Consider the following 144,179-nt stretch of genomic DNA (forward strand, 5'->3'; position numbering starts at 1 on the left):
GGCGTCATGGGGGCGACTAGGCCGCCCGCCCGCGGGCTGGAGCGGATCCATCCCCTGTGCTGACCTTGGTGGCTCTGCCGAATGTGGTCACTACCCAGTTCCAGGGTGACCTGGGCCTCGCTCCTCCGTCAGCTGGCGCGTGCCGCCTGTTTCCCAGTGTGGCCAAGAGCCGCGGACCCGCCACCCCCCACGGGGCCCAGAGCCATGCCCCCACGGGTCCTACACCTGGCCCAGTGCCCCGCACCCACACGGCCCGCACGGGGCTGAGCCGCGCCCCCGGGCCATGCCCGTCGCTGTCCATGGGTCTCCTGGCTCCCCGCACCCGACCCCGCGGCGGCTGAGCAGACCCAGGGCTGGCAGTGCACACCCGGTCCCCACCCCCACCCGCCCTCAGAATCCTCTGGAGGCTCCCCAGTTCTCTCAGGGCCAAGTCCCGGGCCCCGTGTTGGGGCAGCCCCTTCCTTGCCCTTCCGGCTCTCTGGCACATCGGCCCCTGGGCACAGCGGGCGCCCTCAGGTTTCAGACGTCAGCTCGCCCTTCGCTCGGGAAAGCTCCCTGACCCTGGACGGGGACCAGCCCGCCCTTTCTCTGCTCGCCGCCCACATCCGCAGGCACCGCGTCTGGCGGCTCCTGGAGGAAGCTCAGGGCCGGGCCGGGGTGGAAGGCGCGGTGGAGCATCGGAAGCCGCCCTCCGGGGCGCACGCGCGGGTCACAGGGGACACCTAGGGCACGCGGCTCTGCATCCTCGCAGCCATGGTCTTTGGCCCTGAAAGATCCTAGAGCCGAGGGTCCCACCCCTGGGGGACACAGCGCTCGGGGGTTCCCGCAGCCACCCGGCCCTCCTGGACACGGGACCCAGCTTCTGCCGCGTCCCTGACAGTCCGAGTGGACATCACGAGCTGAGGTGTTCACTGTCCCCGGGGCCAGACGCCTCACCTGGAGAACAGATGGCTTGAAGCAAGGCTTCCAAGTCGCACCAGGACACCGGTGGGGCGGGAGCCCAGAGAAGCGACCACCGCGTTTCAGCAGAAGAGCCTGGCACACGCGGCCCCCAGCGCGCCGGCCCCAAAGACCCTCTAACTGGGGGTCTACATGGCCTCGGGCGCTCACGATGGCCGCACTCGGACGGCGTTGGGATTGGGGCGCGTGCGGCCTTTATCCCTTTATACCGTACGCAGCACAGCTCTGATTTCATAAAAACAGCAGCCGAACCAAACAGCGAGGGGGCTCTGGGGGCTGGGGGGTGGGGGGCCCTGCCGGGGTGGCACCCGAGCCTAGACCGCCAGCCCCTCACCCTGTTGCCTCGGGAGGGGCCCTGGCCCCGCGAGTTGGTGCACGTGGTCGTTTTATAATCAGGGAAACTGAGGCCCAGAGCATGTGAGAGCCTGAAAAAATAGTAAAACATCAAAACCACCATCGAGACGCTGTAGGGATTACTCTGGGGTGTGGTGAGCTGAACCGCAGCCCCCACGGCATCAGAGCCGGGTCACTTCCTACGGCGACGGTCTGCAGAGGCGATGGGGTTAGGGGGTCGGGACGGGGATGTCATCCTGGACCATCCGGCAGGCCCGATGCTGTCACAGTGCCCTTCCCAGAGAAAGCAGGTGCGGGGGCCCCGTGGAGATGGAGGCAGCGGCTCTGACCACCGTGACGACAGTCACCATGAATGACCACGAAAAGGAGAGAAAACCGGAGACATGAGAGCCTCCGCTGAGACCCTGCACGTGACAGTTTCTCACTTTCTGTCTCCTGCAGAGCCGGGTGCAGATGGCCCTCCTCGGGGCTGACAGAGGGGGACGGTCTGTGACCCCTCCTGGCACTGGGGGTCCCCAGCGGGAGGGGCTCCTGTCACGTGAGGCTGGGTCGGCTGCCACTCTCCCAACCCATGGTGTCCCCTGCTCTGCTGGGGAAGGGCTGGGGGTCCCTGTGGGGACTGATCTCCTCCTGAGCCCGCCAGGGGAACAGCCTTCCTTCTACAGGGTCTGTTTCACGGGGCCATGTCACCAAAGCCCTGACGATGAACTGGGGTATTTCTCTTCTGAATGCAGGTCCCTGTTCATGAGGCGTGTCCCCCTCCTCTGAGAGGGCAGGGATGCCTCCAGGTGGGGCCAAAGGTGTGGCTGATGGAGGGCCTCACCTTGGTTGCCGCCGCCCCCCGCAAGCCCAGGACCCCAGGGAGGCCTGGGAAGGAGCATAGGGGACAAGGGCCAGGGGATGGGACGGGGGTGGGGTACCTGGGCCCGTTGCCGCGTCACTTACTTGGCACCCCCACTGGAGAGGGGTCCTGCCGTGAGCTTGTCGCCCAGCCCCACCCCTGTCACTAAGGCTGCACTCAGCGGGGGGTCACAAGTCTGAGTTTCTGGCTGGACCAGAAGAGGAATCGTCCAGCCCAGGGGCCCGGGGCAGGAGGGAGGGCCAAAGACCTCCTCTCCCATGTGTCCCGCGTTCACACATGGACTATGCTGGACACACCAGGATGGGCAACAGCCCCCCAGCCTCTGCAGGGCCCCCTGGGACACCTGGGCCCAAGGGTAGGAGGGCGGGTGGAGGGCAGTGAGGCCACATTCAGGATGCAGGGGAAAGAGGGAGGACACCCAGCCCCATCTCTCTGAAGACTGATTTCAAAGGGAGCAAAATCTGTCTGCTCCACAGGGGGTCGGCACTGCTGGGTCCAGGGTGTCGCTGTCCCCGGGAAAGCCTGGCCCCAGAAGTTCTGACCAGACATCCTGTGCTACCTCCTGGGGGAGGGTCCTCCCCTCCCTTTGAGTCCGTGCTGGTTCTGGCCAGGACCAGGTGGAGTTCTGGGTGCACATGTGTGCGCCGTGTGCATGCACACACGTGTACGTGAATGCGTGTGTCCGTGGCCTGCAGTGTGCGTGTTTGCGTGTGGCCCCAGCGCCCCCTGCCGGCCACATCTGGAACGACGCACAACCGCCCAGGCAGGGGTCTCTGGCAGGGAGGGTTGCGAGGCCCCGAATAGGAGGGCGGCCTGAGGCCCCTTCCCCACCAGCTCCCGCGTGAACAACGCTGCTGCCTGTCTGGGGCCAGCTAGACCCGCCTTCAGGACCACGGACGCACCTTCGCGGTCTCCTTCCTCCCACGCCCCGCGTCCCTCTGGACCTGAGCCCCAGGCGTGGGGCCCTCCTAGCCCGCTCTGGCACAGAACCGCCACCCTCCGGGAACGGCCGGACGTCCCTGCAGGGCTGAGAACCGAGTCCCTTGCGGGGCCCCAGGAGCACAGGCTTCACACAGATGCCTCCTTGGGCTCAGGGATGGCTTCTGCCCCTTCTGAGCGTGAAGTCACCTGGCGTCTGCCCTCTGGTCCTCAGGGTGCTGGCAGGCCGGGTCCCAGCACCTGGGGTGGGCCCTTCACCCGGCCTCGCTCTAGCAGGCCCCTGCGTGCCTCCGTCCCTGGCAGGGCCTGGCCCCCTTCCCTCTTGCAGGTGGCTGTGGGTGTCGGCCTTGTTGGCCACGGGCATGACCCTGCGCTGTGGGCTCAGGGGTAAACCGTGGACGTGACCTGACTCTGCGGCCACAATGTCGCCTGACCCTGGCCCAGGTCCTCCCTGAGCAGCACCAGACCAAGGACATTGGGCGTGTCATTCTCTCCTGGCTCCCGACACGGGTCTTCGGACATGCCCCTGTCCCCACAGGCACATCCCCCACATGTACCCCAACGGTTGGATCGGGGTGAGCCGAGTCCCTGCTCTGCTCAGAGAGTTAACAGACGGCGGGTCCCTTGTAGATGGGGACGAGCTCACGTCTGGAGGGCGGCTTGCATTCCGGCCTCACACGCCTGCATGGCTCACGACTGCCTCTCGCGTCTCCAGCAAGCTCCTGGCCCCGACGTTCAGGATCGGCTCCAAGGGACACAGAAGCCATCTCGCCGACATCCTGTGGAGTCACTGTTCCTGCCCAGCTGACCCCCCGTCCTTCCCCGGGGGGCCTGGTCCCCTGGGCCTCCGCCACCTGCCAGTGGCTCCCGCCCCCCTGGAGTGCGTGCCTCCCACCCCCACTCGTTGAAACTCAGATGCCCTCCGGCCAGCTCAGCCCCTGCCCTTGCACACCCCCAGCGCACACGGAGCCCCACTGAGCCGCCATCACTGTGCATGTAGCTGGCGGCAAATAGTTGCTGCGGCCCTGCTGGTTCTGGCTGTGGGAAGGGCCCTCCCGGATGGCGGGGAGCACAGTGGCCACAGGCCCAGGCTGCGGAGTGTCTCCTTCACGGACGTCGGGTGCTGCAGGAGGTCACAGGGGCCTCCTGGATGTGGTCAGGGCGGTAGTGCCCACGCCAGCACGGACACGGGCAGGCGCTGTAGGGACCACGGCCCAGGCCCAAACTGCCCTGGCTGATGCTCCGGGTCCCGCCCACGCAGCTAAAGGGCTTGTGCTCCACATGGATGGTATGGGTGCCCACGGGTGCCCGTGAGGCCCGTCTGGTCCCAGCCCACGTGTTCCAAAGGTCTTAGGGACTGGAGGAATCTGGCAGCCGCCGGAATGTCCTGTGCCTGGAGCTTGGGTCCGGCTGGATGACGTGGGTTAACACGGTTGGGCACAGCGGTGCTCGTCTCTTGTGCCTGGGGCTCGGGGCTGCGCTGGACCAGTCCCCAGGGGGCTGTGAGCTCAGCAAGGGGGATGCCATGTGCCTTCGCGACCGAGCCTGTAAAAACCCTGGACACCCGGGCTCCGGTGAGCGTCCCCGCCACAGGGGTCCAGCCCAGGGGCACCTGGAGGCTGGTGCTTCTCTGCCCAGGTCCAACCCATGTGCCTTCCCTCCGCTGGTCTAACCTGTGCCCTCCCGGTGTAGCGAGCCTGGCTCCGGGAGCTGTGAGTCCATCCTGTGACTCCCGGAGCCTGGGGGCAGTCTTGGGGACCCCGGCCAGGTGGGAGAGGTTGTGGCCATGACTTCAAGGGGAGGGAGGAGCCCAGGAGGGCCCAGCTTGAACGTGGAATCCTGGAATCCGAGATGCTCACACGTTAGGAGACAGTCAGTGTGTTCCAGGACCGCCCGAGGCCTCGTCTCCGGGGTGACCTCTTGTTATGAAACAGGATGCTTAGGTCTTTGATCCATAAAAATGTAAAAGATGAATTTCTCATCCTGTTTATTCCAGTTTTTTTTCTTGTTCCCATCCTACCCCATCTGCTTTCCTTCCTTCTTAGACATGCACGTGGGGTTCCAGCTGTGCTCACTGTGGGGCAGGGGCCCGGCGGCGTGGTCTGGGCATGGGGGGGTGCCCAGGGAGGGCATGGAGAGTGTGGTGGGGTGTTTGCATTTGGGTTGGGGAAGACGGACTTTGAAGAGCCCTGGAATAGCCAAGTGGGGCACCAAGTAGGCACGAGGGAAGGTAGGGCGCAAAGGGAGTTCCGAATCGAAGACCCACGTGTGAGACACTGGGGCATGGACAGGACATGGTGGCCGCCGGCACAGAACAGAGGCGGGCTAGGGCCGGCCCTCCAGGGGAGCCCAGCCACATGGCCAGCGGACACAGCTGGGGGACAGAGGGCCCCATGACCTGCCCGAGCCAGGGTGCCCCAGGCACCAGAGTAAGGGCGGGAGCAGTCTGGTTGGTGGCCAGAGGTCAGAGGTCAGGGTGCCAGCGAGAGGCTTCCTGCAGGCAGGGAAGGTGGCGGAGACCGGATGAGCCTGCGGGCGCCAGTGTGCTGTGTGCTCCGGCAGACGCCGAGGGCTCACCGGGACACGTCGCACGTTAACTTCTCACGGCTCTGGCCCCGGAAGCCCAGGACTGAGAGCACGGTGGACTGGGTGTCGGGTGAGCCTCTAACCGCTGGCGTCCGTCGCGGGGTGCTCACCAGGCAGGGTGCGGGGCGGCTCTGGCGTCCTCCGCTGACGTGGTTCAGCCCGTCGTGGGGCCTGCCGCAAGCACACAGGGAGCCGTGTCTCCACAACCAGCTTTATTCAGCAGAACAGCAACATCACAGCGGGTTCACGACTCAAAGCTCAACGACAGGGCGCCTGGGGGGCTCAGTTGTCAGGAGGCTGCCTTCAGCTCAGGTCCTGATCTCAGGGTCCTGGGATCGAGTCCTGCATCGGGCTCTCTGCTGAGCAGGGAGCCTGCTTCTCCCCCTCTCTCTGCCTGCCTCTCTGCCTGCTTGTGATGTCTGTCTGTCAAATAAATAAAATCTTAAAAAAAAAAAAAAAAAAAAAGCAAAACTCTATGACATTTCCTGAGAGTTCACTTGGCTTCTCACCCGTCACACACAGCGGAGCCCAAGACAGAGAGACAGGACAGACACGGGACGAGGATAAGAAGTCAACAAGCCACGAAAGAAGGCCGTGCGCGGGCGCGCAGGTGAGGGGCAGACCCGGCCGGGGAGGATCTCGGCTCCGTGAGAGACCCAGCGGGCACGGCCTGCGGGGCAGTGGCCCTTCCCGTGCGGGGACAGGGAGGGGCAGCATGGCGAGAGTGTGGCCCTGGTGGCGGTCAGTTCAGCGTGCCTGAGTGGAGCGGGTTCTCCAGCCCCGGCGCTGGCTGCGGGCCCCTCTGCCTGCTGGGATGACTCCGTCCTCGCCGCGCAGTTGCCTCCCCCGGGCCCCGCCGCACGTGCCGGTCCTGAGCGTGGTGGGACATGGCAGTACGCGGGAGCCGCTCAGTCTCCTGCAGGACCGGCGGAGGCGAGGCGGACGGGCAGCTCGGCAGGAGGAGGGCCTCCACGGACCCACGGCCGCCCAGGCGAGGGCAGAGACACGGAGGCTGGGGAGTCGGGGCGAGAGCCCACGTGGAGTCCGTCGCGGCTGGACCGGCTTCCGTTAACACCGTTCCAGGCGCTACTGTGCGCTGGGCACAATTTGGCTGAGAACCTAAAACTGCCCTAAATGTCTACTCGGAAGGAAACAGAGATGCACCAATGAGCTTCTGTCGCCTGTGCTTTTGGGGCCATGTCAAAAACAGCTGATTTTCTCACCCATCTGTGGGTGGACATTTAGGTTTTCTCCATCTTTCAACACCCACACACCAGGCTCCTGAACTGTGCCCCCGTCATGGCGTAAACCCGGGCCCGGGACGGCGGCTCATCTGCTAACTGGTGACGCTCTGAGCAGCGGAGGTGAAGGGACTTTAAACTTGATCTAAGACGTTCCATAAAAGCCTTGCTTTCTGTCCTGTCGTTCTAGGGCCAGCGCGTGAAGAAGACACAGCAGCACAGCCCCACTGGTTCTGCGACGAGGTTCAAGCTTCTTGACAGGTCACTAGCTCCTGACGGGTGCTGTCACGGAGAGAAACCGGGACAGACTCCGAGGGGTCCAGGGACGCACAGCAGTAACCCCACAGCTGCACCCGCCACCACCAGAGGGCGCGCGTGCGGCCTGCGGACCCACCGAGGCCTGGCGGCTACCGGCAACGGCAACGCCCCAGAGGGCAACGAAGCCCCCCGCTGGGCACTCGGCCGGGGAGTCCCCACGAAAGGCACAGCACCCCAGAAGGATCTGTCCTGGGGCCAAAAGGGCAGGGCGGCCTATGAAGAGAACCGAGCTCTCGCTGCTGTTGGCAAAGGGTCTCCCATTGGGGCCCGAGGATTCACATCCGCACGTTCACTTGAAACCCGCTTCGGTTGGCAAAGCCTTTCTTGATTCACAAAGCGGCTTCATTCCACAAGGATCAGAGCTGCTGGCTGTGCGCTAGGCATTATTCCGGGAGTTGGAACAGTGCCGTTGGCACAAACTCCTACCCCCGTGACACTTACACGCTAGTGGGGAGGGGACGGAGGAGGACGGCGCGGAGGCCATCACACATCAGACGGAACTAGTGCCACCGAGGACGCTGTGAGTGAGTGAGGACAGGCCACGATGGGCACAGGGAGCGGTGGCAGCTTTTAGTAAGTGGTAAGGAAAGACGACACTGAGCAAAGAAGTGCCTGAAGAGAGTGCGGGGGCACCTGAGTGTCTGTGGTAAGAGCTTTCATGTACGGGGAGCGAGTGCAAAGGCCCTGAGGCCAGGGGCAGAAGCCAAAGCAGCCAGTGGAGCCCAGTGAGCAAGAGGGAGGGATCGAGGTACTGTCACTAAGGGCTTCGCCTCTGACTCTGATAGAGGAGGACTGGCTTAGGACCCATGGTTTCCTTCGGCTACTGAGTTAAAAACAGACTAGAAGTGACCAAGGACAGGAGCAGGGGGACCTTGGAGAGGCACCAGCACAGCCAGGCAAACCCAAGACTAGGGCTCAGGACGGGAGGCGGCAGAACGTGGTGAGGAGTGGTCGGTCTGGCCGTGGCAGGAGCAGTGCTGGCAGGAGGCACAGGGTGGCAGGTGACCTGGGGCCCAGGCGGGGTTCGGCGGGTGTCTTGGGCTCACGGAGTCTGGGTCGAGGGGGGAGTGGAGGCACAGGGGAGTCCTGTGGACACAGACGCAGTATATAACTGTTGTCTGCGTCTGGACTGGGACCCCCAGATATACCTGCTCGAGTGTGTGTGTGGGGGGGTGGGAGCCACAAGGGGCCACTGCCCGGCTTGTCTCCCAGGAACCCTGTGTGGGGCACCTGCGCTGGAGGGAACCAGCCTTGCTCCGCAGCAGAGGGCCCAGTACTGCCCAGAACGGAGGAAACGGATCCCACACAGCTGGCAGGTGTGGGGACACTCCGCAGCCCTGCCCTGAAGCGCTTATCAACTCTAGACTCTCCGAAGTGACGTCATTGTTTCCTGGCAGCCACCCAAGGACTGTCTGGGACACTTGAAAAAATGCAGACTGGTAAGCGCCCCCGGACCAACCTGTTCAAGCTGGGGACCCTGATCTGGGGCGAGCCTGCATTCCCTGAGAGTGAAGGACGGACCTGCTCGGCGCTCCGCGCTTCCCGACTTCCCCATTGCAGGGCTCGTCTGGCGCACTGCTCTGCTGCTGGGAGGGAAAGTACAGAGGTGCTGGGGTGAACGGTGGGCCCCCAGCAGAGGTCCGCGTCCTCAGCCCTAGGGCCTGGGAAGGCAGCCTTACGTGGGAAAGAGGACTTTGCAGGTGGGATCACGCATCTTGAGATGGGGTCACTCCGGGTTCCTCATCGGGCACCCGACAAGTGCAGGCAGAGGATTGACATGGGCAGGAGACACGGCCAGGGCAGGGATGTGGCAGCAGACACCAGGAGGGGAAGAGGCAGAGAACAGGATCCTCCCTAGCGAGAGCCGGGTTGGGACGCCTCCGGGCCTCCCGCACAGAGGACAGAGGCTGCTGTTCCCGCCACCCGTCCGGGGTCATGTGACGGCAGCCACAGGAAGCTAATCAAACATGAGATGAATGTTCGTGACGAACACGGGGCAATGCATATGGCGGGACCCTCCGGCTGGCTCTCTGCTCTCGGGTCTCGTCTGTCCAGCAGCCACTTACCGCCCCACCCCAACTGCTCCAGAGAGCGCCGTGTCCAAGCAGAAGCTTCTGGAAAGCTCAGCAGGCTGCAGGCTCACCCAGAATCAGAATGTGTGCTCTTGCCCGCAGCTCTAGCGGTCGGCCCACCGGAGCCCCAAGAGGTGCTCAGACCCCATGTCCCCACTTGACCGCACACATGATCTCACCTCCAAGGCAAGCTCAAGGTCACCAGAAGGCTGCCCTCTGCTTTGACTCTGGAGGGAGGGAGAACACACGAGGCCCTGAGCGTCTGCTCCCCCGCGCTCGCCCCAGAGCCCAGTGAGGCCAGCGGTGGGGGCTCCCCGGGAAGGTGAACGGACCTTCGGCTCACTGAGTGCTGACCGCGGAGGAGCCACCCCGACTCACGCAGCGGGCTGTGAGTCGTCCCCAACACAAGCGAGGGATGCTCCTTTCCGAGAGGCGCTCAGAGGCAAACGGGGAGCCGTCCCCCCACGGCAGGAGCGGAGGGGAGAGAAGACAGACGGGTGACTGTCCTCCGCCCGCCTCTGCGGAGGACAGCGCGACAGCGCCTGACAGGGCAGCGTGCTGCTTCCCAAGGCCTGGGTTGGACACTGTCGTCCGTGTCTGCAGTTGGTAGATGTGGCATCAAACCACGCGAAACCAGGCTAAAGTGAGATTTTACTGCACGTCCCTGCGCAACGCGGCTGGGAAGCCCAAGTACCTAACCATCCCCATTTCACACACCAGCGGAGGCACCAAGTACTCAGGCTCTACGAACTCCCCTCAGAATCTTCTGGAAGCAGGGAGCTTTGCATGGCCCACAGCCCCGGAGCACACAGGCGTCTCCCACCCGCAGCCTGCGGAGGCCGGCACAGCGCCAGGAGACGCCTCTGGACGGCGGAGAGCGCGCTCACCGGCACACACCTTCGCCTGGGGACAGAGCTGTCGGCGAGGCCGCGTCCTGCGCGGTACCACGTGGCTGTCAGTGCAGACGGGTCAGTACTCACTCGGAATGCCTCCCGGGCCAGAAGAGACGAATTTCAAAGCGCGGACTGTTCTGTTTCTGAGCTTCTGTCTCGGCTGCAAGAGGTCAGCGGGGCAGCAGCTCTGGCCGGCTTCTTCAGGCTCTTCCCGTTCTACTTGCATCTCCGTGTGCCTTTGGCTGTTTCTCTCTTTAAAGTATGAGGCGGCTTCAGTACGGGATTCTGTCAAGCTCCCACTCCCGTTGGGGAAGCTTCCGGAGCCCTTCCTGTGCTCCAAACCCCGTGAGCATCCGTGGGTCTGCGAGGCCCTGGCTCGGTTCCCCATCGCTGCCGACCGTGTGCCTGCGTCCGCGCGCGCGGCTGCCGCGGGCTCCGTGGAGCTCGGCCGGGCCGTGCAGAGGTGCTCCCGCGAGTCGCCGGTGGGACGGTCACCGACACCGAGGACGGCCAGCCAGGATCCACCTGCAGGCAGGTGTGAGAAGCACCAGGACCAACCCCCCCTTTACCTCAGCCCTCCGGTTTGCGCGTGAAACCGCCAGCAGCAAACAGAGCAGGACGCTACGCAGCGAGGCAAACAAAGCACAGAAGGAGAGTCTTCCTGCACGTGCGGCTCTTCTTACCAGTGTCTTGCTAACCGCACGGAGAGCCGTGGGAAGGCGGCGTCCCTCCCGGGCAGGGGCTCTGGCCGGCTGCAGCCCCGGGGAGGGCAGCCCAGCAAGCGCCAGGAGGGCGCTCCCAGGTCTGCCGGGGGCAGCGTGTCTGTGCAGGGGTGGCGGGCTTCCTGTCCGGCCTGGCGGGTCTCCGCATAGCCACGGGCTGTCCTTCCACCTCGTTACCTGACGTCACATACACGCCCGGGAGAAACGATCATTCCAGTAGCGAACCACAATGATTTCGGGGGACTCCAACACAATCTTGGGGAAAAAAACATTTAATGCAAATATTTAACCACTGAAACATACAAATAAATAAATAGGCTCAGGAGGGCTGAAAAAACCCAAGTAAGTGTAACTGCAGCCCCCTTCAGTCCCGGATAGCCCACTTCCAAAATACTGATAACAAAATGCAGAGAAGGTACAGAACGTCCAACGTAAACCAACCTAAAATAAAGATAAAACCAAGGACAAACCCTAATTATTTTATTTCCGTATATCAAGACTACAAATAGCATTTAAACACTTAATTTATTATTCAAATTATGAAATTATACATTTTGTTTTGATATGGTCATTGTCTTAAAAGTGTCATTCAGTTTCCCCGCATTTAAAAGCATATTGCTAATTCTGGTCAATTCCATAGGACAGCCCACAGCCCCAGTGACAGGAAACGCTAGGTGAGGCAGAGGGAGGTCAGAGCCAGAGCCCTCAGGCCCCCCGCGTCAGCGAGGGTCAGTCTGGCTCTCCCAGCGGGTGCTCAGATGCACTCTCCGCTCTCAGAGACTGAAATCACCCAGCAACAAGGTAGGTCCTGATAAAGTGCCTTTTGAAGAGAGTCACCACCACCCCTCCCCCCGGACACGTGACTAGGGCTGTCCAGTCTTCCTCCGGAGCAGCACCGTCGAGAAGCAGAGGGTGCAGAAGCCTGGTGCGCTGCCCAGGGACCGGGGAGAGGGGCGGGTGCGGCCCCGGGGTGCGGAGGACGGGCGGCCTCGAGGTCCCGCCACAGCAGGCCGTGCCCAGTGCAAAGCCGCAGCCCGCCACTTTGGTTCAAGTGACTCAGATCGATGCCAGTGTCTGCTCTCCCCAAGCCGCCGCCGATCACGGGTCACACGCGCTGCAGGACAGGCGAGCCCCTCCCCTCTCCCGCAAGCCCGCAGCCGCGCCGTGGAGCTGGACACGGGAGGACGACGTCCGCCCACACCCCCACAGGAATAGCTGGACCGGCACGATGCGGTCAGCGTAAACCAAAACAAGCATGCTAGTCCCGTTCAGGGGAATGGCTTAAAAAGCACAAATAAAATATTATCATTGCTGTGTATTTTCCAAACCTAACCACTTTGGGAAAAGGCAGCAGGAGAAAATGCCTTTAGTTTGAACAATCAGGACTGTAAACAATTCCGCCACACGAGAAGCAGGAGCCCCGAGAGGATGCGCCTCCAGCTCTCAGACCCGGCGTCTCTGCAGACAAGCACCCGCGCTGCGGCCCCCCCGGCCCCCCCAGCTCAGGAAGGGCTCAAGTCCACTAGCAAAGCCAAAGCTTCTTCTTTGGTTAATTTCACTGAGTTGCCACTAGTCTTAAAACCGTGCTCCTCTCGGCACAGTCACTACAGTAGCCACATGGCACGTAACATTTGTGAGTCTACGTTGTCGGAAAAGCAGTGTCCATCTAAGTGAGTGACCATGACTTCACGGACCATCTGGAAAACGAGGAGGGGGGGAGGGAGGGACAGGGTGGGGGCAGGAGAGCTGCAGGAGTCCGGCCCCAGCGCCCTCGCGGCCGGGGATGCTGCCCGCAGTGCGGGCCCTGGTCACTCCTCAGGGGGTGGTGCCCGCGTCCGCTCAGCTCAGCTCGAAGCCAGCAGCGCACTCGATGGCGTAGAGCAGCTTACTGCGCAGGAGCTCCTCGTCGTAGAACTCAGGCAGCTTGAGCAGGTTCATGCAGGTGCTGGCCGTGGGCAGCCGCTCCAGGTCGGAGCCTCCGTTGTGGATGCAGAACGCGGGGTACAGCTCCTGAAAAGATAGCAGGCGTGCAGGACAAGGCCTTAATGGGCGGCCCCTGGATGGACTTTTAAAAGCACACAAAACCCGCCTGCTCCAAACAGGAAAACGCTGTGGTCACATTTTCCCAAAAGACATCTGGTTTCTGACAGCTCTAGACTGAGCTCTGCGGGATGGCAGATACTGGGCACCACGCTTTGTGCGTGAGAAAGGGCGAGAAGGACATCCACTCACGGGAAACAGAACCTCTCCACCGAGCAGGGCCTCCACGGTTGTTTTAGTCTTTTAAAAACTTGTTTGAAATTCAAGAAGGCATGAGTGTGAAGACTTGACCGCAGGCGGCTGCTGGCCTGTGTCAGAACAGACAGAAGCCCCCGGGGGAAGGAGCAGGGGGAGGGACAGTGGCAGAGCACGTCTTCTCCAAACTCAGAGCCACATGGATGTCCCAACAGAAAAAAAAACAAAAACCAAACCAAAAAAACAAATTCATTCAAATGGGGAGGAAAACAGGGATCTTAAAATATTGAAAGCAAAATGAAACAAAGGAAGCTACACATTGGTGGCTTAATCACACAGCGAGGCATTGTTCTGAGTGTTTTTTTTTTTTTTTTTTTTTTCTTTTCTAGATTTTATTTATGGGCACCTGGGTGGCTCCGACAGTTAAGCGTCTGCCTTCAGCTCAGGTCATGATCCCAGGGTCCTGTGATCAAGCCCCCCATCGGGCTCCCTGCTCAGTGGGAAGCCTGCTTCTCCCTCTCCCACTCCCCTGCTTGTGTTCCTCTCACTGTGTCTCTGTCAAATAAATAAATAACATCTACTAAAAAAATAAAAAAATACAAAACTCCGTTATGAAGAACTGAGAAGAGAAATCAGAGGCTGAAAAGTCCATATTGTTTACAACCTCACATCTGTTGGGACAGCTACGATCAGAAAACCAGAAAGTAGGGGCACCTGGGGGGCTCAGTCATTCAGCGTTTGCCTTCAGCTCAGGTCATGATCCCAGAGTCCTGGCGTCAAGCCCCACGTAGGGCTCCCTGCTCAGTGGAGAGTCTGCTTCTCCCTCTCCCTCTGTGCTCCCTCTATCAAATAAATAAAAACATCTTTAAAAAAAGATTTTATTGGGGTGCCTGGGTGGCTCAGTGGGTTGAGCCTCTGCCTTCGGCTCAGGTCATGATCTCGGGATCCTGGGATCGAGCCCCGCATCGGGCTCCCTGCTCAGCGGGGAGCCTGTTTCCTCCCCGCTTTCTGCCTACTTGTGATCTCTCTCTGTCAAATAAATCAATAAAATCTTAAAAAAAAAAGTTATAAAAAAAGATTTTATTGATTTATTTGAGAGAGAGGGCTCGAGTGTGAGCAGGGAGCCCACCAAGCGCCCCCCGCCCGCCCCCGCGGTGTTGTTCTGAAGCCACGCGGTGTTCCGTAGAACTGGCGCCCATCTACGCAGAACGCCCCAGAGTGTGGGACCCGAGAACTCACTAGGAGATGAAGCAAAGGAGCAAATGAAAACCACAACTATCACTAGTAAAACAAAACCCAAATGTAAAATAAAAAATAAAAACCTTGGAAGTCTAAATTTGAATTGGAAATGTCAGTCTGAACTTGTGATGTGATTTTCTCTTGGGGAAAAACCCACCCGTTTGCGAGCGCTGTCCGCGGCGTCCAAGCCTGGAAACGACGACCGCGTGCGACGACCAACAGCTGGACGCGCGGGTTTCGGCTTCTGCGGACCCACTTCTCACGGGAAGGACCCGGGGCTCCCCACGGAGCCAGGAGACCCACCTGACGAGCGGGGCCATGTGCCAGCCCACAAAGCCACCCTGAAGTCCCCAAACGCGGGCCCCGATCGCAGTCCCGGCCCGCAGGCACTCGCTCCGAGGGAAGGGGACGCCTGCAGTGGCCGAGGCACGCGGTGTGCTGAAGCCACGGGTTTGTGGTGGCGGCACAGGAGCCAAGTGGACGGCTGCCCCGGGCGCTGGCTCACCCCGGGTCCTGGGAACCGGCAAGTGAACAAGGATCACGGCTTATTCGATCATCTCTGCATGGAGCCCTCGGCGTGACCCATGAACTGGTGAGAAAAAATAAACTTTTCTTCACAGGCAATGCCAGCTGGGACATGAGGAGACGTTGCAGGCATCAAACGGCTGCTTTACCGGCGCAGGACGGGAGGGATCTGGGGGCGGCGGCGAGGGGCGTCTGCAGCCCGCGGGCCCGGCCCACCCCACTCCCGCCCCGGCCTGACCCGGCCCCTGGCCGGCGCGACGCTGGAGTGCAGATGATGTCACCCATGCGACGCTAGTGCCAGGAGAGAAATTCAGGTCTGGAGGCTGCGGACCCTCTAGCGACCAGGTTCACAGGACGGACAGAGGAGCGACCCAGCCCCTCCGTGAACTCAGGGACCAGGGACAAGAGAAGGGGGCGCAGACAGGTGGCTCGCCTGTCCCGGGGGCACTGGCGGACAAACTCTCCGCAGCCTGGCCGCCGGCCCCCGAGCGCTGCGCTGGGGTCTTCCGCACAGGCCCACGGAGGTCTGAGCACCGAGAGAGAACGGCTCCTCCCGCCCCACTCTAAGTCGGAGGACATCAGCACACTCCGGACACTGTCGTGGACCTCGGTCACCGTCCACGTGCTCCTCTGGCTCCACGCTCTTCCCTCCTGCTTTTCTGTGGCTGTGCGGCGTCCTACCGGATGTGGCGCGGCCCCTCTGGCCCACGGACGGTCGCGTTATTTCTTAATTTTACAAACTAAAAGGGGTGAGGGGACGGGCTACGTCCCCTCACCCCCGTGCAGGCGCGAGTGCCCGCGGGTAACTCGACCAGGCAGGCCGTGCACGGAGCTCTGCGGCGGCCACAGTAACCGCACCCGGCCTTGGCGCGGTCCGTGTGTTCGCCTGCAACAGGAGCCCGATAACGGGGCGGCGGCCACCGTCCCGAAAGCCTGACTCTGCCAACGCTCGGGCAAGCATGCTTTTAGCTCCGGTGCTAAGGGATTTCAGACACGCTGCCAGAGCCTGCACCCCTCACTGCACCGGGAAACGGGGGGCCCCCCACAGGTGCCTGGCTGGTACCTGGAGTAGATGGTTTCTCCTCGGGGTCAGTGCCCTGTACACTGTCACAGGTTTCCTCCTCAGAGCTGTGACAAGACACCTGTGCTTCCAACACCAGAGCCAAAGCTCACTCGGACGGTGGCAGGCACCTTCTCGCGCAATCCCCCTCCTTCCTGACTCCCCGCGAGGCCAGCCTGGACGGACAGCCCTGACCTCCCTCCCAGGACGGCGTCCTAAGCAGACAATCCAAGACACAGATCATGACTCACACACAAGGAGGTTCCTAGCCTCGTAAGGAAGGAAGAGTTGTAATCAATTAATAAGAAACAGGAAGTCAATTGTGGTAAATGTGCAGGATGGGACATTACAAAATTTATTAAAAATATTTCAAGTACCTGCTTCCTCCCCCCTCTCTCTGCCTGCCTGCCTACTTGTGATCTCTCTCTCTCTGTCAAATAAATAAAACCTTAAAAAAAATTTTCAAAGATGTTTTAATATGAAGAAAAATGATCCTGATGTAACGCTGAGTGGAAAAAAAGCCTATCGAACGGAGCCACATTTTGCTTAAATTATAGTCAAGAATTATGATTGAAGAGCATAGAAAATAATTCCCTACGAGCCACCATCATGGAAATGAGAGGACAAAACGGGAGCGATGCCCCCGCTCAGGTGAGGCCCTGGGAGGCACCTGCACCCGTCGCCCAGCCGGCCCGGACGGCTTCTCGGCGGGTTCTGCCTCGCTCGCAGGCTGAATTTAGCACGGACCTCACAACGCGGGCACGGCTGGGACGGAGCGGCCCACGCAACACTGACTGCAGACTTACACGCTGCGCATCAGCCCAGGTACGTTTCTCACTGCTAAACTGAAAGCTTCATTTAAACAGTGTATGTGGCATATAATTTGTGTGTTAAAACCACTGTCTTTTAAAAATTATAGTTCATATGCTATTTTAAGTGTCTCATAAAAGTGTCAGAACAGGAACCAAAAGAGAAACAGAAAGCACTTTAATTACATTTATTATTTCACATTCTGACTACATGGAGCACAGTTAATTTTCTCAAATGCTTGAATAATCTAAGATGAAAACATCACAGTTTTGAAATACAAAAGGACCTCTGAAGGCAGAGCCAGCGGGCACAGGGAAGGTGAGTGACCGGCTACATGGTGGGAGCCTGAGACACGTTTTGAATTAAATGCCCCATTTCAGCGTTTCTTTCATAATGCTAATTGAATTTCCTCCTTGGAGTCTTAAAAGTAAAAAAAATGAAGTTCTTCAGTGAAATCTGAGTCAAGGGCACCGCGTCGTGCATAATTAAACAGAGCACAACGGGAATTTGCATTAATTCAGAGTGAGAAAAATCATCAATTTGTTACGTGGCCCGATGGCAACTTAACAATTTTCTACAGCACTTTAATGATTTTTTTTGTCGGTAACAATCACATTCACTGAACATATTAAACTTTAATTAGCTTTAGCAGACGCTATTCTTCTCCAATAATGCGGCACTGAGTTTTGTAACTTTAAATTATGCAGGTTTGCCTTTGCTCCTTACGGCACTTGGACTGAAGGACACTCTTGCGTGGGCCTGCCGAGCCAACTGGAAAGCACAAATACTAAGGTGATTTCTTCCACTCTGGAGTCTAACTTAGGACAAATGCAAAGATATCTGAAAACTCTAAACTAAATTTTACATTTAGTATATTTTAGATCCTTGGGAAAAAATCTTAAACTAGGAAGACTGTCTCATAGCTCCACAAAGAATTTTTCATGGTCCGATGACAGCTCAGTCATGACTGTGTGGGGTCACTAAGAGGGGACCAGAGCGTTCTCACTATGACTCCATGTGGGACTTCTCTTTTTTTTAAAGTTTTATTTATTTCTTTGTCAGAGAGAGAGAGAGAGAGAGAGCGAAGCAGGGGGAGTGGCAGGCAGAGGGAGAGGGAGAAGTGGGCTTCTTGCAGAGCAGGGAGCCCGATACGGGACTCGATCCCAGGACCCTGCGACCATGACCTGAGTCGAAGGCAGACACTTAATGACTGAGCCCTCCAGCTGCCTCTCTATGTGGGATTTTAAAACCTAATGTAAAGCCCCTCACTTCTCCTTTCCTTTAAACTTGCAACACTCTCTCAGGCCTTTTAACACATTCTCCTCCAGTTCCCAAATCTCTGGAACCTTCCCCTTCCAGCAACACCCCTAATTCTTACGGGCCCTCGACGAAATTTGTCAGGAGCCGGCAGAAATCTCTGGGTCCTCCTCTCGGTTTTGATGGGGGTGGGCCTTCCAAATCTCCTTTCACGGAACTAGGTCCTTACTTTCCTTACGTCTAGGTTTGGTGTCATTTTGAAGATTTTAGAAGCCTGGTCTCTCATAATAAAAGGTTGCTGATAAAACTATCTGATCGTTACTACAATCTTAGCATGTATCATATGACTGTTTACATGACCAGATGATAAAACTTGGCCCGCAGAAGGTCCTTTCCTTGGTCCCATCGGTTGGCGCACCGCCCCCTCGTCCTTCCCGCTCTCCAGGCCCCAACAGGGCAACATCCCCAGACTTCATGACATGCCCATGAGGAACCAAACGGCAAAGCTGTGTTTATTCCAGGCTGCTGCCTGGTTTTCCTCAGAGTCACAGAGGCCCGGTTTCCTGTGCGGTCACGTGGGCCAGTGCTCGACACCGTGCAGCTGGCCCAGCCCGGGCCGGTTCCACAGCGAGCCTGAAACGTTGCTCACTTTCTGAGTCCCTGCTGAGGGGTGCTGCTGGTATGCAGCAGGGTTTTTCAACCCAGTCTGGAAGTTCTCCCCTTAACAGATGAATTTATTCTACGCCCCTTGTAATGGTTCAGCTCTCTCATTAACGTCCCGTGTCTACTGCAGGATTCTGAGTGTTTTCTGTGTCTGACTGACGAAGTGGCTTCCGTTTGCCTTGCTGGGCACGCTTACTTCCTACCTTGGTACTTTGCAAGACAGAGCGTGATTTTTAGTTCTGGTTTTGCTGAAAATGACTCACGGCTTCCAAACTACAGTAGTCGCACAAGTCCTGCCCGCACGCATGCCCCTCCCGCTTCTCCCCTCCACGGCTCCGGCTCCGGCGGTCCCACTGGGTGCCACACGGAGCTACTGACGGTCAACTTTTTTTTAAGACTTCTAAAAAAATTTTTTTTTAAAGATTTTATTCATTCATTTGACAGAGATCGCAAGTAGGCAGAGAGGCAGGCAGAGAGAGAGGAGGAAGCAGGCTCCCCGCTGAGCAGAGAGCCCGATGCGGGGCTTGATCCCAGGACCCTGAGATCATGACCTGAGCCGAATGCAGAGGTTTAACCCACTGAGCCACCCAGGTGCCCCTAAAAATTTTTTTAAGTAATCTTTATACCCAATGTGGGGCTCGAACTCACAACCCTGAGATCAAGAGTCACATGTTCTACTGACTGAGCCAGCTGGGTGCTCCTACTGAGGTCAAAAAAAATTTTTTTTAAGATTTTATTTATTTATTTGACAGATCACAAGTAGGCAGAGAGGCAGGCAGAGAGAGGGGGTGGAAAGCAGGCTCCCCGCTGAGCAGAGAGCCCGATGCGGGGCTTGATCCCAGGACCCTGAGATCATGACCTGAGCCGAAGGCAGAGACTTAACCCACTGAGCCACCCAGGCGCCCCTCAAAGTAAAAATTTAAAGAATAACTCCTACCATATAACTCTTTGATTGAAGGTTCCCGGAAAGTACATGCCTCTCTGTTAAACCAGCACCGCAGAACTCCATGCTTATCTGAACTGACACGCTTCCCTATCATATATACACACACTGCTGTGTATTTTAAACTATTAACGTTGCTTTATTTTAATTGACAATGAATAAGGGAACCACTAACTATCCCCTGACTAAGTTTAATTGCTAAAGATATTAAGTTGAACTAATGAGGTAATCATCAATTATTGGAACTGATAAGTAACACAAAATAAGTTAACAGGGAACAACCAGGGAAAAATACACCCCTGACGCCTTGAACAAGGACGGTCTGAACTCCACGAGTCCACGTGCGTGCAGATGTTTCGATAAGCGCACATCTGTACCACAAAGGCGCCTTCCCGCTACGAGGGCCGCTCCCTGTTGTCTGGCCGCCTTCCTCTGGGGATGCCGTGTGCGAGGCACAGGCTCACCGGCTGCCCCGTCAAGAGCTGTTTGCAGTTAAGTTCTGGAAGCGTCAAGAGGTACCTGTGGATCTTCTCTGCGCGGTGGGGGTGCAGAGGTCCCCAGCTCTTCTGCTCCCCCTTTCCTCTCCCCAAACACCCTACCTCCCTGTTTTTAGCTTGTGCTCTCCTCAGCGAGGAGAACACGGAGGAGACGGTCCTTTACGTCCTGCCCTTTACGGGTCCCCAGCCTGGTCCCAGGCCATCGTGACCACAGCCGCCCTCACCTAACCCGGGACCCGCGCCAAGAATACGCGTGGTGACCCGCACATCAGGATCCGGCGGACACTTAGCGCCACAGGGACAGAAAGACCTGGCGCCGCACGCTGCACACCGAGAGGCAGTGCACGCATCAGGTCACCCGCGTGGCCCTTCCTGCTCCCAGCGGCGCCAGGGCCACCTACCTTGAAGCCCAGGAGAGGCGGGCGGGAGCAGCTCGTGACAAACTTGAGCAGCTTGCGCTTCTCCTCGTCCGTGAAGCCTTCCACAACCCTCCAGAAGACTCTGATGACCGGGTGGTCGGCCGAGTAGCCTCCTGTGGGGACGAGAACAGACGCGTCAGCGCAAACACGGACGCCGGCATGGGGCTGCCCCGGAAACGCAGAGCGGCTACCGGCGGGTGGCGCGGCCTCACCCCACCTGCCGGGGCTGGAGGCGACACCCTGCTCCCCAGACAGCTTGCTTCTAAGCAGGCCCCGCCCCCATGTGACCGGGCCAGCGGGTGGCCTGGTCACTCTGCTCCTCCTTCTCTGGGGAGACGACGCACGAGCAGGGCAGGGACAGCGCAGCTCTGAGGACCCAAACCTAAGGCTGGGGCGACGGTGAGCCTGGGCACAGCGACGCTGCAGAGGCGTCCGAGCGTTAACAACCAGACTCTGAGGGCAGACCCTGAACAACCAGGGACGTACACGAGAGCCACAGATCCGAAAACTTGTTTCTAACACACCCGGCTACTCTGCCCGCGTGATCTAAGCGTCTCGCCGCACTTCACCGCCCCCGCCCGGCCAGCAGCAGCCCCGCGCGTGCGACACCTGCTCTCGGCGCGATGGCAGCTCGCTACTCTTCATCTGGTTAAGTGCTTCCTAAAACCGAAATAATTGCTACATATTGTTCCCCCATTGTTAATACGCTACAGAAATAACATCGATAAAGTATCTTAAGTGCATTAATTGGCACCAAAATGAATATGATAATATTTTAAAGCCTATTTACTGGAATAGCAGAGATCACTAGAGGTCTCAGCTTCCAGTGTGGACGGGTGGTGCAAACAGCCCAAGACAGCTTCTTGGCAAAGGAAAGGCTGGACTGATTCCCTTTCTGTAAAATGATGACTGGAGCGTGGGGACAGAGTGACCTTAGGTATTCTCTGCCTTTACATAAACATTCGAGTTCAAACTTACAGCAGTAAAAACTAATGACAGAAGGGGGAGATACGTGCACACGTTTATGTACAGATAAATACATGCATATTTGTATATTTATGTCAGTGTCCGCAGACTCAGACGTGGGCAACCATGGCCGCGACCCCCCTTGGAACACCCCCACTTTCTCAAACGAATCCCACGTTCCCCGCAGACCACTGAGGCCTGCGGGCTCCGCACGTGTGCTCTCAGGGAGGCTGATGCACGTGGGGTAACAGGGCCGTGATGGGGCGCCTTCCCTGGCACCAGATCCAGACCCCGCCAGAGTGACCTTGCGGGAAAGCTGGGAAAACGGGGCCTTGCGGGAAAACAGGACTGAGAAGTCTGCATGGGGTTCTTTCTTCAAATCATACATTTCACCATTTAAACTTTCTTTTTTAAAAGATTTGATTTGAGAGAGCGTGAGAGTCGAAGAGTGGGAGGTATTTCACATAGGTTGAGTCCTACCACATCCGTCCTGTTTTGTGCCTGGCTTACTTCACTTGGCATGACGTTTCGAGACGTATCAGAACTTTGTTCCTGCCGAAGACTCAGTGACACCCGCTGCTGCGCACAGACCACACCTGCTCCTCCATTCATCTGCAGGACGCCGTTCGGAGGGCCCCTCGGGGCCCCTGTGAATGATGCTGTGTGAACACCCGTGCACAAGTACGTACTCAGTCCCTGCTTCCAACGTCCTCGGGTGCGCACGCGAGAGCGGAATTGCTGGGCCCGACGGGAAGTCTGTGTTTGGCTTCCTGGGGAGCCACCGGACCATTTCCATAGTGGCTACTTTACAGGCCAGCAGCCAGCAAGGGCTTCAATTTCTGCACATCTTGGCCACACTTGATACTCTCTACATGGCGCCTGTGAGTCGTCTTCATGGACGTGACCTGTTTCACTGCTGTCTCATCTGCATTCCCCTAGCGACCGGTCACACTTGGGGGTCTTCTTTGGAGAAACGTCTATTCACGTCCTTGTCCCATTTACGACTCGGCTTGTCTTCCTGTTGAGTTGTAAGAGTTCTTTATATATTCTGAACACATATATATGATTTCCAAATATTCTCCCCTTTTCCAGGTTGGCCTTTTTACTTTCTTGATAATGTCTTTGGATGTACAAAGTTTGTAATTTTGATGAAGTCCCATTTCTTTTTTCTTTTTTTGCTTATGCTTTTGCATCCTATCTAGGAATCCAAAGTCAAATCCAAGATCATAAACACTTACCCCTTTTCTCCTAAGAGTTTTATGCTTTTAGGTCCTACATTAAGGTTGCTGACCCATTTGGAGTTCACTTTTGTATACGGTGTGAGGTAGGAGTACAGCCACTTTCTAACTCATGGTCAACTTTTGCAAAGAGCTGCCACCATTTTACGTGCAGTCAAGAGGGTTCCACTTTCTCCATGTACTCACTAACACCTGGTACTCGTCTACCTTTCTGATTACAGTCTTTCCAGTGGGTACATAGTGTTCTCTCATCACGATCTGACTTTGTGTCGAACAGCTGTTGCTGTGCGAATTTGCTTACTGGCCATTTATACGTATGTTCTTAGGTGAAACTTTTTTTGGGCCATGTTTTAAATTCAACTGCTTGTCCTACTAAGTTGTAAACGTTCTTTTTTTTTTTTAAGATCTTATTTATTTATTTGACAGACAGAGATCACAAGTAGGCAGAGAGGCAGGCAGAGAGAGAGGAGGAAGCAGGCTCCCTGCTGAGCAGAGATCCCAATGCGGGACTCGATCCCAGGATCCTGGGATCACGACCCAAGCCGAAGGCAGCGGCCTAACCCACTGAGCCACCCAGGCGCCCCGTAAACGTTCTTTATATATATTATATATATCTCCTGAACATGGTTTCTTCCAATCTGTGGCTTGCCTTTTCATTTTCTTAACAGTATCTTTTGAAGCACAAAAGCTTTAATTTTGAGGAAGTCCAACTTTATTTCGGTTTCTTTTTTCTGGCTCATGCTTTTGGTGTACAACCAAAAACTCTGTCCAATCCAAAGGCCATGCAGATTTTCTCCTTTATATTCTTTTAGAGGTTTTATAGTTTTGGCTGTTACCTACGGGGCTCCCATCCCGTGGAGCTCATTTCTGCACGTGGCGTGAGGTAACTGAAGCTCTCAGTTTTCCATGTGAATGTTGTCCCAGGACTGCCGTACCGTCAAGTAAATGGTCAACAGACCATAAACATGCAGATTTGCTTCTGAATCCCTGATTACGTCGCATCAATCAGTGTGCCAGTCCTGGTGACAATTCCACAATGTCCTGACCACTGCGGCCAAAGGAAGTTTCAAATCCAGTGTAACTCTTGTAACTTGCTCTTCTGCAAAACTGTCTCGGCTATTTTAGGTCCTTTCCGTTTCGAAATGAACTTAAAAATCAGCCTGTGTGTTTCCACCGACAGGCCTGCTGGGATTTTGGTAGGGCTGCACGGAATCTGTCCATGAACATCGGGTGATACGGAGTGTCCGACCCGTGACGCCGGGCTGTCCCCTCTTCCTCTCCGCGGTGGCGTGTGTGCCGCAGCGAACAAGTCCCGCACGTATGCTCACTTTGCTGTGTCTACACTGTATTAATTTTGCCGTTACCCTGAATGAAACTGCTTAATTCTGTTCTCGGATTGTGTGTGAAACCAACACTGGTTTGTGGTACTGATTTGTGCTGAAATGGTTCTTTAGTTCTCATTTCGTTTTTCTGTCAAGCTATCTATGAAGAAAACCGGTTTTACTTCCTTTTTGGGGCGGAGGGGCATAGGGAGAGGAGGGGGAGAGAGGATCTTAAGTGGGCTCTACACCCGGCCTGGAGCCCACCGTGGGGCTTGCACTTACGACCCTGAGGTCATGACCTGAGCCGGAACCAGGAGTCGGAGATACCTGGCCGACTGAGCCTCCCTGGCGCCCACGGTTTCACTTCTTCCACTTTTCTTTTCCAACCTGGACATTTTTCTCTTTCCTTTCCTGCCTCCTGTCTTACTGCACTAGCTAGAAACCACGGTCACGTGCCTCTGACATAGACAGGCAGCATTTAACCTTCCCCAGGGTGCCGGCAGCTCTGACGTGCTGTGTGTGTCCACTCTCAGGGCGAGAAAGTTCCCTCCTGTTCTAGTTTCCTTAGGGTTCATCCCAAATGCGTAGGAGACGCTTAGATGCGCCAGAGCTGCACTCGCTTTTTCCTTTCTCTTCTGCCTCGACTGAGAGGACCGTGCGGGTCCTGTTCTCTGCACGGTCAGTACTGCACGTTACGTGAACACGTTTTCAGATGTCAGATTAACTGTGCATTCATGGGGTGGGTGCTACTTAGCTGCTGGATTCAGGCTGCTGATATTCTGAGGACTTTTGATCTTTGTTCCTGAGGGATATTAATTTATTAGTTTCTTGTGTTATTTTTGTATCAGGCTAATAGTCACCTTTGAGGAGAGAAATCCTCTCCTCACTCAGCTGTAGCTGGAACTCCTACACAGGGTATGTTTTTAAGGCTTAAATACTGTTCTGGGAGAAATACTCATTTCATAATATTTAGAAAACAGAGAAGAACAATGAAGAAAAGTCACTTGTAATTTTGTCAATTATAAATGACTATTTTATGAAAATGAAGTGACTTTAAATTTTTTTCTGATTTTTAATTTTTTTAAACTATTTGACAGATCACAAGCAGGCAGAGAGGCAGGCAGAGAGAGGGGGAAGCAGGCTCCCCGCTGAGCATAGAGCCCAATGTGGGGCTCAATCCCAGGACTCTGAGATCGTGACCTGAGCCGAAGGCAGAGGCTTAACCCACTGAGCCACCCAGGCGCCCCCTAATTTTTAGTTTTTTAAAGTAGGCTCCACGCCCAATGTGGGGCTCAACTCATGACCCTGAGAGATCAAGAGTTCCAAGCTCCACTGAGGGAGACAGCCTGGTGCCCCAACACTGGAATGACTCTGTAGTTCTCCTGGTCTTGAAAAACGAATCACGCGTGTACCAGATAATAAGGAACGGGAGCGGACACTGCGTAGCAGCAAAGGGCCTCACGACCGCGACCACGCACCACTCCTGCTTGGTCCTACCAGACCCCAGCCATGGAGACGTGGTTTCACACCCACTCATTGCATCGTCACATTTACTTAAGAATATGTCTACATTTTCTAAGATATATAAAACGTTTTTAATATTATATTTCGTTTTTTAAAACGTAACCTCTATTTCCAAGGTGGGGCTTGAACCCATCCCCGAGATCAGGAGTCACATGTTCTTCCAACGGAGCCAGCCAGGAGTGCTGCTACATAAAATGCTTCAGGGGTGGGGCGCCTGGGTGGCTCAGAGGGTTAAAGCCTCTGCCTTCAGCTCAGGTCATGATCCCAGGGTCCTGGGATCGAGCCCCGCATAGGGCTCTCTGCTCAGCAGGGAGCCTGCTTCCCTTCCTCTCTCTCTCTGCCTCTCTGCCTACTTGTGATCTCTGTCTGTCAAATAAATAAATAAAATCTTAAAAAAAAAAAAGATAAAATGCTTCACGGGTGCCTGGTGGCTCCGTCAGTTCAGTGCCCGACTCCTGGTCTCGGCCTGGGTCATGATCATGGAGTCCTAGGATCGAGCCCTGCATCAAGCCCCACATCGGGCTCTGTGCTCAGCAGAGAGTCTGCTTGGCCCCTCTGTCTGCTCCTTCCACACTTGTGTTCTCAGGCTCTTGCGTAGATAAATAATTAAATAAATAAATAAATAAAATCTTTGGGAGAAAATAATAAAAAACCAAAAAACTTTAAAATGTCTGTGCACAATAAAATTAAGAATCAATGGCTCATGGGGGTGGGGGGTTGGGACGGCCTGGTCGTGGGTGCCAAGGAGGGCACGTATTGCATGGAGCACTGGCTGTGGGCATAAACAATGAATCTTGGGACTTACATTAAAGTTAAATTTAAAAGAAAGAATCAACGGCTCACAACTACAGATCTTCATACGTATTTAAGATCTGGAGTTTCCTACAGATGAGAAAAAAGAATGAAGGGGTGGAGTTACCCTCAACCAAGCTCCAGAATGTACGCCATCTCCTCAGTGCTAATCCTGCTTGCCGCACTCTCTCTGCGAGTCCTACCCATCCTAATCTCACCCCTTGAAGTCTTCACATCCTTAATAAGCAATTTAACTTCTGGGCTTCTCTCATTAAAAAAAAAGAAAAAAAAAGAGTACACATAGAAATAAACATAGAACTGTTTATTATAGTGGAAGGTTAAATAAATCATATATACCTATTTAATCTCAAAAATTAGTTGTAAGAAGAGTAACAGCTTAGAGATATATATAAGTGTGTGTGTGTGTGTATATATGTACACATATGTTATATTTTTATTTATTTATTTTTAAAGAGACAGAAATTTATTGAACATACCTCAAGGGCAGACAGGACAGCAGAGGAGAGGCTGTCTGCTGGAAAGAGCTTATTTTTATTTTTGATGCTACACAGACCATGTATACTATAAATTACGTATCACCACAAACTAGGATAGACTGAAATTCCACTAAAATTATGGTGATTGTTTGAAGGATTTTTTTTTCCTCTCTTCATGTTCCTAAGTGTCTACGTGGTTAATTTAAAAAACTTACAAATGCCCAAAAGATACGCCAGGTCCAGCTCTGAACAATCTCTCTCTCTGATGACTGATGTCGTTAAGCATCTTTCTATGTGTTAACTGGCCATTTGTGTATCTTCTTTCTGGTGTTTCATTTTCTTGAAGGGCAGAAAGTTTTAAGTTTAACTTAATAAACAGGAGGTCCAATTTTTTTGTTTATTCTTTTTAATTGTTAGTGTTTTTTGTTTGGCTCTGGTTTTTGGGCGGGGCGTCGGCAAGCACTGTTTTGAAAGCGGAAGACGAGAAGCGATCCAGCGCGCTCGTGGAGACTTAAGAAAACACGGTGGGGAGAGAAAACCACAAGAGGCAGAATCGTGCGTAACAGGAGGACGGTAAGAAGAGCTGCTGTGGTTGTGTGTAGAGATGGACAGAACCAAAGAGCAGCGACTTGCTGGGGGGCAGGCGGAGGCAGACGGGCCAGGGGGGCTTTCCGGGGCCCTCGTGCTGGGCTCCAGACCGTGTGCCTGAATCACGGAACAGAAAGCGAACGGAAAGTCCGCTCGGAAAGACCGTCTGTAACGTTTTCAGGAACGAGCAAGCAGCGGCGGCAACTTACCTGAATAGTTCGTAAACGACCTGAGGTCGTCCAGGCTTATGGGGACTTGTGCGCCAGAAATCAGCACCTGAAAAACAAGGTCGATCCGTAAAAGGCGAGGCAGCCTGGCCGCGGCAGCGGGGCTCCCGGGCGGCGCGGCGGCCCACCTGGACCTCCTGCTGGTCGAACATCCGCAGCCACTCCAGGTCCAGCACGCTGGCCAGGCCCTGCCTGAAGGCCAGGCAGTGCTGGCGGATCTGCCTGTTCAGCCTGTAGTCAGCCACCAGGTGGATGTACGCGATCCTGTTGGCGCCCGTCACGGGGATGTCTTTGCCGCCAAATTTCAGCTCGACCACCTGCAGAGAGGAAAACAAGGGTCTGGAAATTCTAAGCAGGACTAGAGCAAAGCGAAGGCAAGAAACACTCACTTCAGAGAAACCCGCTAGCGCGGCCTGTACGCCGGCAGCTGAGTTAGAGGCCATGTGGCTGGTGACAGGCTAGCCCGGTCGGCGCGAGGACGCCCCGCTGGTGGGACCCTCCACAGCCGGGAGTCTTACTCTGCCTTCACGAGCGTCAGCCGCCAATGCGACAGGGCGATGACGGCAACTCCGTCGTAAAAACTAGCGATCTGGGGCCCCTGGGTGGCTCAGTCAGTTGGGTGTCCGACTCCTGATTTCGGCTCAGGTCATGATCTCAGGGTCGTGAGATCGAGCCCCACGGCAGGCTCTGTGCTCAGCAGGGGGTCTGCCTGAGACTCTCCCTCTCCCCCCGCCCCCCCCCCCCCCCCTGCCCGCCCCCCTTCTCTAAAATAAATAACTGAAAGTTAAAATAGGGCACCTGACTGACCCCATCGTCGAGCGTCTGCCTTCAGCTCAGGTCATGGTCCCAGGTCCTGGGATCGAGCCCTGCATCAGGCTCCCTGCTCTGCGGGGAGCCTGCTTCCCCCCTGCTTGTGTTCCCTCTCTCGCTGTGTCTCTGTCAAATAAATAAGTAAAATCTTAAAAAAAAAAAAAAAAGTTAAAATAAATTGTGAATCACAAAGGGCAAAGGTATGAACCGAAAAATGAACTCATGTCAAAAGGGATTCATTCTGGAGAAAATACAGCCTAAGGAATGAAGGATGTAGTGGAATCATAACTCATATTCGTACAAACATAACATTCTTCCTTTTGTGTCTCTGTCATATTGCTATCACTATGAAGTACTTCATTCTTTCATTCTTTTTTTTTAAAAGATTCTTATTTATTTATTTACAGAGAGAGAGACAGATACAGGCAGGCGGAGGGAGAAGCAGACTTCCCACCAAGCAAGGAGCCTGATACGGGGCTCAAGCCCAGGACCCCAGGATCATGACCTGAGCCAAAGGCAGACACTTAACGACTGAGCCACCCTGGGGCCCCTCATTATTTTTATTATTTTTAAAGATTTTATGTTTAACTTATCTCTACACCAACGTGGGACTTGAACTGACAACCCAAGGTGAAGTGTCGCAGGCTCCACCGACTGAGGGGCCAGGGGCCCCTCACGTACTGCAGACAGGACTCGGAGGACAGCAGTCCATTAGAGATGACGGGCCGTCATTCAGATGGCCCACTCCCAGGGACAGCCTTCCGTCATCACCGGACCATGCTCACGCAGTGTGTCGGGGGCACAGATCTGGGTAGCAGGGCTGGCAGCGCCGGGGTGTCAGCAGGAAGCCCGCGGCAGGAGCTAGGGCCAGACGCTGGCTGTCCCTGCCCACTGAGACGGGGACAGCTGCAACCCCCACCCCTGTCCCGGGAATGGCTTTCGTCATTAATAAAACGGTGGTATTTCTGCTTGGTCTACCCTAGGTCTGTGGTCTGTAAGCTCACGTGAACCAAAGGTGACGGACAACACACCACAAGCCATCACAGATACGTCAGCCTAACTCACAAGAATGCACCATTTTCACGTTTGCTGACTTCTCGGACGCACCTGGATGAGGCCGCCTGTGCTAAGAACAGAGACCGCAAGTGAAGAAGACGTTCCTGACGGCCGGTGGGTGGCAAAGCTCGGGGTGAACACAGAGCGCTGCCCAGACTGCGGGTCACAGAAGCCGCGGGCACGTCCTCCTCGCGGTTCAGCATGAACGAGGACAGCACCTCTGGCTCCGGGCAACGGCCTGCCCCGGGCAATGGCATCTTGGCCAGTTTCTGCACCACTTCCCACGGAGGCCACTGTCCCGTCGCGGAGGAGCTTTCCTGAAATCATCTATGCCATGGCTGCCTGGCCACCTTGCGCTACGGACACGACAAGGCTTCAACACGTGGGCTTCTTCCCCCAGTGCTCCCCCTGCTTGCTAGTGCCTGTGCTCCGGGCTGGAAACAGAGGCCCAAGAAAGGCTCTGAATCCACACCTCCTCTCACTTCCCCACTCCGGGGAGAGACCGTGATGCATCCCGTGCTTGCCGTCCGTGTACTACCTGGGTCCCACGAGCCCGCGGTGCTGCTTTCCTGCACAACTTCCAGCCCTTACTCCAAGTGCACCAACAACGGGAAACAAATGAGCAGGTAGTGAGTGATTCAGAGACAAAGGACCCGGGAAACTGTCAGGTAAAGGACCCCCAAAGCCCCAGACCTCCTGCCTTATCAGATGGCAAGGCTGTTTCCAGGGACCGCAAGGGGACAGCGTGTGATCATCTCCGCTCCCGTCTCGGTGACGCTGGAACAGCGACCCAAGTCTCACACCGTGTTGGATCGGTCCTGGGCTTCCAGGGTGAAGGCGTATTTACATCTCTCACTATGAACCAGGGCAGCTCTCCTGCGCTTGTGCTCCCCGCCCCTCCTGAGTGCGGCTGGATGGCACTGGGGGGCACACGGGCTCCCTACCCAAGCGCGCCCACTTCATCCTCGGGGCCCCGTCCACGCCCTCTGGGAGGGCGGAACCGCTGCTGTGACCAGCCCAGGGTGATGCGGCACGGCAGCAGAACCGGGGCCTGGACAAGGTCTTGCGCCTCAAGTTCATGCTCTGGGCGCGGCGACACTCAGGGGCCACCTTAAACCCTGAGCCCTTCCTTAGCAGAGATACGTGTACAAACTCGTGGTCTAAAATTTCACATTTGTTTTTAGGCAGGCTAACAGCCGTACTGATTGCACCGAGGAAAACAAGTTGGGGAGAAACCCTCGTATTTCCGAAAGGAAAATTAACGTGACCTACCCACATAATGGAGTATTTGCACGTTAGAACCCTCTACGTCATGGTACGTCATGCACTTAAACCCGTACAGAGGACTGTTTCTGTACCTGCCGCTGCAGGGATCCGGAAGGTGTCCCCCAAAGATCAGCCGCTTTCCAGGGACTTCTCAGTTTCCCTGCTGGACCCTTCAGTGCAATTATCCCTCTGCGCCGCCACCCACAACCTCTATTCAGCGGGCGCTGAACTGTCACCTCACATTGCTGCTTCTAACCGGTTCCAGTGTTACCCGAGCTGCTGTAACGGACGCTTACGTGCGCGACGTCTCACTGTCACCGTCTATCTCAGAAGGAAAATGGGAAACACTCCCGCCAGCAGAGGCCGTGGGCAGGTCACTAGAGAACCGCCCGGTGCTTTTACTTCATTGGTGAACCGCGCCAGCAGGCGGCCCGAGACGGGGACCCGCGGCCTCGCTCCCGCCGTGTTCACGGTGTCCTCACGCCGCGACACACAGGCTGACTGCGCAGACTGAAACTTGGGCTGTCTCAGGTGGAAGGGGTGGGAGCAAACGCAACTAAGTGAGCCGCAACCAGGATGGGGCTCCGTCCTCCCCGTTCTCATCTCCTCTCCCGGCGCCAAGGTCAGTTCTCCAGAATGCCCGGAGGTGTCCGAGTGAGACAGGGAAGCAGGAGGCCAAGGTGGTGTCATTTCCCTTATTTCCACTTAGGATTTAATCCACTCATATTTCTTAAGAGGTGGCTTTTTGTTGTTGTTTTTGAAGATTTTACTTATTTGAGAGACAGTGTGAGCTCATGCACGGTGTGGGGGGTGGAGGGCAGAGGCAGAAGAGGGAGAGAGTCCCAAGCAGAACCCCTGCCGGGCACAGAGCCCCTGACGTGGGGCTCGATCTCACAACCCCGAGATCATGACCTGAGCCGAAACCAGTCGGACGCTTCCCCGACTGAGCCTCCCCGGCGCCCCAGGAAATAAGTAGCCGTTTCAAGGCCAAGAAGCAGACTAAAACTCAAGTACCATGAAGGCAGGCAGAACACCCAGAGTTTAGCACGAGGACGCGTAAATCTGAGTATGCTTCTCATCTCCGCTGCCGAAGACCTCCCTGCTGTGGGGCCAAGCGACGGTTCGGCAGTCCCAGGATTGAATCTCAGCTTCCTGGGAAGGGAGGCTCAGGGGTTTTCTTTTTCCTTTTCTTTTTAAAGGACTTTATTTTTTTTAAGTAATCTCTACATCCAACATGGGGCTCGAGCCCACAACCCGCAGATCAAGAGTCACACATTCCTCTGACCAATCCGGGCGGGCGGCCCTCAGGCGTTTCCTTGTTACTCATTTCCTGCCGGCTCTGAAACGCATGTGTTTAGACCGCTGTACCCTGAGGAACTGAAATCCTGCAAACCAGGATTTGGAATCAAACACTGGGTCTCCTTCCGCGTATGTCCTTGCCCTTTCTAAAGCCCAAGGCCTCTAACTGTTCTCCACAACGGCAGGAGAACACGACTCGCTGGCGTCCGTCCACCTTCTCTTGTGTGCCCCTAAGCTTAGCTGCTGCTTCTTTTTCCTTTTATTTAAGAAGATTTTATTTATTTGACAGACAGAGATCACAAGCAGGCAGAGGGGCAGGCAGAGAGAGAGAGGAGGAAGCAGGCTCCCCGCTGAGCAGAGAGCCCGATGTGGGGCTCGATCCCAGGACCCTGAGATCACGACCAGAGCCGAAGGCAGAGGCTTTAACCCACTGAGCCACCCAGGCGCCCCTTGACTACAGTTTTAATATGAAGTTACTTTTAAGGTTGCAAAGCTGATGACCTTTGAAAGCCTGAATTAAAAACCAGCAACAGAAATTTACAAAGATTAATGGTAACGAGCGTTCTGTAGTTAGAACGACTAGATTCAGAGAAGGTTACTCATCTACATAAGAACGGCAGAAACGCTGCTTCTCCCTACAAAACACAGCTATTTGTCTAAAAACCAAAAATTAGAGAAGCACATTGGCCACTTTAAAATCTGGTAAAACGAGACATTAACAAGTACGACTTCAAAGGTCCTCCAACAATCCGGTTTGTCGTACACATTAAAAAAGGTTTTGCAGATTAGGGGACCGTCTGAACGTATGCTAATGTACACAAAAAGTACACCAAATGCCCCCCATGCCAACCGCCCATTTTAGCAAGTCCCACCTGGTGGCCAGTCTAGCCCATCTCTACCTCCCCCCACGGCTCCGATCTCATCGCACTGCAAGGAAACCCCGGGTGTCAGCAATCCTTCCACGCTGAGTGTGTGGGACAAGAACATTCCAAGCACACTCTTCCTAACAGATAAAAAGTGGAAATAACTCAAATGTCCGTCAACTGGGAGACTGGCGTCCCCACACGACGGAGAGCCGCTCAGCTGGACAGAGGGACGAGCACGGGCTCCTACGGCAAGGGAAAGAAGCAGCAGCGTTCCCGTCCCGCGCCGCACCTGGGGTAGCCGAGCGTGCGCACAGCAGGCAGGTCGTGCTCACCGATGCGGGGTGGGATGGGCCTGCTAAAGCGCACCGGCTTCTCTGGGGAGAGGAAACCATCCTGACTGGAGAGCTAAGGAGGGCGGCGCACCCGGCACGCGCCGACCTGCGCCGTCCTCAAAAGCGTGATTTTGTGGTATGTAAATCATGCCCCAACAGTGCTGTCATCTAAAAAAATCAGTTTCGATCTCTAACATGTAGGGGTTTTTTGTTTGTTTGTTTGTTTTTAAGAAGAATAAAGGCATGGGGCACCTGGGTGACTCCAATGTTAAGTGTCTGCCTTTGGCTCGGGTCGCGATCTCAGGGTTCTGGGATCGAGCCCCATGTTGGGCTCCCTGCTCGGCTGGGAGTGTGCTTCTCCCTCTCCCTCTGCTGCTCCCTGTGCTCATGCTGTCTCTTCCTCTCAAATGAATAAATAAAATGTTTTTCAAAAAGGGGGCACATGGGTGGCTCAGTCGTTGGGCATCTGCCTTCGGCTCAGGTTGTGATTCCAGGGTCCTGGGATCGAGCCCCGCATTGGGCTCCTTGCTCATTGGGAAGCCTGCTTCTCCCTCTCCCACTCCCCCTGCTTGTGTTCCTTCTCTCGAAGTGTCTCTCTCTGTCAAACAGGTAGACAAAATCTTTAAAAAAAAAAGGATAAAGACAGCAAGACCAACCAGACTGATCACGCAGGCCAGCGGTCGGGGTCAGAGCACCCGAGGTCCACAGAGAATGGGCAAGGAACAGAGGTGCACAGGGACCCTTGGAGCTCCTGTCGAGAAGGGGCTACCCTCAGTCCCTGGGGCCAAGAGCCAGATGAGCAGCAGGCCCGGGAAGAGAACCCCAGAGGACTGGGGCCGTGGCCCGTGCGTCTCCAGACCCCCACGCCCCACGTCGAGCCCTCCAGGCACCGGACGGCACCGGAGCACTTCCACACGGGAGGACACCCGCCGCCCCGCGGGAACGGCAGCAGCGTCAGAACAGGCCCTCACCTGCGCCTCCCCCAGGTCGTTGTTCACCACAGTGAAGTTCAGCCCCAGCTCCTCTACGTCGCCTTCATAGCTCTTGAGGAAAAGCAGATTCTTGTACACTTCAGGGTCGAGCGAGGCCAGGTGATGGATGTCCACATCCGCGCTGGTGCCGAGCAGTTTGGACAGGAAGAAGCCGGCGAAGGGCAGCTCCACCAGCATGTTTTCATAGAGCGCCTGCAAACGAGAACACGGAGCAGCGGTTAGCGTCGGAGGGGCTCCTCTCTCAGCCTGCCTACCGCTGAAGCCACCACCCCAAGATTCCGCAGAACCCGGGCGCACCGCAGACACGCTCCTCGCCATGCCCGCGATGGCGGGTGCGGACACCGGAGGGCACCCTCCGCGCGAGGCCAGGCTGGCCGCCCGGTGCGTGTGTGCAGGGCATCGCACGTGCTAACGCGGACGCGGAGTGCACTTTGGGGTGCCTCGCAAAGCGTGCGCGCCCGTGGACACTCCAGAGCCACACCGCGCAGACGCTTTGCAGGCATCGGGGGCTCTGAGGGCTGCTCGGCAAAGCCCCTTGCGGGGGGCTCGGAACCACAGCTCAGCGCCTCAGAGCTCCGCGGCCGGAAGTCTAACTCCGGGTGGCAGCAGGCACATCCCCTTGGCAGGCCTCCTTGTCTTCTCTGATGTTGCTGACTGTACCCTGTGGCCCCTGGCTTTGAGTCACTCCAAACTCGGCCTCTTTGAGAGGCCGTCTTCCCTGGGTGCGTGTCTGCATCTCCCCCCACTTCTCTCACAGAGACCAGTCACTGGCTTTGGGGAGCCACTCTTAACCCGGTGTGACTCACAGGAAAGGTTCACTGGCAAATAACATCAGGTTCACAGGTACGGGGGATTAGGATGGAACCCCATCTTTTTGGGGGTCACAATTCAACCCACGACCACAGGCTGGACCGGCTCGGTGGCCACTTCCCCACTCAGACTTTGTAGCAAAGAAGGAACATAGCGTGTGCACGAGTGAGGGCAGCTGTGCGAGGGCTGGACCGCATGTGATTCTCAATGTCAAGAAATACTATTCTTCTGACTTTTCCAGCCCCCGGGAGGGAAATCATTCTCAGCACCTGACCACACAACCGAGGCAGTCTGCCCCGCCCCGCGCAAAGACGATGGGACCAGGCCCTGGGGCCCACAGGCACTTGTGCGGCCACGGTGGGTGAGCGTGTGGCGGAGCTGGCGTCAAACCCAGACGCCCCGATGGAGGACTTCTCCACTCGGAGTTACTGCCCACTGTTCTGCTGAAGGGCCACATGCAAAACTGTCTTTCTACTTGTGTATGTTAAAGCATGATTTCCATAGAGTAAAATAAAATGTACAACCTCTAAGAGTACAGCCTGACGAACTACCTGGTTGTGCCCGTGCAGCGGCCACTGGGTGAAGATACAGAGCACCTCCCCTTCCCCAACTGCCCATGGGAGCTCCCTCCTGTCCCTCACGTCAACCCCCTTCTGTGGCCACCCCCACCCCCAGAACCCCCTCCAAGGGCATCAGACAGCCCTTGTCTGCCTCCTCACTACGTAAGGCTGTTCCTTCTTTCACATGAGGCCATGCAGCATCTCCAGCCCTGGGCCTGCTGATGGATGTGGGGGTTGCGTCCCCTCTGGGGCTAGGGTAAAGAAAGCTGCTGGACCATCTGTGCGAGGCTTTCTGTGGGTGTGCTCTCTGCTTCCTTAAGGACAGACTGAAGACCTGCTGACCCAGGGGGAGTGCCAGGCATGGGTGTGTTCAGCTGCATCGGGAAAGGACACGCTGTTTTCAAGCACAACAATGTCCCACCATGACCAGCAATGCAGGAAGCTTCCAGCTGGTCCAGACCCTTGTTGATGATCAGTGTTGTCAGCCTTTTTAAAGTTCAGTTATGGGGCGCCTGGGGGGCTCAGTGGGTTAAGCCTCTGCCTTCGGCTCAGGTCATGGTCTCAGGGTCCTGGGATCGAGCCCCGCATCGGGCTCTCTGCTCAGCGGGGAGCCTGCTTCTCCCCTCTCTTTCTGCCTGCTGGTGAGCTCTGTCTGTGTCAAATAAATAAAATCTTTAATTAAAAAAAAAAAAAAAAAAACGTTCAGATATCCTGGTTTGTACGAGGGGGTATCTCACTATGGTTTTAATCTGCATTTCCCGGATGACCGGTGGTGCTAGATAAATTCAGTGACTATTACTACATTCATCTCCAGATTCTCTGTCCACAGGCTGGGGGTCAAGGGAAGCAGGTTTTCCAACATGACGGCAGGTTCATCTTGCATGCTAAATACGCCTATGGTCTAAAGCTGTAAAATGCAACAAGGGATCAGAAGTGGGTTGTAAAGTTTTCAGAAACATTCTTATCATTTTCTTCTACATAGGATGGACTTGGAAGCCCTGACGAGTCTTGTCAAATACGTTCTAACGTACCCAAGCTACGAGGTGCTGAGGCCAGCTCCAGGCCAGGTGCCACGCTCAGCACACACCAGCTGTCTCCTCTCCAGCTGGCCTATCTGGAAGGTCTCCTAAGCAGAAAGCAGGAGTCCCTCTTCTACAGAAGCCGAGGGGAAATCTGGATTTCCAAGCCCATGGCCCTTTCTGCTTGTATAAGTGTGGTCTGCAGAGACGTGAGAATGACAGGGAGAGCGGACTCGCCACCTCCACGCGGAAGCTGGGGTGCTGGAGACAGAGCCTGAGGCACACATTCTCATCTGGGGGACGGTGGGGAGCCCCGCTGCAGGAAGTACTCAGGGAGCTGTGCCGCAGACACATGCAGAGATCTTCTCTAAGTCGCCGCTGAAAGACCCAAGGGTCACCAGGCTGCGCCAGGAACGCCGCCCCCAGAACGCTGCCACAAAACCAAACTGTCATCCCTGGGGCGGTCATTCAGCGGTTCACCCGACCCTGTCCGCACACGCGAGACGTGAACCACGAGGCTCTGGTGACACAGTGTGCAAGCGAACTTACAGGAGACTGGCAGCTCCCGGGGACGGGGGCTCCAGCCCTCCGAGCCACCAGCCCCTGAGCCACCAGCCCCTGCGCCACCCTTTGAGTTGGGCCTGGGAGCCCTGCCCTGGCGACAGGGACTCAGCTGGGTCACGTCCCTGTGCACCCTTTCCGCATGGGCAACAGGCAGTGGGGGCACCAGTCTGTACACCCCCCGAGCCTTAACACACCAAGATACAGACCCTCACGCAGGGGCTTCCCGGTCCTTCCTACACCCCCAGGAATGCTCAGGTTCACCTTGAGTGAGACCCACACTTTCAAGTCTCTTCCACTCTCAGGACTGGAAGGAACCAGAAAAGAGCCCTTAAACTTGGTCCTGCACTGGGTTCTCGCCTTGGAACGCCACTGGCGCCCAGTGCCGATGAGCCCTTTTCCCCGAGGTGAACGCACCAAGGACACCGGGTTCACTCTCTGTTAACTACATACGTCACGATGCCCCCCGGCCCATTGGACACAGATTTCTGTCTGCCAGGGAAACCGAACTGTCACGTCCCTGGGCTTCTATTTCTGATCTGAAGACTAATGAGCACCCAATTAGTTCTGAAAATGCGGCGGAATGAGCAACACGGCGGCGGCCAGCCCTTAACCTGTCCACTGTAACGCCAGGAAGGAGCTGTTTTGAGAAACTGCAGTTTGCTCAGAGTTAAGAACGGCTAACGCTATAACCTGCAGCGCTCAGGGATCCCATTATTGCCAAATGAGTGATGGCCTCAAAGCCGAGAAGAAGGTTCTGTCCCAGCTGTCACGATTGATTCCAGGTGTTGAAGGAAAGCGTCACCCGGACAGCGGACTTTAAAGCAAACCGGGAGCATAAATCACGGGACGCTCGATACGTAAGGTCATTGTTTGCCACTTCCACATCAGTAACAATAAACCAGGGAAATCCGTTAAATGGATCCGAGCTACCTGAATTTTAAACAGAAATCCCGCTGTGACTCATGAAATGTAAATGCCGAGGTGCAATTTTTTACATAAAGCAGGTTTAGGCCTTCAGAGCATTTAATGTACAAGCACTAATAAATGACAGCACTAAGAACTCTGATTGCATCAGCTAAATGGATTATAAATTAAATTTCCATAATGTATGCAACTTAGATACAAATGTAAGCATAAATCAAGGTATTTTCTAAACACAGGTTAATTATACAATTTCAAAACTGCCTATTTTTTATGCAAAATAATCCACTTAGCATTTTTCACCCTGGCCTTGGTTCTCAGCCGGCTGAGCCACGGCTGTCCCAGAAGCTCATCAATCACGACTCGTCGGGGAAAGAGTCGCAATAGGTATATGGAAAAAACCTGTAACGTATTTTTCAGCTGTCTGTCTTTTATGAGTGTTTATAGCTAGAAATTGTGCCAAAATGATTTGAAATAAAAAGGATTAATTACAGTAGAAGCCTTTTAATATAAGTGAGTCCGTCGCAATGCGGTTAATGCTGTGGCTCTGCTGGGAGAGTGAGTGGGAGCCGCGCGGGCACTTCTGTTTGCTGCCAAAGAACGTCAGTAATTTACTACATTAAGAATCAATAAAAAAATAATGCTTTTCAAATGCATCTCTATCAATCTTCAGGTAGTTCTAAAGCGAACATTTATAACTTAATCTAAAAACTATATCAGAGTTGTCTTGTGTTAAAGCCACCCTAACTGAGCAAAATGATGATAATTTTAATTCTTTCAGATCATGCTAACCTTGGAGTTTAAAAAAATAAAAAAAGAAATGTACAGAAGGATGTGGGCTGGTCATGCTGTCTACGTAACAGCTTCCAAGAGCAACCGAGCAGGAAGCACGGCCTCCGTGTGGGACTGCCGTGGTTTTCAGGACCAGAAACTCCCCCAGGACAGAAAACACCCCTCATCCTTAATGCCCGAGTCTACGTACAACGTGCGGTGTCCCAGTCATTTGAGAGACATCTATTAAGTGACAACTATGGCCTAGGGACTACTTTCCACCTTTGGATTCCACAACCGTGAATTTGTGTGCAGAAACCCATTTCTTCTCTTCTGAGACACTTCAGGTTATACAGAACTACGTATGTGTCATGCTTCATTTCAAACCTCGGGTCTTCGCAATCCTATCCCAGAGGTCTTCCCACACTGCTCACAGCTCTCCTCGGCACAGTGGCGGCACGGCCCAATGTTCAGATCTGTGCTATGGGACCATGTCCCATTGTCCCCATGTCTCTCCTGCACGCCGTCACCACCCAAGACAGCGAGGCAGCCCCTCCAGCTCCACATTCTCTTACGCTCTTGGACACCCTACGGTACTTCTCGAAATAGGGACTCTGGGATGCCTGGGTGGGTCATTGAAGCATTCATCTGCCTTCGGCTCAGGTCATGATCCTAGGGTCTGCGATGGAGTCCCGTGTTGGGCTCCTTGCTCAGTGGGGAGCCTGCTTCTCCCTCCACCTGCTGCTCCCCAGGCTTGTCTTTTTTTTTTTTTTTTTTTAAGATTTTATTTATTTATTTGACAGAGAGAGATCTCAAGTAGTCAGAGCAGCAGGCAGAGAAAGAGGGGGAAGCAGGCTCCCCGCCGAGCAGAAAGCCCGACTCGGGGCTTGATCCCAGGACCTTGAGATCATGACTTGAGCCAAAGGCAGAGGCTTAACCTACTGAGCCCCCCAGGAGCCCCTCCCCGGGCTTGTCTTGCCCTCTCTCTAATAGACAGATAGATAAATAAATGAAATCTTAAAAAACAGAAACAAAACATGGGGCGCCTGGGTGGCTCAGTGGGTTAAGCCTCTACCTTCAGCTCAGGTCATGATCCCAGGGTCCTGGGATCGAGCCCCGCATCAGGCTCTCTGCTCCGCAGGAAGCCTGCTTCCTCCTCTCTCTCTGCCTGCCTCTCTGCCTACTTGTGATCTCTGTCAAGTAAATAAATAAAATCTTAAAAAAAACCCCAGAAACAAAACAAAACAAAAACCAACCCAGGACAAAACACCCCGAAGCAGTGACTCTGTCCATTCACGATTCAGCAAATGCCGGAGCAGCGTCCGGTGGCTCTGGTGTCCAGAGAAAAGGCATCACTGAAACCCTGAGCTTCAAGGCAGGGTGCTGGCACGGCCCTCCTCTTCCCTGCAGAGGCTCCCAAGTGGCCTCGAGCAGAGCGCCTGGGCCCTGCCCATGGCCCGAGAGCCCTTCTCTGAGACCGGCCCTCCCGCGCCTCCCGTCACAGCAGCAGCGCAGGGCGCTGCGCGGGGGCTCCTCGGGCCACACCAGCCACTCGGGCCGGGAGAAGAGCCTTCCCCGAGGACAGGCCTTCTCTTGCTCAGGCCGACTGCCAGTGTGCACTTGCTGCTTTGGCAGCTTCAGTTTACAAAACCGTCCTCTTTCAGAAACCCGCGGGGCATCCTGGTGGGTGAGCAAGAAGGTCCAGTTCTCAGATCCTATCTTCCTCGCTGGCCACCCAGAGATGGAGCCGCGCCGTGGCTGGCGGAGCCGAGCGCCGAGGCTTCCCTGCCGTGCGCGCCTCACCACGCTCTCCCGGCTCCGCCCGCTCCGCCCACAGAGGCATTTCTGGAAGACCAGGAACCAAAAGGTTTGCCGAAGTGGCCCACCACGACAGTGACTACCGGGGAGATGTGGGACAGTCGTTACGTCCCTGCCTCTGAAAGATTCATCAGGAGTTGAGGAAACCACGGAGGCTCCGTTAAAGGACCCCACATGGCAGAACCATCTTCACCAGCGAAAAGGAAACATTTCTCAGGTTTGAAGATGTTTTTACCACACAGGATAGTAAAATATAGACTGAAATCTGCCACCCTCCCTCCCTTGAAATTCGAGGATACGGATGTCCCTCAGGATAAGTAACTTCGCTGTGGCCGGGTGCTGAGAACTCCTACAGGCTGCTGACACACAGCACCACAGCCCCTCCGGCCGAAACCACCCCCAGAACCCCAGCCCACAGCGCGTTCTCCTTCCGCTCACTCCTCTGACACGTTCCGGCTCGAGCAAAATCACGGCATCACACTGTTTCTTTGGTAACAGCTCTCCTGAGACAGGATTCACGTACCCGACAACCCACTCATCTAAAGTGAACAAGCCAACGGCTCTCACTCTTACACAACCATCAGCACGATTAACTTCCGTACACTTTCATCGCCAGCCAAAGAACACTCCGTCGTGGGTCTCCTTTCTCGCACCCTCCCAGCCTGCGACGATCATCATTGACTTTCTCACTGCACAGATCTCCCTCTCTGGACATTTCAGATGGACGGATCCCCCGGAGGTGGTCTCTGTGATTCGCGCTCATCACGGAGCCTGTTCTTTCCTGGTGTCCCCGCGGCCGTCAGGATTCCCTCCTTCCCGCGGCCAAGTCGTCGCCAGTGGAGTGGATGCACCGAGTCTGTTCTCCTTCGTCAGATGATGGACATTAGACCCATTTCTCCATGTGGGCTTTTACAGAGAAAGCCACCGTGAGCACTTTCTGCCTGAACACAGGCTGGTTGGCCCAGAAGGCAGGTCTGTGTGACCTGGACTGACCCGCCCGTGTCCCGACGGGCTGCACTGACGCGTGCGCGCTGCTTCCCCACGTCCTGGCCAGCACCGGGTGCCTCCTTCCGTCCTCGTGGGCATGAGGTGGTCTTGCGCTGCGGTTTAGGTGTGCGCTTTCCTGATGACTAATGAGGGCGAGCAGGTTTTCATGTGTTTACGGCTCACTCGTTTACCTTCTTTGGAGAAATACCCATTCGGGTCCTTAGCCCATCCTAAAATTAGATTCTCTGTATCATGGAGTCCCTTCTCTATCCTAGTCCAAGTCTCTTATCAGATAGGAATGCGAATACTTCCTCCTTTCAGTTTCTGGATGGTGTTCTTTGGAGCAAAAAATTTCTGATGAAGTCCAAGCTATTTTTTTCTTTTTGTGTTTCTGGTTTCGTTTCTAAGAAAAAGGATTATTCCCGACAATATTGCAATGTTTAGCACTGTTTGCAGGGTGGGCTGTGCTAGGGTTTTTTTGTTTTTTTTTTTTAAAGATTTGTTGGGGCGCCTGGGTGGCTTAGTTGTTTAGGCCTCTGCCTTCGGCTCAGGTCATGATCCCAGGGTCCTGGGATTGAACCCCACATCGAAGCAGCGAGAAGCCTGCTTCTCTCTCTCCCTCTGCTGCTGCTCCCCCCACCTATACTCTCCCTCTGTCAAATAAATAAATAAAATCTTAATAAATAAATAAAAATCTGTTTATTTACTTGAGAGAGAGAGCAGGTACGCAAGGGAGAGGCCGAGGGTGAGAAGTGGCCTCACATGTCTGCCACCCCCTGTCTCTGGTTTTGACTCTCCTGCGGCTGGGCCTCCTGCATTCCTCCCAGGGCTACCAGCTCCCTGCCCTTGATCCTGACTCAGGGCCGTCTCCTGCACACTCTGACCCAGACCTTGACCCGGTAGCTGCCTCCCATCCACTCTCCTGTGCCTTTCTGTCTCTCTGCCACCTGCTGTCTTCTGTCCCACTCAGGCACCCAGTCTTCAGGCCTATCCTGAGTGTCCCTCCCTGATCTGGTTTCAAACACCCCACACTCGGACTCCTTCCTGCCCAGTGTACGCGGCCCCCACCGCTAACAACAACACCATACCTCGCCTTGCCACCTTCTTGTTTCCCTGCCCTCAGATCCTCATGACCAGCCTCCTCTCCACAGCCCAGATTTAAAGGTTCACGGCCATGATCACATCTTGTGCCCTCGACTCCCCTGTACCCAGCTCACCAGGCAAACACCACCCACCCCGGGTTCAACCTACCGCCACACCTGCGTCAGTGCCCCCCTCAATGATGCCGCCACCTCGAGGGGGCCTGCCCACCCCCCCGCCAGCAGTCCTCAGACTCCGCGGGGATCAAATGCGGGCTGCTGGGCCCAGCAGGCCAGGGGCAGAGTCCTCGAAAAGGCTTGACCGACAAGCCCCACGCAGGACCGCTCTCGGGAACCACCCCTCGAGACCCCTACCGCTTCCTCACCTCACCGTCCGTCCCCACCTTCACCCGACCAAGGGTCTCAAGGGAGCGGACACGCTCAGAAGGACCGTCCGTGGCCTCCCCAGCACGGCCGCCCTCACGGCCCCGGCGCCAACACCTGGCCCGCTCTGCGCTCGGCGCGGCTAAGCCCTGTGCGGGCCCCACTGAAGCCGCCGCGAGATTCTCTCCGGAGACGCGCTGCTCCGAGCTGCCTGTCCAGCGCTGGCCTCCCTGCCGCGGCCACGCGGAGTCTGCTGCAGGACAGCGCCATCGGGCACTCGGGCCCGACAGAGCAGTTTAGCGGCCGTCCCCCGAGAAAGCGGCATCGCCGGCCTGGGCCCCGCGGAGAAGGACTGCTACAGTGCATCCCGCCGGCCCACCTGCTCACCTGCGCCGTCCCCCCAGCCTGCCCAGACCTGCTGGGACTCGCGCGCTGCGAACTCAGACGACACACCCCTGTCCATCCGCGGCCGCACGTCTGGCGGCATCTGGGCCGTGTGGGCCCACGTCGTGCAGCGGGACCGGAGCCTCTCCCGCGTCCGGGGACACACGCGTCTCTCTGCTGGGAGTGGCTCCAGAGCTTGGGGCTCGGCCCATGACCCGGCACTTCGGGGAGACACGGCCCTGTGCGCCGAGGCTCCATGCAAGCGTCCCGAGCACAGCGAGGGCTTCCCTCTCGGGCCTGTGTCTGACACCACCTGTTGTCTCGCCCTGGGAGCACCGTGACGTGGCCACGCTCATGCGGTTGCTCCCGCAGCCTCTGAACTCTCGGCCGGGCCCGGGGACTCAGCTCTGCGCTTCTGCCTCCGGCTACTCCCGCGCCCTGGGCGGCACCGCAGGGTCTCACCACCCTAAGCCCCACCTGAGCGCTGGCTCAGCTCCCACCGTGCCCCCCACCTCGAGGCCCCCACCCTCAGTGGCACACTCTGCTGGCCTCTCGGGGCCTCAGGAGAAACAGGCACCTCCTCACCCTTTCCAAGTGCCCCCACGCGGCCGACGACCCTCCATTCTCTGGTTGCGTGTAGCCCCGCTGCCCCTCCCCCCATACCCCCACATCTGGATTTTTAGCAAACCCCCTCGGGTCTGCTCTCCACCCCCACGTCCCAGGACAAAGGAGCTCATGACCAATCAACCTAGGGGCCGGGGCGCCTCACACAGGTCCCTCCGTGTGACTTCCTGCTGCTGTCGAAGCTCCTCGTCACGGCAGAGGCAAGGGGACCCGCTGAACCGAATTCACACCCCGTCCCTGCTCCGCGGCTGAAACCAGCGACCCCGGCGGCCTGGTCTCAAGAGCTTTGGCGCAGAGACCGCTTGCTGCCTCCCAGGCGAAGCCCATCGCCGCCGCGGGAACAAGAGTGACACCATCCTTCTTTACTTGGTCCGCTTCTCAAAAAATTACTAATTTGCTAATTCTGAATTAGTATTTTTAAAAAGACCTTACTTATTTTAGAGAGAGAAAAAGCGTGCGTGCACGTGCCGGCGCACACCTAAGCGGGGCAGAGGGAGAGGGACGAGCAGGCTCCCGGACAAGCACGGGGCCCGCGGCCGGCTCGGTCTCTGCACCCTGAGACCACGGCCCGAGCTGGCGTCAGGAGTTGGACGCTGAACTGGCTGTGCCCCCGGCACCCACCCCCCCAAATCAGTACTTAAATGTTCAGAAGGAATGTCCTTGCTTCGGAAGCACATATACTAAATGCTCAGAGGGACTGACGTGGGCTTTACGTTATTTTTGGATATTTATTGTTCTTACTGCACAATGAAGACCAGAGATGAGCAGCAGACTTTAAAGATTTTATTTATTGATTTGACAGAGACAGATCACAAGTAGGCAGAGAGGCAGGCAGGGAGAGAGGGGGAAGCAGGCTCCCCGCTGGGCAGAGAGCCCGATGCGGGACTCGATCCCAGGACCCTGAGATCATGACCTGAGCTGAAGGCAGCAGCTCAACCCACTGAGCCACCCAGGCGCCCCGAGCAGCGGACTTTAAAGCAGGACCAGCAAGCCTGTGTTTCTAATTTTCTTTCTTTTTTTTTTTTTTTTAAAGATTTTATTTATTTGACAGACAGAGATCACAAGCAGGCAGAGAGGCAGGCAGAGAGAGAGGAGGAAGCAGGCTCCCCACCAAGCAGAGAGCCCCATGTGGGGCTCTATCCCAGGACCCTGAGACCATGACCCGAGCCGAAGGCAGACACCCAACAACTGAGCCCCCCAGGCAGCCCTGTTTCTAATTCTCACGGTGACGATTCAGCGTGGCTTAGAGAAAGGAAAATGGCTTCAGTATAATGATACTGATCTGCACTTAATCAGCGTCAAATTTATGAGAAGGGACAGCTTAACAGTGAGCACACTCTATACTTCACTCAGGAGCAGAAAGAATTTTGGTAAGTATCTCAGAGGGGCTAAAGCTACAGCAATACTTTTAGGTTGTGGAATCAACTGAATTCTGGAACATATGTGTGACTTTTACCATACAATCTAACTTAATTTGCTTTTATTTCCCATTCAGTTTTGAAGAAATAAAATAAACGCAGACAGAATGCCATGGCCTTGACGGACAGGAGGAAGAGTGCAGAGAGGGGAGCCCTTCGTTATTGAAGGGGCAGACTGGAAACCGTGGGTATCGGCAGCCGTGAGAGCCGGCCCGGTCCTCAGAAAGGGCAGGAGTCCAACAAAGGGACCACTTTTAAGTTATGATGGTCTTTGATTTTTCTGCTTCCAAAAAAAGTTGAAGGTCAAGGAGAGCAAACTCATAATGAACCATCCACTGTGGGGAACTGGGAGATCCAGGGAAAGCTTGCTTGTGAAATTTGCTGACATCAAAGTAAAAAAAGTCTTAACATTGATTGGAAGGCTTGGGCTAAGCACAGAATGATCAACTATTTGCTGAATATTATGTTTAAAAAATCTAGGGGAAAAGATATATTAACTTTAGAGACAAGAGCACTTAGTCCGATGACAATCAGAGGAAGAAGCTCAATTACACTGACCCTTAATGAGTCTGAGAGTTCAAAACAAGATATTATAGAAGAGAAGCTTTGCCATTTAAGACCAATGGAACTTAAATCACCAGGACTCACTTCAATCTACACTTTTAAAGGCTCAGCAAATTCAATGAGCATTTTACAAAAGGACTCCAATGATATTCAAGAATAAATTTTCCCAGGTCTCAAAAATGCCAGGATAAACTGTTAACTGTTACACTCTCTGCTACTTTACGTGTGCACTGTATGCTACCGAAACACGAAATTATAAACCACATGGAAGTTTCAGGGTCTTCTAATTAAAAATTGGAAATACATGACCAAGATATTATCAAATAATCTGATTTATAGGCATCCTGCTCCAATTAAATCAATATTCTGAAGCAAGGGGGGGGAAGCCATTTTCAAATAGAATTCAAATATGATAAAAGAGCTCCTTCAATAAATTCCTGAACTTAATTGGCTTAAATGGACCTAGGTGCTTCTATCTGTAAAAAAAAAGTTCAAGATGACATTACCACATCCTTGAGCTGTTTATTTATTCCCTGTCTGAAGCCTGATTTACAGGCGATAAAACGCAATCACGACCCACACCAGAAGCAGGAATCATCTGCTAATGGAACTTCTAATTGAGAAGTGACCAGTGACATGAGGTAATTCTTTCCATGTAGGATTGCTCTTCCAGACCTCTTTGCACTTTATCACAGTAAACAATCACTAACATATGCATTAAAGAAAATTTAAATACATTATGACCCAATAAATATCATAATCAATCAATACACAATTTTCTTCCCCTAGGATTTAACATGCAGACACCACACTATTAGGGCTCGACCGTTACGCTCATTTAGATAGGGACAATTTTTAACATGCTGGTACAAAGTTTAACCATTTGTAATCAGATAATAATCAGATGTTTTAGGAACTAGTATTCCCTTAGGAATTTCCAGAAAACTATCTAAGTAAAATCTTAAATACGTAAAACTAAATTGTCTACCATCCTCATAGAACTAGAGTTTCGTTACTGGCTCTAACCTTCACTCTTTTATTTTTTTAAAAAAGATTTTATTTATTTATTTGACTGACAGAGATCCTAAGTAGGCAGAGAGGCAGGCAGAGAGAGAGGAGAAAGCAGGCTCCCTGATGAGCAGAGAACCCGATGTGGGGCTCGATCCCAGGACACTGAGATGACGACCCAAGCCAAAGTCAGAGCCTTAACCCACTGAGCCACCCAGGTACTCCTAACCTTCTCTACTTTAAAGAGCTTCACTGAGATATGATTTACACTAACTTCATTTCTGGGAAGAAGGTGTAGATCTCTAATTCTCCCTGGAACCTGGTACACACCGCGGAGGAGAGGAGTAAGCGTGCTCTGCTGTTGGCTCTGGACCTCCAGGGCCCAGCAAGGACACCGCTTCCTCACAGCGTCTGCACCTGGGAACAGCGTGTCCATAAACAGGAAGAAATGAGTTTATCCTCACCGGACTTACAGAACTAATGGGCAGAAAACTTCAGCAAACCAGGACCATCTAATTATCTCATCTCTATGTTAATCAAGATTGGACAATTTGTACATTCAGGAAAAAAAAAATGATAGCAAATTTTAGTAAGATTTAACTCATGCAAATAAAATCACTTCCCCTATGGTTCGTAACCACACTGTGAGAACCACTAAATTCAGGGGGCACTTCGGGGGCACCCAGCCAGCTCTGTCAGTGCAGCACACCACTATTCATCTCGGGGTCATGAGTTCCAGTCCCATGTGGGGGTGGGTGGGTAGAGATTAATTAAATAAATAATAAATACTTAAACGATTTAGGGAGTATCTCAGTTTAGTCTAGCAAAATAAAGGCTTACCATTATTATTTTAAAATTTAATTTCATTACTATTAATTTAGGAGATTCTCAGGCTCACCTTAATAGAAAGAACTAGTACATCATTTCAAAGATTTTCATGAAATGGGTTATAAAACATTATCGTCCGGGGGGAGCTGAAGCTGGGTCCCGGGGACCACTGCCAGGGAGAGACGGTAACTCATGGAGAACGGACACCAAAGCCAGCACACGGCTTCAGGGGGGAGACGCAGGTTATATCTTCAAATGAATTAAAGTAGAAAATAGTCTGTTTGACAGTTATGTTAAAGAATTTAACAGCAGGTCAATGTCTGAAATTTGTCTCTGATGATAAGGAGAGACTAAAGAAACATATGTACATAATGGTGAGGTTAAGTTAGAGCCCATTTCTAAACTTGACAACACCGAGAACCTGTATTATTAAAGTCGCAACATTTGGAATCAGAACAAATGAACAGCAACTGGGAGGCTAACTGCTGACCTCAGAGATAAAAAGGGTATGATTTTTCTACTGAGGACCTCCTGGGTCCCTTCCACCATCCCAAGCTCCATTACCGTCTGTCATTAATCAACACATGCACAGCACTGACGACACAGGTACAGTAATCACCACAGTGCCACGCCAGCACATGGCTGGACAGATCACTGAAACAGAACCGAAAGTTCAGAAAAACCCCTTACATTCATTGTCAACGGACTCCTGACAAGGGAACTGGGTTGGTCTTCCCCAACCAATGGTGCTGGGACGACTGGACAGCCACACGCGCAGGACCAAGTGGGACCCCTACCTCACACCATCTACAAAAATTAACGAAAAATGATATGTAACTGGAAAGAGAGGAGCTTATCTGGCCCCTGAAAACTGAAAAATAAAATCCTAAATCATACCATAAAAAAATTAAGTCAAAATGGATTAAAGACCTAAATATAAGAAATAAAAGTACCAGGCTCAGAATGACACACACAGGTGTAATTTTCGGACCCTGGGTTAAATCGTGTGACCGGGGTTTCTTAGATAAGCCTGCAGAAGCTCAGGCAACAGAAGAAAAATAAATGCATTAAGACGTCCTTAAAATTAAACACTCTGGAGCTCAAAGGCCGCTGTCAAGAAAGCAAGAGACACCCCACAGAACAGGAGAAAATACTTGCAAATCATCATGAGGATGAGAAGGGACTTGAAATGAGGACATATAAAGGACTTAACAGAAGACAAACAGCTGAAGACATGGACGACAGACTCGAGGGGACCTTTCTCCACAGAAAGATGCCCAACACTGCGAGTCCTCCAGGAGCTCAAAAGCACAATGAGATATGATTTCATACCCACAAGGATGGTTCTGATAAAAACACAAAAATAGGGGCGCCTGGGTGGCTCAGTGGGTTGAGGCCTCTGCCTTCAGCTCAGGTCATGGTCCCAGTGTCCTGGGATCGAGCCCCGCATCGGGCTCTCTGCTCAGCGGGGAACCTGCCTCCTCCTCTCTCTCTCTGCCTGCCTCTCTACCTGCTTGTGATCTCTATCTGTCAAATAAATAAATAAAATCTTAAAAAAAAAACACAAAAATAAACAAATCAAGTAAGTAAAATAAAGAAATCAAGCAGACAATGTTAAGTGTCGCCATGGTGTGAAGGCACCGGAGCCCACACACACTGCTGGCGCCCAAAGTGGGCTGCGGACACGGCAGAACCACCGATTCAGCACTCCCAGCCCTTGACACAGATTTCTCTTGGCTGAGAGAAACGCACACATCTGTGCACACAAACACTCTACAGATGGTCCTGGCTCGTGATGGTTCCTCTCGGGACTTTTCGACCTTACTATGGTGTGAAAGCGATACTCTGAGTTCAGGACGTGGAACTCTTGCTGGGCTAGCCTTACGCGGTCTGACCCTGCCCGGTGATGCCGGCCAGCGGCCGCAGCCCCCAGCAGCCGTGCGATCACAAGGGTCAGCGGTCGGCAGGGCGGCAACTGGGTGCGCACCCACCGCCCTCCCGTCCGTCACCTTCAGGACAGCGTTCCGTGCAGTCCAGGAGCCACTCGACACTGTACTGTCAGGCGTCGTGTTTCCTGACTGCGCACCTGCGGGCTCGTGGGAGCGCTCGGGGCGCACTTCAGGTGGGCCGCGCTGTGCGGTGACGTTGGCTAGGGGAGGTGTGGGCCATGCATTCTCAACATCTACGATGGGTTTTTATCGGGATGTCACCCCATCCTAAGTCAGGGACGACCGGTACACAAATGCTCACAGCAGCATTATTCCCAACAGCCGAAGGCGGGAACGGGAACACCCGAATGTCCCGTCGGAGGGACGCGTAAACCTCACGTCTTCCACCCACACAGCGGAGCACCAGCCAGCTCTAAGGAAGAAGTCCTGACACAGGCTACGGCATCGGGAACCTTGGAAACATTCTGTGAAGTTAAAGAAACCAGTCACCAGAGGCCGTGTGTTGCAGGAGCCGCTTCTATGAGACTTCCAGAGCAGACAGATGCAGAGACAGCACATGAGTGGGAGCCCGGGGCTGGTGGGGGCAGCCTGGAGCGGGGCTGCCTGTGCACGAGAGCCTGTTCACAACAAGGCCACTGTTCTCCACGTACACAGCGGCGACGGCAGCACACCCCCCTGGACCTGTCAGAAACCATGGAACGGCACACTCTAAAAGGCTCAAGTTCTCCATCGACATCTAATGATGTACCGTCTGCCGACAAACAGAACATTTAAAAAAAGGGCTGAATTTTATGGAATGTGAATTATTTCAAAAAAGCTGTGATGTACCTATCAGTATGTTCATTTATTTTTTTGAAAAGTCACAAGAGCATAATCTGCTTTGCAGGCACTGGTTTTTAAGTCACTTCTCACATGGGCCAACTCCAGGGTGCACAGCGGCAGGTCCGTTTCCCAGGGTCAGGGAATGGAACGCAGCTGCACATCTGCGAGGAACTTACTCTACAGCTGAAAATGAGGACAGTTCTGATTAATTCTCATAGGAAATGACGTAGCAATGTTGATTTCTGATTTACTGAAGGACAAGAGACTCCTTAACTGCAATCCCTAGCACTGAGTCGGTGCACGGCACGTCCTCTGCGCACGGCACGTCCTCCCTTTACCCCTTGGCAGGACGTCACTGCAGGGGGTGCCACTGTGTCCCTCCCAGTCCCCGTCCTCCCGACCTCCTAGCAGGCAGTCACTGTTCACCTCCTGTCCTTGATACACTCTCTTCCCTTCCAACACACCATCTTCTCTGACCTTCCTCCCCACACGGCCACTCCCCGCGGTCCCGCTGGGTGCCAAAGTGCCAGGGGCCGCGTCCTCAGCCGGGCTCCTGGGCCAGCAAGAGCTCACCTTCTGACCTTCCCTCCTCGCGCGGTCCACACGCGTGCCACCCCCCGGCCCGTCTTCCCTGCTCGAACCGCTGAAGCCAACCCCTCCCTCCTGGCTCCAGAGCTGCTCAAGCCCCAGGCGGCCGCTCCAGTCCAAACTGAGGAGAACTGCGTGGTGAACGGGTTTCCCCGAGCCAGCGCCGGCAGGTCCCCACCACGCCCCATGGACAGCTCTCCTGGAGCGCGGCCCCACGCAGTGTCCGGCCGGCCGCTAGGCCGCTCCTCTCACCTGCTCCTCCTCCCGACAGCTCACCCGCACCGAGCGCCCCAGCGTTGAAAACCAACCCACCCACACGTTCCTGGACCGTGTTCTCCCTGTAGGGTGCTCTCGCTCCTTCCCTCCAACATGAGGCCTTCCGAAAAGGCCACCGACACCTTTTACTATTGTTCTACCTTCCCACTTCCTCACCACACAGCAAGCTCATTTCATCAAACCAGGCGGCCACGAACATCGCCAAGGACAAGCCCTGCCCACGAGCTGATGAGCGGACAGCGGATGCGGCTGTCACAGGAGGGACCGAGACTTGGCACCACCAGGAGCGAAGCGTTCGCACGGGCTACGCCTGACGATCCTCAGAAACATGACACCAGGCGAAGGAAGCCAGTCCCTACGGGCCACGTACGTGCGGTGCCATTTCAGGTAACGTCCAGATCGGGACACAGTGGAGACTAAGGGTAGTCATCGTTGGCCTGGTCTGGGGAGGGGAAAGGACGACGGTCGGCAGACACAGGAGAGGAATGCTCGAGTCTGATGGCGGTGATGGCTGCACCACTCTGAACACACGGAGACTCCTGAATCGCACACCTGAAAATCATTCATTCATTCATTCATTCGCCATCCACTCAAGTGATCGCTACGCCCACAGTGGGCTCGAACTCACAGCCCCCAGATCAAGGGCTACACGCTCCACGGGCCGAGCCAGCCAGGCGCCCCTGAACCCCGCGCTCCCAGCAGGCCGACTGCAGGCGTGTGCATCGTATCTCAGTACAGCGATTCTAAGAAAAAGCACCAGGGACCTAAAGCCCTGTGGACCGATCCCGGGGTCACTTTTCAGCCCTCCCTGACCTCGAAGCGTCACGTTGCTGTGAGCAAGGCCAGCACTACAGAGGACCCAGGCACAGTCCCAGACCCTTAACTCTGAGTCTCACCCTCTAAAACCCATGTGCCCCATGCTGTCCCCTCACAAATGGAGTACGTCTCAGCCGTTTGCTCAAAACAATGATTTTCCATGACCCCCGATGGAGACCAAACTTTTCACCATGCCTCTTTGTCATTTGTCTGTTGGTGTGGCCCTACAGCAGGGTCAGCAAACTGTCCTGGAAACAGCCCAAAAGCACATGCTTTCTCTGGGCTTTGTTCAGCTGCCATCGCAGGGAGAGCAAGCGGGCGCTGTCAATGATGCCTACTGGGATTCTAATCATCTTTTTTTAACTACAAAGACAAGGTGGGTGGAGTTGGCCAGAGGCTGTAGCTGGCTGCCCTCCGTCCCAGCACGTCACCTCCAGTCATACCTTTCACCTGTGGAAGCCCCACTGATGCCAATTCTAGTGTCATAATCCAATCTGTCCCTCAAAACGCGGACACTGCGGACAGTAAATACTGAGTACCCGGCACTATCCCACTCTTCAAGAGGGGAACCAAAATGCATTCCAAGACTCTCCAAAGATGCTAACAAACTTCTCCCAAATACCATGGAAAACATTTATGTATCTATAACAACACACCACTGACTCTTGGGTAACGTACATTTTATGTAATAATGACCTTATTATATGTTTGACCCTTTACAGACCAGATAGGTTCCATCTTTATTCTATGCTGTGAGACAGACCCCCGCAATGCAAACAAACAAGGAAGACGTCTTCTGAACTCCAGCTGGCGGCTGGCCGAAGCCTGGTAAGGAGCCAGCACGGCTGGTGGGGAGGACAGAAAGGGGCTGCGTCTTTCCAGTGAGGTGGGCCAGCAGCGGGCCCCTGGGCCCAGAGCACTGCACTCTCCCCAGCCTTCGCCTCGGCTCTCGGGATATTACAGTGGGCCTCTGGGTCAGACAGTGGGTTTGGGGTAAACCTGTGTCACTGCCACCAGAGTGGCTGCTCGTGAGCAAGAGTCTGAACCCTGGGGGTCCCTGCACGCTGCCCAAACATCACATTTTCTCTATCACCAGAGTTACGGTGAGCGCCGTGAATCATTCGTTCAAAGAGAAATCGAGAATCGACTTTCCATTTCCCAGGGAAATAGCCTAGATGATTTCCCACCTCATTTAGAGCAGTTCAGACCTAAGTCTCAATTACTGATTTTACCAGGATGTTTGTCCACTACATGCTGCTGGGGTTGGCAACTGTCCACCTGCATTTGTGGTAAGTACAAAGACTGCAACAAAATGAAACAAAGTAACCCGGAAATACAACCATGCATATAAACACTACCCCATTTAAAAATGTCAGGAATCAATGAAAAAGAAAATAAAAAAACTAAATTCTCTTTTTGGATTGCATTTGACGCACAGGGAAGCAGTCAGCCAGTCCTGATTTAAATGGAGTGTCAGGGCCTGCTGTTCCCACCAGGCACACCCGCGGGCAATGCTACGGAGGGGATGTTTGTGTCCCACAACGTTCACACGCTAGTTCACACACTACTGTCTTAACCCCAGGGCGGCGTTAGGAGTGGGACCTCTGGGAGGTGATTAGGTCAGGAGGGTGGAGCCCACGGGAACGTGACTGGTGTCCTCATCAAAGCGACCCCCGAGAGAAGGCTGTCCTGGAGATGAACCAGGACAAGGGCCCCCAGCAAACGGGACGCAGGGCATCCTGACCGTGGCCTTCTAGCCTCCAGAATGGAGAAGCAGACGTCTGTGTCCCCTAAGCGGCCCGGTCTGTGGTGGTGGTATGTCCCCCCGAAAGGCCTACAACAAGCTGGGGCTGCTCTGGTTCATCACTGTCTCACCCAGAAACAGCTCGCTTCCATGAGGCTACACCGCTCACAAACCGTTTCCCTCATTTACAGGAGAGGTGAACCGTGTGTGGGGGTCAGCAGGGTGTAGCACTCTGGTTATCAGGGCACTTCTGTCATGTCATCCTTAATGGCCATCTTCCCAGAGTCTGCAAACAGCATACACAACGCTCAGCCCACGCGCGGCCCCGGTGCGCTTCTACCTCGTGTGCAGCACTCCGCAAGCTCACAGAGCCTTAAGAGAACCCCTTGAACGCTATCCACAAGAGCGATGGGGACACTCACAGTACTTCCAGGGGACACACTGATGGCAAGAGACAGCTATCCAGAGACTTCGACAGACAGGATTTTACGTTCTATGTTCCCCAGGGCTTCTATGCCATACAAGCAACGTATGCGTGCGACTCCTGTGCATGCGACGTGTAACGAAGAAATGTGAGTTATTATGTAAAAGAACACTGCTCAGGGTTCACCAGAATAACGTCAGCAATCCTGAGCAAAAACCTTCAACGAAGCAGACAGCAACCACACAGAAAGGAAAAGCTTCCGCATCCTGGGGTCCGAGGTCCGTCTGCACACAAAGCTCCCTTACCTTTCCTAGCATCCGGCCCAGGAAGTAGTAGTGTCTCGCAAAGGAGTCTCCCACGAGCATCCGAGCGGCCGGGCTGGGGTACAGGAGCCCTTCGTTAGTGGTCTTGAAGAAGCCCTGGTTGGGGTTAAAGCCTGACTTGAGCAGTTCATTCAGAAACTCTCTGAAAATACCGCCACCGTCAATGCCGGCTTCGTCCAGGCCATGGGCGTTGAGTAAGTGCACACGGATCCGCTTTTTCAAATCAGGCTCTGTAAAAACGAGCGGATAACGGGGGTGGGGGGAGAAAGGATTTTAAAAGAAGGCCATAAAATAAGCTAGTATTATGGAGAGTATGGGGAAAAGGAGCAAGAATATTAAAGATATATTAGTGTAGGACTCCAAAAACAAAACAAAACAAAACAACCAAAGATTAAAAACAGATGATGGGCCGCCTGGGGGCTCAGTGGGTTAAGCCTCTGCCTTCGGCTCAGGTCATGATCTTAGGATCCTGGGATCGAGCCCCGCATCGGGCTCTCTGCTCAACAGGGAGCCTGCTTCCCCCCCTCTCTCTGCCTCTCTGCCTACTTGTGATCTCTGTCTGTCAAATAAATAAATAAAATCTTAAAACACACACACACAGATGATGGGCTAGCTGGAACTGTATGTCCCCCAAAGCCGACAATGGGAGAGAGAGAGAAGACGTTCACGTATTACGCATGGAGATGAGGAGAAACAGAGTGCCCAGGACGGAATTAAGTTATCCCTCACAGTCTAAAGGCTATGACACGTTCTAAAATAGTCTACAGTATGAGGAGAGGGTGGAGGGGATTAAGCACATAAGAGTACAAGGGACAGAGACACAGATGCAGGGATCCAAAGCGGCACGTGCACCCCAGTGTTCATAGCAGCAACGTCCACTATAGCCAAACTGCGGAAAGAGCCGAGATGCCCATTGACAGATGAGCACAGAAAGACGACGTGTATATATACACAATGGATACTCTGCAGCCATCAACCTCCCCCCGAAAGCTTGTCATTTGCGATGACGTGGATGGAACTAGAGGGTATGATGCTAAGCGAAGTAAGTCAATCAGAGAGAAACAATTATATATCTCTGATAAGAGGAATTTGAGAAACAAGACAGAGGATCATAGGAAGGGAGGGAAAAATCAAACAAGATGAAACCAGAGAGGGAGACAAACCAGAGGAGACTCTTAGTCTCAGGAAACAAACTAAGTGTTGCTGGAGTGGAGGGGGTGGGAGGGTGGGGGGCTGGGTGATGGACACCGGGGAGCCTGTGTATTGTGGGAAGTGCTGGCTGTTGTGTAAGGCTGATGAACCACAGACCTGTACCCCTGAAACAAATAATACATTCTATTTTAATAAAAGAAAAATAAAAATACTAGGGGAACAGAAATTATTACCAAGAAAGGCAAAAGACAAACGAATAAAGGATAACAGTACAGTCTCTGAAAGAGGTGGGCGAAACAGGAGTCAGAGCCCAGAGTCTACATTTTCACGTACCAGTGTCATTGGGCTGAGAAGCGTGGAAGCCTTTCAGTTACAGTGTGTCACAAAGAAAAACAAAACAAATTTGTGAAGTTGCTTAATCGTGGCTGGTGTACAAGAGAATGTCCGGCAGGTCCTCCAGAGGACAGGACTGCTGGACTTGCCTACAATGTGCCACAAGAGCCTGAGGACGCAGACCCCAGACACAAGCCGACGGAAGGGAGGGCGTTCTGCCGGACTCCAAACCAGGTGGTCTGCACTGGACCGGCTCAGTCAAGCTGCAGGTTTCAGAAAGTAACCTGCGCGTCCTCATCCCTGTCCCTCGCCTCCCGTCCCGTGGGCGCTCTGCATCTCAGTAGGCGGGGAGGGGCAGAGGCGGGGGCCGCGGGCACGAGGGGCAGGGGTGCAGAGCGGCTGGGCCTGGGTCTGCCCGAACACGGCGGTGGGCGAGTGTTGGTACTCCTGGAGTCCCGGAACCCAGCTGTGACTGTTCTAGAACGTGGCTCAGACAGGGCCACGACGATCTGCCGTACGGACGGAGATCTCCCACCATGCCTGGCAGCACAGACTTCGTGCTCCAAGGAGCCGGCAGAAGCCGTGCCAGGCGAGTTCGGTGCTCACGCCCGCACCTCCCTTGGGAGTACGCGAGGCAGGCTGACCGAAGCCATCTTGACGGCTTGCTTTTGTCCTTTGTTAGGAGTAACGACCACCCACTGTTCACCCCGAGCTAGAACTGACGCGAGAATTTTACACACATTACTTCAAGTCCTTCAGCAACCTGTGGGTTAAGAGTTATCCCCATTCCGGATGGGCTAAAAGGGTGCGGGCATTAAGGAGGGCTTCCGCTGGGACGAGCACTGGGTGTCGCACGGAAGTGATGAATCCCTGAAGTAGACGCCAGCACTGCCCTGTTCGCTAACAAACGAGAATTTAAACAGTAACTTGAGGAAAAAAAAATTATCCTCATTCTGCAGTGAGAAAACCAAGTACAAGGAAGGTCGAGTTACGTATGTAAAGACACAGCTAACGCTGTAAAGGGCTATAATTTAAAGACAGGTTTACTGCCTACAAAGCACAGGCTTTTATGCTATACCGTATTCTCTTCTATGGCTACAGGAAGAACATGCTTTTTACCGGCCAGACTCCTGAGCACGTTATCCGCACGAATTCTGAGTAGGAGGATGACAACATACGTCCAATGTCATGGCCCAGGTAAGATGCCAAAAGAAAGCTAAGGGGATGATTGGAGGCGCAACACAAAAACGCAGTCGGGGACGTCTCAGCTGTACACGTTCTTCTTAACACCCGGTTTTATGGGGGAGCCAGAAGCCTCTGCTGTCATATGTGATATTTCTCACACTGCCGGCAGACAGCAGCAGATTTTGTAAAAACTTTAAGTGTACAAATGTTGTAAGTGGGACACTCAGCTACGGCCCAGGCTCTCCCACACTCATCCCACCTGTGGCACCAGTATGGGGGGTGGGAGTGTGTCGTCTTTGCAGACACAGCGGCCAATCACAGAAGTCCCCCCTCTGATTTGGCTGGAACTGAGGTTCTGTGTTCCCTGGAGCTCATTTCTGAGAACAGTCACATGTAACAGCACGGACATTTTCAGAAGCAAACCTCGCCTGAGATATCTTGCCACTACTTGTTTCCAAACACAACTTAATTATCTACTTATACATGAAAGTTTCAAAGGGAGGAAAAAAACCCCTAAGTAAAATGTTATTTGCTTTGACCCTATCATAGTTTCTTCTTCAGGAAAACGATGTAACAAAGTGGAACCAGCTCCCACTCAAAAGCGCAGACAGGCGAGGCTGTCGGGAAGCGACTACAGAACAGCTCAGGGCCAGCTCTGGCAGAGTCTCATCTAAGCTCATGGGCGATGATACCAAGAGCTACAGCAGTCCCGAGGGCCGCCGCGACCATTCTCCGTGGCTGAGCACCGGGGGCGATGGGAGCGCGCGGCAGCCTGGGGCTGGGACCTGCGCACCGGCACCTGCTGGGCTCCCGACTAAGAAGAGAAATGGCTCCGTGTCTCTGAGCTCCCACAGCCGGCTCCATCGTGCTCGGGGCCGACACCCACACTGCAGAAAACAGGCCTGAGGGGCAGCCGGCTGGCTCAGTCCAAGCCCCACACTGGGTGTGGAGACTACAAAAATAAAATCTTAAGAGAGAGAGTGGAAGAAAACCGTGCCGAGAAGACACGCACACGAGATGGTCAGAGCCCATAAAGGCTGGACGTGCCGTGAGGGCAAGACGGTAGGCGGGGCCGTCGTAGTGACTGTTTCTGTGCAAACGATCAGGCAGCACAGCACCTCACCCCAATTTCCCAGAAGTAATTCTGAGACAACGTTTAACTTTACTATTCTCCCTAGCAAAATGCCAATTTTAACACATAATTTAAATAAGTCACATTCCTAAGGCCTGACTTAGAGAACACCGGCTGAGACGTAAAGCATCATAACGTAGGATTAGGAGATTTCTCCAAACGCCTTACACTCGGTGCAGCTATCAGCGCGCACCTGGGCAGTTACAGGGTGACCAAATTCTGAATCACTTTACGCTTCAGGATTCATTGGGAAATTTGGGGCTTATTATATATCATCAGACAGTAATGTCTTTAAACATCATCTACGTCAAACGGGGTTCAAGTTAATTTAAAGTCGCTGAAACACACACCTGCTCCTGTTGGCCGGGGGGCCCACCCCAGCTCCAGTGCGTGGGGGCGGCCTGCTCTGAGCATGCGCAGGATCGGCGTGCAGCAAAAGTGCAGCCAGCACTGCCCCTCGCCTGCAGGGCTGCCTCCCCTCTCGGAAGCCCCACGGCTTTCTGAACCCCTCCGGCATCAACCGCGCCTCAGTTCCACCCTCAACACTCCTGGGCCGATGGCACGTTTACCGTCTTGTCTGTCGACGGAGCCCCCGCGAGGTTCCATTGCAAAGCCAGCACCTACTGAGCAGCAGCTGGCTGAGAGGAGCAAGGGACGAGGATGCGGTCCCGCAGCGTGCAGAGCCTGTCCAGCGGGAGACACAACGCAAGAGCGACAACAGCCGATTTGTAGGGACTGGATCCCCACAGACGGAGGCCCCGTCTGTTTTCAAAAGTATGCTGGGCTTGAAGTCAGAGCGCCAGATTTCCCCCTCGTTCACGTAGAAAACTCAGAAACGTACTGTGCTGGGCAAGAGTGCGCTGGTGCCGTGGGGGCCGCGCAGCCCGGGGTCAGGACTGGGCCAGTGGGGTGCAGCTTCGGGGCTGCCGCACAGGTTACACGACAAACCCACAGTACATGAGCACCAAATCCTCGCACACTGACCCTGGAACAGACGGGGCCAGCGACTGCTGCTCGCCCCATTATTCCCTCAGCGTAACACAATTCGCTCTTGAAGGAAAAAAGGACATGAGATTCTGCTCCCCTAGAACAGGCAACTGTTCCTTCACTTCTGACACCATCCCATTGTCTCCTACAGCTGCGCCCAGACCCCGCCACGCGTCCACCACTCCTTCCCTGCACCGACGGAGCCCCGACTTCACCCAGTATCACGGACACCATATTCTGAAGCTAAAAGCATCCATATATAAATGATAATGCTACAAGTTTCACACTGGGTGTCCAATATTCATGTGAGGTCAAACGTGTCGCTGAGCTCTAAACGCAACCTGCATCACCCTCTCCGCACGACGGCCTCCTGCCACCCACGCACGCGCCCGTCGCAGAGGGGTCTGCACTGCGGTGAGGTTTCTTCCGCTCCGTTAAGTGTGGCTCAGAGATTACAACACAGAAGCAGGCTTCCCTGTGGAGTACGGAATGTCGACGGCTGCCCATCAACAGTTTTAGATGTAAATTGTCAACTGAATTTTAGACACAGACATTCATGGGTGAAGTTTCTTGCTTTAAAAAAAAAATCAGTATTTGAAAGGCTCCTGTCGTGATAATTGTCAGTGTTATTTGATAATATACACCTACCGAATCTGAAATAGCACATTTCACTGTGAAAAAGTCATTACAGAACAATATGACGAACACTAATGTTTTAACGATTACCTTTCTCTTTTCTTCTTTCTAAAAAAGATTTTACTCATTTATTTGACAAAGAGAGAGAGAGAGAGCAAGAGAGAGAGAACAAGCCAGAGGAGCCGCAGACTCTCCACTGAGCAGGGAGCCCCATGTGGGGCTCGATCCCAGGACCCTGGGGTCATGACCTGAGCCCAAGGCAGACGCTTAATGACCGAGCCACCCAGGTGCCCCTAATGATTACCTTTTTCTAAAATGATCCCTCGCCTCCCCCTGCCACACACAGATACATAGACAGAATTATATATACCATTTTCTGGGGAAAGTTTGTCATAAGCATCTTCATAAATATAATTTCTTCTTATTGTGACATTAATTCCATCCAGAAATGGACCATCTCCTTGAACTTCTTGTTTATCTGCATAAATCAACCTTTGAAAGATCTGAGAAACAGGGGAAGCTGTCAGGTTATGTAAGCAACAGACTTTTTGTTACAAACACAAGCAACAAGAGGAAAATCTGTTAAATAAATCTTAACTTTTCTATCTCCATAAATTCTGAAGCAAATTTTAAAAGCCAAGATATCAAATATGGACTTTATGCCTTCTCGGTAAATGTGCAATATTTACGTATTTGTAACATTGCTCTTTTCCTCCCTTTTATATAATTTAAGACTCCCCTGCTGTAGTATATGTTCACTATTCTCTTCTGCAAACCCTTCAGAAAAACGCAGCGGGGAGCGGAGAGACCAGCTCCGTGAAGCTGTGGACTCCTATGGGTCCGGCCGCGTCCCCAGCCGCCAGCAGAGGGAGCGCAGGAGCCACGCGGTGCAAGCGTCTTGGTGAAGCCGCAGTAGCAGCCGGCAAAGACAGTCCTCCTGCTCATCCTACAAAGGAGCGGCGGGACTAAAATAACCCTCCCGAAGCCGATACTTACGAGCACCCTAGTAGTTTTTAGAAATCTGCAAAGTTGATGAATACAACAAACAAAACATGTTAAATCTCAGAACAGGTGCACGTAAGCAATGCTTTGCACGCTGGTCAGAAATTGCCAGACTCCTGCTCCCCTCTCTCCTGTGAGGCTGTGCTGGTGAAAAACGACCCAGCACACAGAACACAGCATATCTTATAAAAAAATGTGCATTTTGAAAAACAATGCAAAATTTACTAGACAAAAGGACCTTCTCCCCCCATTATAAGAAGACAACGGTGTGACAGGCCTTTAAACTAGTTACAGCTAAGGGAAAGGAATCTGTCAAGTCTATACAGAGGCATCTGGGCAGACCACGCTCTTATACGTCACCATCAGCGACTGCAATCTCGTGAGAAAAACAGCGATGACATGACCAGCGAGCCACTAAGCCACGCCGAGCTTTCCTCGCTGGTGTTGGTTAGCACTGAAACGAAGGAGGAACCGCGGTGCGCACCTTGACCCGCTCCTCGAACGGAACCACGAAGGGCAGCTCAGTCAGGATGGCCAGCTGTCGCTCCTCCGACACAGACAGAGGCAGGGACTCCAAACCCACTGCAACACACGGGGACACCTCTGTCAGGCTCTGCACACACGCGACCTCACGTCGCCGCGCTCTGCCGACACGGAGTTGTACGGACAGAAGGCCCGCGGTGACCCCGCGTCCGGCGCGTGCCAAGAGCACTTGCTCACTTCATGTCTCTGTGTCCCACTCAGGTAACTCTCGCAGTATTTCACACTTTCTCATACTTCTATTTGTTATGGGATCTGTGATCAATGATGACCAGTCACTGACTACTCAGATGACAGCCGCCATCTCCTGGCTGAAAGCGTTCTGAAGGAAGGTATGTATGGTGTTTTTTTAGACGCAATGCTATTACGTACTTGAACATTCTTTTTTAAAGTCGGCTCCACACCCAGCACAGAGCCCCAGGCAGGGCCTGAACCCACGACCTGAGATCAAGACCCAAGCTGAGATCAAGACTCAGAGGCTTAACGGACTGAGCCACCGAGGCGCCCCTGCATACTTAACTTTTACATGCTCTAGAAAACCAAAAACTTCGTCTGACTCGTTCACTTTATTGCAGTGGCCTGGAGTCAACCCGGCCTGTCTCAGACGGATGCCTGGACTTTTCCTTTCCAGACTCACAAGGCTATACACCACACGGTTCCATTTAAAGCCATGCTGGAAAAGGCAAAGCTATCAGGACAAAAGCAAGTCAGTGGTTGCCAGACGCTCTGGTTGGGCAAAGGGGTCACCTCCAAAGGCGCATGAGATAATTTCTGGAGCAATCAGTCTTTTCCAGATGGTTGATCACAGAGACATTTATCCAAAATCATAGAACACCAGGGGCGTCTCCGAATCTTGATTTCGGTTCAGGTCATGACACAGGATTGTGGGAGGGACCCCTGTGTCGGGCTCCGGGCTCATCGTGGAGCCTGCTTAAGATTCTCTCTCTCCCCCTCTGCCCCTCCCCCCACTAAAAACAGTTCAAAAGAAATCTCAGAACAGTACACCAAAAAGAGGATTTCCCGGTATGTGAACGAGAGCCCATGACCCTGGGCTGAAGGAGAAACCTGCCAGGCCACAGAGAACTCACCATCCAGGCTCGACTGCAGGGGGCCAATTCTCCCCATCCGCCGGAACCTCCACACGTGTCGGGAAGCCGGGACATAGAGCTGGGTGACCTGTGGGGCCAGCAACCTGGCTTAGTACATGTCCGCGCCCCGGCACGAGCCCTCACCAGCCACATGGGAACCACAGGATGTTGTGCGTGCCTGTCACACCAGCCAGGTCCTGAGCTTCGACCTCAGGTCCTTTCCATCACTCCCTCCTTGGTCAGCTGCCCGTTTACACTCACACCATAAGTGTTTTCCCTAACACACCCCAAGGGAGTCTCTCCTCGCTCTCATTGATGCATAGCGTTTGTGCAATATCCGCATCTAGTAACCTGTCCTGATGATCACCTTACAAGTGAAAACACACTACACTTAAAGAATTAACAATTTCTTATTACCAAATATTCAGTGTGTCATAATTCTAAACACTCGGTTTGTTTGCACCGGTACCCCAGTAAGGCCCGGTTCGTAGACATTCTGGTAAGCTCTGGGGCTCTGTCTGCCCCTTCAGCCCTGCCTGTGGCCCCAGTCAGCTGTCCGGCAGTGTTCCCCACCAGGGGGGTTTGGCCAGCTGTGTCCCCTCGGTGTTAACATGGGCTTCTAGGCCCTGCACTTCCCTACAAACGTGCCATTCCATCTAGAGGTTTCATCCCATCCAGGTCTGACTTTCGGCCAGAACACTGCACGGGCAGCGTGTGCCCGCAAGAGGCCTGTGTCTGGCTGCTGCAGGTCAGCGATGAGACCGAGAACTTGTGCCAGGACAGCAATCAATGACACCAGGAGACACAGTCTGGTTCCTCGGGAATGTTTTCCACAGCTGAGCCCTTCTGGGGTCAAGCAGCAGCACAGTGGTGGACATTTGGGCCCAGGACCCCCATCCATGGGCCTCCAGCCTGGTCTGGGCAGGTCCCCGGGGGGCTGCACCCCAAGGGCACTGCCCTGCTGTGTACTCACCACAGCCTGCAGACCATGGGCCCCTGGTTCACGCACTGTTAACTACTTCTACCCCAAGAAGGCTCCCCCATCACCACCACTCATTTGGCCTGAGGTACACGAAGGCCATAAAGGCCAGGCAGGCTCCGGGCATGACTACTTCTTTCTGCCAAACCAGTCTCAAGCAGTGACGCGATTCCTCTGCGTCCCATAACACGGCCAATCAAGTTCTTCCTTTCTGCGGATTCAGGAACTGGGGGAATTCAAGCCTGTTTGTGGTTCAGCTGGCCGCACCCAGGGTGGAGGGCTGCAGCCTCCCATGGCTCCCACACTGCCCAGTGACAGGAGGCCCCGGCTGTCTCCTTTGGGTGCTGAGTGCTGTTCAGAGCCTCCCCATCCCGGGGTCTTGCTACGGGACATCCACTGCCACAGGATCGGGCAAGGTTTCTCGGCCTGACCACCAGGCACAGCTAGAAGCTACATCGCTAAAGACTTGTGCACACCCAGTATGAAACTGGTGTAAAACCACTGCTTTCTTTCCTTAAACGTTTTCACGGTCTTGTTTCTTCTAGACCCTCTACTCTCTGCCCTCATCCCCAAGACCCTGAAATGAATACGCCCTTTTCTGACAAGTAAGAATGAAAATTCACATAGTTCGTGACCTTTGTTAAATTTCTTAAAAATATTTATACTATTGAATCTACTTTAGGTCTAGATCTAAGTAATATTCAAATTTGTTTCTGTTCCTTTAGAAAGTCAAGGACATGCCCCTTCTCCTTTAAGGGCTATTAAATGCACGTTGACAATTACAACACCAATAAAAGCAAAACCTCTTGCGATCCCAACAAAGAACCACTGGGCTCCAATATAATTTGTGGTTAAAGGAGAAAATTAGGTTTAACAATGAACTCAGGACACATCTTTAAGTCAATGACACTGCTATATATTCTATGACCTAAGAGTTAATAATAAAAAAGCTTACTGTTACTATTTAGTTACATAGTAAGTAATAAATGAAACAATTTAAAAGAATTTATCCTTGTCCCCAGAAAGACAAAAGCTTTTTCAGAAAAATACTGGAAGGATCTTTCAGGAAACCTTATCTGCTTTGATGTCTTCTTGCTCCGACAGCCAGTGATGTGGAGGGCAGAAATTTCTCCTCGCGTCTCTGGACTTCAGCATTTTCACCAGATTGGTGATCACCTGCAGAGGAAACAGACGGCAAAGTCACATGAAGAAGCTCAGGCCGACCCCGCAGGGCAGTCAGGACAGGCCGCAGAGACGCACCCCGTCCTGTGACCGCAGGAACGAACTTTAGGTACCAAGCAGGGAGTGATGTGCTAACGAAGGGAGGAAAATTATCGGGAATATGTTAAAGGCAGACTACAAAGGAGGTCGTAATGGAGTTTTCAAACACAAATTTGGACATGTATTAGCTCATTTGAGCTATAAATAGGCAAGAAATCCCCAAGTCCCCAGCAATTTCGTGGAAGTCTGCCCTACGGCAAGATCATTTCGTATTTTCCTGAAAAGACACTATCAAGAACACTGAGGGGAAGAAGTGTCCTAGAAGGATCTCTGACATCTGTCAAAACACGAAAAACAATTCCAGGACTTCCCTCATGTAAGTGTCTGGGGTTGGGCCGTACTTGCACACAGACCTGGTCTACCCTGTCATGGAGCGTCCCTGCACCCACACGGCTCAGGCGCTCGTTATGCCCCTGCAGTGAGCACCGGTCCCTCCCCGGGTCCGCAGGAGGCCCCCAAAGGAGACAGTCCCAGCTACCTTCCTGGAAAGCCATGAGGCATTTGAGCATTGACATGGCATCAAAAACAAATCGTCAATTTAGAAATGGTGACGAACTGACGGCACCACCTATTTAAAAAAGACCCGATGATGGGGTCTCCAACTCTGGATTCCAGCTCAGGTCACAGTCTCAGGGTCCTGGGATCGAGCCCGCGGTGGGCTCTGCACTCAGGGTGGGGTCTGCTGGAAATTCCCTCTCTCCTCTTGCCTCCCCCCCATGCAGGCATCTGCTCAAAATAATTAAAATCTTTAAAAAACAACTTAAATAATAAAAAAACCCTGATATTTCATATTAAATACAAATGTATGTTGTAATGAACTGAGATAAACCGATGTAAAACTGTAAATCCAAAGCCTTAAACCTTTACAAACGGGATTTGATCACACAACTACTAAGTAGCTGAAGTAAGACCATGAGAATATTTTCTGAAAAAGCCAGGCCTCTATGCGCACCGCCTCTAGCCAAGTAAAATATAACCCGGGTGCGGAATTAGGATAAAATATAACTTGGGTAAGGACTAAAACAAGGATAACACGGTAAATTTCCAAATATACCCCCAAGACAAACAAGATTGCATAATTTCAATTGTTAATGGAGATTTCCCATTAAAATTCCACAATTCGGCATCCCTATACGATAGAAATACAGATGCTTCTTTTACAACACGTGAACCCTGGTATTCAGGGACACCAAAAATTCCGTGTCCAACACAATGGGTGAGAAAGGGCCCTTGGCTGACACCTCAGACCACTAGAATGTGGACCCCCAACTTGGACGAGAGGCCCGGGGACAGAGGAAACAGTAACGCCCAATGCAGACGGAACAACGTCAGTACGAACGTCTCAAGGTCTGGGTACCGCTTCTGGACGGAGGGCTGTTTCTCACCAAGTTAGCGGTGACATCTACCCTGTGGCACCTGGAAGCCTGTCCCGATACTACAGTAATATCTTTTCTGAATCGGCAGAAACGAGCTCAGGTTAGTGAACCGCAGGTGGTCACCCGCGACTCCGGACTGCTGTGCTCACCAGGGGCTTCCCGGCTTACGACGACTGCCTCCAACTGCAGCTGCGGCAGAGTAACAGCCGAGCATGGGGCTCTGTCTGGTCAACGCCACGGTCATGACAGAGTGTGCTCACTGACCTACTGCACTTCAATCTCTAAAGTCTCTCGGTTTCGCTCCCCTAAAGAACAGAGCGGGTGTCAGTGAGTTCCACTGCACGTGCGGTCCTGTCCGTGGGGCCAGGTCGGAGCCCACGGAGCCCACCGTGTAAACATGTGCTCTTCCAACAGCAGAGATGGAAGCACCATCATCTGTGTGAAGAACATCTCAGCCATCTTTCCATTTCCGTAACCACCTATATTAGCATTTTAAAGCTGTTCGGACTGAACAGACACTGGGCTGAAATTTACACATAATACACAACTGTTAGCAAAAGACATGTTTTCTGACCAATATACAAGCATATTGACTTAGCGGTCCCTGTTCACTTACAGCTTGCGCACACTGTGCCCTGGATGTTGACACCCTCGTGGACGACCTTCCCCACCACACAGCGGAGGACACTCAGCTTTGCTGAAGGTAAGAGACTTGCTCCAAGGCTTGCCAAGGGGCAGAGCCAGGGCTGCCTAACTCCAGAATAAAACTTTTCATCTGCCTCCTGGTAGTCATCTCTCGACCTCTGGTTCCGAGGTCATTTACTCCCCACAGGTCACAAATATTAAACTACCGATGAAGGAATGAACGCTATAACTTACTTTCTTCTTTTAAATTACTGTGAAATTAGACACTAAAAAGTTTCAATATAGGGCACCCCTTTCTTACTCTCACATTCTAAGCATAAAGGAGGAAGTATCATGTATTACTTACTAACGCCCTGGTATCAGTGACCCTCTTTAAAAAGAAGAGAGAGAGAGACAGGGAGGAATGGTGCAAGGCATAAAGTGATGGGCCTCAGGAAGTGTGTCGAGGATGCCGTCCGCAGAGTCACGTGACAAAGCAAGTCTCAAGTTACACTTGGCAGCAAACCAACCTTGAAAATGAGTCCCGGACAGGATCACCAGAGGAAATAAAGGATACCTCACTAAATGTTAACTTTCAATAAATACAAAATAATTTTTTAGTATAAACATACTTCCAAATACCGCATTTTCAAAAAATGTAAATAGATCCAAAATACCGCATAGGACATATCTTTATCAAAAAAAAGCCTTTGTTATTTATATGAAATTAAAATTTAAGTGGATGACACATTTTTACTTGCTAAATCTGGCAATACTAACCCTGGACCAATTTCCAAAAAACCTTTTTAGAAATGTCAAATCCCATGTCTTAAATTCAGCTAGAAACACTTTTCCTCCTTCATTTAGACTAGTTCTATTCTGGGCACCTGGGGGGCTCAGACATTAAGTGACTGCCTTTGGCTCACTCAGGTCGGGATCCCAGGGTCCTGGGATTGAGTGAGCCCCGCATCGGGCTCCCTGCTCAGCAGGAAGCTGCTTCTCCCTCTCTCTCTGCCTGCTGCTCCCCCTGCTTGTACACTCGCGCACGCTCTGTCGAATAAACAAAATCTTTAAAAACTAAAAAAATAAACCAATTATCTTCTAAGTCATAAGAAAAATATAAATTTTAAGAAACCATGAAAATTTGAGTCTATTTGTGATGCCAAAACACCTTTGACCATGTCCCCTTTCTCCGCACCCACTTTCAGGATCACACACTCAACTGCCCCCCAAACACTTAGTACGGAGGGGGAAAGTGTATGGAGGGGAGCGCTAAAATCATGGAAACAGACTGACGATCGTAGAAGGTCAGGAAGACTGGGGTCACGATTATGAACTGGGACAACAGACAGCCAGTGTTGAGATCTGAGGCATGTCTCCAGTCAGTTTTATTCAATTTTCTGGCACAGATATGCCTACGACAGAAGACTATCCCAAACTGAAAAAATTTTAGATTTAAACAGGACCTAAGTCATGGCTAAGCTCAACTTCGCAAACTTATGCCCAAGGTCATACATATCGACCCAAAGTGACCCTTGGCGCCCTGAGGCCTGTGTTCCTTCAGCGCCGCACACTGAGCTGGCACACTGAGCTCTCCTGCTGGTGAAGGCCTGAGCAGAGGCCCCAACAGCCAGTTCAGTTCATCTGGGGGGAAGCCAGTCAACCGTTTGTAACTGCTCCCCGGAGCCCCCCCTACGTGAGTAGTCGGGACTCGAGAACCAGCGGGTTCAGACGTGAGGCAAGATAAAGCCATCACTAAGCAAACGCTGGGCTAACTTGGTGTGCCTGCTCAATACAGTTTCGGCAGACCCCAACAGCTGTAAGTAGGACACATTGCATTTGTTTGGGGTTTAACTCGTGTCCCCCACATCATGTTCTCCCATGCCAGATCGAAACCTTAAGGATTATACACATGCTCAGTAACTCTAAAAATTATTTAAGTAAACATTCAGAAACACACACAATTGCTATACACACTCTATTATCTACACCTGAATTAAGAATAGGTGATACATGTGAACAGGTTCCCTGAACCCAATGTTAAAAAGATCAAGTCGGTGACTGCTCAGAAACACAGAGATGCTCCTAAAAGCCACCTTTGACAGCTGTCCCAGAGCAAGAGAGCAAACTAACAGGCACCGTCTCTCTCACAGGACCCCTGCATGTTTCAGAACGCACCAGCTACGACGGTCACACGAAATCCTGGCGACTACGTGCTGCATCACACACATATTGAGCACTATATGTACATTAGCTGGCTGAAGGCCACGGAGGGTAAAGTCTGACATTTCTGAATGGAGATTCTTGACATTCAGTTAAATTACTGTAACCCAAAAAAAGTACATAATAGTCCAAATTGCGAAAGGCAACTGCAAGACTAAATTACATTTAATATAAAAGAATAATCTCTTTTTATCTGAAATCTTCTATGTAAAATCTGATAAGTAAAATCAAACATCTTGGGTAATTTTTTTTTTTTTTAAGATTTATTTACTTATTGGACAGAGAGAGAGAGATCACAAGTAGACAGAGAGGCAGGCAGAGAGAGGGAAGCAGGCTCCCCGCTGATCAGAGAGCCCGATGTGGGGCTCGATCCCAGGACCCTGGGATCATGACCCGAGCCACCCAGGTACCCTTTGGGTAATTCTTCAAGAAGTTCAATACAAAGTACAGGATACAGACAGCACACGATCTGCGGGTACTTGAGTGTGGTGAAAGTACAATGCGGTAAACGTATATCCTGTAAGAATTTTCCACTAATCTGAGTTCATAACAGACACATGTAGAAACAAAGTACGAGAAACACCAGTGAAGACCAGTTCCAGGAACACCGTCTTGCAGACAAGAATGGCCGTTCTCCTAGAGGGAAAGTTTAGAGTAACCTCAGCATCATTTCTCCATCCTACGTTCTCTCATGGTACTGATCTCGTTTATCTCAATGTGATTAGCTGAACATGTGGCTTTTTCGCCACGTAGAAATGCTGAGAGAGCAAGCGCCAGGCCAACCACCACTCACGATTCCCCAGAGGGGGGCGGAGTCCACGTTCTCGGGGTAAAGCCTGCGAGTTAGAGGAACTGGTGAGAGCGGTATCCCTTCCCCAGAGGCCATGACGCGTCCCATACAGACGACCCAGGTCGAAGGCGAACCACGTTCTATAAAGCCCTCCGTTACTACTCCTGAACACCGCTGTATTTGTAAAGACAACAGGATTCTCCAGGATGTTTAAGACACTACAAAATTATTTCTTAAAGTACCCATTCTATTTGGTAGTCAGAAACAAAACAAAAACCCCCAAAGGTGGGAAAGGGCGCTCTGAGAACACAGGTGCATGGTTTCACCAAACAGGGAAAACTAATGGTGGCGTGGCTGTTGTTTTAATTCTCACTTAAAAAAAAAATTCTTTCTGGAACTGAAACATGAAATCAGCCACTGAGAAAGCGGACACCGCTCACAACACAGACTTCTCTCCCTCCGTACAGACGTGCGTGGATGAGAAAAGCGTGAGGCACCTCGTTCCTGCTGCCCGACACACCTTCCTCCTCGCAGGTGCCCCGCTGGCACAGAGCTGCACACAAAGGCATGGCAAACAGGACTTCCTACCTCCTCACGGGGCTAAAGGAACCGCAGCCATAAACTGCACGTCAAGAGGAGTTTATAAATTTGATAAACGCGTAAACTGTTTTAGCAGTGTCACTGCAGGGCTCAGCAGCTGACCTCAATTCTCACAGCGACAAAGAAAGATGACTCTATGCACTTAAAATTCTATGTTCTGTGACCAGCGAACAGAGCCTCTCACAGAAATTAGTCTGAAAGGACCATCGTAAGACTGAGAAATGAAAATGTTGGTGGTCGAAGGAGTCAGGCCTCATCATCTGCAATTCTGTCAAAACCAGCAGAAGGCTGGAAACCGTTGGCAAAATGCGGTTACCTTCTCTGGTTGATTCTACCTTGAATTTTTCAACTCAAATTTGGCACGAAAACACACACAAAAAATCTAACATTCTATTCTAGTACTTTTCGGAATGGGGTGCAGAGCAGCAGAGTTCAAGGGAAGGCCCTAACCGCCCCAGCCATGGAGTGACTGTTCAATGACTCAGTCTACGTAACGCTCTTACGATAGTGTCTGGGACACAGGAGCCACGGAGGGGATTCTTTTTATCTCCCATTTAAGATAATTTTTTCTTAAAAGAAAAACCAGTAGCAGCCGAGCCCTTCTCTGCAATGCAAAGAGTATGCCTTGACTTTTCATTATTTTTTTGGCTCAGCTTACCAGCATGTAGTATAACTTTGTTTTTTTACCCCTCAAAGAACAGAAATTCTTTTCAAAAAATTGTCTTCAAACAATTCTGTCCTGAAGGTCTCATAACCTCAGAAGGTCTTTGTAACAACTCAATTTCAAACCTAAAACAATCCCTTACCAAAAAAGTAGAACTTCTCCTTAATTCCTAAAACCTTTAATCCTTAATCAAGTGGTAATGAGTCATTTTGAGGCATAAGAAAAAATTCACTATAAAATTTTCGTTTAATGTTGAAGCAAAATAAAGCAGGGCCCAGGTAAAGTATCTTCTATAGTATTTATTTTATTTTATTTATTTATTTGACAGACAGATCACAAGTAGGCAGAGAGGCAGGCAGAGAGAGAGGGGAAGCAGGCTCCGGGCTGAGCAGAGAGCCCGACGCGGGGCTCGATCCCAGGACCCTGAGACCATGACCTGAGCCGAAGGCAGAGGCCTACCCCACGGAGCCCCCCAGGCACCCCCCTTCTGTAGCGTTATTCAATCCTGAGGTTTCTCAGTCCTAAAGAGAAGCCTGTCATGTGAAAATTATGAAATTCTCAATAGGTGCTATAAAATAACGAGATTATCTGACACTGTGCACAAAACCTGATATCCTACATAATGGAAAGCCTTATTAACAAAGATCCCAGAGACTCGAAGAAAAACACATATGCTACCATAATACACATATCCAGCCAAGTGTACCTAAGAATTCTAAGTTTGAAATAGGTTAGGTAGCATATTTTTAAGTTAGAAAAGTCGCCAAGTTGTCAACCTTTAAGAATGGATAAATTAAGGGTTCAACACGTGCCCTTTAAAGTTTTCTTGGGAACATAGGGATAGGTAATTAAAATAAATTGTGCAAACATATATTACATCAATCCGCACAAATTATAAATTCAATGATGCATTAGGACTGTGTTCAGTGCAATCAAAACATTATCAGTTACTCTCACTGCTACTAATGCTCTCGCTCATAAGTGAAATGTGTTGTAAAATCAGGCCAAACGGGCTGGACAGAGACTACCGTGCACTCGTCAGATGAATAAGCAGTCCTTAATTAGCCCATCAGGTTAAGTGCAAGCATTAATGGGCCTTTCCTAAAGTCTAGCTTGACATCTTTCTCCAAACATGGCCAAGAAGAAAGTTCCATTAGCAATATTAATACAAGCTTAGTTGATCATTTTCATTCAATTAACTTCTTTCAATTAAATAGATAGCTTGACAAAAGCAGTGATAAAGGACCTGAAGGGACAGCTGATGACTCGAGCTGCACATTAGTGTGCTAGGGGTCGCGGGTATTAAACAGACTGTAAATCCAGCATTCAATTTGGAAAATGCACTTCTTCTGCTCTCACTCCTTTAATGAGCGATTTTAGCTGACTAGATGTGTTTGCTGCAGAAATTTCATGGCAAGTCAAGCACCCTTTTTCTTTTCTTTTTTTCTACCCCACCGTTACATTCTCAGCGGTGGTGACTTCCCGCCAGCATTCCAGCCACAGTCACTCATAACTCCTCTTTCTGCATGGTTAAAAATGAAGATATTTTAAAAGAATTTATATGCAACTTGCATTACATTAACGACCTTATCCCCCACCTTTGTTAATCAATTTCTGAAAAGATTAAAGAAATACAACCTGTAAGAGATCGTCTAGTGAAAAATGAAAATATTTAAAAATTTTATTTATGGGGCGCCTGGGTGGCTCAGTCGTTAAGCGTCTGCCTTTGGCTCAGGTCACGATCCCAGGGTCCTGGGATCGAGCTCGCGTTGGGCTCCCTACTCCGCGGGAGGCCTGCTTCTCCCTCTCCCACTCCCCCTGCTTGTGTTCCCTCTCTCGCTGGGTCTCTCTCTGTCAAATAAATTTAAAAAACTAAAATCTTTAAAAAAAATTTTTATAATCATCGTTACTCATACTTAAAGCAACTTTAAAAAGACGCACGTAATAACGTAAAAAGGGTTTCAAAGAAGGCAAAAGTAAAATGAAAATGATTTTCCATTTAAAAAAGTTTTGCAAATTAAAAATTATGCCAAAAACAAACCTGTACTTCTTATGAAATGAGCCAAGTGAGATTTGTACATTACTTGACCTCAGTAAGCACACGCACAAACACAAACCCCACGTACGGCTTACCTTAAACAACTGAACCCATCGCTTCTGCTCCATCTGTATGCACTGCTGCATTTCAGAACTGGTTGTAACTCCGATACTCTGAAATGCGGTAATATATTCTTCTCGAACTTCCGGCTTTGTTTCTGGATAAGCCAACTTGATGATCCCTAGGCAGGCGTCTCGAAGGCAGCGAGACAACGCTATCAGCTCTTCCAGAGTAAAAGGCATCATTGATGATTGTCTCTGACCTACAACTGGAAAACATAATCTAATGTTCTATCATACTTGGCTTTTTTTTTTTTTTTTCTCATTTCTTAATACAATGAAAGACTTAAGAGACTTAAAACTTTTCTATCACCTACGAAAACGGACAGGCCATGAAGCCAGCAAAAAACAGATTCTTCTAAACTCTCACCTTCTATGGGATCTCCAAAGAATTCATTGTCATGTATGGAAATTAGTGAGTGACTGAACAGAGAGCTAAACAGGTAGAAGAGAGGGATGATCCGACTGGAGTCTTCTAAAGACATGGGGGAGCCCCTGGAGATCACCTGCAGCAGCGGCACCATAGACCTTGAGACGGCAGCAAGAACAAAAAAAAGATTTTAAGGTTAGTTCCAATTTGGGAATGAATTAAGACATGACACCAGACAAAAATCAGCAGGGAAAATAACATTCCTATTAGCAACTGAACTACTTCAAGGGAAGGTAAAGTCCTTCTAACAATGCTGGTTCATAAACCGCTCAAATTAGAGATTAGGACCCCAAGCCACCACTCTCGACTCCTGCCCCCGCTACTGTGATCACCGGACAAAAGCAATTACTGAGATGCCAGTGGTCCCCAGACAGAGGGTTACAGTAAGTAACGCCACTACTTTCTGGGTTCAAACTACCCCTCCTCCTCCCTACTTCACGTATTCAACAAAGTATCGTGCTGCTCTCACGAAACACCTACCCAGCGGCTAACGTTTAGGACCGTTAAAAACTGCTGAGTGTTGACCCCCGATAAATGCTTCAGGAACAGAGACCCCCCTCCGGCGAACTGGGCTTTGTTCCTGTTAGCCGCGCTCATCTACCAGCTCGCTGCTGCTCCTGCTTTTCCCGGGAGTCCTGGCACAGGACTAGGGCAGCTCGAAAGCAAGGCGATCTTCAGAGAGCCCTGTTGTCTCTTCATGCGTCAAGAGCTCTGAGCTATTAAATTTTCTTCTCCACCTAGAACCTGTTCCCCCTCCCCCTTGGGGAAATGTGGTTCCTTGTCTTGTTGAACAGTCAGTGACAGAGGTTCACCAGCAAGCTCTTTCCAATCTATCAAGCCCCACGGTCCCCTACAGCATGTCCTATCGGTCCTGAGCTAGCAAATGTGGGCAAGATCACTGTTTGATCTTCACACCGCGAATATCTATTTCTACAAAACCACGGGATCTGTATCACATGCGATGCGACCAGGAGTAAGGATCCACAAATTACCAAGTGGTTGCCCACCACTGCCAAGAGTTACGTGAGAGAGCAAGGCAGACGTGAAGGCCAGGCTAATGTCCTTTCACTCTCGTGGGGCTTCGGTGCACTGGCCTGAGCCACCCGGAGCTTTAGGGCTCCATGGGGCCCACCCACTTCAGGGGAGAGCAATGCCGCCAACAGGTCCATGAGGACAGGGGCCCCGATGTGCAGTCTGAACTCTGCTGTCACAGAGAAGAACTGTTGTCTGACCGACTTCCTGTGCGTCCTGACCCTGAACGTGCAGCCCGGCCCTGGGCACTGGCTGACGGAAGCAATCTGTCCAAAATAAAAACGCAGGGAAGACACATAAAAAGGGACAAGGTACAACTGTCCTACCTCATGGCCAAAGCCAGGCTGACAGAAAAAGGGTCTTTAACTGTTAGGATAAAAGAGGTGTGGGGGCTCCCTTTGAACCGAGCAGACTGGAGTGGGCAGGAGCCCTCCTGCACCTCCAGAGTTACTCCCCACCAGGTCTAGAACTGCGCCCTCACACGATACACTGCCGATGGACAGAGGAAAACCACTTTATTGTCATGTTTCCCTGATACTAGTAGAAATGGTTGGCACCTCTCGGTTCCCTCACAGAACCACACAAACGACAGAGGACTGTGACAAGCGAATGCTATTCGGGGGGACACGGTGCAGGTCAAGTTACAGAGGAGTGACACGCCAGTCCCCAGCGGTCACCCTGGCACTCGAGCATGCCCAGCAGGTGGGCCCATATGTGTCGGCGTGTGCAGCGCTCTCACACTCGCGTCCCTACGACGAGGGCAATTATTCAACACGAGCTTATCCCATGAGGTAAACAAAAGAAAGGAATCGTTTTCCTTTAAATGACGGAACACGTGACTGGCAAGGAGGGCCGGACGTGCGCCTGTGGTCTCCTCCGGCAGGGACACGAGGGAAGCATATGTTTCTGGATTCCCTGCGGGCCACGCTTTCTGCCATAAACACTGACTCAAATACTCCTCTGAACACAGGTCAATCTCAAAGACTCATGAGCAAATAAAAAGTCCATAATTTACCATAGTGGAAAAGCCACGGATCGAGAGCCTGGGGAGTCGGCCGGCCTGGGAGCAGCCCTGAGACCGCAGGTAACCCCTGCCCCCAGACAGAGCGCCCCCGCCCGAAGGCTCCCGCGCCACATCCGCGGCCACCGCAGCCCTTCCCACGGGAGTCTCTTCTACACAGGTCGTTGCTGCACCCTCTTGCCGAGCATGAAGTCTGAGTCTACTGAGACCACCGAGACCACTACTCGCCGCTCGGTGGGGCAAGAAATGGGCAGTTCAGTCAGAATGGTCTGCACAGAAGCCAAGACAAGCAGGCCCGAGCCGGCTCGGGCGGGGCTTTGGTGGCAGGAGGTCCAACGGCAAAGACGAGCCAGGAGTCCACGCGCTCCCGCCCCTCAGCTGTGCCTCAGTCGCTCCGGAGCCTGGGAGGTCAGGACCCCGGGCTTCCAGCCCAGGCCACCAGCTCGTCACAGGGTTAGCAAGAAAACCCCCATTTTCTCCCGCTCCTGTGATGACCGCTGTGCTCGATGGAACTTACACATCCCAGTGGAACTCTTGTTAGGAAACGATTTCCAAATTAATTCAATGCCAATTTCAGAAAAATCAGGGATTTCAATTTTTAAATCATATTCCAAGAGTAAACTCAAGAAACTCACATGGTAGTAATACAATCCTAATATATATCCCATTGTAAGTTTCTTGAGGGACTTTAATTAAACAAGTAAGCTGAAACCCAAATTCTCAAATTGCTTTTTAAGACATGATGAGTTTTAAAAATTTTGTGCAACTTTACAAACTTATAAAGTAATTCTGATAGTTTACTGTAACTAATAATACCTCATTTTTCTTTCACACACCGTGACTCCAATTCCTTGCCAAGAGACAAACGCCATCAACAATCAGGCAGTCATCAGGCAGAGCTGTGGGGGGGCTCCACTGCTAAGTGGAAACACTCCGAGGCCAACGATAATTTCCTGTCCCAATGATCCCTGATCTTTTCCACTAAACAAACCTGTCATAGGCCAAGACTGGCATGGTCATAAGTGGCTGAAAACCACCAGAAAAACTAACAAAACATACACAAAACCTTTACATTTTAATCTGAGAATGAAAGGGTGTAAAAGAATGTTTCTGGACATGAAGGCGTTGCAGGTCTCTTTCTAATAATCCCTGCTGCCTCTCCCTCTTCGTTTCCCCTTCACAAGCGCCCACAGCTGCTGTGGTGTCATTACTCACTTTGGAGGCAAGGACACTAAATGAAGAAAGCCAGGCACGTCTCTCAAAGCGATGCTATTCATAAACCGACATTCCCTTTTATTACGAGTTTGTGTAGGTCAGTGACCTGAATCCCGGCTCCCGCCGCACAGGAGTGAACCCGAGACAAAGCGTCCAGTGCAGGCGTCCTTTCTGATGTCCCCGTCTGACACCACATGCCGCAGACCCAGTCAGCGTGTGCTCACAGTTGGGACATCCCACCCTCAGACCCCAGAAATTCCTTCCACTGCCTGGCAGGAAAGACAGGGAGGAAGGGACGGAGTGGGGAGGGGAAGGGGGGAGGGGGACACAGAGAGAAAGACTGAAGAACACTCCCTTTCCCAACTCTTGCCCTCAAACTGACAGGTGTCTTCCTTCATTGGACAGCAGCAGGCCACTGCAGTTACTGGTACAGCCGGCTGCACTTTGCAAGTTCAGTCTCTGGTGACCTGAGCGTCACGTCACGCTCCTCTTTTCCTGTTACAGCAGAGAGGAGTTCCCTTGGACTCCTGAGAGAGGACAGAGTCACCGAGGCACTAGGCTAGCTCAGTTCACCACAAAGGATATCTGAATATTAAATTCTCTGTTTAGTACACATTCAATTAAAATATGTATATTAAAGATTCCAGACTTCAAGTTACATAATGATTCATATAAGAAAAGTCAAATTACAGGGGCGCCTGGGGGGCTCAGTGGGTGAAGCCTCTGCCTTCGGCTCAGGTCATGATCTCAGGGTCCTGGGATCGAGCCCCGCATCGGGCTCTCTGCTCAGCGGGGCGCCTGCTTCCCCCTCTCTCTACCTGACTCTCTGCCTACTTGTAATCTCTATCAAATAAATTAAATAAATAAAAAATTAAAAAAAAAAAAGAGTACAGCATTAAAAACAAATTTACTGTCAGATAAAGCTATACTTTTAATGTATACGGATAAACATGTATAAAAATGGGCTTTAATTTCTTCTTTTTATGAAATTGAGACCATCTAGAATTTTTCTTACATACAGTAAGTAGTACTTTAAAACACCATCTTAGAATATTTTCACTTAGGTTGCCACTTTCCATGTACATAAGCTCCGTTTGTAAGTCCACGTGACACGTACCCTGTGATCATCCGTGTTGTCATGGAAGAGATGAGAAACCACAGGTGTCTCAGAAACCTGGCATTAAAGGCTAAACTGTAGAGAAGCCTGGAAAGGAAATGGGGAAATATAAGTGAGAATAAGCAGATATTCATTCAACATATTTCTTCCAAATTCAAGCAAGCTATAAACCAAAGAGCATGTATGATTCAGAAAATGTCTGTATTAAGCCCACAAAGAGCATACTTCCAGCACCAGGCTGCCCACTGGGATACGTGGGAACCGTTCCGGCCCCGCGAACACGAGCGGGCAGCAGGCCAGGCGCTGTTCCGGAGCTCGGCAGCCCTGAGCCGTGGCCGTGAGCTCCACCCCACGAGGAAGAGATGGGCTGCGGGAAAGCGCAGGCTGAGTGTGCTGACCCTCTGGGTATACTAATGTGTTGCAATATTTTATGGTACTAATAGTATTATTTCTCTACGTTTAAAAATTTTTAAATAGGAATTTTAAGTAACCATTCTTGAAACAAACACATAAGAACGTGTGTGTGTGCCTGTTTTTTTAAAGATTTATTTATTTGACTGAGACACAGTGAGAGAGGGAACACAAGCAGGGGGAGTGGGAGAGGGGGATGCAGGCTCCCCGCTGAGCAGAGAGCCCGATGCGGGGCTCCATCCCAGGACCCTGGGATCATGACCTGAGCCGAAGGCAGAGGCTTAACCCACTAAGCCACCCATGTATCCCAAAGACGTGTTTTTTAAGGCTTAACTAGCATCTTAAACAGAATTCAGATCTAAAAGTATATTCTAAAGGTTTTTAAAAACCCTCCTGTATAGTATCAATTCGATTAAAAAAACTAAAAATCTCTGTGGATAAAGGGTAGATGTTTAGGGGTGCCTGGGTGGCACAGTTGGCTGAGCTCTCAATTTTTGGCGTGGGTTGTGATATAAATTTCCTTTATTATTAAAAAATTTTAAGACATAGTTCAGTTTGCGGCAACTTGCCAAAGAATGTCTCTTCACAGACCAACTGAGAACCCAGAGAAGCTCCAGAAACAGCTCTGTTCAGTCAGCGTTCTGGTATCAAAGCCACAACCAGGTTCCAGAGACAGTGCCCTTTGTCTTGACAACTTTGATTTAAAAATGAACAGAGTTAGGATGCCAGAGTGGCTCAGCTGGTTAAGCGACTGCCTTCAGCTCCGGTCATGATCCCAGGGTCCTGGGACTGAGTCCGGCATTGGGCTCTTTGCTCAGTGGGGAGCCTGCTTCTCCCTCTGACCTCTCCCCTCTCATGCTCTCTATCTCCCTCTCTCAAATAAATAAAATCTTTTAAAAAAATAAAAATAAATAAAAATGAACAGACTTGAAAACTGAACTTACCCTCATACTACAGTGTCACTAGAATGGGGAAAGCAGCGTTCATTATGTGGATGCTTTCCTCGCTAGTCCTGAACACTACTGTTAGGAAGTACACGTGAGAAGATCAGTACAGGCTACACGTGTGCTTTTTCCAAGTTTACCTGTGCCTCCTGTGAATCGGCTGTCACTCATAAATGTTTAGAAAATTCTCAGAAGTTTCAAAACTCTCTTATTGCTAAGTCTGACCAAATCAAGACCACTTACTAATTTGATGTGTCTAACAATAATGATTATCAATTAGTTTAGAATCTATATATGACTTCAAAATAGATTTAATAATAAAATCATGATGTACTGAAATGTTTAAAAGCTCACCGATCTTATTTAGTCTCTATTATAGAAAATTCTATCATGAATCAAAAGCAAATTAAATGTACTGATTGGACTGAAAATATCACTGATGAAAAAAGCAAGCATGAAATCATAGGCAAAAAGCAAATTTCTCTCTGTAGGTATCCAGCTTCATACTTTCAAAACAAACTATAAAAAGTTGTTTACGTAAACAGGAGTGGTATAGTCCGCAATATAAAAGAAGACACAGGTCTGTGTAGTCCCCCACTAAAGTCACGGGCATACGCATGCTACCTCAGGCTATCACGGGCAGGAACTGTGAGCCAGGGCTGAAGAAAGCACTCGGCCCCGCTCAGAGCACAGGACAGCAGCCATGCGCTTCCAGACAAACAACTGTCTAAGTCATGATTCATCACGCAAAACAATTAAGCTGCCTCATTCTATGGGTTTTTGGTAGAGAAATGCAGCACATGTTGCAATAAAGCTCATCTGTGAGGCATTGTGAGTGGAACCACAGGAAGATAACAGCAACCTTTGTGATGCCCAAAACATTACTTTCAAAAATTCCATTTCAAAGGTTCTAGAAGTGCATGCAACAGAGGAGCTGAGGACCAGGAACAAGTCCGTGCGGCTGCTGGGCTGTGAGCCCCACTCCGGACACAGCACTCACAGGAAGCGCCTGCCATAAAACGAAAATGTCACAGAAAGTTGGAATTACAGGCGACATCTCAGTGTGTGACTCAGGAAGGCCTCTGACAGGATAACCTCAGTGTGAGTCTCACAGACAACTGAGCCAAGAAAGAGAATTCAAGGAGGAAAGAAGCATTTTGGACAGAGTCTAGCAGAGGCAAAGGGACCCGGCCTGGAACACAGGGGAGGCAGAGAGCCAGCGCGAGCGTGGCTGGGGCAGAGGTGACCGAACACTTGATCAGTGAAGGGGACGGAGCCTGGCAGTGACTGCGGAACCCGAGTCTTCTACTGAAAGCTAAGGGGACGCACTCGCAGGTTCGTGAGGAGGACAGCAGCCGGGTCACGTTTCTGACCGTCCAGCCCGGCGAAGCAGAGCGCGAGGACGTACACACACGCGTCACGGCGACTGACTGTGTCTGCACCATCACCACGGCAGGAGCGACTCCAAGCCCGCGCTCCGCAGCCAGCCCGTCCAGCAGACTTTCTGTGGCGCTGGGAGTGGTCTGTGCTGTGCTAGCTAACAGGGCGGCACTGGCCAGCCACACGAGGTCACCACGCCCTTGAAAGGTGCCGAGCTACGTGGCCAAGGAGGAACTGGGTTTACACTTTCACTGTAATTAATTTCAAGTGAAGTAGCCACGTTTTGCTAGTGGCTCCCCCAGCGTAACCCCGGGTTTTGGGGGAATGTGCTGAACTCAATCTCATGGAGCGGGGAGGGGTCTCGGTACAGCCCGTTAAACTGCTAACAGGAGTCTGGAGCTACAGAAGGCGGCCGGAGCCTATCATCCAGAAAACCAACCGAGTAGGAAAAAAATGAAGAAACTAAAGGGAAAGGAAGTCAAAGAAGTTGAGGAAACACTGGAACACAGACAGAGAAGAGCCTTGGAGAAACAGAAGAGAAGCCCAACAGCAAAGGGAAAGTCGTGAGAACAGCATCTGCAAAGGCAGCAGGGGAGGGAGGTTTGAGAAGAGGAAGGGCAGCTGTGCAGAAGGCCATGGAGGGCCGGGCTTGCGGGGTGCCCTGTGGGGTGCCGCACCCCCCATCCCCCAGGCAGGGCAGGGTGAGGCGTGGCCAAAGGGAGGGCACACAGAAGGGCACAGTCCTCAGCTCTACGTGGAACCCTTCCCAGCAGCACAAAGCCGTCTGATGACACACTAACCCCCGTCCTGCCAGCTCAGAGTCCAAGTCAGCCGGGGTCAACGCTCAGCACCGCACGCGGGCCGCCCTCACGTGTCCACATAAGTGCCCATCTCTCTGGGTTTAGTTCTCTGGACACTGGGATACTGCCTTCTTGTTTTCCCTCTCACAATACAACCACAGTATTCACAATAAAGATAGTGAATATATTTTCTTAAGGAAAAAATAAATTTTATATCCGAATATTTATTCAGAGTCCCAAGTCCAATGGCAAGATTTATGAATTTTCTCCCATAAAAGGAGCTGGAAATTCATTTATTACTTTTTTGAAATTTAAGTAATTCCCATAATCTGAAACTCAAAACTTATCAAAGACCACACACTAAAGGGCGCCTGGGTGGCTCAGTCAGCTGAGCGTCTGCCTTCAGCTCAGGTCATGATCCTGGGGTCCTAGGATTGAGCCCCACATGAGGCTCCCTGCTCCGCGGGGAGTCAACTTCTCCCTCTGCCCCTACCCTCACTCATGTGCACGCGTGCGCTCTCTAATAAATAAATAAAAATCGTTTAAAAAAAGTACAGTGAGAAGTCCACATTCTCCTCCACTCTTGACTTCCCCAGCACAGACATGTAAATAATCAGCTCTATGACTTTCCTGTGTATGTGTCCAATATATTTTGTGCAAATACAAACATACATTCCCACTTTTCTCACCATTCTGACACAAAAGTAGGTTATTACCCACTTCGTACTGTAGTTTCCTTTTTTCAATTAAACATGTACCTTGGAAATCCTCCCACATCAGTGTACAAAGGGTCTTCCTGTTCCTTTATACATCCTGACAATGAATGTTAGACAGGAATTAAAACTGCAGGGCGCCTGGGGGGCTCGGTCCGTCGAGCCTCTGACTCTCGATTTTGGCTCAGGTCATGGTCCCAGGGTCCTGCGACTGAGTGCCAGTCGCGTCGGGCCCTGAGCTTGGTGTAAAGCCCATGTAAGATTCTCTCCTTCTGCCCCTCCCACCACTAAAGCAAATGCATAATCTGAAGACGCCGCAGAAGCAGTAGCAGCAGCAGAAGCAGAAGAAGAGAAAGAAGAAATTAAAACTGCAAATCCCAACCACGAAAGAGGGACTCGCATGGGCTCGGAGGTGCTGACAGGGCATCATCGGCCCTGAATTTATTAATCATCTTTTAAATACCTTAAAAAAACCACCAAAAAACTTGAAAGCAGTGAAAATCGAGCATAGTTAAGTAAGTCTACTTGCTTTCATGAGCTATGGGAAACATTCAGGTACTAAAAAGCTGACGTATTTAAACCATAAATGAAATTCCTGGAGTAGTTTCTTAGAGGAAACTGGTGCAGTAGTCGTAAAACCAAGGCTTCATATAAAGCTCCTTCACCCACTAAACACCAGGCAGCGACGCATTTAACTGCCGTGGTTACTGCCCGCAGTGGCGGATTTCACGCCGCCAGCAAAGCCCGCGTCCTGGCGAGCTGCTCTGCTCCCGAGATGTGACATCCTGCCCTGCCGCAACCAGCCCACAGAGAACCAGTTCCCCGCAGAGGGAGCACGTCCCCTGCCACCTCACTTCCTCTAGTGGCAGCAAACACCGGGGCGCTGGGACAGCGCGGGCCAGAGGGCTGCATGCGGTGTCCAAGGCGGGCTCGGCCGGTGCTGTGTCCTCAGCGTGCGGCCCGTCCAGGCAGGCTGCTTTCCTAACCGAGACACCAGCTCTTTCCACACCACAGGAAGGCACTTTATAGAAACAGAAGAGAACTCTTCGGGTGGCCTCAACGGTTGGACACAGCGCGGGCCCCAGTGTGGGGAGATGGAGGCTCTCAGCAAATCGTCTGCGGACCGTCCATCCCTGCGCTCCCCCTCGAACCCCACAACCCCTGCAGCCTGTGCTGTGAGGTATTTGCCACGTTCTCCGGATACCACGGAGCCAGCACTCCAATGAGAGAAAAACCGCTCAACGCTGCGGTCCCACGTACTTACGTCAGCACACGGGCCACGTCCTGACCTGGGCCTGTCCCTTCACAGGCCCGCCGCACAGCTGCCCAGGGTGGCCCGACGCCGGGCGCGCCGTGAGAGCGCCACAAGCCGGGGACACACGGGCTCCGGAAGGCAGGCTGGGTCCGGCGCTCGGAGAGGGGCCAGGCCTCAACCGCAGCCCGCTCTCCGGCCCGCTAGGAAAATGCGCACGTGTCATTGACTACACGATAGGCCAGGGAAGCGGAGCCAAACAGGACCAGCTGGTTTAGAGAAGAAAGACCAGCGGTCGTTCTCCACGCACGGCTGCACTGCGGGAACCTCCTCCATCGCGCCCCATGGGGAAGCAGCAGCCCAGGCCGCCACGGGGGCACACGCCACTGCTCACGCGGCCCCGCGCCACTTGCCTGACTCTGGGCACCGCCATCCGGTGCTGCACCATGAGCGTGTGGCCGATGGACGCCATCAGAGTGAAGGCCTCCTCGCTGGCGGAGTCCCTCCACACCAGGGCCAACAGGGTGCTGGTCTGCTGCTTGGTGTCCAGCTTCTTGAGACACTCCTCGGTGATGTAGGGCACCGACAGCCGGCCGTCCTCCTAAACACAGCGGGCAAGCTGCTATGAGTTCACGACGGTTGGGCAGCAAGGACCCGCTATGCTGCGCACGGGATCGGACTCCACTCCCCGAGAACACAAAACAGGCCTGATCTAAAAGTGGCCCACATCACAACGGGCACACCCATTAAAGTACTATGAAACTTTCTAGAGTTCCACCCACAGTCGTCGTCTGTATAGGCACCAATTTCACCCAGCGTAACAACACAGGAACTGTACATACTCAGTTTTTGCCTCCTGATAGGACAACTATTTCAGTATTGACATTTCAGGAAAAATTAATTTCATATTTTAGATACCACTGTACTAAGCATACAGGTGCGGGAATATATTACCATCTAGCAGAATTTCCATTGTAAGCTATCTGGGAGACTACAGTTTAAGCAAAAACAGAATATTAAATATTTTTTAAAAAATCAAATAAGATACATTTTATATCTTACTTTCTCTAAGGATCTGATTCACTGAGTAAAACCTGAACTAAGCTGCTTTGTATTTATCTATATGGGGAATTCACCAAAGACACATGCTTTTCTCATCTATGTGCGCACATACTCAAGTGTACGTGAGTATGAAAATACACGCACAACACTGGGTGCTACTGACGACCCTGTCTGGAAACTCGTATGGATAGGAGTTATGTCATCAACAATCATCTACCAAATAAAACCCTGCTTTAGATGGAAGTAATAAATTCTACCTGCCAAACTTGAATCCGTAAGTAACATGCACGGGTACTACTTTTGTAGTGTCATACTTAAATTATACAGAGACCTAAGTGTTTAAAAAGAGTGAAATCTGACTCTGGAAAAATCTCATTCAATCAAATTAGATTCTACATAATTATCACAGGAAAGAAAAGGCAATATATAAGCAATGGACAAAAAGATCTGACCAAAAAATAAAGAAGATTTCGAGTATCTGTTGAGTACCTGGCCTACAGCTGGGTCACTGGTTCTGAACCCAAATGTGGACAGGAAAGGAGACGTAACAAACATTGCAGGGGAATAATGAAGAGGAAAAAATGAAAAAGAGAAGCAAAGGTATCAAGTCACATACCTGTAGTAACAGACCTTAAAACCCTTGTATATTAAGGGAGAAAAATAAAGTGGAGTAAAATTTCCTACAACTATAAGTAACAAAATTAAGTTGCACTTCTTTTTTTTTTTTTTTTTTTTTTTTTTTTTGCAGTTTGTCAAAAAAGATTTGAATGGCTTTGTGGGATGCCCACCCCAGAAGAAGGCTCACACATCAAAGCCTCACAGTTAGAAACTTCGAAATAGAAGTTTTATGCCATATTCATCTATAGTCTTACGGGCTTTAAAAAAATTTTTAATTTAATTTGAATTTAGTTAACATACAGGGTGTTACTGGTTTCAGGGGTACAGGTCTGTGACTCCTCAGTCATACAGAACAGCCAGTGCTCATTCTATCCCGTGCCCTCCTTCATGCTCCTCCCCTAGTCACCCCAGCCCCCCGCCCCCTCCCCTCCAGCAACCCTCAGTTTCATTTCCTAGAGTTAAGAGTCTCTTATGTCATGTGACTTCACTCATATGTGGGATTTAAGAAACAAAACAGGTGAACACAGGGGAAGGGAAAGAAAAAATAAGATAAACAGAGATAAGGTGTCCTTTCCGTATGTTAGAGACATGTAACCACAAGCAAGCGAGCCCGAGTGTTCCCTCTGTGCCCCGCGTCTCCTACTCTGCTCCTGTCTGTGTCCACAGGGAGAGGAGGGACTCCCTAACATTTCCCCAGCGGGTGCCGCCTCGAGCCTCATCTCCACCTGGATGCCAACCACACTGTGCATAACCATTTTAATGTCACAGCTTCTCCAGAAAGTTATCCAGTATTTACAAAGTGTCTTCTAAAAACAAAAAACTTTTATCTACATTCCATCTATAGAATCCCACTTTTTTTTTTTTTAACAATACCAAAAAAGTCACATTTTTGGGTGCAGTTCTGAATTCTGAAAGATGCAAGACTTCCAGCTCCTACCAAAAAACACTCAGTTTTGCCCTTTTGTAATTAGCCCTCCCTCTAGTTCTAAGGGGCAAGGACTCATCTGGTTTTTCTTATCGTTACTTTTCCATCTCTGCTAATAGAGCTATTTGTATTGGAGGACGTAGTACTAACACATCCTTTCACTTTGCAAGATCCTAAAGATTTACTTCCTCTGGAAAACTTGAGCCCTCTAGAGTGTAGTCTTTCTGGGACTGGACTTAGTATTAATCAATGGGAAATTTCCTAACAAAAAATTTTTTAAACCCATGATATCCGAACCTCAAGACATTTCAACTGTGTAATTAAGAGAAAAAGCAGCAGATAATATCACAGAAATTATGTGTGTATAATGCAAAGCTTTTTATCCTTTGAAAATAGCAAACCATGCTAGGTGAGAAATGGGACAACGGGTACAGAAATTATACACGACAATAAACTCAAAATTCATTTTCAAATACATCATAACACTTGTCATCTACAAAACTGCTGAAAAGTTAACAGGAGACATTACTTGGGTGTCCACAAGATAGGGTAAGGAAGAACTTAGCTTTTTCTCCCTTTGAGGCTGGGAGAAAGGGAGGGTGCGTGCCGCTGTGACTGGCGAGGGTTTCTGTGCAGACAACGCTCTACCCGCGCAGCAGAGGCTGCAGGGAGGCAAGAACTGAGAGATCACTCAGCTGGACAGCACTTTAAAAGGGGGAATTTTATGGTAAAGTGTATAGCCGTAAAGCTGCTATAAAAAAAATTCTTAAAAATAGAACAATGTTTGTTACATAGTAAGTGCCCTTCCTGAGAACTAGGAACTTGTTATTAGCCTTTTAACCCAACAATTTCACTTCGAGGAAAATTTCCTAAGTAACAGTTAAATTAATATACAGCGTGGCCTGCTGTGCATGAAAACTCACGTAACCACGTCACCCACATACACTCGGGTGGGAGAGAGTCCCAAGCCCCAGTCGCCAGGAGGGGCACGTGTGGGAAGAGCAGAGTGGCCACGGAGCAACCTCATCTGCAGTCTGAATGCTTTACAGTAAGAACGCTTTAATGTGCGACTTGTATAGTTGAAACTAAGGACGGACACAGAGTTAAAAGTGACTCCCAGATCAGGAGGAGTGGCGTGCAGTGTAACCCGTTCGCCGGCCCCAGGCCCTCGGGAGCTCACCGGAGCCCTTGGCTGCTGGTCCGCCTCCTCAACCTCGTCTTCCGAGTCACTGGCCGAGTCTGGACAGCTCGCGCTGGCAGGTGAAACTGGGAGCTGAGACAGAAAGGTCTGGAGTACCCTTAAATACACCAGCAGTCCTTCCTCAGAGAGGGTCCCTTTGTAAGACAGTCAGTCGTAATATCTGATTAGAAGTGATCAAACAAAACTGGAAAACTTGGGTATCACTTTTCTTATATTCAGAGAGACACTTCTGACCACAATTTCTTATCAAAATTATAGTGACTCGCGCACAGATGTATGTATCAACACATCAGAGAAAGATGCTGTAATTCTAGAATACGCACCCATTGGAAGTTTGGCATAAATGGGGATAACAACCCTGCACTCACAGTCCTCCCATTCAACTTTAAAATTTTTTTTAATCTGTGTGGCCTTGTAACATGTATCTGAATCACGCCCCCTTTTTTTCTGAATCAGGCCCCCTTTTTTTTCTTCTTTAAGAGGAGCCCCAAGGTGGGGCTCGAACTCACAACCTGAGATCAAGAATCACATGCTCCACTGATAGGAACCAGCCAGGCACCCCTGAATTGGGACTACATGCCTAGAAACTTTCCCCAGGGACACTGGCTAGGACACAGACCTTCAGCAAATACGCCCCCCCTGCAGAGGCCACCCTGACGCGGCCCACCGGCCCCTGGAGTCCCGTCTCCGGACTGGCATCTGCTAGTACCACAGGTGTGTGTTCAGGTAAAACACATCTTGTATCTCATACCCAGGTAATGCTCGCCAACCGTTAAGACAAAGAAGAAGAGCCACGGTGCCCCACTGCTTGTCTTGGAGCACCTGCTCTCCAGTAACAACAGTGCATTCAGGAAGGGCTCGTACGGGAAAGCAGCGTGCGTGTCCGCTAAGGCTGGAATGATGAAATGGAAAACCTGATCCGTGAAAGGTGCCGCCAAAAGCTCCTCAGTGAAGGCGCTGAAGACCTGCCGCCTGTAAAGAGGAGCAGAAGCTCTGACCGAAGCACACTGTTCGCAAAATCACTGATTACAATGGACATGCGAGAAACATTCTTTTCAAAATTAATGGAAGCTAGGCATTCGATATCAACTGAATTGCCTTGAAATTAACTGATTTTGTGCCTTTCCTACTGAGGAATGTTTTGCCATGTTTTCGTTTCTATCAACAGCTACTAGAAGACAGGAAAATAACCAGATCATCAGAATCATAAATTTATATTAGGGCACAGGCCAAACAGAAACAGTAAACTTTTTCTTTAAACTGAGTCACACTAATAAAGTTCTGACTCTGAAGTCTATATGTAAAATAGCACCCATGTAAAAGTTACTGTTAGACACAGAACCTGTGAACTTACAAAATCAGTCAATGACCCCATTCTTACCTTGCACCTTCTGGACAGGAGTTGTAAGTAAAGTGCAATGGTTTCAGAACATTCTCTAGCAAAATGTTTGCTATAGGAACTCGAGATAAATCAGAATATTCAATACTTGATGGAAGCTTGTTGTTAATTAACAAATAGAGAGATCTATAATACCCTGAAAGAAAGGAAAAACACATATTTAAAATTTGGTACCTTAATCATAATGAGAAAAAAAAAATGAGTCAATTTAAAAATGTTTTTTATAAATCTGCATGGGTCCGAATTTAATTCTTCTTCAACTTTCCTTTTTCATTAAATGTTACTAGTTTAACAGACAATGGCCCCTTTTTTTAAAGTTTATTAATTTTTTAAAGTAATCTCTGCACTCAGCGTGGGACTCAGACTCATGACGCCAGATCAAGAGTTGTATACTCCACGCACTGGGCCAGCCGGGACTCCCTTCCACCTTTTTTTTTTTTTTTTAAAGATTTTATTTATTTATTTGACAGACAGAGATCACAAGTAGGCAGAGAGGCAGGCAGAGAGAGGAAGGGAAGCAGGCTCCCTGCTGAGCAGAGAGCCCGATGTGGGGCTCGATCCCAGGACCCTGGGATCATGACCTGAGCTGAAGGCAGAGGCCTTAACCCACTGAGCCACCCGGGTGCCCCTCCCTTCAACATTTTTATTAAGAAAAAGTTAAATACGTAAGTTGCCTGAAAATGTATACAAGCTCCATCTGCCCAACACCCACTCCTCCATTCACTGGGAAGCAAATCTAAAATAAAACAATTTCAGTGTGTCATCAAAGGACTTTATTTTTCTTAAAAATGCCATTATGACAGCTAAAATAAATTGATAATAATTCCTTGCATCTAATCAGTGTTTAAGTCTCCAACTCCTGCTTGCTATAAATTTCATTTAACTGGTTTGCTTGAATCAGGATCCCAGTAAGGCCCAGGTATCGTGCTGGAAGAATTTAACCGGCTCTGTGGTTTTCACGAGCACGTTGAGCTCCTGGATGCGGGCACATGGAAGCGTCCGCCACGGCGGTAATCCTCACAGACTCTCAGGCCATCCTGTCTTTGGGCAGCGGGGTGGGCTTGGCAGGCCCTGAGCTCTCCCACTCATGGAGAGCACCGCCAGAACGCCTGTCCTCATCTGGGGACCAGAAGCCAGGACCCGGCACTCGCCAGTCCTGCTCCGGCAAGCTCTTCAGTTCCTTTTAGAGGAAACGATGGCTTTGGAGGCCACAGTATGGGCACCAGGGAATTCAAGCTGAAGCAACACCCTCTCTGACCTAAGCGTCTGATGGGCTTGCAAGGTGTGCAGTAAGCATCAACTCTGGCCTCACTGGTGACCCAAATCCTACCGTCTTTTAAATACACCCGCCCCCGTTTTACAAAGGGGTAAGAGGAATCTTCATGTGTCGTGTGTAAATATCTCCCTACTGCGCAGACACATCTGGTAGCGCACATTAAATACACAACTCACTTGCTTCACTTTGTGAAAATAGTCCTACACAAATTTATGCAGAGGCCACTTTTAGGCAACAGGCTTGAGCAAGGGCACGTTGATCAGGGCCCAGAGCCCTGGCTGAACAGGGTCAGGCCCACCAGGCGACCCACCTCGAATGTCTATAGGCCCTAACTGACCAATGCGCTGCTTACAGTGAGGCACAGTTACCAGAAAGGGAGAAAAGTCCTTATGTCCCAGACGCCCTCACTTTCCTCCTCTGCACACAGCCCCCACGAACGGCCTCGGGGCCGACAACCCAGCGTCTGCTCCCTGCAGTGGACGCAATACACTTCCGTCCTCTTTGTTCCGCTTCAGGTGAGCCCTTCCACCACCACAAGGCCGGCTTCTACCCCAATCCCCCTGATCGCTGCCCCACAGCTGGGGCCCCAGCTGAGCAGACAGACTCCACGATCTCCCCTTGAGTCATGACCACGAAACACGGACTCCTCCGTGCTCTGTCCTCACACCTGCTCTGTAACTCCAACCCCGACCTCATGCCTTCTCATCTCCGGCGAAACCCAAGCAGGGAAGCCTGAAGGCTCTTCAGGCTCCTGGCGGAAGTGGGCGGGACAGACGAACGGGATCAAGAGCCACAAACTTCAGCCATAAACCAAGTAAGTCACGGAGATTAAAGCAAAAAAACAAAGCAAACAAAAAAAGGACAGCATAGGGAGTACATCGAGAATTTTTAAAAATACCACATCAAGAAAATTTGAAAAATATTATACCATTAACATGTCAACACCAATCTATGTACTAAACAGATCACTTGACAGCACGACTAGAGTCTGAAGTCCAGCCGCACTCGTTAGGGCACACGCATGTGTACGGTAACACACGCTTTGATTAGTAAACAGTGCCAAATGTCACAGACTCCTACTGCCGGGAGAAACCAGTGAGCGGAATTCAGAGCAACAAACTCCCAGTGACGTCACTAAGTCACAGGGACGGAAAGCACAGCACAGGGAGCACCGTCGACAGTAACAGAGCGATGGACGGTGGCCACACTTGCCACAAGGGGCCCTGAGCACTGCGCGGAGCTGTGGAATCAACCAATGGCATCACATGTCCCCACAGAAGGTGCCAGAAGCGGCAATTTCACTGCAAGATTGTGACACACTTTCTACTTCTAGACACATTGCAAAATAATGCATTTCTTAGTTATATCCTTTAAACTTTTAGAAAACAATAAAAGTAAAACTCTCACGGATTGCTCAGCCTTAATCAATACACACAATCAGGCATCAGCCAATACAAGGGATGATTTTAATCACCATTACTTGTTTTAAAAGATCAAAACCCACAAATTTCAATTTACTTTCAGTTGACTCCCTAATTTTTCAACAAACTAAGGAGTTTTCTTTAAGATTTTATTTATTTGAGAGAGAGAGAAAGAGAGCACACGCACACACATGTACACATCAGCCAGAAGGGCAGAGAAGCAGACTCCCCGCTGAGCAGGGAGCCTGATGCGGGACTTGAACCCAGGACCTGGCATCGTGACCTGAGCCCAAGGCAGATGCTTAACAACTGAGCCACCCAGGCACCACTTGATCTTTTTTTTTTAAACCGGAGCCAAACACTAAGGTTGAGATGTATGCGAATTGGATTTTTAGTTTCAGAACTGAGGACTGAATTAGCTAGGTTTAGCCTAGATTAGTCCATCAGCTCTGGGGAACAAAAGGACTTTACGGTTTTACCAGTAACTCTTGCTTTCCAGAACCACCTACAGCACGTCTTCTGACTGATAACGTACCTATTTTTTAAAGCTAGTCCTTCTCAAGTCCAAGCCCCGAAGTGTTTGTCTTCCTAGCTGTGAGACTACTGGGAGTCAGATTGTTAAGTGTTCGTGTCACACTGCTTAATTCATCACAGAAGTGTCAGAAGCCCTCTCGGTTTCAGTCACCAACGTGTCCTCGGAGGAATTTCGGATCTCGGTTATTATGCCTTAACACAGCACAGCCATGACCGGGAGAGCGTCAACGCCTCACAGCATGACGACCCAGTCAGAAAGAGATCTCAGACCCGGTGTCTTTGTCTCCTCTGCCGGACTGAGGTGAAGACCGGAATTTCCTCCTGAGACCGGCGAAGCCACCGATCTGTCCCTCGGTCCTGCGGCACCACTGCCCCTGCCAGCTGGGGACACGGATGCTGGCCCTGCTGTGGGGGGATCGGCTGCCGCAGGCGCACGTCAGCGAGGCCCCACAGGGTTCTGGACGTGAGCATCCATTTGCTTCACTTTCAGGCACAGGAGGTGTCAGAGAGCGGACCGCACGTCCAGAGGTTTAAGGTGGAGGATGAGTGTGGGCAGTGGGGCCCTGCTGCCGTCACTCCTGGTGCTCGGAGCAGGCGCGCAAGCTCTACGGGGCACCCCGCCGACCCTGCCCCGGCCCAGCCGCCACCTACCATTCTGAATCATGTAGTGCAAGATCTGTTCAATGACGGACGCCACATAGCTAGCGTCCTGCAAAACAGGCAAGTACGTATTCTCAGACGAAAACACCTCCAGCATCCTCATCGGAAGTGCGACATTCAAACTGTCATCGCTACAGCTTTGCAGTAACCTGTAAAACAGAACAGAGGCGTTCACACACCGGATGGCAGAGGTCGTCCTAAAGCCCCACAGGCGACTCTCCCTCACCGCGTGCCTTGACGGGGTTTACCTGCAGCCGAGGCTCATCAGCCTCTTTATCTGAAACAGACACGTGAGTCTCTCGGACCCGTCCAACTGCCGGACAAACAGAGAGCTGTGTTTGATCAAGTTCTGATACATCCATATCTGAAACACAACACACACGGTCACCTCAGTCCGCACGAAGCTCGTCATTACAGCACAGAACACTCCAAACTTCCATAAGTAGCGAACAGACACTGAATCGAGACGTGATAAAACGTGAATCTGCTCAATCAGGATTTATTTTGTAGTGTAGACCACACGACCTAGATTTTCTGCGTTAGCACAGCCCATCAGTGTAAAGCTAAGTCACTAAATGTATTACTACAACAAAGTACACTTAAAACTCAACTAAATCTGAGGGACGCCTGGGTGGCTCAGTGGGTTAAGCAGCTGCCTTCGGCTCAGGTCATGATCCCAGGGTCCTGGGATCGAGTCCCGCATCGGGCTCCTTGCCGGGCGGGGTGCCTGCTTCTCTCGCTGCCTCTGACTGATTGTGTGTACTCTTTCTCTCTCTCTCTGGCAAATAAATAAAATCTTAAAAAAAAAACAAAACTCAACTAAATCTGAAATAAAACAGCTCGTTTGCAAAAATCAGCAACTCACAGTAAAAATACACGAGAAATACAGTAATTAACCATGAGGTGCGCGAGGTTACCTCTAGTGATCTAGCTCCGCAAACACACTGGAGGCCGCCCGACCCCGCTACAAACAGAGCGCTGGGACCCCCGCGAACGGGCTGCGTGGCGTGGAGCCGACACTCACCAGCCGTTGGGAGTCTTCACTCTGCTTGTAGAAGAACAGCAGCTGCCTCACCAGGAGGGTAAGGTTGGGCCCGCTGGCGACGGAGAAAGTGCCGCCCGGCTGTGAGGCGCTGGCGCAGCGATCGAAGGCGCTTCTCCGGAGGGCGTGCTGGGGGCAAGGCAAAGCACGGGCTCGTGGGCCAGGTGTGCAGCCGCAGCGGTTAGGGTAGCGGCCCAAGTGTGCCCGGGGGACTGCAGGGTGGAGAGGGCTGCTGAGAGGGGTGGGGGAAGGGGCAGAGAGGGACAGGGGAGGGGGCGGGGGGGCCCCAGTCTGGGGGCACTGCCGTGCAGTTCTTGCAAAAAGGTGACATGAAACCCAGAAAACTGGGACTGGAATGAGGACCCTTCAGCCCCCAGAGGCCCTTCAACACTTCCATCTTTAGCCGCACCCCGTTTCTACATTGTTACTCAAAAATCACCTCAGAACTCCCCAGTCTATAAATCTTTACATAAATATAAACTACTAAAATTAATTATTGGGGAAAACACTATTATCCACGTTGACTTTCATTACACACGTGTGCTAAAATACCCACAAAGTGGAGTCCACTTCCAAGGCTCAAGGCCACATCTAAAATGAGCTCTGGTGTGCCTAATTCTTCCTCAGCTTAAAAGCAAACTTACTTGCTGCCTCCGGTCTCTATAGCCTCGTATAAATGACTGTATGATTACTGCATTCTTCAGTCTTCGCCTTTCCTCCTGCATAACGGAGGGAGGAAGGAATAATTGGGTCTTAGTGAAACGGTGTTTAGCTAGCGAAGACTTAAAAAAAAAAAAAAAACAACAACCAAACAGCTATGGAATTTACAGACCACAAAATTCACTCTTTCAAGCATACCATTCACCGATTTTTAAAATATTCAAAATTCAAGTGTCACCACAATCTGATTCTAGAATACTTTCAGCACACACTCCAAACCTTGTACCGATTAGCACTCAGCCCTCAATCCCTGCCCTGGCTCCCTGATCCCCGGCAACCACCAATCACATTTCTGTCTGTATGGGAGTGCCTACTCTGGACATAGTGGAATCCTGTAATATGTGGCCTTTTGTGTCTGACTTTTTTCACCTGGCACAGTATTTTCAAGGTTCATACATGTTGTATCACTTATCAATACTGCACGACTTTTCATGGCCAATTAATATTTCTCCATAAGGATGGCTCGCATTTCGTTTATCCATTTGCCACCTGACAACTTGGGCTGTTTCCACTCTGGGCTATTATGAACAAGGCTGTTGTGGGTATTCACGTAAAAGTTTTGTGCGGACACAGGTTTTCATTTCTCTTGGGTGTATGCGCAGGAGCAGAATAACATTGGAGGAACAGCCAGACTGTTTTCCAAGTGGCTACACCATTTCACAATCCCACCAGCACACTAAGCCTTATAATGACAGCCATAGTTTGAAACAGAAAAAGAATACAGACAACCCAAACATCAATTTTAAAAGCCACTTTTCTTATCTCAAAGCAGAAAACTCTAGTTTTGGTTAAGACTCTCTTAAAATTTTCAGTGACCAAGCAGAAATAATTTATTCTTCACATTGTTGTAACCAAAGCAGCTCCCTCTGTTTGAAAGCCTACTGTGTGCAGGCCCTAAGAGAGACATTGCACAATCATCCTCGACGACTACTCCTCCCAGTTTTACAATGTAGAAGCTGAAATCTCCACAAAAATAAAGTGATGCTACAAGACGTACGAGAGTCAGAACTCAAAGCCAAGTGCGACACTAAAGCCTGCACTCATCCTGCCCCATGACATCATTTCCTGTCCTGCAGGAATGTCACCTGCCAGGCTTGAAATGCACACGTGCACACACACAATCCTAGGATGGCAGAACACCAATTGGGGCATGCAAGTGTACTTTCTGAGCTTCAAGTGCTCACAGCAAACAAACCCCCGAGCCTAAACCTAGTTTGGAAACCTTTTCATTACAATGATTCTAAGAGCACTTCATTAAAAACCTATATGGTCCCATGAGTTTTCAAAACATTTATTTTTATTCATTCAGTTGTTCACTGAGGAGGAAGTCTTGGTAGCATCCCAGCCTTCTGGTTGGAACAGGGACCAAAAGGCTCCATTGTAAATGTACTGGAAACAGACTGACCCTGACAAGGACTGAAGAAGGGCTGCAAACCAGCTAAACCCTGTATTAATTAAAGATGATTTGTCCTTCTTCCTGTTGCCTGCCAAAAGAAAATGTAACGCTCTCCAAAAAGAGAGCTCTTTTGCTTTTTGTTTTGCCATATAAACTCACAGTATTCAACCAAAATAACCAGGCAAAAGACAAGAACTAAAAATCAAAAGGATAAACAACAGAAACAAACCCAGAGGTGATCCAAAACTGGAGTTTAAACGTTATCTTTAATAATCTATAATTATGTTCATGGAATTAAAAGACAAGAGAACTGGGAAATAAAGACAATTCTAGAACTGAAATAAAATCTGAAGTTCAGAATTCAAAGAATATATGTCACAATTAGACACTGGTAAAGAGATAATGTGTAAATTAGAAGTTAGGTCAGAAGGAAATATCCAAACTGAAAGAGAAATAATCAAAACAATAAATATATGGAAGAGCATAGGAGAGATATATGACACAACACAAAGGTCAAATATGGACATAATTTGAGTCCAAGAAGAAGAGGAGAGGAAGAATGGAACAGAAACACTACTCAAGAGATGACAGCTGAGAATTTCCCAGAAAAGATGAAAGACATCAGCCAACACTTCTTGTTGAGCAGTCACTTTCAACTGACAGCAGTTACATCACCCAGGGAACATCTGGAGGTAATTCTGGTTATCTCAACTGGAGAGAACAGCAGGAGCGCCGTGGCATCCAGTGGCTGGAGCAGAGGCCACAGATGCTGCTGAACACCCTTCAGTGTACAGGGTCAGGGTAAGCCCCCAGAGCAAAGAATAATCTGGTCCAGTAAGTCAGCAGTGCTGAGGCTGAGAGAGCCCACCTAAAACTCTTCGTATTTGCTGTTCCCTTCACCAAGAATGCTCTTCCTCTAGCTTCTTTTTCATCCTTCAGTTATCAGCTCAACTCTAACCAGCTCAGAGTCTCCTTCCCTGAACACCCTTCCCGGTCACCATCACCCTGTCCCGTTGCCCTCACAGCACTTTTCATCTGTGCTCCAGAACCCAGCAAGAACATTATCCATCTTATTCACTATCCATACAGCCAGCAAGCAGAACAGCACCTGGAATGTATCAAGCTCTCAATTAATATTTGCTAAAGGAACAAATGAATGATCAGAAAACAAAACAGAAGTCTGGAAAAGTAGGCCATAAAATATACCATAATTGCCGATTAAAATTAACAAAACAAGCAATGTTAAGAAACTGTCACCAGAGAGATGAAATGTAAAATAAAGAATGTATTAAACAAACAAAAAACAACAAATGTCACTAGCTCCATTTGTTTATCTTCTACACAAATAATTAAGATATTTGCCTTAACAGTGAGTTTTCTTCTTTTAATTGGCAAAACATGAACATGATATACTAAGTCTTTCTAGATCTTCTAGAAACCATTATCATAAGCAAGCAAGAGAACTTTATAAAAGCCTGCTTTCCCCTCTATTCTGGAAACTGCCCACTTAGTCTGTCTTTTCCACACTGGTTCCAGAATAAATTACTTATCATAAATCCAAACAATCCAGAAATGCTTCCGAAGTTTAATATACACAAAAATATGCAATTTTATGTCACATATAACATACATCTATCTATACACATTACGACAGACTTATTTAAATGCTATGGAAAATGCTTATTTAAAGAGACTATTACAAAACTGTTTTTACCTCTCTCTTTCTTCTTTCCTCCTGAGTACGATGTAAAAGAGAAGCCTTTTCTTCCTACACACAAAAAGAGAAAAGATAAAAAAGGCTTTAATTTCAAATTCTAATATACTCTCAAACAAAAATTACAGAATGTCTTCACCGAAAAAGGATCCTAAAGATCATACAAACATTCTGACCTAATGAGAAGTCTGAGGCACAAGAAGTTAAATGCCCCCCCGCAACTAGATCACAGACCTAATTAAAGTTAGTATTTCAGTAGTCTTCTAAGAACAAAATCTGATTTCTTTACACAAACAAGAGAGTTCAAGTAAAACCGGGAATATCTGAATAATATCAGTGTATTATATCCATGCCAATACCCTGGTTGTGATTATCATAGTACAGTTTTATAAAACAGAACCCCCCGGGGGGTGAAATCAGGCACTGTGAACACAGGATCTTTCTGTATTATTTCTAACAGCTGCACGTGAGCCTACAATTATCTCAATAAAATATCTGATGAAAAAATTCAGTACTGTTACTGAATTTTAAAAAATTCTCTTTTCAGGGATCCTGGGTAGCTCAGTGGGTTAAGCGACTGCCTTCGACTCAGGTCATGATCCCAGGGTCCTGGGATCGAGTTCTGCATACAGGCTCCTTGCTCAGCGGGGAGCCTGCTTCTCCCTCTGCCTCTGCTCACTACTCTGCCTGCTTGTGTTCTCTGTCATATAAATAAATAAAATCTTTAAAAAAATAAAATAAACAAAAGCTAAACCTAGTTATTTAAAAAAAATTCTGTTTTCATCATAAAACTAAATTTTGAACAAAATTACTTGGTACATAGAAGGAACCGAAGTAATAAATAGGAAACTTAAACATTTCAAATAAAATAAAAGTACTTAAAGATAACCCTCCTTCCCCCGGAATTGTTCCAGTCTATAGTGTATGGGCATTTTATTTTATTTTTAAAATTTTATTTATTTGACAGAGAAAGACACAGTGAGAGAGGAACACAAGCAGGATAAGTGGGAGAGGGAAAAGTAGGCTTCTTGATGAGCAAGGAGCCTGATGCAGGGGCTCGACCCCCGGACCCTCGGATCATGACCTGAGCTGAAGGTAGACGCTTAACAACTGAGCCCCCCAGGTTCCCCTGGGCATTTTATTTTTATAACTGTAATCCAAAATAAAATTGAAACTCCAAGACATTATATATGAATCATTATAAAAATGAATAAACAGGGGCACCTGAGTGGCTCAGTGGGTTAAAGCCTCTGCCTTCGGCTCAGGTCATGGTCTCAGGGTCCTGGGATCAAGCCCCGCATCGGGCTCTCTGCTCAGCAGGAAGCCTGCTTCCTCCTCTCTCTCTGCCTGTCTCTCTGCCTACCCGTGATCTGTCTGTCAAATAAATAAAGAAAATCTTTTTAAAAAAATGAATAAACAGATCTCATAACAAAAACAAATACAGTATCAAAATAGTGTCAGATGGCAAGTAATTAAGCCAATTCAAAATTATACATTGATATGTGAATCAACAGTGTGCAGAATGAAAAGTTTCTCACTGACAAAATTTAAAGCCAAAGAAGTAAATCCGGGGCACCCAGCTGGCTCAGTCAATGCAGCATGTGACTCTTGATCTCGGGGTCATGAGTTTGAGCCCCACATTGGGCACAGAGCTTACTTTAAAAAAGAAAGAAAAGAGAAAAGAAAACAAAAGGGAAAAGAGAAGAGAAAGGAAAAAAAATCCTCCAGATATTTTCCACTATAGAAAATTCCACTTTTTGAATTTCAAATAAAAAGATTTTATCTACTATGACCAAATTCAGAAAAATATTTTGTTTTAAATTTTAATTAATTAAAAGGAGGGCAAATGGAAATTTAAAGAAAACAGTGCAAAGTTATGATGGTCAGAATTAGAGAAAACTTCTAGATAAAAATTTCTAGCCAGTATCCTTATTTATGAATAGAACTGATACGTTTGTCTCTATGATTTTTCCCTTCTATCTCCATTTGTCCAGATTTAATATATTTTCATTATTTGGTTATAGCTAATAGGCTAAGATTCCTTAAAATAGTGTGCACTGTTACAACTACGAAAAAACACAGTTAAGCCTGCAATTAGAGTGAGGAGATGGGGTAACGGGGTGATGGCATGAAGGAGGGCACGTGCTGTGATGAGCACTGGTGTCAAACACAACCGATGAATCACTGACCTCTACGTCTGAATGAATGATGTTCGATATGTTGGCTAAGTGAATTTAAAGGAAAAAGTCTAAAATTCAACAAGCCAACATTTTACCTTAAAAACATGGCCCATGCTGGCAAAAGCCACTCCGCTGACCTCCCCACATGGATAAGCTCCTAGTCCTCGCTGGTCTACAGGCCACACAGGCTCAAGGGCCTCTCTTCCCTGACTGCACTGCTGCTTTCACCTGCTTCCCCATCTGGCACGCGCAGGTATCGACGCACGTCTGGAACGACCGAACGCCTCCCTGAAGTCGGACGCTGCGGTCCTAAGAGTCTAGGAGGAGGAGGAACCCTAAGAGCTGAGAAGCACTGCTGGGCGCCTGCAGACAGCACCTGCGCTGCGGTATTTTAAAATCCAAACACGTACTCACTATCAAAGAGCACGACTGGACTGTAATCGAACACTGGAACTGCTCAGAAACTCGCTCTTACGTTTGAAGCTCACGGCGTGGGAGAAGCCATGACAGCACAAGGGGCCCTGCTGGGTGTGGGGGTGACTATTAACTTCTGGTCACCTGTAGGTCGGAATCCCCGGACAGGACATCACACGAAGGCAAAGGTCACTTCTCTGACCTGTGCTCAAGTGCTCTAACACTTCCTACTTCAAAGACAAATTCATTTCAAAAAAATCAAGTACAGCAAGCCAATCCAAAACAACGGACACACACACACAAACCCGATATGTAATTTCAATAATAAAACTGTATTTTTGAAAATGCTAATAAGAGCTTTCAAAGAGTACTCATGCCCCTTTAGTATTCTACCGACGAAAGAAAACGGTCTACAGAGAGAGGTCAAGCCATCTCCCACGTGATTTCAGGCACACCACAAAGGCGACTCTAGGAGCAGCAGCACCAGCTACCAGCGACACTGAGCTGTCCACACCCGTCCACTGTGCCCTTGCACAGGAAGGACGGGAGACGAGGCCATGTGTGCCACACGCAGAACACTAACAGGGACTGAAGGCTTTTGTCCACACACTAAGCAATATTCTACACCCTTGGCTTCGGGTAATTCTCGTATTCCTCGAAATGAACCTATGAGGTTAAGCACGATTATCTTCCCCGTTGACAGATGCGGAAAGTGAGGTTTGTTGTAGCAGATCCAGGATCTGAACTCAGAGGGCCTAGAGCTTAACCCACTAAGCAGTATGCTATCTACTTTGAGAAAGAACATTATTTCACTTTTGAGAAGTTACAAAAAGTCTTTGCCTTCATTATACACGAGTAATTCGGAAGATTACCAGAAAGGAGGGGAGAGGGAGGCCACAGAAAAAAACTCTGATCTTCAAAAATTTGACAAGAAAGCATGAGGAGTAGGTGGTGTTGAGAACCAGAAAGGCAAACTAAGCAATCAAAAAGATCAGGACACCAAGGCTGCCATGAAAAGCCAGCCCAGCACAGAAAGACAAGCATGACCGAGTACATAATCGCCGTCCACACACCATGGAAATGACAGTGTGCAGCCCCTAAACATGCAACCGAACCCCAGGGCAGAACCACAGCCTCCTCGTGTTCCCGTCTAGAACGATCCATTCAAAAGACATTCAGATGAGACCCAGGAAGGGCACGTATCCAGTCAACAGGTGTCTGGTGAATCACGTAACATGCCAGGCACTAGAGATTTTATTTTGTAAGATTTTATTTATTTATTTGACAGAGAGAAAGGGACACATAGCGAGAGAGGGAGGAGGAGTGGGAGAAAGCAGCAGGCTCCCCACTGAGCAGGGAGCCCAACGGGGAGTTCGACCCCAAGACCCTGGGATCATGACCTGAGCCAAAGGCAGACGCCGAACGACTGAGCCCCCCAGGGGCCCCGGCAGTAGAGATTTTGAAAGTAAGTGAGGCATTTGCTCCCAGGGAGTTCACAGTCTGGTGGGAGAAAGCAGCAGCCTGTTTACTGGGGACACACCTTGCACCAGACACAGTCCTGGCCGCTAGCATGGAGACAGACGCGGTCTCTGCCCCGTGCACAGAGGCCACGCGGGCGCCAGCGTGGGAAGAGAAGACGGACTCTGCCTCAGCGGCCAGGAGAAGGCCCAGAAGAAAAGGCATGTGAAAGGCGACTTCGAAGGACACGTTCAGCAGAGGACAAGGTGGGGAATCTCCCAGCAGAGGGAGAGAGCGCGGTGGCAGGGGTCGGGTAGGAAGGGAGGGGGAGCCCCGAGCCGGTTTCTGGCCGCAGGGGGTGGAAGGGAGACAGTAATCACCTCAGAAGTCGGGGCCACTGAGCTCCGAGGGGCCAAGGAGTTAACAGGTAATAAAAACAGCAGGGTGGGGGGTCAGCCGCGCCTTCAGCCTCAGCTCCTCCCGCGTCGCCCCTCCCTGCACACCATCTCCCGGAGGGCCGCCTTCGGGACAGACAGACGCGGGATGGGCTCCTGAAGAGCACTGAGCATCGGCTACAAGAACCGTGTCTTCTCAGTGCTCCGTTCTTCCCAGCAGCCCCGTCTATACAAAACCCATCACACTGTCCTGTTTTCCGTTCCACGGCAGCCGACAGCCCGACGGGAGAACCACCCACGCGCTCTGAGGAAGCAAGGTCAAAGACAGCCTGCGCGCGGGAACACTGGGTCAGAACACGGCCGCCTCCTCCCCACCGCCTGTCCCGCACCGTGTCCGATGCCGCCCCAGCGCCGAGAATACGGAAACGAAACTGGAGGGAGTGACGAATGACAGGGGTGGGCGAGGGAGGCATCCGCGCAGGGAGGAGGCGGCCCGGGGCCACGTGTGCGGGCAGCGGCAGTGGCAGCAGAAGCAGCCCTGCAGGGCGCACCCCCCACGGGAAGCCGCCCCCGCGGCCCCCCACCCCGCTCTCCCCACAAGCCAAGTTCAAACCACACAAGCGTCAACGTGGCAGGGTCTGCACTTAGGTGCTGACGAAGGCTCGATCTAGGGCTCTATCACTTACAGACGGAACCGAGTGTCTGTTGAAAGAGAAAAACATGTTTTACCTCAGTGCACCTGCAGAGAGGAAAGAGTAAAAGTAACCTGAACTGTGTTTTTTCTCCTTCAATAAAGTATAGATTCCTTCAGAATCACAGCCTATGTCTGTCTTTATAATCCTGACACTTAGCATTGTGCCTCATGGAAAGATTGAAGGATTAAATTTAGAAAGGATAAAGGTACAACCAGGAAATCTGAAGCTTGAGAGATTTTAAAGTTGGGAAAAAAAAATCAAGATAAGAGACAAGAATGTAAAATCACTTATCTACCAAGGCAGACACTAGAAAGACCTACATCTTCCCACGAACAGTTAGTGCCACCAAAATCAGAATACCGGCCAGACAAATCCTAAATCCAATCAATAATTCCAATGTTCTAAACTCCCTCAGGAAGTCGACAAATAATTCAAAAATGTTCTAAGTGCTGTTACAAATCTCATTGTGACCCTTCTATATGTTGCTGAGGCCAATTCCCAATTCCTCCCGGGAAGAGTGACTGCTGAGATGGACAGGCCAGTTCCCCCAACCGCCAGGCTGCTCTTCTTGACACACTAAACCCACCCCTGGAAAGAAGTCTGAGAAAGATCCTCGTAGCAAAATTCTGCCTGAGCCAGCAGAATAATCCAGAACGTAAGCCGAGCAGACACCCGTGGGGGTGTGACCGCGAAGCGGGGAAAGCAACCCCACCCTCTGCATGTGCTGCAGTTACAAGGCACAGAGGACCGAAGGTCAAGGTGGGAACCAGGGAGGACCACTATCTTGATGCACCTGGACAGAGGGAGGAGCAAGCAAGGGCGACTCCCAGGCGTGGAGTCCTCCCTCCCCGTCCCGGCCAACACTGCCGTCTCAGAGGCACGCCCCTGCCACCTTCCCAAGGTTCGCCACAGCCATACCACCTGGGCTGTTCTTCGCTTAATACCACTCTTTCAACTGAGTTTTAAAACTTTTTACTTTGAATTAATTTGAGACAAAGCTGGAGAAAAGATACGGTGAGTTTCCTCATTGCCTCTCTCTCAGACCCCACTGCCCCCTCCACAACCAGAACACAACTAGCAAGAGCAAGAAATCAACAAGGGCGTCACGTTACAAAGGAAACTACAGACTGTACTAGAAATGCGCCAATTTTTATACTAACAATCTTTGCCTGTTCTAAGATCCCATCCAGGATCCCACATTGCATTTAATTACTATTTCTTCCTACTCCGCACCAATCTGTAATGGTTCCTCCACCTTTGCCCTCTATATCCTGGACTCTGCTCCTTGATATGGGTTTTTCAGATATTCTCCTACGACCGGAGTGAGGTTATGCCACAACGACAGTGGTGGACTTTAGTGGATACGGTAAAATGTGTATCTGTGTCTCCATACTTACATAAATGACCAAATGTATACACGAGAGAGGAGAAAATCTCTTCTCACAGAATTCAGTCAGTAAATGCAGACGGAAAGAGGAGAGCAATCGCCAAACACCTCGCAGCGGTCAACGGAGCAGACACGCGCTGCGACCAGTGGGCAGAGCTCGAAAACAAACAGGATTCACCCGACCTCCACGTGCCACCTCCAGAGCTTTACCAACTACTCAGGGAAAGACAGTGAGTGCAGTGGGGAGCCCTGCACACACCAGGCAGGGGACCAGCTATCAGGCACAAGGACATTACACACCCCTACAGTGTTATTCTCCTAAGTACAAGGTACTCCTGAAAAGAAACACAATGAAAACAAAACTGCATTGTTACATTTTAAATTAAAAAAGAAACACTGAATTACAAGAAAAACCTAACAAATTTATTTACGAAAAGCCCTACCTGAAACAAGGCCCCTCAAAGCAAAAGAATGGTTTATCATCACAATAGAGGAGGCAGGTGCCACGTAAAGTTTAAGAGGAGGGTAAGTCTATAATTTTATTTTTTAATTTTGACATTGGACAACACAGAGATTACTAACATGTTTATTATTCATCAGGCAAAGGCAATTTGACAGAACTGGATTCTAGAAATGAATTCCTAACCAGAACACCAAGTGTGACTCTGGTTCAACAAACTTTAGTTTCGAGAAAGCCTCCAGGGCCCAATCTTCTGAACGTGTGCTTTTATTTGGTATTATGCTCCTGATGATTCTTTAAAAGGGGGGTCTGGCTCACATCTATCCACTCGCCGGGCTCCTGGAGGCCATCACTCTGAACTTTGTACATATGGCATTCAGAAGACTTTTTCTTTTTTTTAAGATTTTATTTATTTATTTATTTGACAGACAGAGATCACAAGTAGGCAGAGAGGCAGGCAGGGAGAGAGGGGGAAGCAGGCTCCCTAATGAGCAGAGAGCCCGATGTGGGGCTCGATCCCAGGACCCCGGGACCACCACCTGAGCCGAAGACTGAGCCACTCAGGTGCCCCACAGAAGACTTTTTCGAGTTCTTCCCAATTCTTTCCACCACAGTCAAAGTGTACTTCCCATGGCTTCCAGTAAAAAAAAGGTTTACGCCACAAAGACCCGACTCTCCTCTGGACGTGACAACAGTGACGTGAGACCTTTCTGCTCTCAGTTCGGGAGGAAGCGGCTGCTTAGAGTCATTGCTCAGGTCGTCCCAAAGCAGAGGAGTCGTCAAGCGGCACAGGCCGATGGACCGCCATCCTACTGGGGACTGGGGACTACTCTTCAGCACCGGCGCGGAATGAGACTGCCGTCTGGATAGGAAAGGGTCCAGTTTCCAGGGCTGGAACACGCTGGATCAAACCTCCTACTCAACCGCCGTGGCATTCCGTACCAACTCCGCTCTTCTCACAACATCACACCTTAAGTCTGCGTTAGTGTGTCATGAAGTCATCAACAGAATTTAAAAGGTTTCCTCTCGTCTGGGAGTTAGACAAGAAAGTCTTCGTCGACGTGTTTATTCAGCTCGCGGCCGGCAAACGGTGAAGGCCATGCTGGTTTCAGAGCGTCCGTGAGCGTCCGGCTGAGCGGCAGGCGACAGCCACCCGGTCCTCCCTGGCAGCCCAGCAACCCGCAGCTAACTCACTGGACAAAGGAATCTCGTCAACTATGTTCTTTGTTTTGTTACTGGTCACCACTCTGACTCATAACTTTTTGTTTATTTTGCCAATTAGCAGCTCTAGCCTTTGCAATTAAGCACAGTATCCCAGACAAAGTGTTCTCAACTTTTCATTTTAACTCACCACCACATTCTGCACTGACTTCTGGGCTATTTAGAAATTGTTCCTGTTTGTTCCCGAAAGCTGAACAGGTTGGGGGTGGTGCCGTATGGTTTCACAATGAAGGCTGAGCACGGTGGTTCCATGCTGAGGTCTGGCTTATAAGGGGTCAGTTCCTGAAAAACCATGGTTCAAAAATCTTTCTTTTTTTAAGATCTTATTTATTTATTTGACAGAAAGCCTGCGTGAGCACAAGCAGGGGGAGTGGGAGAGGAAGCAGGCTCCCACTGAACAGGGAGCCCAACATGGGGCTCGATCCCAGGACCTGAGCCGAAGGCAGACACTTAACTGAATGAGCGACCTGGGCGTCCCTCAAAACTCTTTATCATATTTGTGTTTCTTATGCAGGCTGTAAGTTTATAAGACTAAAAAGCTAGTTCCAGTGGGTTATTAATGTGGCCCTTACTATAAATGAAGACATGAAAATCCTAATTATCCTTAGTGCCTTAATTTCCAAGACAATCTTTACCTTCAGGCTTTAAAAACGACACGATTTCTGTTGTTGTAAGACCTACTGCGTGCACGTCAGACACAGCAGTCAGGCGGGAGAAAACAAGGCCTAGGCATGACCCTCATTTGCTACACCCATACCTACGTGTAGCTCACACTAGTCGTCGGTAATTATCAACTTCCAAAAGTGAAATTTCATTATGCTGCTAGAAAAAGAAACAAACCTACAACAGAGGCCAAGGAGAGTCAGTATACAGAAATGCACGCTAACAACACCGACTGCATACAGAGCCCCCATCCCGGATGCACACATTCCCAAACTGCAGCCACCGAATGCTGACGTGTCACCGGCAAGCCGGGTTTGCCACGAAGCTTCCGAACTCCAACCTCGTCATGAGCTGGCATTTCAGAGAAATCACAGGTTTGGCTCCCCAGTCATCTGTTTCTACTGGACATTGAAACAAACACTGCTAAGTTTCTAAAATGCTCCTTCACATGCCACCTAAATCATCACACACTCTGGGACGAACAGTGGCCCATACTGACGGGCTGAAGCATGAACAGACGAGTCAACATCTGATGGTCTCTGGGAAGACTCACATAGACACAGATGCAGCGTGTGATAAAGGAGGCATTTCAAATGTAAACAGGAAGTGTACTCTTCAACAAATATGAGAGGAAAAACTGTGTGACCTAAATAAACGACAATGTAGCTCTAGTCTTCAGATCAAGAGATCCCCGACTGACATAAGATTCGTGTGTGCACGCACGCGTGTACAAAGCACCATAAAAATATGTGAAGACAATAGGAGAGTTAAACACTCCCACGTGGACTATGACTTTCCCTAAGAAAGAAATATCACACATTAAGTCTCGTTACTATTTGCCATCAGTCATTTAAAAATAAATTTGAGGGGCGCCTGGGTGGCTCAGTGGGTTAAAGCCTCTGCCTCTGGCTCAGGTCATGGTCTCAGGGTCCTGGGATTGAGCCCCGCATCGGGCTCTCTGCTCGGTGGGGAGCCTGCTTCCTCCTCTCTCTCTGCCTGCCTCTCTGCCTACTTGTGATCTCTGTCAAATAAATAAATAAAATCTTAAAAAAAAATAAATTTGAGTACATCAAAGTTAGAATTTTCTACACAGAACAATATAACACAGGCTAATAAAATGACAAAATGGGAATAAATATTTGTAACACTGTAACACCAACTGTTTGTAAAAGCTCTCCAAAATAATTTAAAGAGATGTACAATCAAACAGAAAAATTAGCAGAAGCTATACCCAGTGCAGAGGAAAATAATCTTTTAAACATAAGAACTTCATTTTAACTCATTTGAGGAAAACATGCAACAGAAACACAATGAAATAGGCTTTTTAACCCCTGTTTGGCAAACAAACTCAGCACGCTGCAGGTTACAGAGGACAGTAGCTACTCCCGTGCGCTGAGAAAGCTGCCTTAGCAATCTAGAATCTATTACAATTCAAAATGTTCATAGCCTTTGACCTAGCACTTCTAGAAATTTAACCTATACATATTAAAGGCACATATGCAAGGATTTATACTGCAAAACACGGACAGCAAGTGGCCATGAAAATACACGACTGCTAAGTTACAAAATGTTCATCACGCCGATGACCACCAGTGTTTTCAAAGAATGCGGCCCCTCCACCTGCACCGAAACGCAACCGTCTCCAGACGCATTCTCGGGGGTAAGTGCCGCGGTCTAATGGGCTCCCCCGGGTGCTCGTGCAACAGAAGGGCAGGCAGGCACCTGATGACTCCGCGGGCACAGACTAGCCGAGAGGACAGGGAAGCACCTGGGACACAATGTGGCTGTCTGGATAGGGGACAGAGAGGGGGGAGCTGGGGTGAAAGGGGGATGAGACGCGATTATTTTGCATTGTTACTTTCGATTGCCCCAATTATAGCCCCTGCCCATGGAATGCTTCGCTCTTTTGGAATAACAAACAAACGAAGCTATGGGAGAAGGTTTTTAAAGGAGCTAAACGTGACCAAGAGTAAGTTCTAAATGAGGTGCTGGGAGGAAAGAACAACAAAGTACCCGCCAAAGAACATTCGGATTTTGATTAACAAGTTTTTGGTTCCAGTTTATTACACGTACAACGGAAAACATTTCACGTTCTAAACTCCACAGGCCTAGATACGTTAGGAATTCTGAGGGCAGTTACGTGCCAGTTTCATAAACACTCTCATCAGATGCTTTTAGAATAACTAAGCCCGTTCTCCGCAGATGTAGGCTTAACTTTCAGGGCTAATCTCACCTCCACAGCCAGGACGCTGCATCTTCTCACCGATATGTAAACAGGAGCAAATGACACCAAGCTTCTCTATTTGGCCTTTGAGCTTGAGGCACATTATCTTATCTTCTCTGAAAATTAAATATGGCCAAACTTCAAAAATACCGTTAACAAAGATGTTTTTAAATGGGAAAAAATGCTTTTCTTAAATGCAGACACATTTTGTAGTAACAAAATGAAGTTTTTAAAAGTGTAAGTCGTATATAGTTTAAATCAGATTTCATTAACTATCAGAATAAAAAAAAATTACGGTCACTGAAGTCAGAGTGCATTTATATGATATGACTTCCATACTCCAAATGCTCAAATGGGCTAACCATTTATAAAAAGAACATTAGCATGCTTATTAATATCTTGACTTCTAAAAACAACAAAGTTTCCTTCGTTTTGCTATTTGGGTTATCTCCCTTTAGCAATTTACTCCATTTAACAGTGTAAACAGAATAATCAGTCTCACACCTGTGTTGAGTCAGTTATTTTCCCACTCGTGCACTGACTGCCAAAACAGGGCAGTTTGGCACAATTCAAAGACTAATCAAGTAAGACACTTCCTTTTGAGTTAATTAAAATATTAAATGTTACCAGAAGGATTATTTGTGAATAATACACCATCTATGATGAAAATATAAGAGCACTTCATGCAACAAATATTTAAAGGTGCATCAACCGCAGTCACCGATGATGATCGTATCCACGAAACCAAATGCGTAACACGACTCCTAATTTGAAACATATATAGAAAAAGACTAGAAAAAAATTTACCCACGTATTAGCAGTGTTTTATTTTTAAACGGAGGGTGGGGTTCCAAAGAGGTAGTTTTTCTTCATTTCAGTATATTTTAAAATGTTCTATAATAAACATTATAATTAGATAGGAACTCACTTTAAAATAAAGTATCCAACGCAAAATGCAATAGCTTAATCCCATTACAATAAATTCTGAAAGACCTTCTTTTCTTACATAAGAGCTGGATGGTAAATATAGCACCATTTTAATAGCAAAGCCCTGGAAATAACCTACACATACACATGCAGACACGCAGACAGACACACACATAAACAGGAAAGAGGTTCCACACCACAAACCACGTAGGGGATGTTATGCACCTGTGGAAACAGAACTACAAAGACCAAAAGAGTCATCACTAAGACACGACGCCAAGGAGAAGAACAGTGTGTTGCTCACTTTTACTGAAGAAGTGAGGGGGGCATGTTTATTTGTGTTTAGACTAGTTCTGAACAGACACTGAAGACACCGGTCCTCGTGGGGAAATCCGGAATCTCTGTGAGAGGAAGGTGTCATTGTAAGCCCTTTAGATGGATTTCACTTTTCACAATTTTTTTCAATTAAAAAAAGGGAATATTGTTTCAAAGTTCCCAGCCTGGAGACTGGAAATGGAAACATTATTAAAGCGAGGAAGATGAGTAATAACTCAGTCTGACTTTCTCATTACCAAGAATTACGACTTTCATATTACAAGATGTGAAACAGAGAAGCCTGGAGAAGATGAGCAACTCCATCGCAGCTGGTTATGGGGACAAACCTTTCCTCCGGTTTCCACTGCACTTTCTGCAATTTCACATGTTGTAGTGAAGATGTGATATGAATCGTGCTGCTTGCCACGCAATAGAGTTTACTCAAGTTCCTTCAAAACTTTAGAGCATTAAAGCTTCATCGTAAGGAAAATTAGCTCAAAAAGAAGTAGGATTTTCTCAGGGCCCCCTTCTCAGTGACTGCAGGCCGTGTTCGGCAACTTCCCCTGCAGCTGGAGGAGGGCATGAGCAAAGCGGGAGGCGGACGCGAGACGCGGAGGCCACAGGACACTGCCGAGCAACACAGAGGACAGACCAGGGCTCCCAAGCCCTGTAGTTTTCACTCAAGTTCTGGACTCGCTGGGCTCTGATCTCTCCCTCAGAAAGGTGTGGCAGGAAGTGCACATGCCTCCAGGAGCCACGGAGAAATGAGGGCACGACAAGCCAAATGCCCGCGGGAGGACGGCCGCCGATGTCACTGCGACCAGGAAAGGGAGAAAAGGGACTCCCTGGAGACAAACACGTCCTCAGGGTCTGACAGCAAGGTGAGGATGTGCAGGCGGCACTCACTGCCCCGCCCCGGAAGAGACATCAGTACAATTTCTTCTAGAGATCAAAGCGCATCTAAAACCTTTACGAAGTGCATACTGTGACCAAGCAATGCAACTTCTTCAATTTGTCCTAAAAAATAATGATCAATTTTTGGCTCTAAAGATATTCCTTACAATAAAGAAACCCTAAAATCCAAAAACAAAGCATAAACATATACTTTATACAAAGTTCATGCAATGAGCATGTATAGTAATTTTTAAAAACTGAACAAAATTTTAATTTTATTTATTTATTTTTTAAGATTTTTATTTATTTATTTGACAGAGATCACAAGTAGGCAGAGAGGCAGGCAGAGAGAGGGGGGAAAGCAGGCTCCCCGCCGAGGAGAGAGCCCGATGTAGGGCTCGATCCCAGGACCCTGAGGTCATGACCTGAGCCGAAGGCAGAGGCTTAACCCACTGAGCCACCCAGGTGCCCCCAAAATTTTAATTTTAGAAAAGAGACTGAAGGACTTGACTCAGCTTTGGGATAACAGAGTCAGATACAAGATAGAGAGGAATGGCTAGAGCAAAAAAAAAAAAAAAAAAAAAAAGCCTCAGAATCAAGCCCCATACAAAGGCACGGGGTCCTCCCACAAGCCCAACTCTCGCACACGGCCTCTGCTCATTCCCTCGGGGATGAGTGCTTTCCGACGGGGAGCGTGGCCACCCACACCGGGACATCCGTGCGGGCTTTCTGACTGCATGCCCCTTTTCTGCTCTTACTGTAAATGCCGGCATCCCTCAGAGTTCTGTTCCGAGTCTACAAGTCTCCTCAGAGGGACACCGGCCCGAGGATGCCAGTGCGTCTCACGGCTTCAGTCACGTACGGATGGTCCCTGGGGTCTACCCAGAGGTCCCGACCAGCACGTGCACAGGCCTCACGTTGCACAGGCCCCCGGAACAGAACATCGTCTTGGTTCCTGGAGTCACCACCCACTCTGGTAATCCCAGAGAAACACCCAAGGTGACCCTCTCACGGCAGAGCTCCTCAATTCTGCCTCCTCAACGGCCCTTGAACTCCCCTCCACCCAGAGCCCACCGCTTTGCTCTGGGCCCTCACTACTCTGCTGCAAACTCTGGCTGCCTCTCGCCTGGTTTCCAACCACCTGTGCTGCCCCACACTCATGTCTCCCAAAACCTCACTTCACTGCTTAGGGTCCTTCACTGGCTCACCAAGGTGCCTGGATGTGCTGAGTGTGATCCCCAGAACCCTTTATGATCTGGCCCCCGATGGCCTCTCCCCAGCCTTCTCTTCTCCTACCCTGATCCAGCCCCGCTGGACGGTGTGCAGGTGATCACCACCCCCCATGGCTGGACTCCTCTCTACACGCGGGTCCGTCTCACTGACGTCAACGATACTCATATATAAACAGTAGCAAGAAAGCCAGCCCGGCACACAGAAGCCTATGGCACTAGCCTTATACCACTTGCCTGGGGTTCTGGAAACAGGACACAGACAGCACTAGAAGAAAAGGAAAACAAGCCTCCTCCTCTCGTGCCGGTAGTGGACTGTCCAAATGCTTCCCCTGACCAAAAACGTACCACGATCGTCTCCTACTTCACTCACCTCTCCTCCACATCCGCACGTCTGCCTCCTGCCCTGCAGCTGTCACAGTGACAACCCAAAAACACTCATCCCCAAATTATCTACCCCCCCGGCCCTACTATATATCCTGTCTTCTCCCCAAGGGTGGTCGGGTTGCCCTAAGTAAACTCAAATTGCGGCACATGACCGGCGTCTGAGTAAGTTTCCAAGGCACAGAGCTACAACGCTGTCTCCAAATCAGGTAAGTTTCATCAAAACATCTACTGAAAAATTACTTGGTTGACACTTTTTGCTTTGCAACTGTTTCATTATTTCCGTAATAGTTACACAGCTAATAACTACTGACTCAATGTAGTAGGAGAAAAGGAAAGCCATAATATTGAAATCTTAATAGGTTAAGACAGAAAAATAACATACATAAGTCATGTAGGATTAGCATTTACAACTTAGCTAAAACTGATACCCCTTCTGTGGTGGCTTTAGAATATTTTCACAAATTCGGGAGCACCTGGGGGGCTCAGTCGGTTGAGGCTCCGACTCTTGATTTCAGCTGAGGTCATGACCACAGGGTCGTGAGATCCAGTCCTCTGTCAACCTCTGCACTCAATGGGGGGAGTCTGCTTGGGATTCTCCCTCCCCCTCTGCGCCTCCCCTTGCTGTGCACACGCACGCACTCTCTCTCTCACAATAAATAAAATACATTTTTTAAAAAAGAATATTCCCACAAATTCTTTGATGCTGCTTCCCTTTAAGACGTGCAGCTTGACCCCTCTCACCTTGAGTATGGACTAGATGGACAAAGAGAACAGGACGAACATGTACGTGACCTTACAGGACTGCGTCGTACAGGCACGCCGCTTTCTCTGCGCCCTCTCACCTCACAAGCCGCGTCACGAGGACACTAGCAGCCCTCAGAAGAGTGCAGGCGGCAGGAAGCTGACCCCCCTACACCCCAGCACTAATTTCCAGGTCCGCGGACAAGGGAGCCCGCTGTGGGTCCCGTAGCTCAGTCCAAGCTTTAGGCTCCTGAGCCTCTATGAGACCCTGAGCCGCCAGCACCACCCCAGCTGCTCTCGGACACCTGCCCCACAAAGCGGAGACGACGAGAAGGTACTGCTTCAATCCACTGTCACGCTGGAATAGAGAACATGTCCTTCGTCTCCTGGAGACTCAGAAAGTGGCAAGTAGATATCATGACTGTGTTGTTTTGTTTATAAGATTTTTAGTAATCTCTACACCCAACATGGTGCTCGAAGTTACAACCCTGAGATCAAAGTCGCATGACTGGGTGCCTAGGGGGCTCAGTCTGTGAAGTGTCTGCCTTGGGCTCAGGTCATGATCCTCGGGTCCTGGGATCGAGCCCCACCTCGGGCTCCTTGCTCAGTGTGGAGTCTGCTTCTACCCCACTCACGCTCTCTCAGAAGAACAGAAATCATTAAACAAACAAACACACACAAAGTCACATGCTCTCCTGAGTGAGCCAGCCAGACACCCCAATGTCACAACTGTTTAGATTACTGTCATTTAAATGCTCACTGCAGCACTGTTTTGTAATCTGCTATTTCCATAAACAATGAATCATTTTAATAAATACGACATTAAAGTACAGATATTAATAAACAAACATCGCGACCACATTAATGTCTGTATAGTGTTCCATTACGTTGTTACATGATCATTTGCTTAACAAATTTCCTACTGTTAGACATTTATGTTGTTTTAAGTTTTTAATATGGTGAATATCACCATAATCATCATTTTTTCCCAAATATCTTTCCTATGCACCTGTCAAATTAGTTCCTTAGGATGGATTTCTAAAAGTAGAATTACTGGATTAGAGGGGATGTACCTTGTTGAGATTTCTGAAGCTAAACGGTACCCCCCGCCCCCCACCAAGTAGGTTGTGCCGATCTACCCGATAAGGCCTGTCTTTAATCTGCTCAGCACGGAACACAGGGGCTATATGGAGACAAGCCAACAGAGTAAGTTCCGGCTCCCGCCTTCCTGTTGACAGTGTAAGTAAAGGAAAACGTGAAGAGGCTGAGGCTGGAAAGCAGGAACGGGTAGAAGCAGCTACTCTTACGGTGGTATAAAATAAAGGTCACTGCCAAAGAATAAGATGTCCAACTTCCAAACTCCGTCTGCATTCGCTAAGCTCCAAGAATAAAAGGAAAGTCCCCGGAGAACTCCCTCCTGCTTCTGCAAGAAATTCTTCTGCAGCTCCCGTGTGCTCTTGTGACACCTCCTATGTGCTCCCTTAGCTAAGAGACTCAGTGGGCGAGGAGGTCCCTAGGCTTTAAAAGCAGCTGAAGCGTGCCCAGCCAGGCAGTGACTGGTGAGGCAAGCCAGGTACCTGGGGGACAAGACGTAAGGAGCTGCCTGTGGTGCTGCCGCAGGGCCAGCCTCGAGAGCGAGGCCGCCCAGAGCCCTGCGGTTGTCCAACCTGAGTGAGTGCCTCCTAGAAATTCGGTGCCCTAGCTGCCTCGCTTGCCTCACCCCAGGCCCTGATTACAAGTACAAGGGAAACTAGACAAAAGTCTCAGCCCTTCTCTTCGGCCTGATCTCCCTAAGAACCAGATCAAGAATTCCTAACCTTACCTGCTATGGGGAACTACAGTTTTTTGACCCCATATATGAAGGCTACCAACAGTTATGTTCAAGAGAACATAAGTGGTACTGCTAAATGAAACAGTGATGTAATAATACCAGTCCTGACAATAAATTAACATAAATCTGATCTCAGAAAAATGTTTACTTTACTTAATGACAGAGCCACAAGAGTTTTATTTTCCACTGCGATAAACACAGAGTAGCGTGACAACACATATACCAAGTGCCAACTTAAAAAAAAAAAAAAACAACAACAACAAGGAAAGGTGCCTTATGGCTCAGTCAGTTAAGTATCCAACTCGATCTGAGCTCAGGTCTTGATCTCAGGGTTGTGAGTTCAAGCCCTGCATTGGGCTCCACACTGGGCATGGAGGCCACTTTAAAAAAATTAATTTAAGGGGTGCCTGGGTGACTCAGTGGGTTAAGCCTCTGCTTTGGCTCGGGTCATGATCTCAGGGTCCTGGGATAGAGCCCCACATCCGGCTCTCTGCTCAGCAGGAAGCCTGCTTCCCTCTCTCTCTCTGCCTGCCTCTCTGCCTGCTTGTGATCTCTCTCTGTCAAATGAATGAATAAATAACTTTAAAAAAATTAATTTAAAAAAATTATAAAGTAAAAAAGAAAACAACCCAGCTAAAAAATGGGCAAAAGGTGACACATACAGATGACAAATAAGCATATGAAAAGACACTCTACATCATGTGTCATCAAGGAAATGCAAATTAAAACGAGCTACTCTTACACACCTATTCGAATGACCAAAATCCAGAGCACTGATGACACCAAATGCTGGAGGGGATGTGGAGCAACAGGAACTCTCATTCGTTGATGGCGGCAGTGATAACAGGACAGCCACTCTGGAAGGCAGTTCTGCAGTTTTTGTTTTGTTTTGTTTTTAAAGATTTATTTATTTGGGGGAGAGAGGGCACATACACGGGCAGAGGGGCAGAGAGAGAGAGGTCGGGAGAGAAGCAGACTCCGCACTGAGCGAGGGCTCCCCCACAGGACACTGAGATCTCGACCTGAGCAGAAACCAAGAGCTGGACACTGAACCGACCAAGCCACCAGGCGCCCTAGTTCTAATCTCCTTATACAACCAAACACTCCTACCACACGATGCAGGGAGTGTGGGGGAGCATGAGTAAGTAAAGGAGGGTGGATTTTTAGGGCAATTAGCTATTCTGTATGATACTCTGAGGGTAGATAATATGTCATTATACATTTGCCAAAACCCAGAGAAGATACAACCACAAAGAGTGAACATTGATGTATCAATACTGGTTTATCAATTATGACAAATGACCCACACTAACGCAAGATGCTCATAACTGGGGAAATGTGAGGTGGAGGAGAGGGCGCGAAGGGAACTCTGTACTTTCTGCCTGACTTTCTTCCATAAGGCTCTAAAAAATAAAGTCCTAAGTTTTTTTAAAGCAATGGATAAAAATTAAAGAAATATTATTTCTACTGCCACTCTTCCTCAACTATCTACGCAAAGTTGGGAAAGAAATTTTAATTTTCTTTCTCCTATCTATGAGCTTTTCCAGGGACACCTGGGTGGCTCAGTCAGTTAAGCATCTGCCTTCAGCTCAGGTCATGATCCCAGGGTCCTGGGTTGGAGGTCCCCATCGGGTTCTCTGCTCAGCAGGGTGTCTGCTTCTCCCTCTGACTGCTGCTCCCCCTGCTTGTGTCCATGCATGTGCGCTCGCTCTCTCTCTCTCTCTCTCTCTCTCTGCCAAAGAAATAAATGAAATCCTAAAAAAGATTAACTTTTCCATAACCACATGAATTTCTTCCCTGTAAGTCTCAAAAAATTTCTCTCTTCTGCTCACACCTAATTCTTCCCATTGGCCGTCCCCAACACTCTGAGAGCTCCACAACTCCTCCCTCTGCCACCTGCTCCTTCCCCAGTCTATAACTTGCTCAACTTTCTCCCATCCCTCCCCCCAAAAACAAAACCTTCCTTAGCCCCTGAATGTAACCTTCTTCAAGTCCTTTTCAAAAAAGATCTAGCCACTTTTTGACTTCCCATTCACTCCCTGATGTACTGCAATCTGACTTACAAGTCCTATGACCTTGGACTATTATCCCCATAAAGTCACGCAGGCTTCATCCTTGTGTTTCCTCACTGCACCCCTGCAGCACCTGGCACTGTGGTCTCCTCCCCCTCCCCACCTCAGCCCCACACCAAGTATGATTCTTTCCTAAGTATTCTCCTCACTTATTAGATGTTATAATGCCCCACAAGCCACACCCCATCCCAGACTCCAGGCCTTCCCCTCGGACTTCTATCCTGAGTCACGTATCTGACAGCAGCTACCACATCCGCACACCTAGCTCAGATGTCCTTCATTTCACACACGTACAATCAACAGCCTGCTACACATCTCTGCCTATGTCCACAGAAACCTAGACATTCCATTTAACAACCACTTGCCCCTCTTGGAGAATCCACTCCCTACTACGCACACAACTAGACTGCTCTATTTGTACCAAAGGTTCCAACCCCCGTCCCAGACTCCGCTCATCGGGTGGGAAGCTGACCCAGACCAATCGGATTTCCTCTCCTGAGAAAGGGAATTGTGATCCGACAGTCTCGGCGACAGCTCAACTAGGAAATCATACACTGCCGAGGTCACGTGCAAGGACAAGAATGAAGGAGACAGCGCAGCCCAAGGAGAAAAACCAAGAGTAACCACCTTGGTGCTGATGACTTGGTATGTGGGTGTGTTTCTGTCTGCACATTCTTTGAGACACCATCAAATTCTTCCCATACACTTTCCCCCTGCTAAGCAATTTTCAGTGGATTTCTATACTTGTAATCGAATGGCACCTAAGATATTCTTCTCTGCACTATAGGAAAGGAAATAAAAATACTGTCCATGAACTATGCCATGCCGCCAAGATGTACCCTGGTAACAGAAATACTAAAAGAAGGAAACTGTGTGACTTAGAATCAGCGGAACCCAGTATGTACTTGACTCCATGTACACCCTCCCACCACCTAGAATGCCCTTCTTGTTTCCCACCAACCCTAACTGTGCATCCTTCAGGACTAAGCCCCAACCAACTCTACCCTTTCCTGGACTAGCCCCAGCAGAAATCCAGAACATAATAACAACTCTCTACTGTTATTTGACTTCTAATTGTTTAAATCTTAACTGTCCAACAAGACCATAATGAGAGCATGGAATTTTCCTTATTATGTTTCAGATGCTACACAGAACCTTTACAAATAAACACGAAAAACAGTCATTTAATTTGGAAAAAGAAAAGATGTATTCAAAAGGTGGCACTATTCAGTGTTCCACCAAGCTCAAGAAAGAAGGGAATATTACAAATAATTCAATACATGAAAGAAAACCATTATAATCTTTAACCTTTTAAATGAGGGGAAAGAATTACATTGTAGCTTAAGAGAATTAAGGAAATATGCATTTGTAGGTGCTCAACAATTCCGCCAAGAAACAAAATTAAAACTATAACTACAATGAAACTACATCCCCACCAGAATTGCTGAAATTAAGGACCGACAATAAGAAATGTTGAAAGGCAGTGAGGCCACCGATACCCTTAGACACTGCAGATGCTCGCACTAGAGCGAAGAGTGTATGACCCAGCACAGGAGCGGGTGTGTGTCCTCAAGAAGACACCATCAAAACAGATCACACAATGCGACGAAACGAGGAGAATGGACTCCACCTCTGGGACAGAATGCGGACCCCGAACGCAGGAACAAACTGTATGTGACCCCTTCACAAGAAATTCAACAGGCAGAACTAAGGTACAGCAACAGCGATCACTCAGCAATTATCTGGGGAGAAGGAATACTGAACAGAAGGGAGCAGGAGGAAGCCTATGGAATGCTGGGAGTGTTACTTGATGGGGGGGGGCGGGGGTGGTCACGACGGTGCAGTCATTTGTAAAAATCCTCCCAGCTGAACCCGCAGTTGATTCCTCACCCCGATTCCAGGCCAGTGCACCCATCCCCAGCCACTGTGGGTTAAGTACTGTTGGCTCCTGAGTGCTACCTTCCCAGGATAACTGCCCTCAGCCAAGGGCCAGCAGTGTCTGAGTCCCACTGTCACCCCAGGGGTGGCCTGCAGCCATAGACCAACTGAAGGGGGGGGCGGGTTTACAAAATTCTAGCCCCCTTAACTCAAGAAGGGACGGTTCTGTGATGCCAGCCATGGTCCCGAGTTCTTGGTGGGATTGAGCCGCAGCTAGACTCCAAGCAAGAAGACCCCTTTTTCCCTGCCCCCTCCCCTCCCAATGTCATGTGCACCAAGGTCACCTCCTCAAGCTCTTCTAGGGACATGACCTAAGACATATACAGCTGTTTAGTCTAAACTTCAACCAAAAAAAAAGAAAGAAAGAAAGAAAGAAAGAAAGAAAGAAAGAAAGAAAAAAAGAAAAGGAAAATTGTTGTGCATGGCTGAACACCAAGACGTGCCATCTCCCCGCGGTTCTGATCAACAGGTAAGAGCTGCTCCGTGCGGAGCGGTGCTGCCCGTCGAGGCGACAGCACGCGAGCAGCGCATGCGGGGCGCTCCGGTTTCCGGGCGAAGCCGCGGGAAGCGGCACGGCCTCTGCGGTGGTGACCGGCCAGCATGGGCAGCACTCATGAGCTCCCCCTCACCTGTCCGCTGCACCTGCGGGGCGGGCCGAGGGCACCTTCGCAGCGGCCGGCCCGACCGACCTCCGTCGCACTCTCCGGCCAGCTGCCTGCAGCCAACCGCTCGCGCGCACCCCAAGCCCCGACGACGACCGGGGGTGGGGGGCTGCCCGCTCCGTGCCGGGGTCACCGCCGGGACCGAGGAGCGCACTGCAGCGCCCAGCACGAAGCCAACAGGACGCCGCTCCGGGGACCGAGCATCCGCCGAGGACTCCGCGCCCACCCGGTCTGCAACTCACGACCCGCGCGGGTCAGCGAGCGAAGAGGAGCGCCCCGCGCCGGAGAGACCCGTAAGCGCCGATAGACCAGGCCCGCCGCACGTTTCCGAACCCGCGGGGCGCGTCTTACTTTTGGCCTCGAATCCCAGGCGTACGCAGAAGCAGCCACGGGCCAGGCCGGCGTCGGGGCCAGCGCACACGGGGCACCGCGGCAGGGACAGCGGCCGGGACAGCGGCCCCCGGGCGCGCGCGGCGGCTCGAGGGACGGAGCAGCGAGCCCGGGAGGAAGGCGGCCCAGGGACCCCATGGTGTCGGGAGAGCCGGGCGCGTGGCCTGGCGGCGCCGGGTTCCCACGTGCGTCCTGCCTCGCTGCGGGGCCGCGGACACCGCCCGCCGCGCGCCCCCCGCCCGGGGAGCGGCCGCGACACCGCCGTCCGCAAACGCGCGCGGGAACCACCGCGTCCCCGGCCCCCGGCGCGGCGCGCACCCCCGCCGCCACAGGAAGGGCAGCGGCCCGGCCCGCAGGCCCCTCCGCCCGCAGCCCCACCCGCTAGGCAGCCCCCGCCCGGCCGCCCCCCTGGAGCCGCAGGCCCGCGCACAGGCCGCTCTCACCTTCCTGCTGGCGCCACCGAGGGACACCTTGGGCCGCGTCTTAAAATCCCCTTCGAAGCTGAACATCTTTACCGCTTATCCCATCTGGGAGGAGCCCCCGACCCGGACAGCAGCGGGGCGGGCGGGGCGGGCTCCCGGGGGAGGGGTCTCCGCGGGGAGGGGTCGGCGCGGAGGAGGGGTCTCTGCGGGCGGGACGGGCCGCGCCGGGGGGCGACCCCAAGCCCAGCCCGGCCTGAGTGGGTGGGGGGGGGGAGGCGACACACAGCGGGGGCGGCTCCTCCTCACCTCCCCCCTCATCCACGCCTCCCCACTGCTCCGGCCCAGGCCGAGGGCGCCGGCAGGGCCGCGGACCCCGCACTTGCACCGGGAGCAGCCGCCGGGAGGAAAGATGGCCGCCGGCCGGGACTGGCGTGCGCGGTCTCGCCTGCGCGCGCGCGCCCGACGCCGACGCCGACGTCCCGGCCCTGCATCCCGCGGGCCGCCAGCCTGCGCGCGCCCGCCATCGACGCCGCGGCGCTCCCCGGAGCCCGGCCGGCGTGCGCGCGCCCGACGCCGACGCCGCGGGGTTCCCCGAGCCCTCCAGCGTGCGCGCTCCCGCCGCCGACGCCGCGGCGCTCCCGGAGCCCTCCAGCGTGCGCGCGCCCGTCGCCGACGCGCCGGAACGTGGGAAGGCCCCGCGGTGACCCGGCTCTGCGGCGGGGCGGGGCGGGAGCGCCAGCACCTGCGCGCCGGAGCTGGACGCGCGCGTGCGCAGTCCCTGGGCGCGGGCTGGCCGCGGTCGGTGCGGGGAGAGACCGGCCGTGTCGGGTCCCGGTCCCCCCACGCGCGACCCGCGCGGACGTCGTGGGATCCAGAGCGCGCGGCCCCCGCACTCGGACTGTGTCCCGCACTCGCGGCCCGAGCCCAGACCCCGCGGGCCGCGCTCGCCGGAGCGCGCGGACTCTACCCTGCCCGCCCGGCCGCGCCCCCGGCCCCGCGGAGCGCCCCGGCCCGGCATTGCGCCCCCCGGGCCGGGCACTGCGCTCCGCGGCGAACCGCGGCCGGCGTTCCGCGGGGATCGTCCGGAAACGGGGCGTCGTGAGTCTCGGGGGGCGTCAGACGGGCGGGGCCTGGAGTGCGGGCGGCGCCGGTGCGTGAGTCCGCCCGAGCTCCCGCCCCCGTCTCCGGCGCGCCTCGGGGGCCCGCAGCTTCGGGGGGCGCCGGGCCCGGGTCTCCCGCACCCCCTGCCGGGGTTAGGCTGCGCCGCCTTCGTCCGCTGGGTGCGTCCCCGTCCCGGGGGCGGGGACCGGGCGGGGAACACGGCTCTGTTCTCGACAGTCCCCGCGTTGCCGCCCCTTCTCTGGCCTCAGCCTCCACCCGCGCCCCGCGCTGTGCCGGGTTCCGGGGGCCCGCGGCGCGGCACCGAGGACTTAGCGCTCTGTCCCCACGCTAGGGGAGAAAACCCAAACCGATGCTTCCGAAGAATTTTCAAAGAGGTTTTACAAGTACTTCTAAGGTCCGGTAATGCCGGGTATAAAGCGGTATAACGGGCTCCCGTCACCCGTGACCAACCTCGGGGATGACCGCTCACGCCCGCTCTCGTGTCAATCATGCCCCAGCCCTTAACCACGCTCCCAGGATTGTGAAGCGAACCCTAGACATCATCTCCGAACATGTCAGTATGTACCTCTTAAAAACGGGGGGATTTGTTTTTGAAGACACGATGTTTTCATTGTCGCCCTACAAAAACCAGCAGTAGATTTCAAGGATAAGTTGGGGATAAAAGATTCGCCAGCGCGGGCGCTGCTGATCGTAGGGCTGAATGCCGGTGGAATGTGATTGCTTCCGTGTCCTGTCCTGCTTCCTCCTCCAGACTGCAGGTCGCCTAGGGGCCTGCTCTACTGTACAATGGGCCCGCAAATACTTGCACGTGAAATCGATGATTTCTAAAAGGCAGTGGGAAAAGGTAGGTTAAAATCACATAAACGCCATTAGAACCGCTAAAATGCAACATAGTGACAGCACCAAATGCTGACCAGGAGGTGGAGAAACTCAGCCTTCCCTATGTGGAATGTTACAGCCATTCTGGAAACGAGTTTGGGCATTCCTTTTTCTAAAAAAAAAAAAATGAGATCGAACACTTACCAGATGGCCCAGAACTTGCATTCCTGGACATTACCCCAGGGAAATAAAAATGTATGTGCACATAACATTAACACGCAACTGCTCCTATCAGTTTTTTTCTACCGGCCAAATCTGGAAACAACCTAAATGTCCTTTGAAGGTCAGTGGTCAACCCCACTGTGGTGTATCCTCCCCACAGATGGGATTCGGCAGTGCCCTGGGTACCCTCAGGATGCCACCAACTGCGAAAGTCACTCCCAACAGGTCGCATACAGACTGGATGATACCATTTCTATGGCAAAATGACAAAAGCCTAGACACAGAGACTGGGTTAGTCGTTGTGAGGGACTAAGGAGGGGAAGGTGGGGCGGGTGGGACCATATGGGAGCCACAGGAGGGAGGTCTTTGTGGTGGTGGAAGGGTTCTGGGGCTTGATCAGTGGTGGTTAACGTGTGATAAAATGAGACAGAACCATGAACACGCCCCGCCGTCATGTCCGCATCTTGGTTTGGGTGGTGTACCGGAATCACGTAAGATACAACGTGAAGGGAATTACATAAAGGGCATGTAGGACATCTCTGCACCATTTTCACAACTTCCTGTGAATCTATATCTCAAAATAGAATTTTTTTTTTTGAAGATTTTATTTATTTGACAGAGCACAAGCAGGGGAAGTGGGAGAGGGAGAGGGATAAGCAGACTCCCCACTGAGCAGGGAGCCCAATGTGGGGCTTGATCCCAGGACCCTGAGACCACGACCTGAGCCAAAGGCAGACGCTTCACCAACCGAGCCATTCAAGAACCCCTGGCTTATTGTTTTAAATGTAGATATATTACACATACTTTCTGTGTGAACTATAATTTTAAGGGTAAATTTCTTTTATAATCACTTCATGATCTGAGTTTGGGCTGCTTAACAGAACACCCCAGACTGTGTAGCTTACAAGTGACAGAAAGATTCCTCAGGGTTCTGGGGCTGGAAGTCCAAGATCAAGGCCAGCAAATGTGATGTCTGGTGATAATGGCTCCCTGGTTCACCGATGGCGCCCTCTCTGTCCTCACACAGCAGAAGGCTCAGGGGCCCCAGGATTAGGGCACTAATCCTAGTCATGAAAGCTCCGCTCTTGTGATGTAATCACATCCGGAAGGCCCCTCCTCTTGACCAGGTCACACTGGGGGTGGGGATATCAACATATGAATTTGGGGGGTGGGGACAGTCCATAACATTAATGAAATGACAACAATAAGATGCCTTAAACTTGGATACACAGCGCTCTTCCATTATATTCCAGGGGACATAAAGAACAAAAATTAAATTACTTTGCAAGATGGAAGTCCAAGGGCCACAACTGACCAGGAGTGCCCGCCACCCACAGCGGAACGCATGGGACATTCTCCAGAGTGGGCTCATGCTCACCATCGACAATCCTCGATGGAAATCATTCCAAATATGTTCTCTACCCGCAGCGGAATGAAATTAGAAGTCCTTGACCAATCCTTGACGGAAAATTTAGGGAGATCACAAAGGCGGATCTTGAACAACACGTTCTAAATGGCCCGTGGCTCAGGGAAGAGATCAAAGGTGGAAACAGAAAGCCTGTTGAGGTGAACGGAAGTCCAGGGAGCATGCCGAGACCACAGTGGGGTCAAGGGCATTCCAGACCCAGGTAGATGAGAGTCTAGGTTCATGAACACGGGGCTCCTCTGGGCCCGTGCCTGGAAATCACTCCGAGTGTTCTTGGTTCCTGCTGAGGGACTGACTGTGTGCTGTGTCTGCCCCGTGCAGGGGAATCTGGGGTCTCACCCGAGCCGGCTCTCCCACTTCAGAAACCGGTCCTCGAGACACCACGGCCTGGCGTCTTGCACACATCACGAATCTCGGTGGGGCAGGCCCCAGCAGCAGGCCTGACGAGTCACCTTTCTCTCCTAGCCGGCATTTCTGAAACGCCTTCTCTCTTCCCTCCGAGCCGTGTCCGTGGCACCAAAGCCCACCGAGGGTGAGCTCTGTCACAGCGGCTTGGGAACCGTGGGGAGTTTACACCCCAGCGGCCCCCCGCCCTGCGCTTTGCAGCAGAAGTGCTTAGGCCTGTGGCCAGTTGATTAAGGAACTCACTCTTACCCCATTGGACCCAGCTGATTCAGAGCGGCAGGTGCCATGCGGGTTGCCGTGGGATCCCCAGGACCCTTCCCTGCACGCCTGCAAGCACAGTCTCTCCCCTACAGGCATGTTCTGTGCCTGTGCTGGGGTGGAGGCCCGGCTCTGGCAGCTGCCCCCCCACCCCCACCCCAGCCCTCCAGGTTGCGCCTTGGCTGAGACCCACAGTCCACACCTTCCCTGATGTTCTCACCTGCTGCGCGACCGGGACAGTCGGAGCCCACAGGGCATGTGGGCAGACCCACCTCCAGCTGCAGTCATCCAGTAAGGTCAAAACTTTGTGTGGCCCCAGATGAACATCCTTTAGCTCTGCTGTCTCACCCGAGGGGGACACAGAGCTGTGGGAGCTGCTCCCTCGCACACCTTCAACCGCACCCGCCCTCGGGAGTGCCACGCTGCAGGGTCCTGGGGTCAGCACTGGGCTCTGAGGCCTGTGGGCCAGGGCCACGTGCTTTGGGCATCACGTTGCTCCCCCAGTGGCCTGGCTCATGGTCCTGGTTATTGGACATGACTCTGACCTTCAATGCAGGGACCAGGACGTCAGTGTACAGGAGGCCGGGATGTGGGACGAGAAGTCCCATAACTGTGTCCAGAGGGGTGTGAAGGAAAGCTCCCGATCTCATAACTAGGCTTCACACTGATCAGCATTTGCCTTTTTTCTTTTTATCAGAAAGCTCTTTAAGATTACGGGCTATGAATTATTTATTTATTTTTGCTAAAAACGGAACTGTGTCCAGTACAGAATGGCCTAAGACCTCATCCTTTCAAGGCGCCTTGTATAGATGGCCATGTTATTCTTCAACAAAACCTTCTTCCTGTTATCACTGACAGGTTAAACGATGTGTGCAATTATCTATGCATGCTTTCCACTTTCAAAGGAAAATCGTTTAGCTTTTGCTTTTTTTTTTTTGCTATGGAGGGCATATTTTAATTTTTTTTAATTTAAGTTCACTTAATTAACACATAGTGTATTATTAGTTTCAGAGGCAGAGGTCAGTGACTCATCAGTTGCACATAACACCCAGTGCTCATTCTGTCACATGCCCTCCTTAATGCCCATCCCCCAGTTACCCCATATTCCCAGCCCCCTCCCCTCCAGTAACCCTGTTTTCCTATGATTAAGAGTCTCTTGTGGTTTGTATTCCTCTTTGATTTTTTCCTTGTTTCATTTTTTCCTCTCTTCCCCTTTTATCCTTTGTTTTGTTTCTTAAATTCCACATATGAGTGAAATCATATAATAATTGTCTTTCTCTGATTGACTTATTTCACTCAGCATAATAACCTCTCCTTCCAACCTTGTTGCTGCAGATGGCAAGATTTCTTTTTTTGATGGCTGCATAGTATTCCATTGTATATATGGACCACATCTTCTTTATCCATTCATCTGCTGATGGACATCTAGGCTCTTTTCATAGTTTGGCTATTGTGGACATTAATGCTATAAATATTGGGGTGCAGGTGGCCCCTCAGATCACTGCATGTGTATCTTTGGGATAAATGTCTAGTAGCGCAATTGCTGGATTCTAGGGTAACATGTTTTCTTGAGGCAAAGCATTGCTCAGAAGCAGCCTTGGGTCCAAGCCCCGCCCACATAGGGGCCTAGCCACGCCCACTTGGGCGGGGTCCTAGCCTCCCCTTCCTGGCTGTGTGACTTTGGAGGAGTCAGATAACTTCCTCAACTTCACCTGCCAAGTGGGCAAAAGGCTCCCCCGCCAACCCTGGCTGAGGCGCAGGCCTTGGCGCAGATGGCTCCTGAGACGGAGGTCTTGCTGACAGGGACACACTGAACAGACTTCATCTCTGCGGACCATTGTTAGTACTGAACATCGACATTCCGAGGGCACTTGGCCAAGTGTGCTTCGAGTTTAACAATAAGCGAAAGCAAAAGACCAAGCATCAGTAAAACACTGTGAACGTCTTACTGATCCCATTTTTATGCATTATCATCATCGTCATTTTAATCACTTAAAAAGGTTAGACCATTAAGAGTGTCAACAAGCAGGAGGCCAGGCGGCAAGGGCTCCACTTGGCCTTGGCCCCGGTGAGCCGCTGGGACAGCCAGCAGAGCCCCTCCTCCCTAGCCTGGCCGAAGTAGTCACCTTCCAAACGAGAAACACTTACGCTTCTGTTCAAAGTCGCCTGCAGATAACTAAACGCTACAGCATATCAGCACAGCAGGGGGAAATGAAAGCTACTATGTTTCGGGCATTCATTTTCTGACAGAAATTACAGTATATGCTGTATGGATTCTTTTACGTATCTGCTTCTCACCACAACCTTATGGGGTAAATACCATTACCCACGTCTCACAAATGCAGAAACTGTGGCTTGGATTCTCTAATGACAAGTCTGAGACCTGGTTTGCACGTGGCTGGGGTTCAAGTCCAGAGTTACTGTGTCACTCCAAAGCCCCGTGTTTTCCCCCCAAAATACATTGCTTTATAATCTACAATCAGCCAGGGTTTAATGTCTAGTGACATAGACGAAGTTTGCCTCAAATATTTCCATAAACATTTTTTGTTTACTCTGGGGGAAAAATGCTGTAAAACAAGCCGATGTTGTAAAGACAATATTGTAAAGAGCACTTCACTTAAGTACTTTCCAATAGTTAAACATCAGGGCAGCGTACTCTGCCAAAGAATGAAGACATTTTATTTAAAATTACACTGGCGCAAGACCATCAAAGTATCCTTAACATTTTCATTAAATTGAGATACAGATATAGTTAGAGTAGTAAATCTCTTCTGATACAAGGTGTTCATTTAAGAGCCAAGGCTCTAAGCAGCAGTGAGCCTAAAGGAAAATCCAGAAAAATCCAGGTCTTGCCTAGAGCTCTCCAGGCCAGCCACACAGCAGTCAGTTGTCATTCGAACAAGACAAGCGGGTGACCCTCCAGCTACAACTTCCACAGTGTCTGTAGCAGCACCCAGGGAACATTTGCAAGGGATGGGGAGAACTAAGCTGGGCGTCTGGTCTATAGGCTTTGTCAGTCAGGCGTGGTGAGGCCAACAGACAGGGAGAAAACTGCCTGGGGAAAGGCCGTATGCTAGATCCCAAGAGAAGGGTCTGGCCGCACCATGGCGGCTCCGTGGGAAGCATTAAGGCAAGTCAAGAGGTGTGGGGGCAGGTGGTGGTGAGAGGGACAAGAGCTTTTACTTTGATTCTGCAAGAAGGAGTGGGTGAGGTAGGGTAAGTAGGCTTAGGATTGGTTGGTTTGAGTGACTTAGGTGGGCTCTGGGGCAGAGGAGCTGCTCCCAACTGTCCAGACCTTGCTCTGGGGTGGTTAGGGCCCACAGGCGGTGGCCCAGAGTGTGAGGGCCCGCTAGAGCAGATGACAGGGTCACAGACTCCACAGGGCTTGCTTTACATTTGTAAGATGCTCTCCCAGGTAGACAGTGTTGACTGTCTCTAAGGAGGAGTGAACCCTGGGTGAGCAGGGCTCCTAGGGCAAGGGAGGCCCCAGAAGTCAAAGCACCAGGACACAGAAGAGAAAAGGTATGGTGAATGCAGGCAAGGGAGGCCTCCAGCCCACACCCAGGAGAGGCTGGCACCTTGGAAGCAGCCCCTCCAGCCCCAGCTGAGCCTTCGGATGAGACAGTAGCCCCAGGACCATCTTGTCTGCAAGCTCCCAAGAGACCCCGAGGCAGACCCCCCGGGCAAAGCCATTCCCAAATTTCTGACCCACGGAAACTGAGACGCGAGGTGTTTATTGTTTTAAGCCACTGGCTGTTGGGGTAATGCATTAGGCAGCAATACAGCTCTGATACAAATCTGGATCTGTGCGGGGTTCAATGGCCAGGACTGTGGGTCTGCCACCAGGAGAAGCAGTCAGGCTGGATCCCGGCACTGCCATTTTCGTACTCAGACCCTGATGCACAGGTTCTGCCAAGAAAATTCCAGAACCAAGTTCTAGTCAGTTCCAGACGTTCCCAGATGGAGGTGTTGGTGGGCTGGAGTACTGTGTGTGTCTGCCACTGGGTTTGACAAGCCAGGGACTGGGAAGGGGCTGTGGTGCCCACGGGACCCTCCCCACCAGGGGCCTAGCGGGAGGCCTGCGCTGTGCCAGACTTCGGCCCGCAGCCAGGCTGGACACGCAAGGACCCATGCCTTTTCTGGTATGACAGTCATTTTCCATAACTGCCTCTAAATGACTGTTCTGCTCCATCCCTCCTGGCCTGTCCCTGCGGGCCGATAAAGGAGCAAGGCTGTCCCACCCACAACCCCCCCGAGATCTCCGCATCTGCACAGACAGTGTCCGAATGGGTTGGATTCATTTTAACTTTTCAAAATCAAGTGAAAAATCTGAAATGATCAGGAGAGTCCCAGTCCCAGGCAGCAGAACCGTGTGCTCCAGATGCCCCGACCGCTCGCCTTTGCCCGCTTGTGCTCCGGGCACGCACCTGAGTTCCCTGCTGGAACATTCCAGAGTAAGCTGGCCTTTTCTTCCTGGTTCAGGATCCCGTTGAGGAGCAGATGTCACATTGAGCTGTGGCGAGTTTTTAACGAGATTTGATGGGAAAGGACTATTTTGACAAGAGGCGTCAGAGAGCAGCCCATAGTGGACAGGGCCTTCCAGAATCACCTGTGGCCGCAGGACTTGGGCCAGTTGCCTGACTTCCATCCCCTTGGTATCCTGCTTGCTCATGAACTGAGCGATGGACATGTTTTGACAGTTTTTCCCCTTAAAACCCTGTCTAGGTCTGGGACCACCTGGGCGGCTGAGTGGGTTAAGCCTCTGCCTTCGGCTCAGGTCATGATCTCAAGGTCCTGGGATCGAGCCTCACGTCAGGTTCTCTGCTTAGCAGGGAGCCTGCTTCCCCTCTCTACCTACTTGTGATCTCTATCTCTCTGTGTCAAATAAATTAATAAAATCTTAAAAAAAAAAACAACACAAAAACCCTGTCTAGGTCTAGAATTAAAGACTGTGCCTTAATGACTGTGTAACCTGTGTCCTCTTCGGCGTCCCATGCAGTGGGGAAGGGAGCTCAGGGTGGTGTGAAAAAGCCCTCCCCCGGCTTCTCTGCTCCTGGCCTCACCAAGGCCAGAGAACCACAGAACCTTGGGGGAGAAAATGTCTGGGAAGCCTTCAAACCTGGCATCTCCCAGTTCTGGGGACCTTGCCCAGAAATGGACCTGCCGTGGGGTCCATCTGCTGTGTCCTCCCACCTGCTCCCTCGGACCCTGTGGGGCCACCAGCAGGTCGCCTCGCGCATCTGTCGTCCTCCTCCGTCGGCTCCTCCAGCCCGGTTTTGGGCCTGTCCCGCCGTGCAGGGTGCTGCCCGCCACCGAGCCCCAGGACGGTGGGTTCTTGCTCCCTCTCCTCAGCGGTCAATCTAATTTAAAGAAGCAAGAAAATCCTTAGTAACAAACTATTGAATGTCACAGCACAACATCTGCAAAATTTGAGGGAATGTTTGTATCTTTGTGTTACGAACAGGTTGATGCAAACGTGGCAGACCACTTTCTGAAAAAGGCCACAGAAATCTTTCCAGTCCCTCCTTCAGGACTTTGCCTCACCCCCTCCCATCAAAAACAATCACCTGTTTGTGTCCTCATGAATCTTTTAATAGTGGTAAAACTACCCACAACATAAAACTTATCACTTGATTGATTGATTGATTGATTTTTTTATTTAAAATATTTATCTGGGGCGCCTGGGTGGCTCAGCGGGTTAAAGCCTCTGCCCTTCAGCTTGAGTCATAATCCCAGGGTCCTGGGATCGAGCCCCGCATTGGGCTCTCTGCTCAGCAGGGAGCCTGCTTCCCTCTCTCTGCCTCTCTGCCTACTTGTGATCTCTGTCTGTCAAATGAATAAAGAAATAAATGTTTAAAAAAATTATTTATCTGTTTAAGGGACCTCTACACCCAACGTGGGGCTTGAACTTACCACCCAGAGATCCAGAGCTGCCCGCCCTTCTGATGGAGCCCACAAGACTCCCCCACTTTAACCATTTTCAAGGCGCAGTTCTGCTTCATTAAGTACATCTGCACTGTTGCGCACCCATCACTGCATGCATTGCCAGAACCTCCCATCCTCCTAAACGAAAACTACGTGCCTGGGAAGCACTAACTCCCACCCCAGCTGCGCCCCCACTCGCTGTCTTATGGCTCTTGGGACCTCACGGGAGCGGGACGGTGCCGTGTTTGTCCTTTGTGACTGTTCTACCTCACTCTGCCCACCCGGTCAAGCTTCACCCACGCCGCAGCACTGTCAGAATGTCCTTCTTTCCAAGGCTGGTCATTTCCCAGTGCACGGACATGTCCGCTGGGGTGTATCCATCTTCCACTGGCAGATGCTGGACCGCGTCCAGTTGTAGCTGTTGCAACTGTTCTCCCTTCTGACCACCGTGAATAATGCGGGGATGACCATTGGTACCCAGTGTGTTTGAGTCTCTACTTTCAGTTCCATTGGGCACATACCCAGGAGCGGAATAAAACGGAACTTCCAAGGCGAAATCTCCTCTTTGCGGTGCCAAAATCACAGCCACAGGGAGGAAACCTGAAACCTAGCGCATGAAGACAAAGGCTGATTTCGTTGCTTTGCCCCCGTGACAGCTTCTCAGAGAACCATGCAAGACTGCCGGCTCAGGGGAGGGAGAAACTGGCTTCACAAGCTTGGCCGTTTCCCTCCTGAAATTGGAAATGGTGCCTGGATTCACCATCTATTTAAGAGCCAACGCCCTGGGACTTCTTCATTGAAAAACTATAGAATTGGTGTGCGATACAAAGTTAAATTAAAAAATCTCCAATAACAGCCCGATCGTATCCTGGACTCGGGGTTTTACAGTCATTCCTACACAAAAACAGGCTATAAGAATAAACGAGTGCAGAGCCGTGAAGGTACGCCCACGCGCGCCATGTTGCGCTGGAAAGCGAGCCTTCGTGACCCACCTGTAGCTTGCCTTCCTGATTAAATTTGGTAAGTAGCTTTATGATTATATTTTTCCTGAGGAAATGTGATTACTTTAAAATATTTAATGTATTTTTGAGGTGCAAAGATTGACACACAGATATTAAATAGATCAATATTAACTTGCGCAAAGATTGATAGCCATGGACCCTGTCCAACCCTCTCATTTTACAGATTAAAAAATTTGAACTCAGAGAAGTCAAGAAAATTACCCAAGTGGATGTAATTTCCAATTCTCATTCTTTACATTAATATCACGACACCTTGTTTATTATCCTAAAATTATCTCAATCATGTTTCAAAGAGAGCCTTTTCCCTTACATTTCAGGACTGGGAGAACATTTCGTGGAGCACATCCAGAACTGGGCCAAGCGTCACCTGTCGCCCTCTGGAGTCTTTGTCCTCTTTACAGGACCTCCCGCCGTGGCTCGGGGCCCACTTCCCTTCAGGCGGGACCCCTGTCCGGTACTCGGGTCCTCTGTAGCCCTGGTCTTAGTGGCTGATCTGGAAATGAGTAGCAATGGATTTCTTCATCTGCCCGGGGAACACCATGGAAATTTTTAAAGCTTTTTGCCAGAGAAAATTCTAAACATATGTGAAAGTAGAGAGCCAAAGATCCTAAACCCTCATGAACGATCAGTCAGTTTCAACAGTTTCCAGCTCATAACTGGTCGGGCTTCCTCGGTGGACCCCGGTCCTCTTCCCAGCCCCAATCATTTCGAGGATAATCCCCCAAATCGCATTGTTTCTTCTGTATATATTTCAGGATGTATGGTTGAAAGACAAGGACTGCTCTTTTTCTAAACCCAAAGAAATGAAAAATAATTACTTAATGCAGGAGATATCTTGGTAGTGTTTGGATTCCCTGAGTGTCTCATCATTTTTTACTTTTTTCGAGTCAGGATTCAAATGATGTTCATAGGTCACAATTCGTTGCTATGTCTCCAAAATTTATTTTAATCTCTAGATTCCCCCTCTATTTCTTTCTTTTTCAACAACTCATCCCTAAAGACACCAAGTCCTTGGTGCCTATTAGACAAGATGCACCCCTGTGGTGGGGAGGAAGCCAGTGAGATGTGGGGGCCTGGCCAGCTTCTGGTGCCATTGTTGGAGGACTGCTTCTGGGGGAGGGAGGTCCTGTGCTGGGGGAGGGTTCTGTGTGGCAGGAGGCCAGTCACACTGGTTGCCCTGTTGTCTCATTAGCCATCACCAACCGTCCATGCTCAGTCCCCGGCTCCACGAGATGTGCCAGACAGAGACGCCAACTCCTGGATTCCAATCCATTCCCTCTTTCTTCACTAGTGACAAACTCCTATTAAGAAAAATTTCCTCCCGGGGGGCTTGAGTGGCTCAATGGGTTAAGTGTCTGCCTTTGGCTCAGGTCATGATCCCAGGGTCCTGGGATCCAGCCCCGCATCAGGCTCTCTGCTCAGCAGGAAGCCTGCTTCCCCCTCTCTCTGCCTGCCTCTCTGCCTACTTGTCATCTCTCTCTGTCAAATAAATAAAAATAAAATCTTTAAAAAAAAAATAAAAAGGAAAAAGAAAAATTTCCTCCCATCGATATTTCATAACCTGATACAATAAAAAAGGAAAAAGAGGGATAAATGCTTGATTGGCTCTTCACCTTTACCTGCCGGCTTTGATAATAATGCATTATCTCCTGAGCATTCTCCAAAGGACCATCTGTGTTGTAGAGAATTCAGAGGGCCTTGGTCCCTGTCCCTTGGAGGTATGCTCTAAACCCTCCAGGTTCCATGTGACAGGCAAGTTCATGTGGACCACACCTGGTCTTTTATACTAATGTGGTTTGGGGGAGGGGCAGGCCCCAGGGAAAACCCACTACTTCCTCAGGGGTGGGGGAGCTGGAGATTAAAGAATTGGCGATGTCTCTGAGTATGGTCACACTTGTGTGCTGGGAGGGTCACGCATCTCTAAGAACAAGGAAACAGCCTTTGGGACGTGCCCCGACCTTGCGCTCTATCTTGTCCTTTAGCTGGTTTTGATTTGCCTCCTTTAATTGTAAAACTATAATCATAAGTACAGCTCTTTCCGGAGCTCCGTGGGTCTTTCTAGACTTTCTAATTTAGTCTAAATTATCGAACCTGAGGGCGGTCCAGATTTTGAAGCCAGCTGGTCAGAAGTGAGGGTAGCCCCAGGGACCCCAAACTTCCAACCGGTGTCTGCACCCAAAGCAGTCTCGGGGAGGGCGGTGCCCTTCACCTCGAGTTTGACCACCTGGATAACAGCAAAGGTTTTTCAAAGTGTCAGTGAAAGCAGAGTTGATGTGCTTAACCCATTGTAATCACTGTTCTTCTAGACACTCAGACTGCCCAGATCCCACGCCCGTCCGGCACGACTCCTGCGATCGGCGACAGCTAGCTAGCTTTCTTTCTTTCTTTTAAGATTTTATTTATTTACTTGAGAGAGACAGAGAGAGAGCGCACAAGTGGGGAGGAGGATGAGGGAGAAGTGGGCCCCCCGCCGAGCAGGGAGCCTGAAGCGGGACTCGATTCCAGGACCCTGAGCTCATGACCTGAACCGAAGTCAGGCGCTTTACCACTGAGCCACCCAGACTCCCCTCTATTTAATCTTAAAAAAAAGAAGGAAATCCTGCCATTTGTGACGACATGGACGAACCGGAAGGACGTGATCCTCAAAGAAATAAGGCAGGCACAGAAGGACAAACACCGCCCGATGCCCCTTCTATGAGGAATCCAAACTAGCCAAACCCACAGAAGGACAGAACGATGTTACAACCGTTCCTTTAAACATGGTTGAAAATGCTTCTAAAATGTGATTTTTGACTGCAGCAGATGTGTTTGCTGTCATTGTTGACATTTCTTTGAGAAGCTGTGAAATGTTACACCTTGTGCTTACGTCAACAATGTCTTCAGTCTCTTTACAGAAGCACTGACTTCAGTAAAGTCTGTTCACACCGAACAAAACCAACCAAAGAGACAAAACATCTCATAGAAGGAGAGAGTGGAATGGTGGTTGCCAAGGTCTAGAGGAGGGGGACTTGGGGAGTAATTGATGCAAAGTTCCAGTCCCATGATGTGGAGGTCTTACAGGGCTAGCACACAGTGCAATGCCTACAGCAAACAATTCTCTATTCCACACTTAAAAACTCGCTACCAGAGTCGATCTTTTGAGTGTCCTTATCACCAAAAAAATAAAATGATGATAATTATTATCATAAGGGGTGAGAGAAAGCTTTTGACATGACGGATAGTTTTATGACATATATTGTAGTGATGGTTTCATGGGTGTACGCTCATCTCCAGATTCATCAAGTTACATGCATTAAACATACACAGCTTTTTGTATGCATAAAAAGTTTTAAATGTGGTCTCTACTTACCCTACTGTCAATTCTCAGGGGTGGCATCTTCCAATTCTCTTAGCTGCTTATTCTGGTTATTTCCCTCCTTACTTCTGTGTAATATGCATTAACAGCCAACCCTCGATCTGCCGGTCTTCAACAGTTGGTTTCTTTAGTAGATGTGGTGTTAAAGACAAGGACTGTAGCCCCTTGCCCTCCTCCATCTCCCCAGGACAGATTTATCACAATTTTTAAAAATATTTTATTTATTTGAGAGAGAGAGAGAGAGAGAGAGAGCATGAGGAGATAAGGGGGAGGGAGAAACAGACTCCCCATGGAGCTGGGAAGCTGACTCGGGGCTCCATCCCAGGACCCTGGGATCATGACCTAAGCCAAAGGCAGACACTTACCCGACTGAGGCCCCTAGGTGCCCCGCCCCCAATATGTCTCATTTTACAGTGCATCTGCACTTAGCGCTTTCGTCACTATGACTGTATAAATACTTTCCTCTGCTGACCCATGTTCTAGGCCGGCACTGTCCGAAAGAACTTCCTGCGATGATGGAAATGTTCCTTGTGTGAATCGTCTAATTCAGAAGGCACTAGATGTATGTGGCTATGAGCTTTCGTGGCCAGTGCAGCCGTGGAACTGAACATTACTTAATCTAATTAATTACAATTTAAATAGTCACATGTGTCTCATGGCTATCGTATTGGACAGCGCAATAAATCTATACTCTGTTGGCACTTCCTTTCTCATGTGATCTTTTCCTGGAAGTTAATATCTGTCTAATTTCCGGGGTACCCGGCTGGCTTCGTTGGTAGAACATTTGACTCTCGATCTCAGAGTCATGAGTTCAAGCCCCACATTGGATGTGGAGCTGACTTTAAAAAACAATAACCGTGTGATTTTTTGAAAGATTTTATTTATTTATTTTATTAGAGAGAGAGTGTGTGTGTGAGTAGCGTGAGGGGCAGAGGGAGAAGGAGAGAGAATCTTTTTTTTTTTTTAAATTTTATTTTTTATAAACATATATTTTTCCCCCAGGGGTACAGGTCTGTGAATCGCCAGGTTTACACACTTCACGGCACTCACCATAGCACATACCCTCCCCAATGTCCATAACCCCACCCCCCTCTCCCAACCCCCCTCCCCCCGGCAACCCTCAGTTTGTTTTGTGAGATTGAGTCACTTATGGTTTGTCTCCCTCCCAATCCCATCTTGCTTCATTTACTCTTCTCCTAACCCCTTAACCCCCCATGTTGCATCTCCTCTCCCTCATATCAGGGAGACCACATGATAGTTGTCTTTCTCCGATTGACTTATTTCGCTAAGCATGATACCCTCTAGTTCCATCCACGTCATTGCAAATGGCAAGATTTCATTTCTTTTGATGGCTGCATAGTATTCCATTGTGTATATATACCACATCTTCTTTATCCATTCGTCTGTTGATGGACATCTAGGTTCTTTCCATAGTTTGGCTATTGTGGACATTGCTGCTATGAACATTCGGGTGCACGTGCCCCTTCGGATCACTACGTTTGTATCTTTAGGGTAAATACCCAGTAGTGCGATTGCTGGGTCATAGGGTAGTTCTATTTTCAACATTTTGAGGAACCTCCATGCTGTTTTCCAGAGTGGCTGCACCAGCTTGCATTCCCACCAACAGTGTAGGAGGTTCCCCTTTCAAGGAGAGAGAATCTTAAGCAGACTCTGCACAGAGCTCAGAGCCCCAGGCAGGGCTCGATCCCTTGACTCTGAGATTGTGACCTGAGCTGAAACCAGGAGTCGGATGCTTAACCCATGAGCCACCCAGGCAACCCCATAACTATAACTAATTCGTAATGTACTTCTTTTTCTTTGAAATTTCCAGTTTTTCACCTCCAGTAGCCCTATAAAATGTCTCCCAATGTTTCCAGTGCTCTTTGTGTACAATCACACCTGTCAGCCGCCCATGTCATTCACACCTGTCGGTCACACTTGTCAACCACACCCGTTAGTCACACCTGTCAGCCTCCCCATCACTCACACCTGTTAGTCACACCTGTCAGCCTCCCCGTCACTCACACCTGTTAGTCACACCAGTGAGCCACACCTGTCCGTGACCCCCGTCTCTGGGACGACACAGCTGTTTCTCTGGAAATGCAATCTCCCGAGGCCTGGTTCATCCTTTGGGTGGATAAGTGTGCCAGTAGCTTGGAAGGGCAGAATACAAGAGAGGTCGATTTGTGGGATCTTCAATGTCTCTGAATGTCTTCTGTCCTCACACGTAAATAACCATTTGGTTGGATGTACGGCACTAGACTCATTGTCTCCTCATTTACCTCGATGATTCTGAGGATTCGATGAGGCTCCGACTTCCAATCCTTTGTACACTTCGTACAAAAATCCTTTGTATGATTTTATTCCTCCTCCAACTCCAAGAATGTTCAGGATCTTCATCTCTAATATTCTGAAACTTTACACCGTGGGGGTCTTTCGACATTCAATATTTCTGGGGTAGCAAATGGGCACATCAACTTCTTGTGTCTCCTCGTGTTCCCGTTTGACTAAGTGTCTCCGAGCTTCCCCTGCGCCCAGCCCTTGTCTCCACGCAGGGCCTAGAATGACAGGGAAAACCCCAACAAGGTGCTGGCTCTTGGGAGCTCCCCAGGCTGGGGACAGCCTGACCAAGGCTCGGAGGAAAATAAGAGCAGATACTGTGATGCTAACGGGGGGTGGCAGGGGGTGGTGGTGGCAACACCTTACAAAAGGTCAGCAAAGCCTTTTTGAGGAGAGGCGTGAGTGACACCTGTCGGCAGGAATGAGCCAGGAGGGGGTTGGAACAAGAGGGTCTGTGACCCAGGGAATAGCTCAGGTCATGTGTGGCCTGTTGTGACCCAAAGGAGCGTGGTGGGGCCAGAGTCCAGCCTGGGGAGAATGTTCTGGAAGATGGCAGGGGCAGCCCTGGAGGGTCATGACTAAGAGGGTCAACTGCATTCTGCCTCCAAAAAGAGGGCCCCGCGGGACACCCTCTGACCCCAACAGGAGGATGTGAAGTAACATAGGGACAAGTTTTGGTTTACAACCGGTGAAGACCCTTACCTTTCTCCTACCAGGTTAGAGGAAGGTCTTTTTGTTTTTAAAGCTTTTTTTTAAGTAATCTCTACACCCCACGTGAAGCTCAAACTCACAACCCAGAGCCCAAGAGTTGCACACGGCACCCACTGACCAGCCAGCCCAAGAGTTGCACACGGTACCGACTGAGACAGCCAGACTCCTCCGAGCAAGTTTTAAAATTATGGGTTGAAAAAGGTAAGGAATTTTGGAATATCATTCAGCCTTAAAAAGGAAGGAAATCCTGGGGCGCCTGGGTGGCTCAGTCAGTCGAGCACCCGACTCTTGGTTTTGGCTCAGGTCTTGATCTGAGGGTTGTGAGTTCAAGACCCACGTTGGGCTCCACGCTGGGCATGGAACATACTTAAGAAAGTAAGTAAGTAGTCAAGGAATTTGGAGGGAGTTTTGAGAGTAATACACCAGAGAGGCTCCCAGAGAAGTGAGGCGAGGTCCCCTTCTCCTACATCCCATTTCAGAGTTTGTTTGCTTCCCAACGGTCAGCAAAGATGCCCCTTCCCACCCCTCCTTTCCTAGGCCTGGCTCAGAATTCTCCCTCAGGATCAGTGAGGAGCAAATTGCCAGGTTCCCACCACTGACTCTCCCTGGGGATACCGAAGAAGGATATCTCCTTCTCCTCCCTCATCTTTCTCCCCTCGCTGTCATCTGCTCTAGCTCAGGGTTGGCCAGGGGCAAGGCTGACGGCATTCTGAGCTGAAGAGCTTGTCTGTCCTTTACCTTTTTACTTTTTAAAAATATTTTATTTACTTATTGGGGCGCCTGGGTGGCTCAGTGGGTTAAGCCGCTGCCTTCAGCTCAGGTCATGATCTCAGGGTCCTGGGATCGAGTCCCGCATCGGGCTCCCTGCTCAGCCGGGAGCCTGCTTCTCTCTCTCTCTCTCTCTCTCTCTCTCTGCCTGCTTCTCTGTCTACTTGTGAGCTCTCTCTGTCAAATCAATAAATAAAATCTTAAAAAAATATATTTTATTTACTTATTTGACAGAAAGAGAGAGCACAGCAGGGGGAGGAGCTGAGGGAGAGGGAGAAGCGGGCTCCCTGCTGATCTGAGAGCCCGATGTGGGGCTCCATCCCAGGACCCCGGGATCATGACTTGAGCCAAAGGCCAATGCCCAACTGACTGAGCCACCCAGGTGTCCCTGTCCTTAAACTTTTTAGACTACTGTCAGGGAGGGAAGGAGCATGTCACAGAGAGAAGGGGGACACAAGGAAGCCTCAGGCCAGACGCTTCCAAGAGGTCCTTGGAAATCCTAATCAGTGAGTGCGTGGTGCAGGGGAGGGGCCGAGCCACAAACCCGCTGCAAAAACAGCCAAGTGGGGCGACATCAGGCCGAGGCGCATTGGCACAGCAACAGGAGTCAGCAACAGAATGAAAAGGCCGCCTACGGGACAGGAGAAAATATTTGCAAATTGAATATCTGATAAGGGTCAGTATCCCAATACCTCCGGAGCACACACCACTCGGGAGCAAGACGCCGACGGCCCCGTCACAGAGCAGACCAGGGACCTGAACGGACACCGGTGGGAGGTGAAGCACTGGTGGTGGGCGCTCGGGCAGTGCTCAGGGTCACTCGTCCGCAGGGAGAAGCAAACCGAAGCCACGAAGGACTTTGCCTCACTTCTGGTAAGACAGCGGTCCCCAAAATGACAAGAGACGGGGACTGCAGGCTAGCGGGTGGGGAAGGGGGCCTGGAGCGCTGGCGGTGAGCATGGAATTGGGCACAGCCGCCGTGGAAACCGGCACCGCTTCCTCGGAGAATTAAATCTAGAACCACCCCATGCTGCAGTCATTCCACGTCGGGGTATAGACCGTGTCCAGAGGATCTGAAATCAGAATGTGAAGAGCGACCTGCTCCCCACGTTCACTCAACATTAGTCTGAGCAGCCAAGATGGGGGACGAGCCAAGTGTCCTTCTGGGGAGGAATGGGGAGAAAGGAAGTCCCCCCGATACACCCAACAGGAGGTCATTTAGCCTTCGAAAGGGGGAAACCCTGCCGTTTGGGACAGGTACCACGCGACCTCACTTGTGGGTGGAGCTTAACAGAGGGACAGCCCGATGCGGGCTGGAGCGGGTCGGCTGGGGGCTGGGCTGCGGGCGGGATGAGGAGGTGTGCAGCTCTGCGGGACGGCACGCAGCCCAGGCCTGCTATGCAGCACGATGCCTTCAGCCAACAACACTCTATCGTATGCCTGAAAGCTTCAAAGCGGGTGGCTCTTAACTTGAAACTCCTACCAGGGCGCCTGGTGGCTCAGCGGGTTAAGCGTCTGCCTTGGGCTCAGGTCATGATCTCAGGGGCTTGGGATCGAGCCTCATATCGGGTTCTCTGCTCAGCGGAGAGCCTGCTTTCCCCTCTCTGTGTCTGCCTCTCTGCCTGCTTGTGATCTCTGTCAAATAAATAAATAAAATCTTATAAAAACAAAACAAACAAAAAAACCCTGGGACACACAGACCGACACATTTGTGGGCTCCCTGAGATTCAACCAGCCAACGCGGATGGCTCGCCTACTGCGGACGAGATACTGGGAGAAGTGCTGGGGGACAGGAGCACAGAGACGCTGCAGAACAGAAGGGGCATTTACGGGGTTAGTATCTCCTTCTAAGATTTCAAAAGAAATGAGGTTTGAAGGAAGAGGGTTCTGGAACTTCTAATACTCTGTTGTTGGAAAGGACTGAGTCTTCTTGAGCCACAGGGTGAAGTCAGTGACCCTAAAAAGAAATTCATTTTCAGAAATTACTTTTAAAAGCCATGAGCTTTGGGGCACCTGGGTGGCTCAGTGGGTTAAAGCCTCTGCCTTCGGCTCAGGTCATGAGCCCAGGGTCCTGGGATTGAGCCCCGCATCGGGCTCTCTGCTTGGCGGGGAGCCTGCTTCCTCCTCTCTCTCTCTGCCTCTCTGCCTCCTTGTGATCTCTGCCTGTCAAATAGATAAATAAAATCTTTAAAAATAAAAAAAAATAAAAGCCATGAGCTTTAAATAAAAAATCTCTAAAAAAAAAAAAAAAGGTGAGGGGCACCTGGGTGGCTCAGTGGGTTAAGCCTCTGCCTTCCGCTCAGGTCGTGATCCCAGGGTCGTGGAATCGAGCCCCACATCAGGCTCTCTGCTCAGTGGGGAGCCTGTTTCTTCCTCTCTCTCTGCCTGTCTCTCTGACTACTTGTGATCTGTCAAATAAATAAATAAATAAATAATCTTAAAAAAAAAAAAAAAAGCCATGAGCTTTTCCAAGAGCCTCAACGCATAGATCACACCTTTCACGAAAACCTATAAAATATACTCGGCCTGTGAGATGAAATGAAATCGAGACCAACCTAATCTCCAGTAACTAGTTCTTTCCTCGGGGCTGGACGGAAGGCCCCTGTCGGGATTCTCTGTTTCCAGACCAGCGATTCATAAACCAAAATAACAACCTCACAAATAAAAACCTACTTTTTTTGCTCTAGAAACTGCCGTCCCTGACACACACCAGCACGTCCCGGCTCCCTGGGACGTTTCTTCTCACTGCGAAAGCAGCTTCCATCTCCGTTCCCATTCACGTGCTGCCAGGACTGCTCAGACCCGCCTCACAACAACTTGAACAGCATTTTGTGACGAAGGGGCACATATCTGAGATTTCTTCGGGTTCTCTTGGTTGAGCGCAGCGCAGCCCGGTCTGGGACGGGCACTGTTCTGTCCGCAACAAGCCGGGGCTTGCGGCCAGTCGCTCGGGCGTGTGCTGACGGTCGCCCTGGGCACCAGCCGTCCATCCGTTCTGCTTGACTCGGCTCTCTGCCCGAGTCTGTGAAATCCCAGGACCTACCTTCCTGAGGAATTAAGAGTCTTAGAGCAATAAGCTGAAAAAAGGCTCAAGATTGAGATAATTTTTAACTCTTTGATTTAAGAGCTCGTCGGAATAGCACGTGATGTAGTCTGCAAGTACAGAATGTCAAAATCCAAAAGCAAAGCATGTCCCATCCATGTTGCCAAAATGTATCAATTATTTTGGGTAAGTGATCATGTTATTACCTATTTGGCAACCTCAGATTAGCCTTTTGTCATTTCAGAGTTTAGGGTAACAACTGAATACACCAGCGCCGGTTAGGGACTTCCCGGGAGCTCTGGGGTGTGACCAGGTAGGGGAAGAGACCCAGGCAAGAGGCGACAAGTTGGGGGGTCGACTTCCAAGTCCTCACCCCTCAAACAGGAGTGGTGACTGCAGGTGCCCAGCTGAGCAGCGAGGTAACCCCTCCCAGGGATGCTGGCCAAAGCTTCCAGAACCTGTTAAGCTTTGCTTTTACAGAGCAAGGAAACTTGAGTTTCCAGTTGCAGGAGATGGAAACGCAAGTGTTGGGTCAGTTTCCCTGGGCGGCTGTCACAAATGACCACAAATCTAGCTGCTTAAAACCACACAGAAGGGTCTGGCTACGGTTCTGAAGCCCATGCTCCCCCCGGGGCTAAAAGAAGCCATCAACAGGGCTGGCTCCTTCCGGAGGGTTAGGGGAAAACCTCACCGCTCCTGCCGCCCTGGCCTCTAGAGGCTGCCACGTTCCCCAGCCCGTGGCCTCCTGGCCAGCAGGCCACTTCTGCTTGTCCTCATGTCTCCTCCTCTGACCCTGACCTCCTGCATCCCTCTTGGAAGGACCCTTATGCTGGCAGCCACCGGACATTCCAGGGACTCTCCCCACGTCAACATCCTCCACACGACCACACCCGCTCAGGTCCGCCTGGCCCGGTAGGGTGGGATGTCCACAGGTTCCGGGACTCGGCCGTGGCCCTCTCTGGGGGGCACTCTTCTGTCCACTAGAAGGGTATTTTTTATTTAAAATACATGGGAGACCTTCGTATTGAAGAAGGAGAAAGGTTTTTGAGGGGATCCAGGGAGAGAATTCAGGATTTTCAGGGCCGAAGCTGGTGACCTGGCCAAGAGGCGGGAAATGCTTCCCTCCACAACCCGGTGCAGCTGGTCTCACAGCAAGGTCCGGCCGACAAAACCGGAGGGATGTCAGCTGCGTTTGGTGAGGAGAGCATGTTTTGAGCACCTGCTGTGTGCTCTGACGGAGGGATGCCCGTCCTGAAGAGGTTTCCTGTCTCCTTCATGCAAACACGACGCGCCGAGGCTACAGGTGGCAGGCGCCTGGCCGGCCTGACAGGGCAGACCTGGGAGGACTACACTGGGGTGCTGGGAATGAGGGGGCAGCCAAGAAGGGGCAGCGGGGGCCCAAAGGGGCGACATGGCCCTCAGGGTCTTCTCATCCACCCGCTGCGGAATGACGGCATCCCTCCTCCCCCTCCGTCTCTACAGCAGGAGCCCCCACCTGCTCAGCAGGGTCAGGGGTTCCCACACGCTGCCTCTGCCCACGGCTGTCCCACACGTGTCCAAACTCGGCTCCGTGCATTTCCGCTTCCAACGAGCCCCTCCCTTTTCCAGAACTTTCCTGACAGCATCCTAACAGCACCCTAGCCGGGAGCCGAGGACTCCGCCAGGCTCTTCCTGCGTCTTCCCCTCTGCCCTGCCCCACCCCGCCCCTGGCCTGCCGCAGCCCTGCCCTGCCCCACACGGCCTGCGGCCTTTGTGGCAAATGCCAGCATGTCCCC

The 144,179-nt window shown here is 51.0% G+C and overlaps 1 protein-coding gene across 2 annotated transcripts; it reads right to left on the minus strand.

The window, feature by feature from the left end:
* Positions 1-12,163: 12,163 nt before the first annotated feature.
* On the minus strand, positions 12,164-121,216 carry UBE3C (ubiquitin protein ligase E3C). Of its 2 annotated transcripts, XM_032840288.1 has the most exons (24): positions 121,194-121,216; positions 121,010-121,160; positions 98,084-98,137; positions 94,898-94,972; positions 94,236-94,382; positions 93,460-93,575; positions 93,203-93,360; positions 89,303-89,456; positions 88,673-88,893; positions 87,901-88,055; positions 84,529-84,716; positions 78,616-78,702; positions 74,171-74,328; positions 73,777-74,009; positions 65,157-65,261; positions 63,107-63,194; positions 61,963-62,060; positions 60,847-60,979; positions 55,034-55,281; positions 34,350-34,562; positions 27,878-28,066; positions 27,732-27,798; positions 20,578-20,708; positions 12,164-12,957 (listed from the first exon to the last, which is right to left on the minus strand). In XM_032840288.1, the coding sequence occupies exons 2-24, from the start codon at positions 121,073-121,075 to the stop codon at positions 12,787-12,789; spliced, it is 3,255 nt and encodes a 1,084-aa protein (XP_032696179.1). In that variant the 5' UTR covers positions 121,076-121,160; positions 121,194-121,216; the 3' UTR covers positions 12,164-12,786. The 2 variants fall into 2 exon arrangements, with proteins under 2 accessions (XP_032696179.1, XP_032696180.1); XM_032840289.1 differs by lacking the exon at positions 121,194-121,216 and having other exon boundaries at positions 121,010-121,164.
* Positions 121,217-144,179: the final 22,963 nt, after the last annotated feature.

Source organism: Lontra canadensis, unplaced genomic scaffold (genome assembly GCF_010015895.1).
Source record: "Lontra canadensis isolate GAN:19392208 unplaced genomic scaffold, GSC_riverotter_1.0 scaffold111, whole genome shotgun sequence".
Lineage (NCBI taxonomy): Eukaryota > Metazoa > Chordata > Mammalia > Carnivora > Mustelidae > Lontra > Lontra canadensis.

What these genes read in the sequence shown, in the direction of transcription:
- UBE3C (XM_032840288.1), bottom strand. Translation starts at nt 121,075, where the DNA reads ATGTTCAGCTTCGAAGGGGATTTTAAGACGCGGCCCAAGGTGTCCCTC. An exon ending in CTGATGAGCCTCGGCTGCAG is followed by an intron (nt 93,361 to 93,459) that starts GTAAACCCCGTC and finishes TCTGTTTTACAG; the next exon opens with GTTACTGCAAAGCTGTAGCG. An exon ending in TGGGCCGGATGCTAGGAAAG is followed by an intron (nt 34,563 to 55,033) that starts GTAAGGGAGCTT and finishes TCTCGTTTGCAG; the next exon opens with GCGCTCTATGAAAACATGCT.